The sequence below is a fragment of the Bactrocera neohumeralis genome, unplaced genomic scaffold, assembly GCF_024586455.1.
Source record: "Bactrocera neohumeralis isolate Rockhampton unplaced genomic scaffold, APGP_CSIRO_Bneo_wtdbg2-racon-allhic-juicebox.fasta_v2 cluster10, whole genome shotgun sequence".
Classification (NCBI taxonomy): domain Eukaryota; kingdom Metazoa; phylum Arthropoda; class Insecta; order Diptera; family Tephritidae; genus Bactrocera; species Bactrocera neohumeralis.
The window spans coordinates 8,754,795-8,896,366 of NW_026089623.1; the positions used below are offsets into that span (position 1 = coordinate 8,754,795).

Sequence of the window (141,572 nt, forward strand, 5' to 3'; positions counted from 1 at the left end):
GTTCCCAAACATACGAAACCATCTACAACTTCAAGGTTATGACTGTCAGCAGTGACGTGAGAGCCAAGTCACGAGTGCGACGACTGTTTGTTTGATGACAGGAGATATTTCGTTTTGCCCTCGTTCACTGCCAGACCCATTTTCTGTGCTTCCTTGTCCAGCCTGGAGAAAGCGGAACTAACGGCGCGTGTGGTGAGGCCGATGATATCAATATCATCGGCATACGTCAGCAGCTGTACACTGTTATAGAAGATTGTACCTTCTCTATTTAGTTCTACAGCTCGAACTATTTTCTCCAGAAGCAGGTTGAAGAAGTCGCACGATAGGGAGTCGCCTTGTCTGAAACCTCGTTTGGTATCGAACGGCTCGGAGAGGTCCTTCCCGATCCTGACGGATTTTTTGGTGTTACTCAACGTCAGTTTACACAGCCGTATTAGTTTTGCGGGGATACCAAATTCAGACATCGCGGCATAAAGGCAGCTCCTTTTCGTGCTGTGGAAAGCAGCTTTGAAATCGACGAAGAGGTGGTGTGTGTCGATTCTTCTTTCACGGGTCTTTTCCAAGATTTGGCGCATGGTGAATATCTGATCGGTTGCTGATTTTCCAGCTCTGAAGCCACACTGATAAAGTCCAATCAGTTTGTTGACGGTGGGCTTTAGTCATTCACACAATACGCTCGATAGAACCTTATATGCGATGTTGAGGAGGCTAATCCGACGGTAGTTGGCGCAGATTGTGGGGTCTCCTTTTTTATGGATTGGGCAGAGCACACTTAAATTTCAATCGTTGGGCATGCTTTCGTCCGACCATATTTTACAAAGAAGCTGATGCATGCTCCTTATCAGTTCTTCGCCGCCGTGTTTGAAATGCTCGGCCGGCAATCCGTGGGCCCCTGCCGCTTTGTTGTTCTTCAGGCGGTCGATTGCTATTTGAACTTCTTCATGGTCGGGCAATGGAACGTCTGCTCAATCGTCATCGATTGGGGAATCGGGTTCGCCTTCTCCTGGCGTTGTGCGTTCACTGCCACTCAGCAGGCTGGAGAAGTGTTCCCTGCATAATTTAAGTATGCTCTGGGCATCGGTCACTAGATCACCTTTGGGGGTTCTACAAGAGTATGCTCCGGTCTTGAAACCTTAATATCATTTACTTTTCTGTAATCTATCACAATCCGCCATTTCTTTGTTTGGGGGTTATCTGATTTTTTTGGTACTATCCATGAAGGGCTATTGCAAAAAGAATTGCTGTCTCTTATGATGCCTTGTCTTAACATTTCTTGAATTTGTTTAGTTAAGTATCTCTTCTTCATGTACCTGTGGCTATCTGAGCCTGAGTCGATTAAGGCATATAATCTTTTAATTTTTGATTGTTAATTCTGCTTACGGAAGGTAGTTTTGGTATGCTCAAAGGGAAAATTTACTTCTTGGTTTATGTGGTCTACTTCCATTAGAATTTCATTCCGATAGTTGGTAATCCTTGCATTATTATAATTGTTATGGTTTTGGTAATTCCGTCTAAATGAGCTTGTTGTGTTATTACTTTGAATTTGATTATTGAAACGATTACTTTTTAGTCAACTTTGTTCTGTCTTTTCTTGTTTAGGATTCGACTTTGTTCGTTCGTTGTTGTTCTTAATGTTGAAATTGTTGTAATACCTATTATTTGTTCAATTATGACCACCAGGTCTTTGATTATTTCTTTTGTGTCCTATTTGACCATATTGATTTCTATTTATAAATCCTGTTTCTTCCAGTACGTAATAGGCTTCCCTTAAAGAGTTAATGTTACTACGGTCCAAATTATACTTAGAGTTAAGCATATAAAAAAATTTTTTAATTGGTAATAATAATGACTTACGTCATACTCTTGGTCGTGATGGCCTGGTGGAGGAGTTTGTGATAACTCTCTCTTATCCCAAATTTTCTTATTAGTTCCGTCTTGACTTCTTCCCAGGACGAGTTCCTGGGTAGTGTCCTTATTATCTGGAGCGCCTCTCCTTGGATTTTTGTCTTTATGTGTTTTTCCCATGCATAGTTTCTGGCTGCTTCGTTCTCGCTGAACAAGGGCAGGATCAGCTCAACCTTTTTGAACTTAATTAATGCCTTCGTTGTCCATTAAGTTATTTTTGTTCTAGCATCGGGAAAAAAGTAACCATTTCTCCTCTTTTACTACACGTTGGTGTAATGAGCTTGCTCGCTCTATCTCATTGATTTGGCACATCTGTTTTACTGAAAATAGTTTGTTTAGTAATAGTTATGCTCACCCATGTGTTACCGAAAACTGGTCGATAGGTTATTTGTTTGGTTATTCATTGGTCACTGAAAACTAGTGCAACGGTCATCGTGACATTTGCTATGAGTTATTTGTTTGGTGATTCATTGGCCCCACTGCTTATCGTATCAGTCAACTTTTTGCTTATAAATAAAACAACTGAAATTTTTGTTTTATTTCTTTTTTATTTAATTATTTTTTGAAGTTTACATGTTTATAGATAACAGTTAAATTTTTCCTTTCTATTTTTACAAATTTCCAGTAATTATTTAGGGTTAATTTTTAAATATTACCATTTTCATATACGTATATATACTACAAATTGAATTTCGTTTTACAATCAATTTTTGGCAACATTTATGTATGGTATTTACTATATTAACATTATTTTTTTGGTAAAAAGCTTATATATGGTTTATATTGTTATACCTCGTATAATTTACAATACTAAATATATCAATTTACTAATTCTTAATATCCACACAATTTGTAAATATGTATGTAAACTAAATTAACCATAAAATTAGTATTGAGTAATTTAAATGTTAAAATATTAGTGATTGGGCCCGACTGGAAATTTTCCTACGAAATTTGCAAATATCTAAAATGAATAGAAAGAATTAAATTATTTTTTGTTTGTGTTTGTTAAGGTATCTACATTATATTTTATTATATAGTATAGGATTAGTAATTATAGTACTTATTTTCAAAATAAGTACCATAATTACTAATCCTATACTATTTAAGTTTGTACACTTCAGCTGGCACTCACCCAAGTAAGATAGGCTAATTTCTCCACCAACTTGTATAGGTGCTACCGCTTTCAACACAACTAAGTCGTTTGTATAAGGAAATGTCGAAGGAGCGTTTGGTACACAACTCTGGTTAATCTTGCTTTGAAGTAGAGAAAGTCCAGCAACCTCAGTGTTGAGAAATTCTTCCGCGCATTTAATGAATACTTATGTATATGTGTGAAATAATAATACGAAATTTAAATATAGACTAATTGTTGGTAACTTACATTTAACACTTTATTGTAAACTTTATCAATATATTCGTCAAGTTTTGTCTTATCACCTTCAGACATTGGTAAATCGCTCACTTTTTACACCCATTCCGCCAACGGACTCTTCGCAATGCCCTGACTATTTGTGAAATTCATACTTATTAATGTCTTAAAAGCCTCCGCGTTGGTGAACTAAAAGCAAACTTAAAAATATGTTAAACTGTTTCGGGAACATTACACTACAGCAGCTAATTGCTCGTCCGCAAATGCTGAGCAAAAAGTTGGTCCATTTGTTGGTCAAAGTGTTCACCCATCATTTTGTGATACATTTTTTGTTCTGGATGTGATTGGAAAAACTGTTCTTTTTTTATACATGGCCAACAATTAACATAATGTTGCAACCATGGTGTTGTTGTATTCTGGCAAAGGCACTACTAATGCATTGTTATTGGCCAAGCGATACACATTTTATATAACTGAATACATCGCAATTACTATCTGCAATTAGAAACAATTCAATAAATTTTTAGAAACAACATATAATCAAGTACTTTCATATACCCACAATGTTACGTTATTTGAAGACACACTAGCACCTTGTCGCCAAGGTTCCTAATGTCTGCTGCATCATCTATCAACCATTCGAATGCCTATTTTTTGGTTATCACTATTGTCGGAACTAAAAAAAAAGAAAACAATAATAAGACTTTGTAACACCAGGTACCTAAAGCCATAATAAAATTAATAATAATGGTACTGTTGATAATTTTTCACACATTTTGCATTTATACTAAATGTTAAAACATACATTTTCAAATAATATGTTAGGTTAGGGTTAGGTTAGATGGCTGATCATAGATCGCACGTGGATAAGATGTAGTCCTTTGTGAAGCCATTGAAAATAGAACTCCCGTGTTCGGACTTAGGCTGAGCCCACAGCGGGTTAGTCAAAAATTTTTCTTGTCTTATACGCAACTGCCCATAGCTTCATATGTTACAACCCACACCGAACAAGCAAAATGAAAACGCATGTTCGTGCTTTGATTTGTTTGAAGAGCTGTTGTCGAACTTCTTATGTATTTTCATACAGCCAACGCACACTAAATTCGACAAAACCGTCTGTGTTGTTGATACATACATGCTATGCTACGGCGCAACCCACACCGAATGGAACAGACAACACACGACAGAAAAACACGTTTTGTTGCTCTTAGCTAAACCGTTGGTTAGTCAAAATTACGCATTTTCTTTGTGCTTTTATTCTGCATACAAGTTGTTAAAATGAACATTGACGCGGAGAAATTAGTGTTTTTTATCGGGGCAAGGAGCCTAATATATAATTACAAAACCGACGACATCTTTATAAGAACTGATTCGCTTTCTCCTTCTTTCGTTTTATTTCAATGCACACCAAGCGAGACAAAAGGACAAAACGTCGCATTGTGCTTCGCTTGGTGTGGGTTAGAGCACAAGATGTTTTTGTGTTTTATTAGTCAAAGACGTTTTTGACTAATCCGGTGTGGCCTCAGCCTTAAAGATCGGCGAAACGCTTCGTAGCCAACACAAATTTGCAAAGGCGCTCCTTTGAAGTTAGTCGCCTTGTCGTGGCGAAGGGGCTTAAGTAAGAGTAAAGTGTGCATCCCAAAGGAAACGCACTCTAATCTTACGAACTAAGAGGGTCACTTCATAATTCCCACAATAGTGATATGGATGAATAAACCCTGCGTTTTACGCTCATCTCCTATTGTGGAAGTATGATAATACCCGATCCAACACCACCCTAAGCCAAGGGGTCGGGGTACCCGTGCCGAGGGCTGAATGGTCAGCGGGGGGTAATAAATAGCTGATCGCGAACGGTCCCCTCCGATGCCCGGGCGAGGTTGCAGGTATAAAAGGCTTCTCTCCGCATACCGGCTCTGCCGACGAGTGACCAACCCTTTTCGGTTTACTCGTGGGACCAAAATATGAACGAAAACAATAACTCAACAACAACAACAACATCAACTACAACAACCGAATTGACGACAACAGCGACGACTAAGGACATGAACTATAGGAATACTATTACGGAATCCGAAGAAGACGAACTACTTGCCTCCAGCCAGGAGACGAGTAATAGTACTACCGGACATACCAACCAAAGTATACCGGTAAACACAGCAGTGAAAACAGCAGATTTAAGGGAGGAAGCGTCCACCTCCAAGGCTGCTATGAGCACCAACCAAAGTGCACTGGTGGCTAAAGGAGACAGAAAAAAGAATCGCAAGAAATCCCAGAATCAGCTGAGGAAACTCCGGTACCAGAGGGCAGTCTTCATACTAGGGAAGATAGCCAAAGACCAGGCAGCCGGTACCCCAGTTGATGAGGCAGAAACAAAGCGCCTCAAATCTATCGTAGAGGAATATGAAAGCTACCTGAAAAGGTGGCAATCACAACCTCAAGAAGAGAGCAAACGAGAGAGCACTTCTCAGAAATGAAATCGCTCCATCACAGAAACGGAACTCAGCCCAAAAAACCGAGGCGGTGTGAAGGTGAACACAGCAGCACAACAACGGCAAGGCATTTCTGCGATGTGCCAGGGATAGCCTGCAGGTGGCAGGTCCTCTCCGAGCACCATACAGGAGAGATGGGTGGAGATCGAAGTCAGATTGTCGAGTATGGTGATAACCCTCAGGGGCTACAGGGTCATCAAGTGTGCGGACCAGGCCTCGCTAGATTTCCTGACAGGTAGTGTTGCTAAAATTAGCAACGCCTTTGTGGGCCTCCAATTGAGGCTTATACCCGCCAGGGACATTCCGAAGAGACCTCGTGCTCGCATTTGGCTACCCCCTCTAGAGGAGCCAGGCGAAAAACTCCTGAGGTACATTAAGCTGCAGAACAAATCTATACCTGGTATAGATGAGTGGCAGCTAATCAAGGAGGAAAATCCGAATTAAGCAAGCAAGCCAATACTAGTTTGTGATGAGTCCATTGAGGCTCTGAAGAAGACTGACTACAAAATCAGCTTCGGAATCCGCAAGGCCAGACTAAAAATCTTCCAAGGCGACAAAGCGGCTGACGAAGACGACACGGAAGAGGTCGACGACGCCAGCCAGTTGCTAAGGAATGTGGGCATCGAAGAATCCCGAGATGCCCAATAACATAAGATGCGTACAGATAAACCTGCAGCACTCGAAGAGTTTTATACACGGAACAGAGGTAAACCTAGGGCCTGCATTCTTATCAATAAAAGTATAAATGCATTTCTTTGTCCTAATTACAGCACAGCAGATCTAATCTAAGTATTTGCAACAAGGACGATAAGCCAACATTTATTTTCCCAAGCTCGGATAGGTTTCCGGGTGGGAGGAAGTGCTTTACCTCACGCTATCAACAGACACAGACAGTCTCGTTGTGGATAACTGGAGGGTATCCGATGAGCCGTCCATGTCGGATCACTCTTGGATACTCTTCAGCATTCGCGAGAAGTACAGTGCGCCTCTCACACACCGGAACCCTAGAAGAACGGCATGGGGAAAATTTACCAGTATAGCAACAAAATGCCTTGAAAAGGGAGGCAATAAGAGTATTAGAAATCGTCAGGAACTAGATTCAGAAGTAGAGAAGTTGGAAAAAATCTTAACCAGAACTTTTAATAAATCTACTCCGCTAACAGTTTTGAAAAAGAGAAAGTCTCTTCCTTGGTGGAACAGTGAACTCAAGAATTTGAGAACACAACTAAGGAAAGCTTTTAATGAAAGTTTTAGAACCAAAATCTGGCAGACATTTAAAGATATTATGAAAGAATACAAAAAAGCAGTCAGGAAAGCTAAAAACGACTCTTGGCGATCTTTCTGCACATCGATAGAAAGTTGCAGAGAAGCCGCTAGACTGAGTAAAATGCTATCCAAAGATCATATTAATACTGCCTACATTAGGGTGGAGGGAAGTGATTGGACCTCCTCGGCAAAGAAGTCTCTGGAGGTACTAATCACAGCGCACTTCTCCGGGAGTCAGCAAACACCTTCAACGAGGGTTCAACCAGAACCACCGTTGAACGCAGCTGATTACCAAAGCCAAATAGTAGACAAAAGCAAAATCAAATATGCCATAAATAGTTTTGAACCATTTTAAGCAGCAGGTCCTGACGGGATTATGCCCATAATGCTGCAAAAACTGGTAGAACCAATCCTCTCTCCGCTTCTATGGGTTGCAGCGCTGAACGAAATACTACTCCAACTAAACGGTGGAGGAGTGAAAGCAGTAGCGTATGCAGACGATATAGTGTTGTTGGTATCAGGTATGTTTCCTTCAACAGTCAGCGAGATTATGGAAAGAGCACTTCGTAGGTTAAAGCTATGGACTAAAAACAATGATCTAGGAGTTAACCCGAACAAAACAGAACTGATGCTATTCACAAGCAGAACCAAAATATCTCAGTTTCAACTTCCGGTACTAAACGGTACAATACTCACATTATCCCCCACAGCTAAATACTTGGGGGTGGAGATTGACACCAAACTGTCCTGGAAAATAAATATAGAAAAATGAATAAACAAAGCATACATGGCCTGCTATACTTGGAGAAGAATTGTCAACCAGAATTGGGGCGTCAAACCAAGTATAATCATCTGGATGTATACGGCTGTCATAAGACCTATACTTACATATGGACCTCTGGTATGGTAGCCAGCGCTAAACAAACAATACAACATTAAAAAATTAAATGGAATGCAAAGAGCAGCATGTGCGGGTGTTACGGGTGCAATCAGGTCATGCCCGACTGATGTGCTCAATGTGATCCTGCATCAACTACCAATGGATATTTTTATTCACAAAACAGCAGCTATTGCGACGATAAGAATAAAAGAATTGGGAGGTTGGAATCAGCAGAACTACGGACATTGTGTAATCCTAAACAAGCTCACCATTAATAAATCAGACTACATTCTCCCAAAGCTGGATTTCAATAGACACTTCCAGGTGAGGATACCATCTAGACGAGAATGGAGAAGAGGTTCAATAGGAGAGGAGGATAGAGGATACCACCTCAGTCTATACCGACGGGTCCAAAATGGACTGCGGAGTAGGCACGGGGGTATTCTCCGCTGATCTAGGCATATCTCTCTCTATACGTCTACCGAACTCGGCTAGCATCTGCCAAGCAGAAGTACTAGGCATAGAAAAAGCCTGCAAAGTTCTATTAGAAAACCACGGAAATATACATAAAGCAACTATATTTACGGACAGCCAGGCGGCCCTCCTGGCATTGTCTTCACCCATGACAAAGTCCAGTATAGTTCACAGCTGCAAGAGAGCACTAAGCTCAATAAAAGACAAGCTCCAGCTAAACTTGATCTGGGTTCCCGGACACAGGAACTTTTTCGGTAACGAAAAAGCAGACGAGTTGGCAAAGGCAGGAGCTTTCCTCAATGAATCCGAGGCGGAGCTAATACCAGGCCCGCTAGGATCGATAAAAGGAGAGATCAATAGACAATTTCAGCAAATTGCAAACAACAGGTGGAAAAACATTACAAAATGCGTCATAACTAAACAATTATGGCCAACATATGACAGGAAAAGAACCAACGACTTATTAAATAGGTCAAGAAAAAGTATTTACAGAATAACAGCTACCACAACAGGGCACTGGCCATTTGGGGAACATGCGTCCAAAATGGGTATGCCATACAACGACATCTGCCGTGGCTGTGGAGTAGCAGGGAACAAGGAAACAATCTTCCACTTTCTCTGCGAATGCCCAGCTCTAGCACAGATCCGACACAAAACACTCGAAATCTACCAAACACCAAACCTTGAATGGATTTCCACCAAAAGCATATCGGACATAAGTAGTTTCATCGAAACTTCAAAATGGTTTGAGAGAGAAGGTGAAACGTAATAGCAGATACAGGAGGTTCTACGAATAGTGTATCAAATTGGCACATCAAGTGCTAATTGAGCCCGATAGGGCTGCACTCCTTCCTACCTACCTACCTGCGCCTGCCAGTTCGGTGGGATGTGTGAAGGTATGCGCCCCCAAGTGTCTAAGTCTTGATCTCCCGAAAGCGGGGCAGTCAAGAAGGAAGTGCTGGCTAGTTTCTACCACATCTTCTTCCAAACAGCTTCTGCATGCGGCGTCCGGTAGAATTCACTGTCTTACAGCATGTATGCCAATAGGACAGTGGTTCGTCAAGAGCCCCATCACTAACGAGAGGCTGGCCTTACTGAGGGCAAAGAGATCACGAGATTTCTTACGATCTATATTGGACCAGAAGGCTTTTGCGACCGCATAGGTACCTAGCGTTGACCAAGAAGCCGCGAGGCCCAGATATCCAGTAGCAGAGCACTGGAGGATGCGGGAGCACCGACCAGTCCCCATTCTACCGATAACGATTCTAGGGTGCCTGTCCTTGCTAGCTCATCAGCTTTGCAGTTACCCGCGATTCCGCTGTGGCCCGGCACCCATACAAGTCTTAAAATAAAAGCTCTAGCCGCTGGAGACACTGATGCCAGACACTCTTCGACGAGCCCTGAACGCACCGTGAATGAGTTCAAGGCTAGTATCGCCGCTCTGCTGTCTGAGTGAATGGTCACTTCCCTGAAGGTAGACACTTTCCGGAGCAGCAAATCTACTGCCGCCTTGATGGCTGCGACCTCCGCCTGGAAGACACTGCAATAGTCGAGAAGTCTGAAGCTTGATTTAATGGAGAGTTCCCGGCAGTAGACCACTCCACCAAGCTTCCCCTCAAGCTTTGACCCATCCGTAAAAAAGCTTATTGCCCCTTTCCTCCAACGGCTTCCAAACCTTCCTCGTCGGTATATGGGCAGTGAAGGAGCCACCGGAGTTCGATATGGCGACTCTATGATCCAGATGATCCGGTATAAAGTCAAAGCTTGTGAGGATATCCGCGTGTTCAGATACACGCTCCATTAGGAACCCAGATTCCCTGATAGCCACTTTTGCGGTCAGGCACCTTCCGGCAATGTCCACCGGCGTTATGTTTAGAATTGCATTGAGTGCAATGGTTGGGGTGGACCTTAATGCACCGCACATACTGATGAGCACGGTCCGCTGAACGCTCTCAAGTTTCTTTGCAATTGTGGTATTCTGTAAAGCCCTCCACCACATAAAGACTCCATAGAACATTATGTGCTTGACTATGGTGTCATAGAGCCAGAGAACCACCTTCGGCGAGAGTCCCCACCTCTTGCCAATAGCTCCTCAACAGCAGTATAGGGCAATCGATGCCTTCCTAGCTCTTTCCTCGATATTCGGCTTCCATGAAAGCTTCTTATCCAGGATGAGCCCTAAATAGTTTACTGTATCCGCCGGTTGCAGGCGAACACCTCCCATTTGCGGCAACGGTGCCACAGGGATCTTGTATTTTCAACTAAATAAAACCATTTCTGTTTTATTTGGATTGATGGCGAGTCCACTTCCGTTCGTCCATTTTGTTACAACGATGAGATACCCCTGCCTCAACTCATACACGGTGCTAAGAAACTTTGCTTTCACTATAAGTGCTACATCGTCTGCGTAGGCAATCACCTGACAGCCAAGATCCTCTAGCTTTTTGAGAAGGTCGTTGACGACAAGGATCCATAGAAGAGAAGAAAGAACGCCCCCCTGGGGGTTCCCCTGCTCACAGTCATAAATTTAAGTTCGGTGACATGAAATTTAAGCCACAATGTTTAAATACAAATTGTTTACATTGCAAGTATTGTTGCTTTTTTTTATGAAGCAACGATACTTGCATTTTCGTTATACATATTTATGTGAGTGTCAATTTAAATCAAACCAACAAATAAATAAATGTTTTACACAGTAATGTTGTTGGGTTGATTTAAATATTTTCTCATGATTTCGTCTACGTTGGAGTTTTCATTATATATGTAACTCGTGCTTGCGCTGCTCCATTCTGTTTCGACCACTCTGTCGCACAGAAGACTGAAAATGAGGTGCTTGAGGTTCGATTCAACCCCAAGACCGTCTAGAGCAGTTATGACTGCCTCTGTCAGGACGTTGTTGAAAGCTCCCTCAATGTCAAGGAAATTCCCAACAACGAAGTCCTTAGCCTCAATTGCTTCCTCAAGTCACGACACGATAGTGTGCAGGGCAGTGTCCACTGACCTTCCTTTATAATACGCATGTTGCGCTCCTGATAGATGGTCTCTCGGAATGCGCCCTCTTAGATATCAGTCCAGCAGTCTCTCCAAAGTTTTTAGCAAAAAGGAGGAGAGGCTGATGGGCCTGAAATCCTTGGCCGTGACGTGGGAGCCCCTGCCAGCCTTCGGGATGAACGTAACCCTGACTCGAATCCAGGCCCCCGGGATGTAACCTAATCTAATGCAGCTCGCATAGATCGGTGCCAACCAGCCGCAATATACCTTTACAGCCTGCTGCAGCTGCACTGGTATGATGCCGTCCGGTCCCGGGGACTTGATCGATTTGAACGAATTTATCGCCCAAGTCAAGTGACGCTCATCCAGAAGGTCGGAAAAGGCCGCGTTGTCAGCATGCAACGCTCTGAGAGATACCTCCGCAGAGGACGTGTTACTAGGGAAGTGAGCATCAAAGAGCATCTGAAGTGTCTCTTCACTGCTCAGGGCCCACTTCCTATTTAAATCCTTGAGATACCCCAGGGACACAGGGTTTTTTGCGAAGATGCGCCTGAATCTAGAGGACTCGTGCCAGCCCCACACCTTTTCGCAGAAGCTCTTTCTCAAGATCCTCTTAGTCCAATCACATTTCTTATTGATATTACCAGCTGTATTCTCTAATATCAGACGCGTTTGTTGTTGCTTATCACTTTTTTGGTACAGCGCGCTGTATTTCACACTGAGACTCACCAAAATCTAACAGCATACATATGTCGAACAGTTAATTAACTAAATCTATAAGCGTTTTCTTATTGAATTAGCCTCTGAATCTGTTACTATTGGTGGAAGATTTGAGTTGATCGCAATTCCGCAATTGTGCAATGACTGCTAGTGCAATTTATAAGATTAAGAGGGAATACACATGTGTGGCTGCATAAAATTTCAATAATTCTTCCAATTATTCGGGGTTTCTTGTTCTGAAATATAAATAATAACATATTTGCCTGACGCTCTTCAAATCATTTAAGATGCTTCAAATTTTTCTTCGAATGGTGATTCAATGGCGGCAATTTTTAACGAATTCGTTATCAATATGTGCGTCTCATTCTTACACATTCAAAATTTTCGTATGATGAATGTTGCTACTCTTGCAATAGAGTTTTCCATTTCAAGATAAAAAGTTACATATGGATATCGATTAGCATAGGAGATGAAACTTTACAAATGGATTTGTGAATTGGTAACTCCCGTCTTGTAGGGAAATTAACTTTACAAAATAAAGAAATGTAGTTAGATAATATATATTTAATTCAAAAAGTTATGTTTTAGGTTATCCATTTGTGTGAAATATTTAATTTGTGCCTGTTATCTACACATATATACGCGTGTACACTGCTGGTCTTAGGTTAGACGCACCAACGTTTTTTTTTAATAAATTGTTATATTTATAATCATGCTTGTTCTTATTGTCCAAAATGCTTTTCTTGTCGAATATATAAAAAATTTAAAATCTTTAAGCTGAAACGAATTGCGCGGCTACGAATATAATTAAATACAATAGGGATATTCGCTTGCTCTTGCAAGATTGCAGATTTCAAAAATACTCTTCCGAAATATACTACAAGTGCACGAGAGCACCCATTGCAGAATTTAGTGATATATGAACGGCTGATTCGGTCAATTTATAGTGAATGACTATTATGCATAGCTATTGTGAATTGGCGCACCTTCTGCATACATTTTTAACAAAAAATACTGTAACAAATCTTTATAATTTAAATAGAAATTATAAAATCTATTTAAAACTTACCTTCCTCAACAATTTAACGACGTAATATGTCTTTATGTAAAATGACAGCTGAAAGAGGGTTGTAATTATATTTTTGCGTGACATTGCACGCAACTATACATGGGTTTTGGTCTGACATATTTTACAGCCATTGCAAATAGTTTTCTGTGTGTGTTTGTTGTTGTGCCGGTGCACTAAGAAGAAATATATAAAATTCTTGCACCGTGCAAGGGTTTTGCAAGAGCAAGAGAATACCCCAAATATGTTCAGTTGTGCATCCAAAATGTTTGTTCGTATTCAGGATGTCTAAATTCGTTTAAAATAGAAAGTACAATAGTGTTCCATAATGTATAAAAGTGAATATACTCTAATATTTGTATGTATGTACATATATATCGGGTGATTTTTAAGAGCTTGATAACTTTTTTAAAAAAACGCATAAAATTTGCAAAATCTCATCGGTTCTTTATTTGAAACGTTAGATTGGTTCATGACATTTACTTTTTGAAGATAATTTCATTTAAATGTTGACCGCGGCTGCGTCTTGGGTGGTCCATTCGGAAAGTCCAATTTTGGGCAACTTTTTCGAGCATTTCGGCCGGAATAGCCCGAATTTCTTCGGAAATGTTGTCTTCCAAAGCTGGAATAGTTGCTGGCTTATTTCTGTAGACTTTAGACTTGACGTAGCCCCACAAAAAATAGTCTAAAGGCGTTAAATCGCATGATCTTGGTGGTCTCTTTGAAAATTTTTGCTTCAGATACGCCACCTATAATAAACTCAAACTGTTTAGTAACATCTTATCAAATGTATTTTATCATACTCACAATTTCTGCCTCAGGCTTATTCAAAAAGCAAGGACTCTGTAGATGCTAAATCATTCATGTTTTTAATAGGAAATATCATTAATTCAATCTTCTTCGGTTGCAATATGTCAATAATCCGCTCCAGGAGTATAGTGTTCTGCGCCGATATTTCCTCCAGCTTCCGTATTCTTTGTTCCATGTTTTTCTGCCAGGAGGAAGTGTTTCGGGAAGTATTGGTGGACACATTGATATTTTCTCCACTTAAAATTGAAGAACTTCCGCATTTTTTATATAAATTATTTAATATTTTATTCACTAGGCGTTTTAAATGCCTTTTAGAGAATATTTAATTATCAATTTAAAATATTTAATACTCAATAGATATAAAACACTTACGTCTGCACGCTTTAAAAACACAGTTGAGTCACCGACTAAACCTCGTACTGAGCAGTAGTGTTAGCGTCTTTCTCTGAGTTTATAGCTATTCATATAGCTCTCTTTTGGTGTTCTTTTTTTTGCACTACGGTCTGCTTACTTAAGTAACGCGATTAATACTTATTTTAAGTGAGAAATATAATCCAATACTTATATCAGTGTATTATATCTTTTCCACTATGCCCCCGGTGGGCTTCCAGTTCGGGGACAACCGGTTTGCTGCGCTGGCCCAAGGTCCCCAACCAAAACGTAAAAAATCGTATCAAAAACTGCAAGATGCTTTTCCTGACTTACCGCCAATAAAAAGTGATGATCCAAAGTATATTGTGATTAAATCCGAAGAGAATTCTACACCCCTTTCGAAGGTTTCTTGTTTTCGTGTTTACAATGCCTTACTTACCGTGAGCAAAGATATAAACAAAATTAGTGAATTACGCGACGGCAGCCTATTACTGCTAGTGAAAAATAAGCAAGTAGCAGAAAAGTTTATAAAAACGAAATGTCTTTTCAACATTGGCGCTGTTAGCGCTAGCTATCATCAACATCTTAATTGTAACAAAGGCACCATTTATGCACCATTTTTAAACGATGTGCCTGAAAGCGAAATAATAGAAGGACTGAGTTCTTACGAAGTTTCCGCGGTTTATAAGTTCACTCGCAAAGTTGAAGGTGTTATAAAGCCTACTGGTGTTATGCTAATATCATTCAACAGTTATTCCCTTCCAAGCAAAATAAACATCGCATGGAGGATGACCTCTGTGCGACCATACGTGCCTAATCCAATGCGCTGCAGGTCATGCCAAAAATTGGGTCATACGCAAAAACATTGTAAGGGTTCCCCAACATGCGAAACTTGCAATTTCCCTTCTCCACACGATAATGACTGCATCCGAGTCATGTGTGCGAATTGTTCTGGCGAGCATCGTTCTTCGGACTATAAGTGTCCAAAGTATATGCAAACCAAAGAAATTTTAAAAATAAAGACACTAGAAAAGTGCAGTATGCACGAATCCCTTAAAAAGTATAGAGAAAATACTTCCCTCCCTTCCCTCACTGCTAGCTTTGCACATGTGCTTCAACCTACAAAAGAGGTATCCTCTGTATCCACCACACCAACAAAAATTTCAGCCATCAACAATCTCACAAAATCTAAAAATACTCATAGAATTGCCGACAATGACTTGCCTAGTACATCAAAACAAAACGCAGAGGTCACCTCTGCTCCCAACTCATCAATAAACTCTTTAACTAGAAAAAATCACTCATCAAACGCCAACAACAAACATATTTCCATCAACAAGCCTGCATCGATCAGTTCAGACTACAACAACGTCTCACATTCAGCTAAAAATATCAGCGACAACTGTACCCAACAAGCCTCTTTCTTAAATCCCAAACTTTTCAGTCCAACAACAGCCTCTCTCATTTCTAACTTAAACAACTCCTTAAACTCGCTTAATAAATATACTGACTTCAACAACACTACTACCAATACTACCGTGCAGTCTAATCCACCTAATCACGAAAATCTCTTTCCAACAACAAGCAATTCCAACGATAATCAATACTCTACTCAACATACTGAACAAATAGAAATTGACTCTGAATAAATACGCTTAGCCATTACTCTCTTTTGAACTAGTACTCAATTGGTGACACTCAGCTTCAACTGACTGCTCATACGAGTTGATATTCTAGCTCTCTTCTGTTTCCCTTTTTCTTTTTTTCCTACATAGATCTTATGATTCCATTATTGCAATGGAATTTAAACGGCTACACTAATAATTACAATGAGCTTCAATTATTAGTACAAGATCATTCCCCAGCTATTATACTCTTAAATGAAACTCACATCTCTTTCAACTTGTCGGCTTTTACTCCTAAGCAGTACATTGGCATGTTTCACAATCTTCCACATATTAGCACAGGTAAAAGAGGTATTGCGATTCTCATAAGAAGAGATATTCCACACAAAATTAATGCCATTCAATCCAACTTGCTGGCTATGTCGATCGAAATTATCTTAGTTAAAAAAATCACCATTATCTGCACCTATATTGCACCAGATGAACATTTCACCAGTACAGACATCCTGCAATTAATCAACCAAGCTTCTACTCCTTTAATTTTCGCTGGTGATTTTAATGCATGGAGTCCACTATGGGGCTCTCCAATAGCCAACAAGAGGGGCAAATGCATTGAAGACGCTTTACTTTCCTCTAACTTAATATGTTTGAATAACGGATCCGCGACACACTTTTCCACTCACTCCACTTTTTCCCATGTAGATCTTACAATGTGCACCGACACACTTGCCACACAGTGCGAATGGAGTATACTCGATCACCTGCACGGAAGCGATCACTTCCCCATTGTACTAAAATGCACCTAGGTTCAACAACTAAAAATCACAAAATAAATAAGGTATTCAAAACTGATTACGCTGATTGGGAGAAGTTTCAGACACATTGCGAGATAAATGGCAATAAAACCCCAATATCTGACAACCCTAACCAAGAAAGTGCGAGGTTAACAAAAATTATCAGTTCAGCAGCGAATGTTAGCATTCCTCATACAAAGCCAACAGCAAGTTCAAAGAGTGTTCCTTGGTGGAATAAAGAAATCGCTGAATTGCGGGCAAAAAAACAGACAGCTTGGTATGAATACAAACGCGCTCGATCAGTAGTCAACTTAATATCTTTCAGGAAAGCCAATGCTCTTTTCCGTCGTTCCGCGAAACAGGCCAAGCGTAAATGTTTTCAGGATTTAACAAGCAAAATAAATCCTTCGTCTAGTCCTAAGTTAATATGGAACGCTTTAAAAAAACTTTCTGGAGTGCCTAGAAATCTAACCATTCAATGCGTAAAGGGGCCAACAGGTTTGGTAACCAATCCATCCGATATTTCCGAGTTATTTGCAAACCACTATTCTGAAACAAGCTCAGATATTTCATTCAGCACACAGTTTCAAACCTCTAAAACCACCACCCTGCCCGACACTTCCTACTCTGTCTCCCCTCTTTCTTTTTCTGCTAAACAAATAGAAACCAGCATTTCACTGTCAGAATTCGAGGTCGTTGCATCTACCGTTAAGGGTAAGTCCCCGGGGCAAGATAAAATTTCTTATCCAATTATCAGACATATGCCAAAAAGCATCAAGCTCCGATTGGTAAAGCTTTATAACAAAATTTTCAATACTGGTGTCTACCCACAATTTTGGAAAAGATCGTGGCTAACCGCTTGATGTGGTATGCTCAGCGAAACAAGTTCATATCACCGAATCAAGTCGCCTACAAAAAAGGTCAAGGCACGTTAGATGCTTTAATCCAACTAAACTACTTCATTACTAACGCTTTGTCCAGCAAAAACCACGTGTCCGTACTATCTCTGGACTTTCACAGAGCTTTCGACAAAATTGGAGCCCATATTATTATTCGACAACTAAGAAAATGGAAAATAGGCCAGAATATGATACGTTTTATTACTAACTTTCTCACAAACAGAAAACTCAAAGTCAACGTAAATGGTTTTCTTTCTTCAACACTCCCGCTTTCTAATGGTACGCCGCAAGGCTCACCTCTTTCAGCCCTCCTTTTTATCATTGCTTTCGATGATATTAGTAGAATGATAAAAAATTACAAAGGAGTTGAGCACCACATCTATGCTGACGATGTCCTAATCTACACAAAAGTCTCTGACGTTAATGTAGCTCAATCCTTATTTACTAATATACTCGCCAGAATTGAGACCTGGTCACTGGAGTCTGGTGCTTCACTTTCCTTAGACAAAACACACATCCTTCATGTATATAGGAAGCAAAATTGCAACGGTATTTCACTAACCCACAACCAAACTAACATCGAATGTAAAACACAGCTGAAAATACTAGGATTAATTTTTGACTCTAATTATAATTTTAATGCTCACTGTAAATATGTCAGAAACTCGTTAATGTCACGATTAAATATTGTTATATATCTCTCGTCTAAGCATTCATTTATTCATCCGAACACACTAGTCAATGTTGTCAGAGCTTTGCTAACTTCAAAAATAGATTATGGGCTCCCCATCTATGGCAATTGCTCCAAAAGCAGTATCAACCTTTTAAATGCACCTTACCATTGTGCAATACGGCGAAGTCTCCGGGCCTTTCCAACCTCGCCAATAAAAACGATAATGGCTGAATCTGGTTTACCAACTATTCAAAATAAAATTATAGATTCTTCGCTTCAAATTCTTACGAAAACGGCTGAGAACACCAACCCATTAGTAAATACAACTATCACGCATGCCACGAAAAAAAGAAAAATTCCAAGAATACAATCGGCTATTTCGAGATGCTTAAGTTTCGCTGCAGAAAATAATATTTTACGTAACGCAACACGCAAATTCACCACTCGACATCCTCCCTGTCTGATCAATGATAAAATACTACAGAATAAGCTTATGTTTTTGTCCAAGCAAAACACACCAAACGAAGTCATTCAACAAACCTTTGCTGAACTGGAATCTAATTACACAAATAATGGCTGGAAGTTATTGTTTACGGATGGCTCCAAGTCCATCGATTCCACTTCGTTAGCAGTTGTCACTGCCACAGGAGAAATTATTTGCAATTGGCTTCTTCCCTCAACGACCTCTGTATTTACCGCTGAAGGATCTGCTATCCTTCATGCAGTTAATTACGCAAAAAAAGACTAAAGGAAAGTTCCTCATCTGTACAGACAGCAAATCTTGTATGTCTGCAATAACGTCTCCTTCCAATCGCAATCCCATAATAGAAGTTATCAGAGACGCGGTCATTGGTGCCCCCCAGAAAATCCAAGTAATGTGGATCCCTGGCCATGCTGGTATTACAGGCAACCACTTAGCAGACCTCGCTGCGAAAAATGTAGCCAGGACTCCTGCCTTAACATACTACGTCTCATCCAAGCAAGACATTCTTAACCTTATTAAGCACAAAAGGCATCAAAAACACGCAAGCGAATGGAAAACATTTAAACATCACTACGCGGTCATAAACCCAGCCAGAAATCGTATAATCTACTCGTCAACAGTTCCAACTAGCGCAATGAAGACATATACTCGATTAAGGATTGGACACGCTATCATAACACACGCCCACTTACTATCGGGTAAAAGCCCATCCATTTGCCCCCTTTGCGATGACACCGCTACTATCAAACACTTACTCACACTCTGTCCGATGCTTCACCCAACAGCCCACAACTCTGGCAACATTGATCTCATGAAACTACTAAGTGAACCTTCAGAAAAAAACGTGATGATTGTATATAGATTCTTAAAAACCAACGATTTGTTAAAATATATTTAAGCAACTTACATCTTTACTAACCCTTAGCAATTAGAATTTTTCACCTAGTTATAATTACAAGACGGCTGAAGGCCTCGTAGCCAGTGCTGCGTTTATGTATTTATATAATAAAACTATTTTTGTTATATGAATTATTATAAATAAATAAATAAATAAAAAAAACACAGTTGAAATGAACAATTGCTTGAAGACAAAAATTAACAGTTATTATTTCCCGTTAAATTGTAATTTTTGTATCGAAAGTACGATTTTTAAGCTACGAAAAATTAAAAAATCTCCTTTATTGCTTCTAAAGGAGTACAAAAAGAGATCAATACTAAAATGAAGTAAAAAAATCACAATAGAAGTATAAAATCTCCTGTTTTGCTCCTAAAGGATGACGAAAGGAGGTCAACACTAAAATAAAATATAAAAAAAACCCAATATAAGAACAAAATTAATAAATCTCCTTTACTGCTCCTAAAAGAGGTCAATAGGAGGACTCCTTCATTCCTCCTTTCAGGAGATCTCGCTTTTGAATCTGCTGGGCATGTCAGGCAGCAATAAACAATATGCTGCAATACATACAAACGTACACACATACACATATATTTAGTTATTTAAGATAGTTTTAAAATTTGTATATAAGCAAGAAAAATACAAAATAAAATCGGAATGAATAAATTCTCAGCTCATATAAGTCTTTATTTTTTCCCCACCAGCGGTAAGAAGTTAAAGATACTTTTTTGAGTTTATAACATTTGGTCCTATCGAGCCTAAATTTAAAAAAGCCCTGATATTATAAAAAATACAGGCAAGTAAAATAGTAAGCCCTGTTATTAATATAAATATAGGCAAAATTAAATTGTAAGACGGGTGTATATTCCTGCATATTGATTAAATAAAACTATTTGTAAGACGGGTGTATATTCCCGCATTAGAACCGATCGCATAAGCCGTTTTAGTAGAGACTAAACGCAGTGATCTAACTGCTATCCAAGAGATATTCAGCAGCTGTGAGTCGAGGCACAGCAAGGTCAACTAACGACCAAATCAAATACCTCCAACGATTTCTTTGGAGAAAAACAAGCAGTTCATCAATAAATAGGAAAAGTATTGCGAAAAAAATCTCGAAATGGGTATAAACAGAAAAAAAATTCTGGATGTCCAGGCAGATTTAGCTGAAAAAGGGTTGTACACATCCAACACTATTTCAGGAAAGGCATTAAAGAAAGCAAAAATTGAAGAAAGCATTAAAATTCTTGAAAAGTACCAAAAAGAATTCGATAACAACCACGAAAAGCTAATGGAAGATGGCATAGGAGAAGAAGATTACTTCAAGAAGAATACATACAATAACACTATGATTAAAATCTAAGAGGCAATCAATGCATTATAGAAGAGCATTTTAAAAGATAAGCGTCTAGTCGAATTTGATCAGCAAATTGAAACAGTTCAAATACGATGCACTAATCCAGATCAAAAGACTTCCATATTCATGAGGAAAATTGAAAACCTCAGAAGAAAAATGGAAGATCTAAGCATGGAATTAATGATCGACAATGATCAAATAAAAGGCTTAAACTTTTTATTCATTGATATCCAAAATTTAAAAAGCAAATTAGATTTTAATGTAGAAATTGAAGACATATTCGAAAAAATGATGAATATTACGAGGAGCTTCAGAATTTAAAAAGGAAATTAAAAAAAGAAGAGCTTAACATTTCTTATCGCCCTAACTTGGATTTAAAAAATTAAAAATTCCAATATTCTATGGCGATATTAAAGAATGGGCAAATTTTTATAACGTGTTCCAAGAAATGGTACACAATAACGAGCAGTTGCCGAGCGCAGAAAAAATGCTGCGTCTTCGTCTCTGCTTAAAAGGGGAAGCTGCGCGATTAATACAGCTCCTACAAATTTCAACAAGAAATTATGAAGCTGCATGGAGTCTGTTAAAACAAAGGTATGACAACCAAAGAATTCTGTTCACAACACAGTGGGATAGAATAATGCATCAACCAAATATAAATAGTGACAATGCTGAAAGCGTGAGACAACTATTAGATACAACAAATGAGTGTCTTAACGCTATAGAATCACTGGGAATAAGCATTGAACAAGCTGATCCATTTATTGCGCGTGTAATTGTCCAGAAGTTAGACAAAGAAGGACTGAAATTATATGAGCAAACAGTTAAAAAGACGAGAGAAATTCAACAATTATCGGACCTCAGAGATTTGCTGGATCAACACTTTCAAACATTGAAAACAGTGGCTGATAAAGGACATCTTAATAAAAGTTGTAAACAACATGTGTTCAAGGTCAATAATACCTTGAATAATACAAGGCAGCCAATCAAGCAGATGTGTTCCTATTGTAAAATTGTAGGTCACACTTTATTGCAATGCACAAGATTCAAAAGCATAACCATTGATGACAGGCGTAAATATGTAAGGGATAACAAAATCTGCTTCAGGTGCCTAAATCATAATTGGGTAGAAATTTGCAACAGCAACATCAAGTGTTGTTTCGAAATCATCATGATACCTTACATGTTGAGTCCGAAGAGAGCAAAAAAGTTATGTCCACAACAAATAGCTCAAAAGCAGTCATACTAGCTACAGCTCAAATAAGAGCAAAGACAGCAAGTGAAGAATATATGTATATTGTTACGCGCACTTATAGAACAAGGATCACAAATAACCACAATATCCGAAGAAGCAGCACAGATATTAAAACTGCCGAGGATGAAAACAAAAACAAAATTATATGGTTTAAGTGACGCTGTAGTGAACCAAAAGCTTCAATTCAGGTTGAAATTAAACAAAGATTTTTAAGTAACTAGATACAAAGAAAAGGTAAATGCCGTAGTTTTACCAGTTCTAACCAGTGCACAACCGAATATCTGTTTTAATTACAATTTTAAAATATGGGAAAATTATACTCTTGCTGATCTGTTATTCAACAAATCAGACAGAATTGATATGCAAAATAACGACAGCGGTAACTAATTTGGAACGATTTTGGGAAATCGAAGACATATCAACTGATGATGATATATCTACAAGAAGATGACACCACCTTAAAGCAGTACGAAGAAACTACCAAAAGAGATGCATATGGCAGATTTATTGTGGAAATTCCATTTAAAAAAGATAAAGAATTAGGAGAATCGCGTAAGAAAGCAGTAGCGCGTCTAATATCAATGGAAAACAAATTCAAGAGAAACAGTAAACTCAAAGAAGAATACAGCAAATTCATCAAAGAATATATAGACCTTGGCCATATGAGAAAAGTTGATAACAAACAAAGAGGTAAATATTATTTACCTCATCAAGCTGTTATTCGAGAAAATAATATAACAACAAAATTTCGAGTGGTATTTGATGCATCAGCAAAAACATCAAAAGGTAGAAGTCTTAATGATATCATGTGTACTGGACCCAAATTACAAAGAGACATATTCGATATCATACTTAAATGGAGGCTTTGGGAATTTGTCATCACCGCTGATGTTGAAAAAATGTTCAGGCAAATTAAAATAGCCCAAAAAGATCACGAATATCACAGGATTGTATGGCGTGAAAATGATATGCAAAAAATAGATGAATATGAGCTAACAACAGTAGCATACGGGACCGCATCAGCGCCATATCTAGCAGTGCGTACATTAATTGAAATCCAATTAATTGAAAAGTTATGTCCAATTGAAAAGTTACAAAAAATAATTAAAGAGGACTTCTACATGGATGATCTTATGACCGGTGCAAATTCAGTAGAAGAATGTGAATATATACAACGAAACATCAGCAAACATCTTCAGGAATTTGGATTTCATCTCAGGAAGTGGTTATCAAATCAAACCAGCATTACTAATAACATATCTAATACTGGAGACAATGAAGTCATACAAATAAAGGAAAATGAAGCTGTAAAAACACTTGGACTGCATTGGGATCCACAGGAAGATCAATTCCAATTTAAAATTAATTTGAAAATTCAAAAATTATTACAAAAATGAGTGTTCTTTCTCAGCTTGCACAAATATTTGACCCACTGGGTTGGTTTTCTCCCATAATTATAATTGCAAAGTTATACATTCAAAAACTTTGGACACTGCAATCTAGCTGGGATAATCAACAATCAGAAGATCTACAGAAGGAATGGATGCAATTCATAGAGAAATTATATTTAATAGAAAACGTACGGATGCCACGATGGCTAGGAACTTGTATGGACTCTCAAATTCAAATGCATGGGTTCTGCGATGCTTCAGAAAGAGCTTATGCCGCAGTTATATACATAAAACAGAGTAGCAATGTTAAACTTCTAACAGCAAAAACAAAAGTAAACCCACTCAAAACCGAAAAACAATTCCGAAATTAGAACTCTGCGAAGCACACTTGTTAGCTAAATTGATCAGTAAAGTCAGGGATGGGCACATTTTTAGCCCGCAAAGTTAGCAAAGTGCGCACGAAGGCTGGATGAGGGGAATATCAGTTTACGGAGGGAACGGCATAAAATGTTGCGAAAAAAATCAATTACATTCCTCCATAATTTAATATTCATCGCAGAATGGTTGCGGCAATACTGACATCAAGAATGATATACAAGATTATGACGACCGCCATTACGAAACGTCATAGTTCCGTGTTGAGAAGAACAAGAGTGAAAAACTGTCAAATGGCTTGCAAATTGTAAACAGAAACGTAAACACTTTTGTAAATTCGCAAAATATTAATGATTCTTTCGATTTTTATGAAAAGTTTTATTGAAGGGATTGAATATTGTTGAGTAAAAAGATTTGAATCATTTCGAAAGAAATATATCGGCCTATCGATAATAAAATTGTCTATTAAGTTGTGATTCAAATGGAGAAGACGTTTCTTGTGTTGTATATATATATATACATATATTATAAGTTCCGATGTATCAGATGTATGAAATTATGATAAAAGAATTGTGAAATTATTAATTTAGTATTAAATATATCATTTCTTTTGCAAAATAACACCCATTTTTTGGCAACTTTGAAATCGGCCGGAAAACTGAAAAAACTCGTTTTCGATCCTTTAATTGCATAATAATTATTACAACAAGCCACTGCACATTTCATTTTAAAAAATTAATATATTTATGCTTAGAAATTTAAATAAATACAACAGTACACTTACACTGGTTTTCTTCATTTGAACAATTTCCACACATGCTACTCTATTTATTGTGGATGTGCCTAAAACTAATTATATACATATTTTCTCGCAACAATATTCTAAACATTCCACTGAAATTTTTCCTGCAAAGACGAATGAATTAATATTATTTTGGGAATTTCAAAAAGTGTTTACTTTTCTGTTTACAATTTGTATGCATTTCTATGCTTGTTCTTCTCAACGCAAAACTGTTACGTCACGAAATTGTTGAACAATGTATTTGTTTTTGTAAGAATTTTCAAGAGCTAAACCGAAAAAAACTAACTGTAAACTAGTGTCGTAATCTTGTATTCTATCATTCTTGACTGACATTGTACACAAATTAAAGAGTAGAAGTTTACTTCATATCGGAATTGTACAGTTGTGTGAACAAAAAGAGGTAAACATAATTTGCAGGTTTTAGAGTTTCGCATTAATATTTGTTTATATTTACCTTTGCATGGTGGGAAATTCTAATCACTGGTAGGAAAAAATTGTATGAGTTATACTTGTATCTAAAAACAATTTTATTTAATAAGAAAACAGCACATTTTAAAATTACACAACACCTTATGGTTGTTCCTATTTTGTTCACACCACTGTACATACGATAGAACAGTAATGGTGGTGATGCCAGTTGTAAAAATTCATTTTAGCTACAATTGGGAAAACTTCCCGCAAGTTGTGGGCTTTTATACGTACATATACAAGGCAGTTTTATATATCTGCATATACATATAAAAAAAAGATACTTGTGACCATAATACATATTTTGTTTAAACATATTGCAGTTCCATTTAATGTAAATGCTTTTATAAATATATATATACATATGTATATATTAATATTTGTGATATTTTCAGTTTGGTTGTTTTATCAAAATATTCAAAGAATTGAGGTTTTTTCTATAATTGTTCTGTTAAATTATAAAAATCTAAGTTGCCTCTGGAAATGTATTAAAATAATAATACGCGCTATAGAGAGGGAACACATATTTTTAAAAATATAAGAAATCGTCAAATAAAAATATGTTTGCGCGGTATGGCATTATTGATTGAGAGTGGCTAAGCACACAAATTAATACAAACGCTAATGGCAGATACATCGTATTTCGCCACGAGCGGCAAGCACACGTCTAACTTTTCAATTATAAGTTTTCATAATATGAAACATCAAAACTGAAATCAAACTAGTAAAACTAGTTTATATATTTATAAATAATAGCATTTGACTCTGATTTTGAGTTAATTTAAGAAAATTTCGAACATATTGAAAACATTTTTTATAATTACTACAGTATATCGAGATTGGCAACCTTGCGTTGTGAGAGAAAAATCTACTGACGCGTTTCTACGTGGAAAACCCCAAATCGTTGAAATTCTATGGTAAGCGGGCGGTAGAAGCGGTGTTGGCTTACCATTCACATAGCGCTCTCACAAGATTCATTTGGGCATATGTGTTTGAAGAAACAGTGGTTCATAAACTGAAGTTATTATTAAAATTACTTTTTATTAAGAAGTTTAAAGAAATAACTTGGAAACTTTTTGATTCGAAAATTATATCTACATATACACCTGTGAATAATTTTTTTCAATAATGAAATTAAACAAGCATAAAATGAGAAGTAGGTTATCTGATTTAAATTTTGGTACAATAATGCGTGTAGCTATAGAAAATGAGATTAAGCCGAACATAGAATTTATTATTTGAAATAAACTAAGTTAAATGCTGTTATAAAGACATAGTAGAAAAAATATTACTAAAATAAAATATTTATTATACTTTTTGTTATTTGTCTTATATTTTATAAATTTATAGTAATTACAAAGAAATTTAAAATTGTTAGGCAATTTTACAGTTATTACCCACAGTGCAACTTCCCATATATGCGCGAGCTCTCATTTGTAAACGTGGTGTGGCAAAATACGTTGCTCTCATTTGTAAATATGGAGTGGTAAAATACGTTGCTCTCACTTCCCTCTTCATGTTTGCCCGCGATGATCCCCTCATCTAGCCCTCATAATGTGCACTCGTGCCCGAACGGGCAAAATGCCACTGAGGGCTAATATGCCCACCCCTGAGTAAAGTGATGAAAACAATTAGCGTATGTCAAGCAATCTATGCACGGAGTGATTCAACTATAACTCTAAGCTGGATTGAAAATTCAAAAAATAAAGACAAATTTATAAGAAATCGAATTGAAGACATCAAAATGCTGTGGAAACATGTAAGCTCTAAAGACAACCCAGCAGACCTTGCATCAAGAGCATCAAATCTAGACATTTGGAGGTATGGACCAAAATGGCTGAAATTATCTGAAAGTCAAAGGCCAGAAGTCAAAACAAACAACTCAGTAAGAATATTGTTAACATCAAAGGATCAGAACGAATTTATGGATAATTTAATTAGCAGATATTCTAGTTGATTGAAACAACAAAGGGTTATGGCATATATACTACGATTTGGGAAAAAACAAAGAAATTATCAAACCGTAAACGTGCAGAGGAACTCCAATCAGCTAGAAACGTAATCATTCGAGAGACTCAGAAACAGTTATTTAAAGATGAAATAAATAAGTTAATGAGTGAAAAACACATAAGCAATACGAGTCAGATCGTCAACCTCAATCCATTTTTAGATAAAAATGGCATTATGAGAGTTGGAGGACGACTAACAAACACAGAATTACCGTATTGCAAAAAACATCCTATAATTCTTTCCAAATCCTATTTGAGTTCGTTGATAATTAAAGATGCTCACCATTCCAATCTACATGGTGGAAGCAGATAAACAGAAGCAATAATAAGGAGACAATACTGGATCATGGGGTTGAAAAATGCAATCAAAAGTTGTATACGAAAATGTTGCAAATGCATCAGATACAACCAAGTCACAGCAAAACAAATGATGGGCAATTTACCGGAATTCAGAGTATCGCCATCAAGTCCTTTTACCTATGCCGGAGTTGACTATGCTGGACCGTTTCAGATGAGATGTTCTAAAGGCCATGGGCAAAAATCATTCAAAGGATCTGTAGCAGTTTTTGTATGTCTTTCAACAAAAGCAATACATCTAGAAGCTGTAAGCGATTTATCAACTGAAGCTTTTCTAGCAGCGTTAAGACGATTTTTTGCCAGAAGAGGAAAGAATCTTCACATGTACACCGATAATGGAATTTTGTTGGAGCCAGCAGAAGTATTGATAAGAAAATCAAACATGCAGCAAAAAATAACAATGAAGTATCATCGATTTTAACAAATGAACAAATATCTTGGCATTTTTCTGCCCCGGCAGGCCAACATTTTGGAGGAATGTGGGAAGCAGGAGTAAAGGGAATGAAGTACCACTTAAAAAGAGCAGTTGGAGACACTAAGCTAACTTTTGAAGAAATGTCAACAGCTTTAGCACAAATAGAAGCTTCGTTAAATTCGCGTCTATTATATGCTATAAACGATGATAATGGAATAGATGCGTTAACACCAGGACATTTTTTAATAGGAAAACCTATATTATCAATCCCTTCTTTGGGTGCGGATGTAAACATTTCCTCGTTAAACAAATGGAAATTAATACAAAAAATTCACCAAGATTTTTGGAATCGGTGGAAGGATGAGTAGTTACATACACTTCAATAAAGGAATAAGTGGAAAATTCCAGCGAATAATATAAAAGAAGTTACAAGATATTGTCATTGTAAAAGATGAAAATTCACAGCCTACCAAATGGCCTCTTGGAAAAGTTATAGAAACGCATCCAGGAAATGATGGACGTGTTCGAGTTGTGACGTTAAAGCTTTCCAACAACACATTGAAAAGACCAATCCACAAATTATGTCCACTTATAAAACAAGCAGACAATAATGAAGAAAGAAATGACGTAAGAACTTCTGCAATCACAACCTTACCTATGAAGAAGCAACCTATAAGCCTATTTGCGCTCTTGATCTTAGCGTTCCTTTATATGGCAACAAGTACTCTTGGTATGAACATACACATTCCTCAAGAAAGAAGTGTAACAGTGAGAAAATTTCCTGAAAATACTACAATTTACCTGGACTCACTAGGAAAAATGGATGTAATCACATCTACCTGGGATTTGCTTATAGTATATTATGATCTTAATGCATATTTCGAACAGTATAATATGTTGCCAAACTGCATTCAAAGAATAAAAGATCATTGCCAGCTATTATCCCAGTTTGAAGAGGCATGTAATGTCATATCATTATCACTAGGCAAACGTTACAAAGATTTAAGTCACAATCATAATTTGATTGTATAGGTTGGTACGCAGCTCTCAAGTAATTGCTAAGAAAAAAAAAATACATTATTTCTCAAGTAATTTTGACAGCTGGTTACGCATTGTGAATGATCTACATTAGAAGAGCAAAAGAGAATAAACAAAGAAAGCAAACTTTGTGCGTAATATGTATGTGTGTATGTGTATGGTAACATAAATATTTTTATTGAGATTTAAGAAATGTTGTTGATGATTGGTAGGTTTTATACAACATTTCAAAATGGAATATACTTCATAATAATGATTTCAACTAATTTAGGATGAATTTTACGATTACTTCGAATTTCCTTTAAGAAACAATTGTTGATTTGATGTTTCTTCGCAAAACCAGGTTTGCCATATTCACATTTTGCTGAAAAAAGTATCAAAAATTAGTACTAGATTTTTTGAGAGCTGCGTATTAGCACAAGTATGTAAATTTATCGCAGGAAAGTTTTTTGACCGTTTCTTAAGCGTTTTTTTATATGAAGTTTTTACGTTTCTTGAGAGCTGCGTACTAAGCTTATACAATAAATGGCAAAAAAGAGCTCCATTAGAATGGTCGGTTCAATTTACAACATGCTGTTTGGGTTAATGGATACAGATGATCAAGAAGTAATAGAAAGTAATTTTAAAACGTTACTTTCTAATCAACATCAGATCAAGAATAGGCTAAAATCTCAAATCTCTTTAATAAACTCTACAGTGAACATTATAAATAAAAATTTTAATGAAGTCAATTCGCAGTTCTTTAAAATCCAAACACAAATAAACAAATATCAATCCGAAATTATAAAAGACATAAATCGTGATAAAATGGCTATTCAATTTCAAATGTTAGTTATTCAAATTACCATATTATTGAGTGAATGTGAAAAAATAGAAAATGTAGAAATAGAATTGCTGATAGACTTAAACCAAGGAAGAATAAATCCAACACTTTTGACTCCAACACAATTACAAACAGAACTGATGTTAATAAAGTACAAACTGCCAGCAAAGTTGTTTATACCTGGACAACAAACTAACACACAACTATGAGATGTATACAATTTGATGAAAACACGAGGATTAATTGTAGACGATAAATTAGTCATAAAGGCAGAACTACCTTTAATTCAAAGTGAGTCATCGGAAATATACAAATTAATAGTAATTCCACATGAATATAATGGAAGAATATAAAAAGCAAAACTAAGAAACGAACTTTTAATTTACAACTTTGGACTTAACTCATATTTTTTGATGTTACAAGCAGATTTAAATAAATGTCCAAAAAGCCTCAACAACAATATGCAAAGGAAAATCTCCGTGGCAACCTGCTTTAGATCAAACATGCGAACTTTCAGCGTTGTTAAAAAGCGGACACACCAACTGTAAATATAAGGAAGTGACAGAACTCTTTGAAGAAAATACTTGGATCTTTAAAGTGTTCAAAAATTCTACGATCCATCTAGACTGACAAAAGGGCAAAACGCAGATATTGGATATTCCGGCACAAGGAATTCTTTCAATCAAAGCTGGCTGTACTGCAAGATATGAAAGTATTACCTTAATCGGCATGCAAATATTTAAAATGCAGAGCGACATCAAACCGACGTTGGGCCCGATCGAGACGACTATAAAGGAAATAGCTGAGGACCATAAAACTACTCTTCAAATAAGTAGAATAGACGACAACGAACAGCAGAGAAAGCTACGAGAAGGCATTGACAAGGTCAGCAACAATGACTTAAAATTAAGTGAGTTAAATTTAAGAAACCATAACGGACATGTATCTTGAGTGTTAGTAGTAATTGTAATATTATGCCTTTTAATACTATATTTCCGTTATAAATGTAAAGCGAATCATGCTAATAGAATCATTGTCAATATTCCCAACCGGTAGAATAATAATAACATAAAAAATACAGTCCACTAATTTTCAATACGAGTAATCATTTCTTTCCCTCGGCAATTTGTTCAAATATCATTGAACATGCATACTTATAAGCAAAGGCGAAATACAATTAAAAATAAATATCTATTTTCAAACATACATACATACATACATATGTATGTATGTATTGACATAAACGTAGCCATGCATTTACATGCAATGCGCATCCAATAAAAATAAAAATGCACATGTCATAAATTTACAGAAGAGATAAGATTAAACACACACACACACACATGTATTAAATTGTATACTGGAAAATAACCCCATGTCAAGCAGCAATAAACAATATGCTGCAATACATACAAACATACACACACATATATATTTAGTTATTTAAGATACTTTTAAAATTTGTATATAAGCAAGAAAAATACAAAATAAAATCGAAATGAATAAATTCTCAGCTCATATAAGTCTTTATTTTTCACCCACCAGTGTTAAGAAGTTAAAGATACTTATTTGAGTTTATAACAGTACATACATTTAGTTCCGTTCATTCGTAGGATGATAATGATAATTAAATATAAAAACAAATTGTATATGCGATTTACATATGTGCACTAGGTATTAGGTTTAAGTTGTATACATATATTAGTTTCTAATTTAATTTTTTTAAGCAAACATGAATTTTTAAAATTATAATTTTTGTACTTAACAAAATATCATATTTAGTTTGTATAATGATTCTTATTGTTGTATTATTTTTTTACTTTGATTTTAATAACATATTAAATTCCACTTGGACACTCAATAAGAGACATGGTCTACTTTAAGACTTTTACAACCGACTCTCTTATCAAATACCTCTTTCGCAGCACATACATACATAATTAGATATATACATATGTATGTAAGTGACATATCCTAATGTTTCATTGGAGTTTTTTTGCCAGGAAAAGCATCGATTGCAACATTGCCAACGTGCTTCAATTCAGCATTTTCGCCATTGAATGCGGTCCCGCACATTAAGCGGCACCATTTGTTAAATCGCGTTTGTCACGTCACTCTGATTTCATCATCCCACTCGAAAAGTCCTAATTGTTGGTATTACTCAAGGTGTTGTTTAATAAAATTGTCATTTGACACAAAGATATTCAAATAAAAAACTATTTTTAAAAAAGAACATATTCGTCTAAAATACCCTGAACAACGAGTCGGGCTGTACCTTTTTTTTTGTTTTTAAAATACACACAATCGTGTAAAGGCCAAAAATAAACTAAAATAAAAAAAAAAATAAATAACAAATTTTGATACATTTTACAATAAAATAGCTTTTCAAACAAAAACACAATATATGTAGTAAACAAAAAAAAAATCGTGAAAGAAAAATTTACTTACTATAGAACAAAAAGATCAAACTTAATAAAACAAAAACAATTTTTGGTTTATCATACCAAGCAAAAAGATTGAAACCTTAACATCGTACATTCGGTAACTCAAAACAACGTGGTAGTGAAAGCACGTGGAAGTGGAAAAGTGAAAGATATCGTTTAACATCGTGGAAAAGAATGTATATCGTAAAACACAATTTGATTAAAACTTAAACATCATAAAATAAACATTTGATAACCATAAACATCGTGGGAGTGGAAAAGTGAAAAAGAACGTTTAAATTGTGAGGAAAAAAGGTTTATCGTATGAAATAAAAAGATCAAAATTTTAACATCGTAAATTAAACATTCGGTAACTCTAAAACAACGTGCAGTTAAGGAACGTCGAAGCGAGGAAAAAGAAAAAATTATCGTAAAAAAAAATAAACCCAAATTGTTTAACATAGAGAGTGTATAGCCAACGTAAAAGAAAAACGTGAAAAGTGAAGAAAAAATATCGTAAAGAACAAATTATCGTAACAAATAAAGCTAAATTGTTTAACATAGAGAGTGTATAGCCAACGTAAGAGAAAAACGTGAACAGTGAAGCGCTGAACACATAAAGCGCGACAGACTGCAAACTACATCTGTCAAATATTAAAATACACACGTTCTTATGGGCAGTGTTATTTTGACAGCTGCACGACTACACGACTGCAGGCCGACAGTTGTCGTTCTCGCTAATTGCAATATCCTCTTATTTTTGCCAACGACAGTAGGACGACAGTAGAGTTGACAGTAGAATGGAAGATAGAAAGAGGAGGTAGAGTGGTGATGCCACTAATATGTAAAATGTAAAATTATTCACAGCTCGAACAAACTTGAAGTTATTTTACAAATAAAAGCAAAAAAAAGCTCTATTATAGCTCTATTATAGATACCATTTGTAATAACAATTGATAATTTAAAGCACAAATATTTACCTATTTACTTATTTTTTGCATAAAAAATTTCACTTTGAACAAAATATTAAAATTTCATTGAAGTGAAAGGAATTAGTATGGCCACAACGAAATTGTGTACATGCAAAATGGACAGCTGTGTTGTCTTGTGTACATGCCACTTGAAGTGGTAAACACAATGACTGCGACAGACTGCAGCAGCACGACAGTGAACTGAAAATGGCGTTGTGCATCTTACCACATAAACATTCGTAAGAAGGCAGCAACATAACAATGGCCGGCATGTACGCAAGACAACACAGCTGTCCATTTTGCATGTACACAATTTCGTTGTGGCCATACTAAAAAGGTTTTAAAGGGTTCAATGAAATTTTAATGTTTTATTCAAATGAAATTTTTTATGCAAAAAATAAGTAAATAGGTAAATATTTTTGCTTTAAATTATCAATTGTTATTACAAATGATATAATAGGGCTATAATATAGCTATTTTATGCTCTTATTTGTAAAATAACGTCAAGTTTGGTCGAGCTGTGAATAATTTTACATTTTACATATTAGTGGCATCACCACTCTACCTCCTCTTTCTATCTTCCATTCTACTGTCAACTCTACTGTCGTCCTACTGTCGTTGGCAAATATAGGAGGATATTGAAGTTAGCGAGAACGACAACTGTCGGCCTGCAGTCGTGTAGTCGTGCAGCTATCAAAATACCACTGCCCATAAAAACGTGTGTATTTTAATATTTGACAGATGTAGTTTGCAGTCTGTCGCTCTCTATGTGTTCAGCGCTTGAAGAAAAAATATCGTAAAGAACATATTATCGTAACAAATAAAACTAAATTGTTTAACATAGAGAGTGTATAGCCAAAGTAAAAGAGAAACGTGAAGAGTGAAGAGAAAATATCCTAAAGAACAAAACGAATAGTTTAACAACAAGAACGAAAACGTGTAACGTCGAAGCGAAGAAAACGAAAAAATTATCTTAACAAACAAAACGAACTAAGTTTCGATCGAACAGTGGAACAAAAATATCACAATACGTTAAAAATAAAAATAAAATAGAACAAAAAAAAATAGAACAAAACAAAAACGGAATAAAATAAAATAATTAATATACGATAAATTATTCAACAAACACTCTATTCCACAATCCTTAATAATAAAAACAAAAAAATTCTGAAGAAAAAACGAATGCAGAATGTCGTAAGTGCGACTACCTACTTGGTGAAACAAAATCAAAAGTCCAAAGGCAACATTACAAACGAAGGTGAATAAAACCAAAGCAGAGAGTTTATGGAAGAAGAAGTGGACGAACTAAGCCAAATTTTGAAACCAATTAAAATAAAGAGGCAAACAACAAAATAGAGCGCGAAACCAGAAAAATGGCGATTCAAAACATCAAACTTATTCAACCATTTGATGGTGATCGAAACTACTTAGCACTCTTTATTCAAGGGGTCGACGCGATCATGCCACAGTCTCCTGTTATATAGGAAGAGACGAAAGTATTCTATCTACACTGTGTCATAAAAATACTCAGAGGCGCTGCATTGGACTTGGTTAGGCGAGAGGAACCACCAGTTTGGATGACGCTGAGGCAGTTACTTATAGATGAATTCGGAGAACACACGGCAGTTTCAACACTAATCTTAGAAATAAGCAATAATGAATTTAAAAATAATGTTAAGCTACTATGCGAAGAGATTAATTTAGAAGTTTGTAAAGTAAAGGATGTCATCAAACTAAAAAATGAAACTCAACTAATATATTTTTGTATAATGAATTAGATCAGATAAGTTTGAAAACATTAAAAAGAGAATTGCCAAACTATTTAACTGCGTTAATAAACGCAAATCTTGCTACCGACCTTAAGTCAGCAATCAAAATATTAAAAGAAAACGATGTTTATGAAAGTAATAAACAATTCTCTAAACAAAAAACAATTCAAAGAACTAATGCAAATTCGAAACTACCTAATTATATGAATAACAATAATAACAGTAATATAGAATATTTTGCAACCAATACGAATCAATTTCCAGTTCGTTCCAATTACAACACTTGTTCAAAAAATTATCCATTGTCCAATCAAAATCTATATATATAAAAGAAAGTGACGTTAGTTACTACGCTTATAACTGGAGAACGCCTGGACCGATTTCGGTGATTACCACCAATTCGGACAGGTCTCCGCCCAAACAAGGAGAATACTTAAGAAAATTCTGGAAAATTTTCCGAAAAAAAAATTATGAAGAAAATAAATTTTCAAATACGATTTTAAAAAGGAAATAAAAACGAACATGATTTTAAATGCTGGCGCATAACTCAAAAACGTCTGGACCAATTTTGCCAAATCTTTTTTTAGAATGTTCGTTGAGGCTCAAGGATGGTTTTTATGGCGAAAAAAATTCGAATAATTGCCGGAAAACCCCTAAAAAGAGCCCTTTTCTTTTTCCCATACAAACAAATGAATGCTGTTAGTAACGCTAATGCTCGAGAACAGCCGAAACAATCTTGATGAAATTTTCAGAGGTTGTTCGCTGTGGATCAAAGAAAGTTTAGAAATAAAAAAACCGTATGCTTTTCGTGAGGAAAAGTCGGAAAGTTGGACAATTGCAAAAAATAACTTTTTTTCATAAAATTTTTTTTTTCAACTTTTTTCCTTTTGTTTTTCAATTGTCAAATTTGTCGTTTGCTTTCTTTATTCCGGTTATTCAAAAAAACAATTATTGAAATTTATTCCGTGAAAACGTTATGTGTGTTTCACACAAAGTGCTCAATTACAAATTGAAATTTGTGACGATGCCACGAAGAGGTCGCGTTCGTTTTGGCATCAACATAATTATGTATATTGACAACCAATGGCACATGACCGAGTATTCCCAGGATGCGATGACATACGAATGAAATTATGGATCGCAGGCAATCAGCAAGCGATCGTAACGATGTCAGAGGACAACTTTTCAAACAACAGTTGCGATGTTTTGTAAACTTTATCTTAAAGCAACGTATATGTATGTAGTGCTGTTAAATGCTGGATGTACTCTGTTGAGAGAGGTTTGCCGCACGCACATATTCTTCTTTGGATGGTGGATGGTGGTTACACCAAATCAAATTGATGAAATCATTTCTGCGGAAATTCCTGATCCAGAGACAGAAGCAGAATTATACGAAACCAATATGGTTCATGTACCTTACGGACATCACAATACCACTTCAGTTTGTATGTCTGACAATAAATGTACGAAACATGTGCTTTTCTTTCGGAAACACAAACTAGAAATGATGGATGATGCAATAAAGCGCTTTGTATGATATTTACTTTTGCGGTTCATGAACGTTTTCCGACTGTTGTGCGTCTCGCAGTTTAATTGGGAGAATGACCAAATAGTCTATTTCAACACAGAGAATACAGTACAGACAGAGAAAACACCCCCAGCAACACAATTAACATTTACGAGTTTTTTCTCAACTTTCGTCAGTGAACCGTTTGCGTGAACTTGCTCTATTCGGAAATATCTTGATATTATACATACAATTACAATTACAATTGCTGGAAAATGATAATCACTGGAATGAAGTTCGCACAGTTTTCGCGATGATCAGCCATCAAATTAGCGTCAATTATGGAATACGAGCAAAAATGACATTGCCGAAGACATTTTACATCGTATTCGCTAAGAATTGGAAATGGGTAAATTTCGGTTGATACTTCCGGTGGTTTGATATCAATTCCATCTTCCCTTTACAAATTCACCAAAGATGAACTTATCACGAATATTCGAACATTGGACAAATTATCGTAACTACAATTCCTTAAGTGTACGCGCAATGTTAACTGCCAAAAATACCGATGTTGTTGACTTAAACTGGAAGATTCAAAGTCAAATTCCGGGAGGCTTGCGCTCATACAAATTGATCGATCGTGGAATTTCTAAATTCTTTGAATAGGCTTGGTATGCCACCGCATCATTTGCGTCTCAAAGTTGGATCGGTCGTTATTATGTTCCACAATCTTCAGGCGCCGAAACTGTGTAATGGAACCTGACTGATTGTGACGCAGCTATCGAATACAAAGGGGCAGAATGCTTGATTCTACGAATTCCTCTGAGTTTCCAGTGAAAATTGCATTTGAGACAAAAGGATAGTCGCATAGTGTATGGTATACATTTGGAAATGTTATGTTTTTCACTCGGCCAGATATACGTGGCCTGCTCACGAGTTGGAAAACCATGTTTTCTATACACCGGAACGGAAACCAAAAAATGATGTTTATCAAGCTGCGATACATTGAAAAAAAGTGAAATGATAAATTCAACTTTTTCATTTCTAAACACATAATTTCATGCAGGACAACGACTGTGGGGTCAGCTAGTAATTTTTATAAAAATAAACCATTTTTCAATGAACATACATAGCAATCAACAATATACTTTACAAAATAATAATTTCCCACAAGTTAGGCATACACCTTTCAATTCTGCAAACATTTATACTAATAGAAACATAAATAATTTAAAACAAGATAAGATTCATGGGTCAAACCAATCTCGATTGAGACGCTTTGGCAATCCTAAACCAATGGAACAAGATGAGGTAAATTTTCACTTAACAGCCTCGGAAGGCCCCCCACAATTGAATTGAAATTAAATAAAAAATATTATAAATTTTTAGTCGACACAGGTGCATCAGTTAGTTTAATAAAGCCTGGAATATCCAACGAAAAGATTATTTATGTTCAGGCAATAACGTTAACAACAGCAATAGGAAAAGTTTGTCTAAATGAAACCCAAGAATTGTTTAGCGATGAACATATGAAAAAACTGAAATTTTTCGTTTATAATTTGCCAAATAACTACGACGGTTTACGTGCTTGTAATATGCTTAAGCTACTTAAAGCTGAAATTGATCTGGAAAATAGTAGGATACATATGAATGGTGTTCGGTATGACTTTTCAAGAATAAATCAAATTCTGTAAATTTTGATAATTGCCTTCAATAATTAAATATGAACGAAAATCATAACTCTAAAGACAGTAAATTTAGATTTGAACATTTAAATTCGGAAAAGTTGAATAAATTAAAAAAACTTTTAAAAAAATTTGAAAATATATTTTATAAAGAAGGGGACAAACTCACCTTTACTCATAAAATAAAACCTAGAATTAAAACGGTTCGTGAAGATCCAATATATGTAACGTCGTATAGATATCCAGTAATTGGTAAATCAGAAGTAAACAAACAAATGAAAGAAATGCTTTATAATCAAATCATTTCTCATAGTGATTCCCCATATTCAGCACCAATTTGGAGGATTTTTGTCGATTTTCGCAAGCTCAATAGTATTACTATCGATGATAGGTATCCCATTCCAAACATGGATGAAATTCTCGAAAAACTAGCTAGGTGTATGTATTTTTCAACAATAGACTTAGCGCAAGGCTTCCATCAAATAGAAATGGATCCGGCAGATAGAAAAAAAACAGCTTTCTCTAAGTTTAGTTAAGTTTCTCTAGTTTTTAAGAATGCCATTTGGGCTTAAAAATGCACAAGCCACCTTCCAGAGACTGATGAATACGGTTTTAGATAGTTTAATAGGGAGAGTTTGTATGGTTTACTTAGACGACATTGTAGTATTCAGTACGTCATTACAGGAACACATAGAATCTCTAGACAGAGTTTTTCGTAAATTAAACGAAGCAAATCTGAAAATTCAGATGCATAAAAGCGAGTTTTTCAAAAGAGAAACCGAATTTCTTGGTCATATCATAACGCCAGAAGGTATTAAGCCTAACCCTAATAAAATCAAAGCAATTTTAAATTATCCCGTTCCAAAAACGGAAAAAGAAATAAAACAATTTCTTGGTTTGGCGGGATTTTATCGTAAATTTATTCAAAACTTTTCTGAAATAACCAAAACTTTGACTAACTGTGTTAAAAAAGACAATAAAATAAATAGCTCAGATGAGAAATTCGTGGAAGCTATAAACACTATAAAAATCTTAATTACTAATGATCCAATCCTGGCATATCCAAATTATGAGAAAATATTTACATTGACGACTGATGCGTCAAGTGTGGCATTAGGGGCAGTGTTAAGTCAACAGGGACATCCAAATTGTTTTGCTAGTCGCACACTCAATGAACATGAGCTGCACTACTCAACTACTGAGAAAGAACTTTTAGCCATTGTTTGGGCTACCAAATATTTTAGACCATATTTATACGGCAGGAAATTTTTAATAAATAGTGATCATAGACCATTGCAATGGCTCCACAACTTAAGGGAACCAAACTCCAAGTTACAAAGATGGAAGATTCGGCTTAATAAGTATGACTTTGACGTAAAATACATATCAGGTAAAGAAAATCGTGTAGCAGACGCTCTTTCTCGTATTAAAATTACGGAATGCTTTTTTAATGAAGAATCTGAATCTAACGTAGACACTGTTCATTCTGTTGATGAAGATTCCGAAAGTTTTATTAAGATAACAGAGCGATCATTAAATGTATTCAAAAATCAAGTTAAATTAATAAGAGATGGTAAAGACTCAACTACAATTACGAAAGTTTTTTTTAATAACATAACCGTAATTACATACAAAGAATTAACTACAGATAATACAACAATTTTTATGCCCAATGATACTGATTTTATACAATTTCAAACGTTTATAAGACACTAATACTTAAATTGCAGTATTATTACCCCAATTAATTTTAAAGAAATCACCAAAATAATAAATGAACGTGAACTGTGTAATCATTGTAAGAACGGTCATATTTCTAACAAAATGCCGTTCAAAATTACACCCCCAATTTACAAAGTAAGAGAAAAATTTGTTATAAATTTTTGGAAATGGAATAATGAATATTATTTAACATGTACCGATTTATACTCTTAGTTTGCTATGATAGAAAAAGTTAAAGCATTGAACTGGCTGAAATCCAAAAAAGGATTGCTAAAAATTTTTAATTGTATGGGTCCACCAAAAACTTTATAAATCGACCAAGACCAAGGTTTAAATAATATAAACATTAAACAGTGGTGTAATTCATTAAATATAAAAGTAGAAGTAACCACCGGTAAAACTGGTATTGGTGCATTGAAAGACTACATAAAACTTTAAATGAAAAACTTAGAATAATCAACACTTCAGGTGACAAAGAGCTAAAATATTTTGAAATTGAACAAACACTTTTCACTTGTAACCATATAATTGTTCACTCTACTTCCAATGAAGTTCCATATACAATCTTTTTTAATAAAGAGTCACCAAAACAAGATCCTCAAATTATTAAAGAACAAAGAATAAATAATGTAAATAAAAACCGTCAAGAAAAAGATATTGACACACACTTTGTAAACGTAGAAGTTTCGAGGAAGAAATTAGACAAACTTAGTAATCCATACAAAAAGTTAGTCTTATTAAAACTGAAGAAGATGGCGAACATCATATTGTAAAATTTAAAAGTCAAAATGTAAGAAAATATAAAAACTAATTTAAAAGAAAAAAGAAAACCAACTAGAACTAAATCTAAGAATTGAAAATTGTATATTATCAATCTTATCATTCCTTTTTACTTATTCTTTACAATGTGGAACATTTTTGGGATTATTGTCTGGGGCGTGAGAAATTCCTAGTCAGAGTGATGGTACTAGGTCAGTATAGTAAAACCCTCAAAGGGTTTGGCGTTCGTATGTGTCAGTTTTTTATATGACCTTTTTTTATTATTTTTGGCCCATAATACGTTTTTCTAGTGTATAATAATGTCTTTATAGCTTATAATTCAATGTATTTTGTTTTTTCGTATTTTTACTCTTCTTTCTCTACATTTTTAGGGAACTTTCAAACAAGTTATGACTTTTTGGATTCTTCCACGTGAAAAAGCATCTCATCTTCCATCCGAATCAACTAAAAAGTGAAAATTGATTTTTTGACACCTAAGCCCCCTTTCCGTAGACCAGGTCACATATATAAAAATTACGTGTCACGTTGTTTGTCCACCATGGAATTTAGCACTCTGTGCCCAGTTCAAACCAACATAGAAGATAGGATAGTAAAAACAATTCATAAATAAAAAACACAGTGAAAGCTCTATTAAATGGACGCTCTATTAAGCGGGCATCTCCATTAATCATGCATTTTGACAGAAAGGCTGGTAACCAGATATTGAGAAAGTAGCCTTAAATTCGTTATTTTTTTCAACGAAATTTATTTGTATGAACAAAATTAAACCTCAACTACAATCTCTTGGATTCTTATACCGACAAAAACGTTTTCGCCTTTATTCGTAAATTAAATTTCCACTGTATTGAATTATTTGTTATATGAATTATAGTTTAAAATGTATAACACAGCAAGGCGTGGCTGGATCCACCAGTTCTTATATATAAAAATAAGTTGGGTTTTTGTCTATTCGCTATAGCTGACCAAACCGTTGCATGAAACGAAAAATGACCTGAACCACTTTCAAGGGAATCCAATGAGGATGGTTTGTAAAAAAAAATCAGAAAATGTTTATCTTTAATCTACTTACGAGCGTAAATTTCCAAAAAGTACCTTTTCCATACAAAATTTTGTTTATTTTGTTTTCCAATTTATTTATCTGTAAATTATTTGAAAGGTTCAATTTCGATCGTTTGCTTACCTTATTTCGGCTATTAAAAAGTTATTGAAAATTATTCAGTGAAAACTTTATGTGTGTTTAATACAAAGTAATCAATTATACATTGAAATTTGTCACGATGCCACGAAGAGGTCGCCCTAATATCGTTCGGCGTTTTTTTTGCCATCAACATACAATGTGCGTTCCAAAGAAAACGGGACTTAAAAAAAACAAAACAAATGGTTTTTCGGCAAAATCAATTTATTTTACTCAAAATAGTCTCCTTCTGCTTCAATACAGCTTTTTGCACGGTCCAAAAGCATGTCGAACGAGTGTTTTAGCTAGTTGGCCGGTATGGCCGCCAGTACGTCGGTGCAAGCCTTTTGAATGGCCGCTACGTCTGCATAACGCTTTCCTTTCTTGGACAAATGCATTTTTGCGAAAAGGAAGAAGTCGCGCGGTGCCATATCAATACAGGAAGTGGTTTATGGTTAAAATGTGATTTTTGGTCAAATAATCGGCCACAATTTTTCGTAAGGCCTAATTGTTTGTTCAAAATGCAATAAATCGATGTTTTGGAGATGTTCAATTTGTGTTTACCATCATAAGCTAATAACTAAATCATGGACAAATAAAACGCATGTAGCTTATTTCATATTTTCACTTAAATATGCATTATATTGGCAACGCGGGCAATAACAATCAGCTGATATTCAATTTATTGCGACAAAATGTTTGACATGCAGAGAAGGTAAATTTGAATTTTTAAATTTGTAAACAATCTTTTTACAAACTAAATAGTTATTTATTTTGTTTATATACAGCAAAAGAAAAGTTTGGACAAAGGCCGAGACACTCCTATTCCTGAAATGCTACAATGAGAGGAAGGATGAGTTCCTGCATGCGCGGAAGAAAAAGTCCGCTTATGAAAACGTCTTGGAGGACATGATATATCAAGGATTTGCAGTAAGAATATTTTAAAGTTATTTTTTAAATATTTATTACATTTGTTTCCACAGGATACAACGGTTAATTCGGCTGCCCTTGTAGCAAAAATGCGAACGCTTTTGAAGGCGTATAAAACAGCGAAAGACAATGAGAATCAGACTGGAACTTCTCCGTGCACAATACCGTATATGACGGAAATGGACGAAATTTTTGGCGAAAGTTATTTAGTGTCCAACAACCATACCATAAACATTGGGACAGATCCTCAAGAGGCATTGGTTGAATCTAGCGGTTAATTAAAATTTAATGTTCATTACGTATTGCTTATATTGCTATATTATTCGCTTTTACATATTTTTTAACAGTAAAGGGGTTTTAACAGATTCAACTGATTTTGAACAAATGCTCGACGATAGGCCAAGTACTTCTAGGCAGAGCCGATCTACACTAAGCCGTAAGCATGTGCAGACCAAATGAAGTGAATCCACAAGAGCCGAACGCAGCAAATCGTATTCAAAATCGTCGTTATCGTAAAAGCGCTAGAGAACGATATTTTGTTCAAAAAATCGAACTAAAAAAAAAAGTGTTGAAGAAAAGGCGAAGTTTTACGCGAACAAACAAAAACAAATGCAAGATTTGGCCGAAAAACGAGATAAGCAGATAGAAATTGAACAAAAAAAACTGAAAATAGAAGAAAAATTTAAAATTTTACAGCAGTCTGTTATGAATAAAAAATAGAAAAGCTAATTGATTTCATAACGAATATATATTGTTTTATTTAACTTGTCATAAAATTAAAATTTTTTACATACAAATCTTGAACAAATGAATAGTATATGTACGTGTTTATATATAGTAAATCAAATATGTCGTAAAATTATAAATAATTTTATTATTTGAGAATGAGTCGTGAATATTTATACATACATATGCACTGGAAAAATGTTGCTCTAAAAGTCCATTTTAAAATTAAAAAAATTAAAATTTATTAATTTCTTCGTGTTAAAATTGTAAGCAACTGATTCCGGCGATCTCCACTTGCTTCTCTCGCCCGCTCATTAGCAGGTTCTGGCTCCGGTTCGGCACTTTCAATTTGATGGTCAATAATAGTATCGTCGTTTGTAATAATACATATATTGTGCATAATGCATGCACTTGCAACTAAATTCGAAATTGCACATAAATTTCTGTGCTCCGTAAATTTAAGAAACCTTCGGAAACGTCCTTTCAGTGCTCCAAATGCATTTTCAACAACTATTCTTGCTGAAGAATTTGTTTTGTTAAAGCTGATTTGATTAGGCGTTAACGAACCATAATCTTTAAACACCGGTATGAGGTAATTTCTGCAAGGGTATGCCGAGTCCCCGAGAATAAAAGTAGAATTTGGGAATAAAATTTCCATATTACTTTCCGCTTTTCTATAAAATGCTGACCTTTTTAGCACTCTAGAGTCATGATATGATCCGGGTTCAACACAATAAATATCAATAATTTTTTATCAGCATCGACAATGGCCTGTAGAACAATACTATAATTACGTTTACGATCAAAATATATGTATATGTTTGTCTTTTATAGGTGCATTAATTGTTATGTGGGTGCAATCAATAGCACCAATAACAATTGGTATTTGTTTCCTTTGTAAAAACTTGCGAGTTGTTTCTTCCAACGCATTTCCAGTTGGCCACTTAACATACTCATGGCCTATTGAGATAACCCACGCGACAACCAACAATCGCCCATGCTGTGGACTACGTAACACCAAACAATACGGCTAGTTGTCTGTAGGTAATTGTATTATGTACTTAAGTACCATACATACATGTACATCATTGTTTTAGCAGGAATTTTGGCTTTTCCGGACTTCGTAGCAAAACGGGTTCATTCACTTTCTTCATATCTTTCCGCAAAAAATACTCATAAAGAACAAAGCATACCTATCATAACAAAAACAAAGCATACCTATTAAGTAATCTAAAGTGGTGCGACTCAAACGAAAGTGCGATTTAAAATCCTCATCTTCAAAATTATCAATGGTGTCCACAAAATTAGAGCATTTTGGATGCTCAATCTGCTCTTGTTCTGAATCCTCCGATGACGAACTTGATTCAGCAGCTAAACCAGCCAGGATGGTCAATATTTCCTTATCCTCTTCATCATTTGAATTTATGTAAACAGTACCAAGCAACTGGAAAACACACAAAGTTTAATTTTATCTTAATTTTAATTTAAAATCCCTAATTACCGCATCTGTTATAAAATTTTCCATTTCGTGCTCTTCTATATTTTTCATTTGTTTACATTTTTATCTCTCAAAATGAGGTTTCTCGCTATTGCCAACTGCTTTTTTTGGGAAAAATCATAGCTATTGTGAATGAAAAAAGCATTTTAACTTGCAATGCCTCTAGTTCAATATATGTACAAGCTATGATAGCTTATGAAAAGCCAACATAATTATGTTGGCTAAGTCTTCCATACAAAATAAGCTAATAGCTTAATTTGCTAGTCAAATAAAACACGCCTATAATCATTTGCGAAAAGGCTTCGGGTAGGTAGGTTCGAGCTGATGTAGCGCATGTTTTCAGCTCTTGAAAATTTTATTTTATCATTGATGATGTACAACATGTTTTGAGCTCTTGAATTGTATAAAGGTATATATGGATGGAAAAAATTTATATGGAAAATTAAAACTGGAGAAATATACTTTTTTCTACAAATGTCTTTCTTGTAAAAAAAGATTTTATATTTTCGGACCATGATAATCATAGCATAAATATTATTATAATATAACACAACCGTGTTAATACTCGCTCTACAAAATTTAATATTACTGAAATGAAAATGCCGTCGGTATACATACATATGTGTAAATGGGATATGCTTCCTCTTCGAAATTTTAATAGAAATGAAAACTGCGCTGTCAAACTGCTGAAGCGCTTATTGCTTTCAATATATGGCATACTAATAAGTATTCCATATATTGCTTTCCATAAGCAATATGGAGTCTCCACAGGCATTAGGCACGGCAATACAGTTAGTACGCCATAAATATTATCCTGTCGAGATGCTCCGTTAAACAAACAAATTAAGGAAAAGAATACATGGAAGCTAATACTTAAATATTATATATATGTAATAAAGGACGGAGGATGGAGTCATGTGTAGAAGTTCACGCAAGTGAGGAAAGTTCTCTGATCGCCATTCACTTGGGAGTGGACAGAAACGATTCTTTTACACATGGCTCACGCAGCTCACCGGTCTTTGACCAAGTATCCTCTGGGTAGCCTAAGAACATCCGTTTGAAGGCGAGCTAAAGTGAGAAGGCGCAACATCCCCTGCATAGGGTTGTGCGCTGGGTTTGGGACCCGCCAGGTAAAAAAACATCCCCAGTGAATAAGTATAACCAGCCTCGGATGAGACACCCCCCTTTTGATGACGACCATGGCAAACGAAATAAGGACTACGAATTGAGGGCATGCACCTGGAATGACCGGTCCCTTAATTGGGAAGGTGCCGCTGTCCAGCTGGTTGATGTCCTCGTAAAAACAAAGGCTGACATCACCGCCGTCCAAGAGATGCGACAGAGACGAGTAGGTTCTTGTGACATTTACTACAGTGGCCATATAAAGGAGCGCAAGTTTGGTGTAGGATTCGTGGTGGGAGAGAGACTCCGTCGCCGAGTACTATCATTCACTCCGGTGAATGAACGTCTAGCCACAATCCGCATCAAAGCGAGGTTCTTCAACATGGAAGAGAAGAGAGGACGATGTGACCAAAAATGCTTTTATGAGTGCTTAGAGCGCACTTATGAATGCTGCCCCCGCCACGATGTCAAAATCGTGCTTGGCGACTTTAACGCCAGGGTGGGTAAAGAAGGTATCTTTGGCACTACGGTCGGTACATTCAGCCTCCACGACGAAACATCCCCAAATGGGTTGAGGCTGATTGACTTCGCCCGAAAAGGGCCCGAAATATGGTTATCTGTAGTACTAGATTCCAGCATAAAAAGATTCATCAAGCTACCTGGCTGTCTCCGGATCGAAAAACTACCAACCAGCAAAGATGTTTTTTCACAACAGACCAAAGATGATTTTCTATGAGTGCTTGGAACAACTGGTACGACGAGGAAAGTGCCGTGTCGCAGCGGAGAGAAAACAGACTGCCTACCTCGCAACGTTACGATCGACCACAACACGTGCGGGATGGGAAAGATACCGAGAGTTGAAAAGGGAAGCGAAACGCATTTGTAGACAGAAAAAAAAGAGGCTGAAAAGCGTGAGTACGAAGAGCTTGATAAGCTGGCCGAAAAAATGCGGCGGCTTACAGAAGGTCTCAAGACCGGAGCATACTCTTGTAGAACCCCCAAAGGTGATCTAGTGACCGATGCCCAGAGCATACTTAAATTATGGAGGGAACACTTCTCCAGCCTGCTGAATGGCAGTGAGCGCACAATGCCAGGAGAACGCGAACCCGATTCCCCAATCGATGACGATGGAGCAGACGTTCCATTGCCCGACCATGAAGAAGTTCGAATAGCAATCGCCCGCCTCAAGAACAACAAAGCGGCAGGGGCCGACGGATTGCCGGCCGAGCTATTCAAACACGGCGGCGAAGAACTGATAAGGAGCATGCATCAGCATCTTTGTAAAATATGGTCGGACGAAAGCATGCCCAACGATTGGAATTTAAGTGTGCTATGCTCAATCCATAAAAAAGGAGACCCCACAATCTGCGCCAACTACCGTGGGATTAGCCTCCTCAACATCGCATATAAGGTTCTATCGAGCGTATTGTGTGAAAGATTAAAGCCCACCGTCAGCAAACTGATTGGACCTTATCAGTGTGGCTTCAGACCTGGAAAATCAACAACCGACCAGATATTCACCATGCGCCAAATCTTGGAAAAGACTCGTGAAAGAAAAATCGACACACACCACTTCTTCGTCGATTTCAAAGCTGCTTTCGACAGCACGAAAAGGAGCTGCCTTTATGCCGCGATGTCTGAATTTGGTATCCCCGCAAAACTAATATGGCTGTGTAAACTGACGTTGAGCAACACGATAAGCTCCGTCAGGATCGGGAGGGACCTCTCCGAGCCGTTCGATACCAAACGAGGTTTCAGACAAGTCGACTCCCTATCGTGCGAATTTTTCAACCTGCTTCTGGAGAAAATAGTTCGAGCTGCAGAACTAAATTGAGAAGGTACCATCTTCTATAAGAGTGTACAGCTGCTAGCGTATGCCGATGATATTGAGATCATCGGCCTCAACACCCACGCCGTTAGTTCTGCTTTCTCCAGGCTGGACAAGGACACACGAGGGCAAAACGAAATATCTCCTGTCATCAAACAAACAGTCGTCGCACTCGCGACTTGGCACTCACGTCGCTGTTGACAGTCATAACTTTGAAGTTGTAGATAATTTCGTCTATTTAGGAACCAGCATTAACATCACCAACAATGTCAGCCTGGAAATCCAACGCAGGATTGCTCTTGCCAACAGGTGCTACTTCAGAGTGAGTAGGCAATTGAAAAGTAAAATATAACCACTTTATATAAAGTATAAATGGAAATCGCTGACAGAAATAATAATCAAAATTAATCAATTTTATAACGAAAACTAAAATTTTGTTTGAATATGAGTGCATAATAACCAAAGAGTATAACCACTTTCACCACTTTATAACAAAAAGTTTATATATTTTTTTATTTTTATCGCAGAAAGGATTACTACGCGAAAGTACTTCAGTCACCCCTGGTATTCGCTCGGCCAGAGTTACTTTTTTAGAGCGCGGTCGAAGGCCGCCAACGCAGAAAGGAGTACTACGCGAAAGTACTTCAGTCACCCCGGGTATTCGCTCGACCAGGGTTTTTTTTTAAAGTGCGGCCGAAGGCCGCCAACGCATAAAGGAGTACTTCGCGAAAGTACTTCAGTCACATAAATTACGTATTACACATATGCATATGTAGAAAGTATTTTTTTATGGTTAATATAGAAAAAAGAATCACGCGATAAAACAACAAAGAAAAATTGTTAAAAATCCTACATGTTTACTGTTTAAGATGTGGCAAGGCTCGTTTTCCTCATAATTGTAAACAATCTAACCTTTTCAACGATGAGTGTGCTAAGTGATTTTTAAATTAATAAATTTAGGTAAAATATAGCAAAATAAAAGTGAAATGTAAGCTTATTTCAAAGCTTGGCACGATTCCGATTACTTTGGCGGAGGGGTAAAAAAAACCGAATTTCCGTATAAATGGGGTATGTACGGATAGGGGAGCTTCTCCAGAGGAGGAATATCCAAAAATAATGTAAAAATTACTAATATTTTTAAAAATATTCACGATTAAAAGTTCAAAAATTTGCACTAATAACACATGGTATTACTCTATGTTTCACTAAATTTTTTCACATTTTTTACTTTGTATATTTAAAAACACACTCTAAGCTTTGGGCACAATTCCGATTTCTTTGGCGCCGCGATTTGAAGGTACCGTTGGAAAGAGAAAGTCCTCCTGATTAAAAAATATATAGGGTTATAGGTACCGCAAACGCTTAGTTTACAACCTTAAAGTTCAAAAATTCGCAAAATTCGAACATTTCAAGAAGATATTTCTCCACGTTAACCCTGCTTTCATAACGTACGTCTGAGAGGCGCACGACCTCTTTTCATTTTGCTCTCCCTCCTACAACTGTTTTCACAACGCATGCATATTTGAATTTATCTCAGTCGTTACATAAAGCATTTCAGTGGTAGTTTTTGACTTTTCGTGGTAAGTTTTGTATATTCTGAGAAATTGTCAAGCCATACGTCTCCGAGACGTGTGTTTATGGTTTGTGCTATTTTTACAAATTTTGAGTGATTATTAGTTATTGTGTTTCTTATTCAAATTTAGTACATATAAGTATAAATAAAAGCAAAATGGAAAAAGATGGAATATTAGACGACGCGCTAATAGCTGCTTATCTAACAAATCAAGATGAATGTAGTTCAACAGAAAATGAAAGTGAAATAGGAGATGCTGTATTGGAAGATGATATTCAAAGCGACGCGGAAGATGAAGATCTTAATGTGCAGGAGAATTGCGAAAATATATTGCCAGACCCGGAACACGAAGAATCCAACAATAATAGTTCGTCTTTAGACAGCCGGATAGTAAGAGTACTTCAGCCAACATTAAGGAGCAAAAGTCAATATTGCTGGACTACCTCGAAGGGAATAAATGCCGGTAGAGCTCTATCGATGAATGTTGTTCGAACAATAAGAGGTCTCACAAGAGCATGTAAAGCATTATGTGATCCGATTTCGTCCTTCAATGCTTTTTTTACTGACGAAATAATATCAGAAATAGTGCAGTGGACGAATGCAGAGATATCTCTATCACGAACAACTAATTTGACTAGCAAGACGTTCGCAGATACTAATTGTCTTGAAATTCGTGCTCTTCTTGGCGTACTGACTTTGACCGCAGTTTTGAAGGACAATCACTTGTCAGCTAGTGAGTTATTCAATAATAAATTTTTTAATTAGTAGGCTGCGAACGGATGATAAGGCATTGAGACTTGCTCTGCGCCCCACCGATGCTTTTGTACCTGTCAGAAAGGTGTGGGATCTCTTAATAAAACAATGCAACGATAATTATACTCCAGGAAGCTACAATACAATCGACGAACAGCTGTTAGCTTTTCGTGGCCGTTGTCGTTTCAAAATGTATTTACCTAGTAAGCCGAATAAGTATGGCATAAAAATCGTTATGATTTGTGATAGCGCTACTAAATATATGTTCAATGCTATCCCATATTTGGCCAAAACAACAAGAACTTCAACGATGCCGTTAGATGAATACTACGTGAAAGAGTTAACCAGACCAATACATGGTACCTGTCGCAACATTACTTGCGATAATTGGTTTACCTCCGTACATCTAGCAAAGACCTTGCTAAAAGAGCCTTATAAGTTGACCATTGTTGGAACAATATGATCCAACAAGCGAGAAATACCGGAGCAAATGAAAAATTCGCGCTCAAGACCAGTTGGCACAACAATGTTTTGTTTTGATGGTCCTTTAACTTTAGCGTCATATAAATCTAAGCCATCAAAGATGGTATATTTGCTATCTTCCTGCAATGAACCAGGCACAATAAACCAAACTTCTGGAAAGCCGGACATTATATTACACTACAACCAGACAAAGGGAGGTGTCGACACATTCGACCAGATGTGTTCACTCATGTCGTGTTCCAGAAAAACGAATAGGTGGCCCATGGCTGTATTTTATGGCATGCTTAATATTTTGTTTATAAACTCGTATGTCATTTACTGCCATAATATGATTTCCACGGGCAAAAAGCCGTTGAATCGAAAGGAGTTTATGAAGGTACTCTCTATGTCATTATCAATGCCTTGGATGGAAAAAGACGGGAAATACTAACATTGTCCAAAAGTTTGCGATGCAGTATTGCAGCTACTATGCCTGCGGAAGCACCCAACCATGATAGCAATAGAAACGAAGAACCATCTTCTTCCAAAAAAAGAAAATATTGCGCGTTTTGTCCATCGAAAATTCGTCGTATGTCCAAAATGAAATGTTTTAAGTGTGAAAAATCCGTATGTAACGAGCACAAAATTTTAGTTTGTAACTCATGTACATAAATATTTAAAATGTGCAAAAATGCTACAAAACATGTTACCAGCTTTTTAAAGTCAATAAAAAACTAAAAGAAATAAAATTTATTTTAATATTTAAACAAACACTTAGTCCCATTCGGAGAAGACTGTCTTTTTAAGTAGGCGTTTTGAAACAAACGAAACTCGTCAAACAAGCAGAAAAAATAAATAGAGTAATTGAAAATATATTGAACTTTATTTAGTAAGTAAGAAACAACTAAATTATCTAAGTATAAAGTTTCGTGGTATCCAATGAAAGCCCAAAAGAAACGATACGTCTGCCAGACGTATCATTATGATTTAAAGGGTTAAAAATAACGTTATGAAGGCAGGGTTAAACCCACTTTATTCACATTTTTCTCTTCAAATTAATTAAATTACACTATAATCTTTTAAATAAATCCACATTTTACACTTTTAGCAGGTTTTTTATTTAAAAAATCTTTATTTTAAAAATTAAATTTTACGCTCGTTTGAACCTCATTTGTTTACCAAAAATTACGAAGAAATGGAGTGCTGCCATGTGATGACAAGGCATTCGCTGAAATCCCTCTTTTTCACAAAAATTCCTCTATTCATGCATATGGATATTTTCTTTTTTAAATTTATTAAGCAAATAAGTAATATTATATACATGTATTAGTAATATTATATAATAATATTATATATGTATACATATGTATAAGAATATTATATAATAATGTTACGTAATAAAGTGTAAGGTTACAGTACAGTACGAAAACTCAAATTTTGTTTCAATATGAGTGCATGATAACCGTAAAATATAACCACTTTATATCCAAAACTCATATCTTAAATATAATAATATATATATCGTCACCTAATATACAAACCAATGTATCATAAAAACTAAATTGAAATCGCTGACAGATATAATAACCAAAATGTTTAAATTTTATAACGAAAACTTAAATTTTGTTTGAATATTGGATATAAAGTGGTTATATTTTTTGGTTATCATGCATACATATTGAAACAAAATTTGAGTTTTGGATATAAAGTAGTTATATTAGTATTATTATATTTAAAATATGAGTTTGAGTGCATGATAACCAAAAAATATAACTACTTTATATCCAAAACTCAAATTTTGTTTCAATATGAGTGCATGTTAACCGTAAAATATAACCTTCTTCTTCTTCTTAATTGGCGCAGAAACCGCTTACCCGATTATAGCCGAGTTAACAACAGCGCGCCAGTCGTTTCTTCTTTTCGCTACGTGGCGCCAATTGGATATTCCAAGCGAAGCCAGGTCCTTCTCCACTTGGTCCTTCCAACGGAGTGGAGGTCTTCCTCTTCCTCTGCTTCCCCCGGTGGGTACTGCGTCGAACACTTGCAGAGCTGGAGCGTTTTCTTCCATCCGGACAACATGACCTAGCCAGCGTAGCCGCTGTCTTTTAATTCGCTGAACTATGTCAATGTCGTCGTATATCTCGTACAGCTCATCGTTCCATCGAATGCGATATTCGCCGTGGCTAATGCGCAAAGGACCATAAATCTTTCGCAGAATTTTTCTCTCGAAAACTCATAACGTCGACTCATCGGTTGGAGGATGGAGTCATGTGTAGAAGTTCACGCAAGTGAGGAAAGTTATCTGATCGCCATTCACTTGGGAGTGGCCAGAAACGATTCTTTTACACATGGCTCAAGCAGCTCACTACTTCCGATCTTTGACCAAGTATCCTCTGGGTAGCCTAAGAACATCCGTTCGAAGGCGAAACATTCCCTACATAGGGTTGTGCGCTGGGTTTGGGACCCGCCACGTAAAAAAACACCCCCAGTGAATAAGTATAACCAGCCTCGGATGAGACACCCCCCTTTTGATGACGACCATGGCAAACGAAATAAGGACTACGAATTGAGGGCATGCACATGGAATGTCCGGTCCCTTAATTGGGAAGGTGCCGCTGCCCAGCTGGTTGATGTCCTCGTAAGAACAAAGGCTGACATCACCGCCGTCCAAGAGATGCGATGGACGGGACAAAAACAGAGACGAGTAGGTTCTTGTGACATTTACTACAGTGGCCATATAAAGGAGCGCAAGTTTGGTGTAGGATTCGTGGTGGGAGAGAGACTCCGTCGCCGAGTACTATCATTCACTCCGGTGAATGAACGTCTAGCCACAATCCGCATCTAAGCGAGGTTTTTCAACATATCGCTGATTTGCGCCCACGCCCCGATGGAAGAGAAGGACGATGTGACCAAAAATGCCTTTTATGAGTGCTTAGAGCGCACTTATGAAGGCTGCCCCCGCCACGATGTCAAAATCGTGCTTGGCGACTTTAACGCCAGGGTGGGCAAAAAAGGTATCTGTGGCACTACGGTCGGTACATTCAGCCTCCACGACGAAACATCCCCAAATGGGTTGAGGCTGATCGACTTCGCCGGGGCCCGAAATATGGTTATCTGTAGTACTAGATTCCAGCATAAAAAGATTCATCAAGCTACCTGGCTGTCTCCGGATCGAAAAACTACCAACCAGATCGATCATGTTGTGATAGACGAAAGACACGTCTCCAGTGTTTTAGATGTGCGTGCGCTCCGAGGTCCTAACATCGACTCGGATCACTATCTTGTTGCAGCTAAGTTTCGCACCCGCCTCTGTGCAGCAAAAAACACACGCCACCAAACACAAGGAAGGTTCGACGTCGAGAAGCTGCAATCACAACAGACAGCCGAATGCGAACGATTTTCTACTCGGCTTGCACTCCTGCTCTCTGAGAGCACTCGTCAACAACTCGGTATAAGGGAACTGTGGGACGGCATTTCAAACTGCTTACGTACAGCTGCAACCGAAACCTTTGGTTTTCGGAAAGTGCAAACGAACAGCTGGTACGACGAGGAGTGCCGTGTCGCAGCGGAGAGAAAACAGACTGCCTACCTCGCAACGTTACGATCGACCACTACATGTGCGGGATGGGATAGATACCGAGAGTTGAAGAGGGAAGCGAGACGCATTTGTAGACAGAAGAAGAAAGAGGTCGAAATGCGTGAGTACGAAGAGCTTGATAAGCTGGCCGACAGGGGTAATGCTCGAAAATTCTACGAAAAAATGCGGCGGCTTACAGAAGGTTTCAAGATCGGAGCATACTCTTGTAGAACCCCCAAAGGTGATCTAGTGACCGATGCCCAGAGCATACTTAAATTATGGAGGGAACACTTCTCCAGCCTGCTGAATGGCAGTGAACGCACAATGCCAGGAGAAGGCGAACCCGATTCCCCAATCGATGACGATGGAGCAGACGTTCCATTGCCCGACCATGAAGAAGTTCGAATAGCAATCGCCCGCCTCAAGAACAACAAAGCGGCAGGGGCCGACGGATTGCCGGCCGAGCTATTCAAACACGGCGGCGAAGAACTGATAAGGAGCATGCATCAGCTTCTTTGTAAAATATGGTCGGACGAAAGCATGCCCAACGATTGGAATTTAAGTGTGCTATGCCAAATCCATAAAAAAGGAGACCCCACAATCTGCGCCAACTACCGTGGGATTAGCCTCCTCAACATCGCATATAAGGTTCTATCGAGCGTATTCTGTGAAAGATTAAAGCCCACCGTCAACAAACTGATTGGACCTTATCAGTGTGGCTTCAGACCTGGAAAATCAACAACCGACCAGATATTCACCATGCGCCAAATCTTGGAAAAGACCCGTGAAAGGAGAATCGACACACACCACCTCTTCGTCGATTTCAAAGCTGCTTTCGACAGCACGAAAAGGAGCTGCCTTTATGCCGTGATGTCTGAATTTAGTATCCCCGCAAAACTAATACGGCTGTGTAAACTGACGTTGAGTAACACCAAAAGCTCCGTCAGGATCGGGAGGACCTCTCCGAGCCGTTCGATACCAAACGAGGTTTCAGACAAGGCGATTCCCTATCGTGCGACTTTTTCAACCTGCTTTTGGAGAAAATAGTTCGAGCCGCAGAACTAAATAGAGAAGGTACCATCTTCTATAAGAGTGTACAGCTGCTGGCGTATGCCGATGATATTGATATCATCGGCCTCAACACCCGCGCCGTTAGTTCTGCTTTCTCCAGGCTGGACAAGGAAGCACAGAAAATGGGTCTGGCAGTGAACGAGGGCAAGACGAAATATCTCCTGTCATCAAATAAACAGTCGTCGCACTCGCGACTTGGCACTCACGTCACTGTTGACAGTCATAACTTTGAAGTCGTAGATAATTTCGTCTATCTTTGAACCAGCGTAAACACCACCAACAATGTCAGCCTAGAAATCCAACGCAGGATAACTCTTGCCAACAGGTGCTACTTCGGACTGAGTAGGCAATTGAGAAGCAAAGTCCTCTCTCGACAAACAAAAACCAAACTCTATAAGTCACTCATAATTCCCGTCCTGCTGTATGGTGCAGAGCCTTGGACGATGTCAACAACGGATAAGTCGACGTTGCGAGCTTTCGAGAGACAAGTTCTGCGAAAGATTTATGGTCCTTTGCGCGTTAGCCACGGCGAATACCGCATTCGATGGAACGATGAGCTGTACGAGATATACGACGACATCGACATAGTTCAGCGAATTAAAAGACAGCGGCTACGCTGGCTAGGTCATGTTGTCCGGATGGACGAAAACACTCCAGCTCTGAAAATATTCGACGCAGTACCCGCCGGGGGAAGCAGAGGAAGAGGAAGACCTCCACTCCGTTGGAAAGACCAAGTGGAGAAGGACCTGGCTTCGCTTGGAATATCCAATTGGCGCCATGTAGCGAAAAGAAGAAACGACTGGCACGCTGTTGTTAACTCGGCTATAATCGCGTAAGCGGTTTCTACGCCAATTAAGAAGTTAGTTCTGCTTTCTCCAGCCTGGACAAAGAAGCACAGAAAATGGGTCTGGTAGTGAACGAGGGCAAAACGAAATATCTCCTGTCATCAAACAAACAGTCGTTGCACTCGCGACTTGGCTCTCACGTCACTGTTGGCAGTCATAACTTTGAAGTCGTAGATAATTTCGTCTATCTTGGAACCAGCGTAAACACCACCAACAACGTCAGCCTAGAAATCCAACGCAGGATAACTCTTGCCAACAGGTGCTACTTCGGACTGAGTAGCTAATTGAGAAGCAAAGTCCTCTCTCGACGAACAAAAACCAAACTCTATAAGTCACTCATAATTCCCGTCCTGCTATATGGTGCAGAGGCATGGACGATGTCAACAACGGTTGAGTCGACGTTGCGAGTTTTCGAGAGAAAAGTTCTGCGAAAGATTTATGGTCCTTTGCGCTTTGACTCGATGGAACGATGAGCTGTACAAGTTATGTATATGACGACATTGACATAGTTCAGTGAATTAAGAAACCTCCAGCTCTGAGAATATTCGACGCAGTACCCGCCGGGGAAGCAGAGGAAGAGGAAGACCTCCACTCCGTTGGAAGGACCAAGTGGAGAAGGACCTGGCTTCGCTTGGAATATCCAATTGGCGCCACGTAGCGAAAAGAAGAAACGACTGGCGCGCTGTTGTTAACTCGGCTATAATCGCGTATCGCCAATTAAGAAGAAGAAGAAAAATAAAAATCACAAAAAACTTAATAATAAGCCTACAAAACGAATGCAAAAATTCTCATTTTAAAATCAATGATCAAGGCAAATATGCAAATACGGCCGTCGACATCTAAACATTTTGACAATTATAAGGTAATTCAGACTGACAGACAAATATATAAATTCTGACTCATAAATAAAAACGAAGGGACGTGATACATTTTGTGTGTAACACACAAGAACTTTATGAAGTTACCTTACAACAACGTACACATTTTCTTCGATTTGTTTTTTTTAAGTGAGGTAGACTAGGTAAATAATATTTTCGACAAAACAATGCAAATTTAAGATTTAGGAATTTTAATAATCGAAAAAATATTTGAATGTGTAATAAACGCATTCTGAATGTTTAAATTTTTAAACATAACACGGCAACACACACATTTGGCTACGTTAAACTACTAACGTATTAGTAAGCTACCTATACCAAGTGCCTAATTAGCAGAGCCGATATTTGCATATGCATTTTGCTTATTTCAACAATTTGGCTACGTTAAACTACTAACGTATTAGTAAGCAACCTATACCAAGTGCCTAATTAGCAGAGCCGATATTTGCAAATGCATTTTGCTTATTTCAACAATTTTGCATAATAACGCATATTCTTACATTTTGTTCGAAAACAAAAGAGAAATTTTTATTTTGTTTACACGTTTGTATAATTCAGTTGATACATAAATTTTTTGGCAGCCATGTAATTTTTGCAAATACATCTGGCAACGTGTTTAACCTTAAATATCGATGAGCTGATTATCAACAAATTTTACGTACCATGGTATTTAATTTACAATGCCGAAGAAAACGAAATCGTTGCTAATCTGCATATTTTATAATTGTTCTGTTACGGCTACAAAAGTATATATTGTGGAGCCACACCTTGCAACGGTAAAACATACATACATATATAGGCTACAGAGAAGCGATAACCCTCAGAAGCACAACAGCAGATGTACAAACCATTGCCGGTGGCTAATTCAATAATACCTGAGTCAAACGCACTTATCAATAACGAACACCGGAACTCGAAACACGTACCAAGAAGGGAATAAAGGATCCATAATTGACATTATGTTTGCAAATTATTCGCTCAGCAGGCACATTAAGTGGGCGGTGTCCAATATATACATAAACATTGAAACACTTCCCGAAAGCGAAGATGGAAGCAACAGGAGGTTGACTCAGACCTGTTTGTACTAGTCTGGAGTGCATCAAAGAGATTTTTCATGCTGAGAAAGCTTTGTCACTCAGCTAGACGGCGTCTACAGCGCAAGCAGGATTAAACGAACGAAAATCATCTTAGAGGAGAATTTAAAAGCCACAAGAAGCTCCGGAAATCGGCAAACATTGACCCTTGGAGAATTGCTTACAAAATCTATATGTCGAGATTGTCGAAGTCGTCGAAACATTATTGTCGAAACACCACCAGACTTCCTTTGCCAAGCGACGAAACGAAGCTGCAGAGTCACCTCCTTTAGTCACGGAAGAAGAGATATTGGCCACAGCAAAGAAAATCAAAAACACCAAAGCCTCTGGATTGGATGGCATTCCCAACAGAGCCCTGAAGGAAGTTATAAGCTTAAAACTTCAACTATTCGCTAAAATTGCCAACGCTTGTATAAAGGAAGGGATGTTCACCGACTCGTGGAAAGTACAGCGTTTGGTTCTGCTCCCAACATTACAGAAACCACCTGAAGAACCTTCATCGTATCGATCTCTGTGTACCTACACAACGGGTAAAGTGTACGAAAATATAGAAATAAACCGTTTGGAGTTAGCAATCCAATCGGATTATCAGAGAGACAATACGGCTTTATAAAAAAGAGATCCACTATTGACGCACTACGAGAAATCGTCGATACTGCGAAATGTCCAGTAAGTGCCAAAAGATGGAAAGGTAGCACAAAAAAGTGCTGCGCGCTGATTACACTGAATTCAAGAATGCGATCCACACGGCAAACATAATCAAAGCCATTGGTTGGAAAGGTAGCACAAAAAAGTACTGCGCGCTGATTACACTGAATGTCATGAATGCGTTCCACACGGCAAACATAATCAAAGCCATTGGTTGGCTGTGAGTCTGGAACTGGCAGAGCAAAAAACTGAAGTTTTACTCATAAGCACCGGGAAGGTAGAAGAACAAATAGAGCTCACCATAGGGGAGTGCGAGATTACCTCACAGCCGCAGCTGAAGTATCAGGGTGTTATAGTGGGTATACAAATTAGCAACTGGAGGTCCTAAATTTAATAAAAGGAATAACTCACCGTTTGGCCAAAGTGTGGTTAACAAAGGCGGCTACATCGGTAGCATTGGCAGCATCAACAGCTGCAACATAGAATAAAAGACTTTTTGTACGTTCATGTAAAACACTCGTCAATGCTCGGAAAATAAAGTTTACAACCAGTCGTTGCTCTGAGCCCGTTGTGTCATCTACAGATATCCAAATATAATTTTTCGCACGTAATTCTGCTACAACCTTGATTCATAGGAAATTTGAGAGTATATTTCGAAAAAAAAAGATTTGACACTTGGATTGTTTACCTTTTTTAACGGTATATTCGTTCCGAGGAACGTTTCACAAATATCTTTGTATGTGCCTTTTTGAGGCTGCCTTTCTGTCAGGAGAGTTTGTGCTGGTGATTTCTTTTTTTGTAGTAGAGAGAAGCACAGAAAGCCAGTGTGCGGAAATTTAATCCGCTAAACCTTACCTACTCTCAACTCAAGACGCTGCAACAGAACTACCGGCTAAGTATTGCTTCGCGGGTGGGATAAGACACCTAATCTGTTGAAAAAGTCTCAGTTTTGTCATTATGGATGCTAACGCTTTGCTGACATCTTTGCAGTCAGTCAGTCGAGAGTCGGAGTCAGTCAGAGTGGGGTAACTTCTAGTTTTTTTATTGTATTTGAAAATCAAGGGCTATAAAATAATACATGTTCAGAGTCTTCTGCACACATACTCTGTAGTCGTCGGACAATTCATGCTTGTCATTTTGAAATCTGAAAAGGTAGCTTCTAAAGCACCCATGTCCAATAAGTATCTGGGTCAGATAGAATTCTCTGTCTTTGTTGATACTGTTTTCGGCGCTGAAAGCTGATATAAACGCTCGAGTTCATCTCCCTAGGTGTCAATGGGCGACATACTAACTAATACCTCAGCAGCGTCCATTAATATAGTCCGGAAAGCACTTATTACTCGAATTACAGAAAGCCTATGCACTGCAATTGCAATTTTTTGTTTAGCATACTGGAGGTATTCAGTGTAACAAAGTCGTACTAATAGTTACGGATGTGTATATATTTGGTTAATGATTCCTAGTTGCTTCGTAAAATTATGCATTTCACTTGTCTTTCGCATGGATTACAAAGACTAGCAGACCTTGTGCGAACACAGTTTTCTTCTGTTAACAGTTTCAATTCAAATATGAAAAACGTACTTTTAATGGTAAAGTGTTTATGAAACCTTTTAGAACATTTAGTTTCATTTAATTTTTGAGGGCGCAATAAATTTCACCGCATTCTGCCTTATGTACCTCTACCGCCAAGATTACGTACGTGAATAAAAGCTGGTGCTTATTATTCTGATTACTTCAATGAGCTGAAAAAAGTGGTATATTCATTTATTAGCTTCAATGCGATTGTTTAAGTCACACTGTTTAATTACAGACTTCGCTTATATAAAGCGGAACTTTTCTAGCCTTACAAATGTTACTGTTAGACTCGAAACCCGAGGTTTAGAAATAAAAGAATTCGTCTTGTCGAGGAAGTACAAATCTACCTATCTACACTAGAAAATAAATCATACTTTAATAAGCCTAATGCTTAAGGAAATAAATGATGTTTTGCAACAAAGCATAGAAGCAACAGATTCATACGTAAAGAAAACTTTATCCAACGGTACTGACTCTATTTCCACACTGCCCCGTGTCATATGCAGATATCGAACGAAATTTTTCCGCTTATGCAAGCATTTTAACTGAAAAACTAAAATCTTTTATATTTGACAATTTAAATATCATTCAATACTTGATTGAATTCCTAATTACCTTCAGGAAGAACAAATATACGTTGTAAAATGTATATGTGATTTATTTAAAGCTCTAGTAAATCAAAGTAAGGAAGAGCTAAGTTCGGGTGCATCCGAACATTTTATACTCTTGCAACTTGCAATAATCAAAGCCAGGGAAATAATTTGAGGTGCAAAACCCATCACAAAGAGTAACGTCAGCCAGATGTTCGAAAATCCTAATATTCGTTATATAGGGGAGAGGCCAAGTTTTCGCTCAAATTTATCTATTTTTGGCACAAAGATACACTATTATGAATAAAACACGCTCTCTTATTTTCATTGGGATAACTCACACATAGGCCGATATATGCAGCACAAGGTAGGTAGGTAGGAGTGCAGCCCTATCGGGCTCAATTAGCACTTGATGTGCCATTTTGATACACTATTCGTAGAACCTCCTCTATCTGTTATTACATTTCACCTTCCCTCTCAAACCATTTTGAGGTTTCGATGAAACTCCTTAGGAGGACCGCCTGGCTATCCGTAAATATAGTTGCTTTATGTATATTACCGTGGTTTTCTAATAGAACTTCGCAGGCTTTTTCTATGCCTAGTACTTCTGCTTGGAAGATGCTAGCCGAGTTCGGTAGATGTATAGAGAGAGATATGCCTAGATCAGCGGAGAATACCCCCGTGCATACTCCGCAGTCCATTTTGGACCCGTCGGTATAGACTGAAGTGGTATCTTCCTCTACTATTGAGCCTCTTCTCCATTCTCGTCTAGATGGTATCCTCACCTGGAAGTGTCTATTGAAATCCAGCTTTGGGAGAATGTAGTCTGATTTATTAATGGTGAGCTTGTTTAGGATTACACTTTGTCCGTAGTTCTGCTGATTCCCACCTCCCAATTCTTTTATTCTTATCGCCGCAATAGCTGCTGTTTTGTGAATAAAAATGTCCATTGGTAGTTGATGCAGGATCACATTGAGCCCATCAGTCGGACATGACCTGATTGCACCCGTAACACCCGCATATGCTGCTCTTTGCATTCCATTTGATTTTCTAATGTTGTATTGTTTGTTTAGCGCTGGCCACCATATCAGAGCTCCATATGTAAGTATAGGTCTTATGACAGCCGTATACATCCAAATGATTATACTTGGTTTGAGGCCCCAATTCTTGTTGACGATTTTCTTACAAGTATAGTAGGCCATGTATGCTTTGTTTATTATTTTTTCTATATTTATTTTCCAGGACAGTTTGGTGTCAATCTCCACCCCCAAGTATTTAGCTGTGGGTGATAGAGTGAGTGTTGTACCGTTTTGTACCGGAATTTGAAACTGAGGTATTAGGATTTAGGATTACACTTTGTCCGTAGTTCTGCTGATTCCCTCCTCCCAATTCTTTTATTCTTATCGCCGCAATAGCTGCTGTTTTGTGAATAAAAATGTCCATTGGTAGTTGATGCAGGATCACATTGAGCCCATCAGTCGGACATGACCTGATTGCACCCGTAACACCCGCATATGCTGCTCTTTGCATTCCATTTGATTTTCTAATGTTGTATTGTTTGTTTAGCGCTGGCCACCATATCAGAGCTCCATATGTAAGTATAGGTCTTATGACAGCCGTATACATCCAAATGATTATACTTGGTTTGAGGCCCCAACTCTTGTTGACGATTTTCTTACAAGTATAGTAGGCCATGTATGCTTTGTTTATTATTTTTTCTATATTTATTTTCCAGGACAGTTTGGTGTCAATCTCCACCCCCAAGTATTTAGCTGTGGGTGATAGAGTGAGTGTTGTACCGTTTTGTACCGGAATTTGAAACTGAGGTATTTTGGTTCTGCTTGTGAATATCATCAGTTCTGTTTTGTTCGGGTTAACTCCTAGACCATTGTTTTTAGCCCATAGGCTTAACCTACGAAGTGCTCTTTCCATAATCTCGCTGACTGTTGAAGGAAACATACCTGATACCAACACTATATCGTCTGCATACGCTACTGCTTTCACTCCTCCACCGTTTAGTTGGAGTAGTATTTCGTTCAGCGCTGCAACCCATAGAAGCGGAGAGAGGACCCCCCTTGAGGCGTCCCTCTACTCACATAGCTTGTTTGTGTTGCAGCGCCGTTTGAAGCTATAATCTTCCTATTCTAAAGATTCGATAGTATCCATCTGCACACAGTGTCGTCTATGCCACCATGCGCCAGAGAATTAATTATCGCATTTACTTCCATGTTGTTGAAGGCGCCCTCTAAGTCTAGAAATGCAGCCATGGTGAATTGTTTGTGGTGTAGTGATTTTTCAATCACACTTATCACCTCGTGAAGGGCGGTTTCGGTTGATCGGCCCTTTATGTACGCATGTTGGGACTTCGATGACTTCTCCGCCATTATTGTTCTTACGTGTAGATCTATTAGCCTTTCTAGTACCTTCAGCATAAAGGAGGTAAGGCTTATAGGTCTAAAATCCTTGGCATTCTCGTGTGTTCTTCTGCCTGGTTTTGGAAGGAACACAACTGTACTTCTTTTCCAACTTCTTGGGATGTAAGATAGTTGAACGCTAGCTTTATATATATTTTCAAGCCTTAGAACCATTGGTTCTAACAGTTTTTGCAGCATTATGGGCATAATCCCGTCAGGACCTGCCGCTTTAAATGGTGCAAAACTATTTATGGCATATTTGATTTTTCTTTTGTCTACTATTTGGCTTCGATAGTTATGCAGCACAAAGTCACACTGAAGTTCGAAAATTAAGTATGTGGAGGCTAAGCGCAGTATTGGTCCGATTCAACTCATTTTCGACAAAACGTACCATTATAAGAGAATGATTATCCCTTAAATTAAGTTATATATATAACACATTGACCGACATTTTCGATCAAAAGTCAACTATTTGTTTTTTATTGGGTTTAGACAATTTTTGGTCATAAGGTGGGACATACTCAGGCGCGGATCCAGAGCAGAATTTTGGGGGGAGGGGAACTAAAAAATGTTGTACTTGCAACTCAAAGTTCTTTTCTTCGCAGAATGTGACTTATGATGAAAATAATGTGTCGTTTTGAATTTAAAAGTTTTTTCCACCACCCAACTACCCCCTCCCCTCGGGGATCCGCTCCTGGACATACTATGTACATTCTTCGCACAAGTTATGCTTCTTGATTTGTGTACTGGAAACTGAACGAATCAAGTGGAACTTAAAATTGTGTTATAAAGGAAGAAGGCGTGGTTCTAGTCCGATTTCGCCCATTTTTACAATGTCACATGAGAATGTAAGAAAGCCACCTACAAAAATTTGCTGAAATCAGTTTGTTGAGTCCAAATAAAGGGGATTTTACCAAAAAGTGGGCGGTGCCACGCCAATCATTCAATTTTCACACCAGCTCCCATAAAGTTCTCTCATACCATCTTTGTGGCAAAATTTCATGTCTCTGGCATATTTAGTTATTGATTTATTGTTTGTTATAAAATTTGTAATCATCAATATTGGTTCTTGTACCTTAAGTGGTTTAGGAGATATGGACAGGGATTTAGAGGGTGGGCCACGCCCACTTTTCAAAAAATTTGTGCTCAAAAGCTACGGGAATCCTCTATACCAAATTACAGCTTAACATCTTAATTTAGTCCTTAGTAACGGCACTTTATATGTTTTCGGTTAATGGCGATTTGTGGGCGTGGTAGTGGTCTGAATCCGCTCATCTACGAACTCTTATTTTTTTGTACTAAGAAATCCGCATACCAAGTTTCATCAAGATATCTAAATTTTTACTCAAGTTACAGCTTTCAAGGACGGACGGACAGATAGACAGTCATCCGGATTTTCTCGTCATCCTCATCATTTATGTATATATTACCCTACATTTATCTCGCTTAGTTTTAGGTGATACGTAATAGGTTGTCAAAAAAGTCTTGCGGTATTTTCGCTAGTTTGTGCTGAAAGCGCGTAGTTCTAGTTTTATTCGTCGCATCGGGTCATGCTATACCTTTTTGGAAAGCTCATTTCACGCGCTAACCCGTGTTTGATTGATTGTCGTTTCCTTTAAGTCGTTCATTAGTTATAGCGTCGCAAACATGGAGCAAAATAAAGAGAAAATGCGGCATATTTTACAGTACTACTACGATAAAGGTAAAAATGCATCTCAAGCCGCCAATAAAATTTGTGCAGTTTATGGACCCGATACAGTTTCCATTTCCACCGCACAAAGATGGTTTCAACGTTTTCGGAAGGCCTGTCGTCGAAAATTGCGATAAAATCGCTGAATCGGTCGAAAGAGACCGGCATAGTAGCAGCCGTAGCATCGGTCAAGAGCTGGGCATGAGTCATCAAAAATTCATTTCAATTTCAATAAAAATAACAAAAAAAATTCAATAAAAATACCGCAAGACTTTTTTGACCACCTATTACAACCGTTAGGTGAAAAAAAACTAGTATACTCTATAGCAACAGGTTGCAAGAATATTAAAAAGGCTAATTGACGCAGAGAAGTTTTAATTTTATTAAAAAAATGGCTAATTGCCACAAATCAGTATTAATTAAAATAATTCAGTCTGGAAGTCTGTTTTGTCTGCATCCACTTTCCCTTTTTAGCGCCAGCACTGTGCGAATCGCATACATTATCCTCCGTTACCGTTAAAGTTTCCTCGAAGGTATTTTGGAGCGACGATTGCAGAATATTTAGTGGTGAATTGATTGAATGACGTTCGCCATATACCGTTCGTTAAAAATGTCCATATAGTAGCGTTGCGGTCGGGTTGGTTATTCCGCTGTTTGACGCGTTTATAGGTGGTCAATAATTTCAGAAACTTTCGAACAATCTGTTCCTTTGTTTGAACTTTCTGCATCTCTCGAAGAACTTGGCTTCACAGAAATTACTTCTTTTTTCTCTTTTTTTCTCCTTCCATGTCCAGCCGGACTCTCACTAGCACCTTCAAAGTACTTGTTGCAACTTCCTCGTTGTCAAATCTATTGAATAAAAGAAAGGACACAATTTGTTTTAAATACAAATCACACAAATTTATAAAAAATCACTACTTATAACGACATACTAGCCGGTATCTTTTTGATTATAATTATAAACGTTATAATAGATAAAATCAAATTAACTGTAAATAACCGAATCGATCTAATTAAATTTTACGCCAACACGAACTGCAACCAATATTTCATTGATGCGAGTTTTGCGTAACAGCTGTGACAGATCAGCCTTTTTGAGTTTTCGATTTTACTGCAGATGCCAGATTTTCGTTTTTCGAACAGGTTACATTAAGTATACTCAAACCTTTACTGGCGTAGACACCGCTTACGCGATTATAGCCGAGTTAACATCAGCGCACCAGTCGTTCCTTCTTTCGCAAGGTGGTGGTGTTTACGTCCATATGTACGACATAACCTAGCCAGCGCAGCCGCTGCCTTCGTTCCATCGAATGCGATATTCGCCGTGGCCAACGCGAAATGATAATAAATCTTTCGCAGAAAATTTCTCTCGAAAACTCCTAAGGCCGACTCATCAGATGGTGTCATCGTCCATGCCCCACCATGTTTGCTGCGCAGTTTGCATTACCCTAAAATCCCAAATTTCAATTAGAATGCTTATTTAAAATAATGAAGCAATATCAAAAATATTATTTACGTTTTCAAGGTAAGGATCTTATTATATTTCGTGAATAGAAATCATTTGTTTTTCCAACCTTTTTGTTTTTAATAAAAAAAACCATTATATTATTTATTATAGTTTTTTTATTAGGGAAAAATTGTGTGAAATTATACTAAATTCAACCCGGTTTTACTTTTGTTTCATCTAAATTTGAGAAAGATTTTTAAATCAAGATCTTTAGTATTTACCAAATAGCTTAAATTATGCAATTATATATTTATAAAAGAGAAAGAGGGACGTAAATTACAAAGATGACTTATGTAATATTGTTCTATTATATTGCCATTCAATCTCTCCATGAGGTGTCATGAAATACTCCATAAAATTTCCACGGACATTTATCGTGTTTTCTTCTGACTTACCAAAAACACTGATGGAAGCAATCCATTTTCCACCAACTCCGTTCGCCTAATACCAGGATCAGTAACGCCATTTATATTATTGTTGAATGGTGCCAGGTTGATCGTCTATCTGTTCCGGCAGCTCCAGCATCCCCCTACGAATGTTTGATAGGCAGGAGTACCAAAGATTGCGTCACCATATGAGAGCTCCTTTGGACCGTAGAGGTTCCTTGTCGGTCACTAGGTTGGAGTAACGGGGTATTGCGCAAAGTGGGTGCATCTTGCACAGCCGTTGAGGTATTGGCCGCATTGGTGCGTTGGCAGCATGGAGCCACATAACGAGTGGACCACTCCCTATGAGTATGATAGCTAGAGCAGTTCTGACGATGGCTTCAACCACTGCGTGTTTTGCATCTAATTGAAATGTAGTTATGGTGAAGCCTTGTTGAGTAAACGCAGCAGAAATTTCCTCCGGGTCTGGGTTGAACTCAATACCAGTGCGAATCAGGTGAATACGGTGCAACCCTACTGCTAGGTGTTGCTCTAATGATGACAATGTTAACATGTTATATACCGATCCAAGCGAGGTTAGATCGTCGAAATGACAATCCTTGGCCGGATAAAATCCGGGTCAATTCCGGTATCGTTGAACAGGCTGTCATGGAAATCGATCGCAATGCGCTAGTTAACAAACAGTTAGTTTGTTTTGAGTAAAAGATATTATTTTTGGGCAGTGCATTTATTTTCGTGTTGCCTGTTTTATTGATATTTCTTTACTGCTTACTTTTTACAATCTTACAGCTATTTATACTTTTGTTACACTTATCTATCTCTTATCGCATTTTGTCTGCTGCACTTTGGATTCGGGAATTTTCATGTTTGTTTAGGTTAAATGCGATATTTATTTAGGCTATTTTCGGCGTCGCTAACTCCCCTACTTCTTAAAATAGAGCGCCCTAGCTACTTTGTTGCTAATTGCTGTTGTTCTAAACGGTTCATTTCGATCTCAAATAACTCAGCGACCAGATATAGGCATATTACTCTCAGAATGCTCATAATCTGTCAAGATGTGACCGGTTTCTAAGAATTGGAGTGGAGCGTTATTATCATGGATTGTTTCACATTGTGCTGATTTATCGTTTAATATTTTGATAGTACAATTATCAGAGGGTTCTAATTTACAAATAAAATTACTGAAAAAATTCTTACATTTTGAAGCTCTTTGATAATTATTGCATTTTGCTATCTTAGGATCTAAATTAATTTTACCATGCTTTTGTGATGAAGGATATACATTAAATAATCTACATTAAGTTTCGAGTATTGGGTATTTGTAAATTGTAATTATAGCCTGTTCTAGGTAACAAATACATATGTATATCAGAATATTCCAATATATTAATTAGTGGAAGATCCAACTCCTCGTGGTTTATTAATTCATGCACATCGTTCGAATTAAGTTTGCCAGAGTAAAAATTTTTCGTTTTTTGCAAAAATAAAAGTACTTGTTACTGTTAAAAATTAATTATAAATCTCTGCTATGATTAAGTTCTCATTTATTGCTTTCGGATCGAGAGTTTCAATTATTCTGTACATGCCTTTACTCTAATGTTATCTTTATGAATAATCCGTCCTTTATCGGTCGTCACTGTCATACCGTTGTCTTTTTTTTACAATATATTTCGCGTATTTCCTTACGTTTTTATAACGCCTGTGCGTTTTCGAAAATATCACGTCTCCTTGATTATAGGCCAGATGATGTCGATTGCGATTATGATGTCGCAAAACTCTTTCCTGGCCGTTCTTGGATGTCGGGATAACCCCTTTGATTAAAAAATACGTGATCGGGTTCCTCGCTGGTTACGAAATGAAAGCTTTTGTTGTACTGCCGAACAGCTTCAAAAATTTGATCTTCCGGCGCTGAATTATTCTGATCAGCCAAAACTTTCGCGAGTTCAATAATTGTACTGTGTGTACGCTCAAGTTGTCCATTTGTAGTAGAATGGAACGCTGGCGCTTTGGTGTGCGTTATTTTTAGTCGTTAATAAATTTATTGTGCACAGATGCTGGTAAATGTTAAGTCGTTATCAATGATTAAAAATTTTGCTATTGGGTATGTTTGTGAAAGTATCTCGTCGACGTATTTGTATGTATCTTTTCTTGAAGGTATTTGTCTAAAGTGGCAAAATTTTGAGTATTTGTCGGTTGAGCTAATGTATACGGGCCATTCCATCAATTGGCGACATGGTTTTGTACCCGTATTCCGATCAAACAAAACGTTACCATTTCTTTTACTTTTTAACGACCTGAAAATTGAGTGCAAAAAATTTTGAAGTTATATGATTTTATGTAAAAAACTCTCAGCTTTCTGATAAAAATATTTTCAAAATCAAAAAAAAAAAATTCAAAATACAAAAACAAGGGTTTTGTGCTTTTCCAGCAACTTTTTTTGAAAATTTTCCATTCGATTCCTCGTTCAATTTTACATAAGAATCAATGTACAGATTAAGACAGTCTTTGCCAAAGTCTGTACTGTGAGAGTTCACTTTTGACTCTGGTTTTCTTTATTAAAATTTCTTCCCTCAATACATTTCTTAATTCTAATTTCTTAACTATGTATATATGTATATGTGTGTATGCTTAGTGTGCATACACATTTGTAAATATGTATTATATTTTTATTGCATTTTTCAGATACCAACGCATTGATATTTTATAGTTTTTTAGATTAGTGCATCTAACGCACTTATACACATACGTACACACGCTTGATACTTTCTTATCTGTTGCTTGTGTGCATTAATATTTCGAGTATGTATATTTTGTATTTTAATATTAGTATTATGTATACTCTAATTTATGAGTTTTCTTTTATGTGCAATGATTTTCACATTTTTATGAGCAAGTCTCATATTACATTTTTGTTGCTTACCATTGCACTTGACATTTAGTGGACTGTATATACTTTTTATTTAATTTATTGTTTACATGTATATTTTTATGTATTAATGTAGTTGTGTCAAAAATATAATTTTGTATATATAATTATATCTTAAGGTTACAAAACTTTCATGTTCATATCTTTATGAACATTCTGCCAGGGGCCAAAGTTGTATCTTAACTTTACTTGTATATTATGTTTTATTATTAATATTTTTTAATTATGTCTAACTGGAAGTTCAAATGGAACAGTCACAGTTCTCGTTACACATTTGGATCTTATATATAAAATAGTAATGATTAATGCTATTATCAAAACTAATGTTAGCGAAACGTGACCACTTACGTGATGAAAATTTATACCTTTTAATTTTATATTTTCTGTTTTGAGGAGTTCTATTTGTTGTTTAAGATGTACGATATCTTTGGTATTGTTTATTAATGTTGAATCAAAAGGTTTTATTTGTAGTTCTGGAATATCTTCAATATCTTTAACCCAAGAAGAGGATAGCAATTCTTTTTTAATTTCAGATTGTATGTGATGAGATGCTGTTACAGTTACTCCTTCATGCCGGACTGTGCATCCTTCTCTTATTATCATAACGCCTTGACTAGGGATTTCTATATGCATTTGTTGATTATTATCACATTCTAGATATATCATTGCTTTGCTAAATAATTTGTAAAGCCACCGATTTTGAGAAGATAATTTTATCCAAACGTTTTCATTTGTAGAAGGTTTGAAATCACATGCTTCATTTTCTAATTGTTTTAAAGCTGCTACTTCACATGAATTATCCGTCGCTGATTTCCAAGCTAAATTTCCAGGACATTGGTAATGATTCTCTGAGTTAGTAGAACATTTATCTAGATCTACTTGGTTTATAAGTGAATATTGATTCAAATCAAACTTGTATATTAAATATTCTGCCTTTATTTCTGGAATAATCATATTCCCTTTGTAATTTATTGGAAGTGGATTTAATTTATATACGTTTGACGGTTCATACGATATTAAGGGAATTTCTAGGTTTATGACTACCCGTGAATCAACAATTAAACCTTTAGCAGTCATCGATTTATAAATTTCTTTTAATTTGTTACCCGATTGTCTTCCAGGTAGTATTAATTTGTGTGGTAGTTTGTTTCTAATAAATTCAATTTCTTTATTAAGTTGCGAAGGCTTTAATAGTTTTGGATTTATGCGACCATGATTTATGTCAATTAGAAGATTAATTATTGAAGTTTGGATTTCTTCACATTCGTCCATAACTATTCCTATTGAAATGGTTAATATTTGAAACATCAAGGTCATTCGTTCAGCATTTTGATCTTTTATTAGTTCGTTATAAAATTTATTTAGTTGTTGACTCATTTTCTCAAAATTACGGTTAACTTCATCTGTTGTCTTTTTTAATATATGTATGGTAGAATCAACTACCGATGTCTGCCTTTTAAACAATTTTGCTATATCTTTTTGGTTGTCGAAAATATTTCTAATATTTGATTCCATATTTTCTCGGTCATCAGCATCCATAATTCCGAATAATATATGGTAAATTGAACCAACGAATTCGAATGGTGCTCGCTTTTTTCTATTTTGTTTTTTCATAAACAATTCATTATTTGCTTTAAGACTATTATATTTGTCATTTAAAGTTGCAGTAATCATTATGCAGGCATCTTCGTAATAGGTCAATATTTTGCATTGATTTTCAAGTCTGTTAATAAATTCTTGTATTTTATGCATCCGATCATAATAAGTACCTAATTCGTAATAGACTATTAAATTCCATTTTGAATTTATTATGTCCATTTTACTAATCGGTTCCAAATATATTGCTGTATTATTTTTTAGTTTAGTCACTGAAGCTCCTGATTTAGATGTATTATTAATGTATAGTGACTTAGTTTGTGTTGCTAGCATGAGTATCGTTAAGAACCACATCATCAATTTGCTTGATTTACTCGGTCGTTCTGAGGTTGCAGTATTTTTTGTTATTCTCGAAGTCAGCAAACTTGTCACATGATTTGCTTCCTCTGCTCTACTGCTGTTTGTTACCTCCAGTGGGCATAATTTGTAAACGGGCCGTTTAAGTATGCCATTTTGTAATTTTAGAGTTACAACTCTTATATTTCCATCCTTTCCCGGATGAGTTTCAATAATTTTTCCTAATGGCCATTTGGCTGGATGAGTTTCTTCATCTTTAATAATAACTATTTGTCCTTGTACGAGATTAGCTTGTTTGGTTTTCCATGCGTTGTTGCAACATTACAACATATTCGCTTTCCCATCGTTTCCAAAAGTCTTTTTTAAGTTTTTGTATTAATTTCCATCTATCTAATGAACCTATTTGGTTATCATTAATTGCTTCAGGACAATCTATTATTGGACATCCTATTAAAAAATGGCCAGGCGTTAAAACGTCTATATCGCTTTCACTATCTATCGCACATAAAGGTCGTGAATTCAGTATTGCTTCAATCTGTGATAGCAAAGTAATCATTTCTTCAAATGTCAATTTAGTTTCGCCTATCACTCTTTTTAAATGATATTTCACCGACTTCACTCCTGCCTCCCAAATTCCTCCGAAGTGAGGAGCTGCCGGGGGCCCGAAATGCCATTGAATTTTATCTGCTTCTAATATGGGAGCTACGGCTGAATTATTTTTTATTGCCATTTTAAAATCTCGGTCTAATCTTCTACAAGCTCCGACAAAATTTGTTCCATTGTCCGAATATATATGTTGACTTTTACCTCTTCTAGCAAAAAATCTTTTCAAAGCAGCTAGGAACGCTTCGGTTGTTAAATCACTTACTGCTTCTAAATGAATAGCTTTTGTTGCCATACAAACAAATACAGCTATATATCCTCTAAATGTTTTTTGTCCTCGTCCTTTTGAACATTTCATATGAATCGGTCCTGCATAGTCTATACCAACGTGTATAAATGGAATTGAAATAGATACTCGGAATTCTGGAAGATTTCCCATTAATTGTTTTGCTACTTCTTTGCGGTAACGTACGCATCTACTACAAGTTCGAATTGTCTTTTTAATAGAATTCCTCAATCCAACAATCCAGTAATTCCTTCTAATCATTGATTCCATTAACTTGTTTCCTCCATGTAAAGTTATTTTATGAATATTTTCAATTATCAATGATGACAAATGTGACTTATTTAATATTATTGGGTGCTTTTGATTAAATTGAAGATTTGAATTACCCAATCTACCTCACGAAGGATTCCCTTATTATCCAAAATTGGATTTAAGCTTGCAATGCTACTTTTATGATTAATTTCTTTTTTTATTTCTAAACTCTGAATTTCCTCTCTAAATTGTAATTTTTGCTGATATCTTATTAACATTTCTTCAGCTTCCTTCATTTCAGATTTAACTAAGTATTCAGGGCATTTTTTCCCTCTTATTCTTTTTACAAATCGCAAAATATAAGCTACTACCCTTATTAATTTGCTTAAACTAGAATATTTAAGTGTTACCTTATCCAAGAAATGTAATTCCCCTGAGGTTGTCACATACGTTGCATCGATTTGAATAATCTTCTTTATTGGCCAATGATGTTCCTCTTCTCGCAACCATTTTGGTCCCTTCCACCATAGATCGTGTTCTATTAGTTTGTTCGCCAGTACCCCTCTGGTTGCTACATCAGCTGGATTGTCCTTTGTTCCAACGTGTTGCCATGTCGCATTGGAAACAAGTAATTTGATTTCTTCTATTCGTGTTCTAATAAATCTGTCTTTACTTTGGCAATTATTTATCCATGCTAACGTTATAGTTGAATCGCTCCAAGCAAATATTTTCATTTCTCTGTTGATGACTGTTTTTATCCTTTGCAGCAATTTAGCAAGTAGGTGAGCCGCGCATAGTTCCAGTTTTGGTAACGTTTTCTTATTTTTAATTGGATTCACTTTAGTTTTACCAGCAACAATTGTTATAACTGATCCAACTTTAGTATATACAACTGCTGCATAAGCTTTCTCTGAAGCATCTGCGAATCCATGTAGTTCAAATTTAAAGTTGTTTTTAGTTTCAAACCATCTAGGAATTTTTATTCGTTTTATCTCTGGTATATGCTGCATAAACTCTTGCCATTCTTTTGTTAAATTCTCGTCAAGTAACTCGTCCCAGTTGAGTTTCATCAACCAAAGTTTCTGTATAAATAACTTTGCTATAACGGTTGTTGGTGAAAGCCATCCCATTGGGTCGAAAATTCGCACTAAATCAGACAAAGCTTGTCTTTTTGTAACCAGCTTTTGCGTTGAAAGATTCGTATTAAATCCAAACATGTCTTTGGTAGGATCCCATTGAATACCCAATGTCTTTATTGTTTCGTCTTCTGCTATTTTTATTACTTCATTCGCGTTATTTACCGGAATTGTTGCTATGATTTCACTGTTGTTTGACATCCACTTCCTTAAGTGAAATCCATATTTTTGTAGTTGTTTCGATATTTCATACTGAATGGCCTTACATTCATCTATTGAATCTGCTCCTGTCATTAAATCGTCCATGTAGAAGTCGTTTTTAATGATGTTTGAAAGCAAATAGTTGTGGGGCTCGCATAGTTTGGCAATTTCTTGTAAAGTTCTCGTTGCCAAAAAAGGAGCTGATGCTGTCCCATATGTAACTGTTTGTAGTTTGTATTCTTCTATCGGCTCTCCTTTTGTTTCTCTCCACAATATACGTTGGTAATCTTGATCACTATCTGTTATTTTAATTTGTCGAAACATCTTTTCAATATCACTAGTTAATACATATTGCCAAAGTCTCCATTTGATTATAATGTCAAATATATCTCTTTGAAGTCTCGGTCCTATGAAGAGGATGTCATTTAAACTACTTCCATTTGTAGTTTTTGCAGACGCATCGAAAACTACTCGTAGTTTAGTCGTTCTACTGTCTTCTCGAATCACTGCTTGAAGTGGCAAATAGTATTTTCCGCATTTATTTTCACTTACTTTTTCCATGTGGCCCATTTCTGAATATTCTTTCATAAATTGCACATATTGTTGTTTTAACTCGTTATTTGTAGCGAACCTTTTCTCAAGATTAAGAAACCTCGCCATAGCTTGTTTGCGAGAATCGCCTAATTCTTTTTTTTTTTTTAAAGGTAGATTGACGACAAATCGATTATTTCCATTTCTTACTGTTGTTTTTTCAAAAATTCTTAGGCATTCATCATCATCTGCTGTATCTGCTGGAGTTGTAGTGTCTTCTATTTCCCAAAACTTCTCCAATGTTGTAGTAACCGCTGCTAAAATTGTATTGACAATATCCAGCCCAATTTCGTAGCTTGACCTAGTATTCGATCCTTTTTAAATATACCTTCTTCTAGTATGTCGGCATATATGTCACTTCCAATGACAATATCGATTCGATCTGATTTATTGAAATTGGGATCAGCTAAAGTGTAGTTTTTCAATTGTTCTATATCCCATTTAAACGTTTTGTCTGGTTGAGCACTCGCTAATTTCGGCAAAATTAGTGCTTCATTTTAATGTTGATTTTAAATTTGGACACTCCCACTGTGGTATTTCCTAAACCTTGTAGTTCAGTTACTTCTCTTCTTCTTGGTAAATGAAGTATTTGAGATGCTTCTTCGGAAATAGTAGTTTTTTTGGATCCTTGATCGATTAGAGCTCGCAATGTCACATACTCTCCATTTGCTGCCTTCACCCTTATCTGTACTGTTGCTAGGAGTATCGCCATTTACGAATGTTTCGTCATCATTGTGGAAGATGTTTTTGTGACATTTTCTTCACTTCCTCCTTTTCCTTTTTGGAATTCATTGAAGTGCAATAAATTATGATGATTTCTTTCATACTTATTGCACTTCTTTTTATTATTACATTTTCCTTCATATACGTGATCAAGGCAAATGTAGCATAACTTGTTGTTTGTTATGAATCTTCTTCGATTCATCGTAGTCAATGTCTGAAACTTTCTGCATTCACCAATTTGATGCCCAGGAACCTTGCAGTATACACAATTATTTTGTGCCGCTGTATAAAATGTAGGTGTTCGCTGTGGCTGCTTTTGATTGTTCCATTTAGTTGGTTTTCTGTCGCGTATTGCTTCTAGAGCTTGATATTGCTGTTCCAGAAAACTGAAGACGTCATCTAGGCTTTGTATATTCCTACTTTTTTTTACGTTTTGCTCGTATAAACGTAGACTTTCTTTGTCTAGTTTTCGAACCACTATCCGAGCTATGATGGCTTGTTCGTCATTTAAATTTAGATTTAGCCCTTTTAAAGCATTTGTGGCGTAGATTCTATTTGCCACATGCTGCTCACTGCTGAAACACCTTCGGCAGTACTTTGAATTCTTAAATTCTGAATAGAATTCTCCATTGTTTGCATTACATGCTCGAAGTAGTTCTTCGCAATGTATTCCTCAGCTTCTTGACTCTTCTTAGCCATTATTTTATTATGATTTGCAGTAAACTCTTTCATAACAGTCTGAATATGATCCATATATTCCAGACATGAAACCTTTCCTATTTTTCCGCTCAGGATTTTCTGCTCCTCCAACGCAGCTAGATCTCCCAACTCCTTCTGTCGTGTTAGCAAATTCTTCATATTTGCTTCTTTATAGATGGTTTTGTATATATATATACATATATATATTTTTGCACTGTTCTTGTTATAGCCACAAGGACGCTTTTAACAATTTTTTTTTTTTAACTTTTACTAAAAGTAATTTTTATAAATGCGGGTAGTCTATGCTATTCCGGCTTACATTTATTTTTACTTGGCTAAGTAATGCTCTTTTTCTTTTAAGAGGCTTCTAGTACTTGCACTTGCTCGATTCTTTTTCAAAAAGAGGCTCGAAGGACCAAATGTACAAATTAAGACAGTCTTTGCTTAAGTCTGTACTGTGAGAGTTCACTTTTGACTCTGGTTTTCTTTATTAAAATTTCTTCCCTCAATACATTTCTTAATTCTAATTTCTTAACTATGTATATATGTATATGTGTGTATGCTTAGTGTGCATACACATGTGTAAATATGTATTATATTTTTATTGCATTTTTCAGATACCAACGCATTGATATTTTATAGTTTTTTAGATTAGTGCATCTAACGCACTTATACACATACGTACACACACTTGATACTTTCTTATCTGTTGCTTGTGTGCATTAATATTTCGAGTATGTATATTTTGTATTTTAATATTAGTATTATGTATACTCTAATTTATGAGTTTTCTTTTATGTGCAATGATTTTCACATTTTTATGAGCAAGTCTCATATTACAATTTTGTTGCTTACCATTGCACTTGACATTTAGTGGACTGTATATACTTTTTATTTAATTTATTGTTTACATGTATATTTTTATGTATTAATGTAGTTGTGTCAAAAATATAATTTTGTATATATCTATAATTCTATCTTAAGGTTACAAAACTTTCATGTTCATATCTTTATGAACAATCAATGTTCAAAAATATGGGACTCTGATCCCATGAACACCAAAAAAAAAAATTTTCGTTACAGACACACATGCTTTTTCCTCCCTGACAAGTATAAGTAACTTTAGGAGTTAATAGCATGCGCCATATAGCGACAACTTTGCATTTTTTTATTTTAAATTGGTGGAAATGTACAAAAAACTGTTTTTTTGGATTTTGAAAATATTTTTATCAGTAAGCTGAGAGTTTTTTACATAAAATCGTATAACTTCAAAATTTTTTGCACTCAATTTTCAGGTCGTTAAAAAATAAAATAGCAATTTTTTTGTTTGATCGGAATACGGGTATAAAACCATGTCGCCAATTGGCCCATATGTTATCGCTCATATAGAATAAATCTCGCCTACTTTGTTTGGTATTGGTGCTGAACCTGTTGGTTGTTTATTTGGTTTGCGTTCATATTTGTTTGTGAGGCGGCTTTCACAGTGTACTTCTTTTTACAGGCGTCACATATGTTTGGTCAGTAGTATCTGAGCGAGATTTCCTGTGCGTTATTTTTGTAGTTTCTGTGAGCACGTCTGTGTGTGCTTTGTACGATTTGTTTTTGTTGTTCGGTTTCGGTGATGTCGTCCACCAATTTTTGCACAAGTACAATCGATACAGTTGAAAATGTGTCGATACTGTAATTTTCGACGTAAAATAACATTTGCTCGTCTATTTGCAGAGCATTAATTAACTTTGGCCTAATTACATTTTTTAATGTCCAATAGCTCAGTTTTAATGTTAAAGAAAAGTGTACGCCTACGGTTAGAAAAAATATTTTGCGAAGATACTTGGCTGGGGTTTACATTTGATTGTTTTATGATGACTTTATTTTTAAAACAATTTAATGGCTCCTTTACACGTTTGATATTTTGCATAGGAGAGTTTTGTACTGAATGTTAGGAATTATCAGAATTAGATGTGTTATTAATTTGTTGGCGGAAAAGTGCATCAGCAACATTGTTCTGGTGTCCAGGTTTCTAACTGATTTTAGCGCCGTGTTCTTCGATGCAATTTTTCCATATTTTTAATTTTGTATCTATTGGGTTTTTTCTGATATGCCGAAAATTAAAGATTGATGATCGGTGAATAAAGTTAAATCTGCTACGCCCTATAAGTAATTTCGAAGTTTCTGTAAGGCCCACACAATTGCGAGTAACTCTTTCTCATTTGTAAAGTAATTCTGTTCGGTTTGGCTGAGTATTCGTGAAATAAATGATATAGGTTTTTTATTCTGTGATAATACAGCTCCTATTGCAAAATTGCTAGCGTCTGTGGTTAATTCAAAGGGCTTGCTTAAATTTGGTTGGAAGAGTTCAACCTGAGCTTGAAGTTCTTCTTTTTTTCGAATGGTGCTATTGGAGGTTCATCTGTGATTTTAATTTTTGCGCTTTAATTCTTTGAAATGCCACCGTTGTCTCCTCTGAGAAACGTGGTAAGTGGTTGAACAATGGCTGCAAAATTTCTTATGAATTTTCGATAATAACTTGAATTTTCATTAAAAATCTTCATATAAATACATATGTGCTCGATATGCTCTTCGGGAGAAGAAGAGTAAATGAGAACATCATCTATAGAGACGTACGCTAAAATGCCTATATATGGCCTCAAGATATCATCGATACATCTTTGAAAAATTGACGGAGCAGTTTTCAGTCCGAAAGGCATGCGAAGAAATTCATACTTGGCTCTATTTACACCAAATGCTGTTTTCTCTCTATCAGATTCTTTAATAAGAATCTGATGAAATCCAGATTCCAAATCTAAAGTTGTAAATATTTTTGCATTACCAAGATTTTGTATTGTCATAGCTACATCAGGTATGGGGTATATGTCTGTAATAGTTTGAACGATTAGCTTTTGAAAGTCTACAACCATTCTGCGTTTAGGTTTCCCTTGTTCAACGGTACCTTTTTAGCAACTGTCCAAATGGGTGAATTGTATGGACTTTTACTCTGTTCGATAATTTTATTTTCTAAAAGTATATTTATTTCTTTGTTAATAAAATCATTATCAGATATAGGGTACGGATATTGGTTTGTCAGATAGGATCTTCGGATTTTGTTCTAATTGTGGCTTGTACAGTGGTAGTAAATGATAATATTGAGTTACTACCTTCATTTTATTGCATTATTTTTTCAATTTCAGATCTATATTTTTCATTGCTTACTGTATAAAAAAAGGCTGCTTGTTTCTTAATCGTCAGTTACGTATTCAGGTGCAAGCGATTACACCTTGTATTTTCTGCTGTATGTTGAAATTACGAGATGAAGGATTACGTTCTCTTTTTTGAGGGTATCCGCGAAATGGATTATTTGGATGTAGTCCTTGTATTTAACGGTTATAGCTGTTTTGTTGTGGTGTAGAATGGTTCCTATTGTAATTTGCGGATCTCGTGTATTGCTGTAATGAATCCACGTTCTCTGGTTGGTGCTGTTGCCTGGGGGCAGTTTGATTGTATTGCACCTGCACGTTAGGTCTGTACCTTTGTGGTTCCTTGTGATATCTTCTGGTTGGGTGCTGGCACTGCGATGTATTACATTGTCTGTGCTGATTGTATTGCGGAAAGTCGAATTGTGAGTTTACATTATCGTGGTATATCGTACTTGCATAGCGTAAGCGGTTCTAAGTCCTTCGGATTGTGGCTATAGAGGGTGCCGCTGGTATATTTGCTGTTCAGACCAAGAATGAATGTTCTTACAGCTTCCTGGTTCGCATATTCTTTCATAGCTGATGGATTTCCTGAGTTATCCATTTCCACTTTCTGACTTCACAGTGGAACTTTGCCAGAGTCCCTCCTGGTTTTATTAATTTCATTCCTTCATAATCGAGGCGGTTTATTATGGAATAAAAATTGAATTTAGTGTTGTGGTTTATTAAAATATCGGCCGCCTCTCCTTGGATTGAGGAATGTACAATCGAGAGTGCCGTATAGTACGTGGGTGTAGTAGCGTAATTATTGATGTTCTCCATGTGTGTTCAGGCACGTTTTCTCCATGACCTATAATGGTTCATATCGCCTGTAAAGACTGGTAAGATTTTGAATATTTCTAGGTCTGTTTGTGATTCGTCTATGATGTTTGGTGTACAGTTCTGGTGTTGGTTGGTAACTGTGACATTAAGTTTTGCGTAGGTTTCGAACGAATTCAATCTCTGTTGTGTTTCAATGAGCATTGTGGTCAGAGCAGCGATTTGTGCTCTCATGTTTACGATTTCTTGCATTGTCATTTCGTAATTTATATATAATGATAAACGTGATAAAATAAATCTTTCTTGTCGCCTTTTCCGTGAATACAGCGTGTTGTGATGTCCGATGGTATAACGCAGCTTGAATATTTTATCTATATATCAAAACTTATCAGTAATTGTTTGTCAGATTTCTCAGGAAAAAATTTTTTCTTTGTTGTATTTTAAGCACCTTTTTTAAAGATCTAGTGCTGGAAGTCTTTCTTCCCGTGGAATTTTTCCTATCCTTTTCTTCAATGGATAGGGATGGCTTAAGGACCGGTTTCAGCCTCCAGTTAACAAACAGTTAGTTTGTTTTGAGTAAAAGATATTTTTGGACACTGCACTTATTTTCGTGTTGCCTGTGTTGTTAATATTTCTTTACTGCATACTTTTTATAATTTTACAGCAATTTATGATTATGAGAAAGATTGCTTACTTGTTAAACTAATGTAGTTTCATGTTTATTTAGGTTAAGTGCGATATTTATTTGGACTATTTTCGGTGTCGCTAACTCGATCGTACCCGACGGCTGTCGCAGAGGTCATAATGGAACTCACATCTCTCTATCTAATAATCAATCAAACAGCTACACACATTATTCTTCAAAAGATAGCAGAAGAGTATGTCAGAAGGAAAGTAATGTCGCCCTAGAAGATGAAGACCTTATGTGATAAAACACGCCTTTCTTTTTCCGAGGCATTACCTAAAGGGTAAATTTGCACAAGGCAGGAAGGAAGTAACTCGACGCATGGAACAGCACTATGTGATTCAGTGATGGCTCGAAAACGTCGGAAGCGATTGGTGTAGGCGTCACAGAATCGCGTACCAAATTTTGCATACCTATGCGGTGAGTTTTACATAAATTTTATGTAGTTATACTCCATAAGCAATAAGTAAAAGTCAAATATCTCTTATTTTGTAAGCGAAAATTAAATAGCAAAAGTTTATTTTTTGAAGAAAAAATTAAAATTTCGCCAATTACCTTGATCAGTAACGCCCCTCATGTTGTTGCTGCTGTAGCAGCTGAAAACTTTCCTGAAGTAATTTCGACGAATGGTGCCGAGTTGACAGTCCTTGCCCGGATAAAAACCAGGTTCTTACCGTTTTGCTAAGACTGTCGTGGGAACGGATGCCATTTGTGTTTTTCTTTACGCCAGGCAATAGTATATACATATACAGACTTGAGTATTAGAAAGTAATTATGTACTATACAAATCATGAGTACAATAACTTTCGCATGTTCGAGGAGTAATGACCATTGGTGTTCTGAGAATCCAAATAGTGTTGAGCCCTGGTATCCAATAGTTCCATCCGTGAACGTATCACTCGTCACGTAAAAGTCTGTATTTCGTATTATGACATACGTGATCGTAACGCTTCTATCGTAATCGTTCGTTCGTTCGAAATGTGATTCGAATGCAAAATGCCAATCGTAATAGACAAAATTATGAAAATGAGAGTAAATTTGTTTTAAATTTTACTTGTTTTTGAAGCTATTGCATACCTTCTATCGCGGGCCTTGAGCGCGGAGACCGAATTCAAAAATTCCGTAACAAAAAAAACCTCACGCTCCACGACACATGCAAATGAACATATATTATTTCTTTGGCACATTTGTCTGTATGTTTACGAAAGCAAATGCGAGCCATATACATATGTATATACATTCATAATAACAAGTGTCGCACGCTTCTTTCGCATCTCCGTTGTCACGGTCAATCAATTTTTTGTTGGTGACATATTCACATGTGGACGCATATGTATGTATTAGGCCGGGTCGATTTGTGGGGAGGCAAAAAAATCGCCCATTGCTCTATGAAAATCATATTCTAGGGATCAAAATAAGAAACTTTGCCGAAGGAACCATACCTCTGGGTAGGGGCAAATTTTGAAATAGAATTGAAATTACCTCTTCATTTTTATTACCTCTGAAAATGAGGAGAACTAAAGCAATAACCACTATGGTATTTCAAAAAAAATAATAAGTGAAGTGACCATTCCAAATCAAAAACTTTACAATGAATCCACCATCCTCTACACCGCGAGATGAAGCAACTACATCAACAACTATCGAAAACCCAATGAGTCATATACCCAAGCATGATGTTACTGTTTTTGGTGTGTCTACTGATTTGACTGATCTTAATTTACCAACCCATCTGGATATCTTGAGATATTATTTTTACTTAAGCGAACGTGCTAAAACAGAACAAAAAAAGTTTTCCCATAAATCATTCACTATTCAAGTACAAGATAAGTTGATTGGAATTTGGGAAAAACTTGGTATGGAAATAATGCTGAAAAAAAGTGTATGTAATAAATTGAATAAATTGCTTGACAAGTATCAAGAGCAAATCAAGAGAAGAAACAACACCCAACAATTTACAGAGTATGTAAAATCTCTGGAAACAATTTTTTACATTGGAACATGTAAATGCGATTTGAAGGCAGCTCCATGTGCATGCGGCTGGGTTCCCGAACGCCTCAAAGAGTTCATGCACGATCAACATAATCAGAGAAGACTAACAATGAATGCATTTATGATGGAAACTGAAGAGCAAGGAGCAACGTCTATGTCATCAATGCCAACATACCAAGATCCCGATGATTCAACATACGCACCGCCACCGGTTCAAGAAGATATGGATAGAAGCACAAGTTCACAATACACAGAGAGATACGATTGTTTTAACTTTGCCTTGGTATGTGACAGATTTGGTGTGCTTGACAGAGTAGCATCAGCATTGGGAACCGCTCTTTTGCAAGATTTAAAAATTAAAGATAAGCATGGGAAACCTCTCATCATGGATAAATCGAAAGTTCGCAGAGAAAAAGAGAAATGCAGACAATATGTGCTTCGCAAACGGTAACCAATTTGTTAGCGTTTTTATTCGATGGCAGAAAAAATGATACTTCAACGATAGATAAAATTGATGAAAAGTATCATACTAGGATGGTAAGACAACCTCATCTTGTTATTTTGAGAGAACCCAATTCTGAATTGATTGGTTACGTAAGACTGGAACATGAAACCGCTGAATACAAAACAACCAAATGAAATGGTTTTTTCAACGATAAAATATATCACTGGATACATTAATTGGAATATGCACTGACGGTGAGCCAACAAACACTGGCCCACACAGTGGAATTATACGACGATTCGAATTGCTGTTAAAAAGACCATTACATTGGTTTGTTTGCCTTCTACACTTCAACGAACTTCCGTTTCGGCATTTGTTTGAAGCTTTTGATAAATCAACCAGCACTGGACCAAGATCGGCAACCGGAAAACTGAGCCGTCAAATCGAAACTTGTGAAACTCTTCCGGTAAGTTATTGCTATCACTCATTTATAATAATTGTCAACCATTTTTAATTATTTTATTATTATATATTTTTAGGTGGTGGACGGCTTCCAGAAAATTGAGTTGCAAAATATGCCGCCTGCTCTAGAAAAAAAGAATTTTCCACCGATTCGAAGTACTTATACGACATGGCCCATGCAATTTCTAGCGGCGTGGTTTCGGTGGATCTGGCTAACATCAAACCAGGGAAAATTGTACATTCTCGGTGGCTCACCAAGGCCGCTAGATTATTGCGATTATATGTGACAACGGAAAATCCAGATGCAAATTTAAGGATTCTGGTTGAATTTATAATTAAATGTTATGTGCCAATGTACTTCAATATCAAGTATTACAGCTCTGTCGTGTACGGCAGTGCATTATTTTTCAAGTTCATTGGTTGGTCACGATTTCTAGAACCTCGTTTACGCAAAATTGTCAATTAAGTAATTAAAGATAGTTCATATTATGCGCATTTGGAAAATATCTTGTTATCAATGTTGTTTGATGATAGGAAAGAAAAGCGCGACTGTGCCATCAAGAAAATTGTACGCTATCGAACCGATGTTGACAAGTCAATGGAACTTAGAATTTATAAAAAACCAGATATAAACTTTAATTGCACAAGTTATACGGAAATGATGAATTTGAATGATATAAATATCGTATTTGAACCACCATTCACGCGAAACATTCCGTACGATACATTGAAAGAATATTTAAATCAAGATGATCCACCGTTTAATGATCCAAAAATTCCATCACACATACAAGGAACGGAACGACATGTTCAATTCCTAGCTAGCGTTTCCAAACGGGTTATACCGGAAAATGTAGAGGCTGTTATGGCAACGAAATTAGAGAGCCGTGCGAAATTGCCCAGACTTGAAAGTAAAAAAGACTTCAAACAATAATTTTTTTTAGTTTCTTTTCTATAACTCATTTAAATTAATTTTTTCATTTACATATGTTCTGACTAAATAAAATTCTTAAGAGAAAAGATAGATATTATTATAAATAAATAAATAAAAATGAAGAAAAAACATAGCCATTTAGCTGATTTTTTCATGTAAAGGCCAAAAATGGTGATTTTTTGAAATGATTGTATGGGGAACCCCCCAGGGGAGTTCCAAGGCGTGTGCCACTGGCATGGTTGGATCGGCCGTCCAAAGTTAGTGGGGGTCGGTCAAACATTTGGACTCGATTGGAGCACTCTAAATGGGTCAAAGTGGGATTTTTCAAAATTTGCCCCTACCCAAAAGTTCGACCCAATTTGGGGCACATCAAAATTCGTTTTAGAGGTATGGTTCCTTCGGCAAAGTATGTTATTTTGATCCCTAGAATATGATTTTCATAGAGCAATGGGGGATTTTTAAATCGACCCGCCCTAGTATGTATGCATGCTTGTGCATTATTTGTTCGGAAGTGTATACAAATATATGTATGTGCATATAAGTATATATGAATGTATGAACAAGCAGATTAATGCGCGCACATGTAATATGTATAAGTGATAAAATCATGATTTGATTTTCTGAACGCGCACAAGCGTATACATATGAGCAAATAATAAGATTAATATGATAGCCGATATAAGTATGTATGTATTTATTATTGTTGTGATAAATTCAATTTCTATTACTACTACTAGTATAGTATATTATGTAAAATCAAATAAAATTATTAAATATATCAAGTCGTCTGAATCAATTTGTATGGCTATACATTTCACAATATCTTTAATTAATTAGATTTTTTCGTCATGCATTTACTAAAATATTTATATTATATTATGTATATTTGTATACATATCAAATATGATTATTTTTTACAAAATATTAACCAATATGGAAATGCAACTATGTACTACGAAAGAAAGAACACGAATGCAAAAACGTCACAGCGAACTGCTACAATAAGAACACAAAGCGAGTTGCATACATTGTCGCCCCCAAAAATTGAAGCATAAAAATATCACAATGCTGTTGTTGGGAGTATCATAAGGAGCATGCATACATATATTTATGACTCTTCATATTCTTGGGTATGTGAGACAGAGAACACAATAAAAAATGTCTCTATGTTATCTGTGTGAGAGGTATGTTTTGTACACATTTTTCGCTGTCAAAAGTGAAACAAAATATAAACAAGCAAAACGAAATACATACATACGTATATTTCTGTCTCTTCATATTCTCTGCTTTGGCATATATGCCAAGTCATCATATGCCGTAAATACATACATATATTTATTTCTCTTCATATTCTCGGTTACGGGGCATCTCGACAGGATTAAATATATGTCTTGCTAACTGTAAAATCTATTGCTATTGCCATTGCCAAATCTATATGTGGGCATTTGTTATCATAAGATTATCATTTGCGCAAAGGCGTAAGGTAGGTAGGTTCGAGCTGATGTAGCGCATGCGTTGAGCTCTTGAAAAATTTATTTTATCACATTGCGAAATGCCGTCGGGTAGGTAGCTGATGTAACGCATGTTTTGAGCTCTTAAACTGTTTAAATCTTTTATGAGGAAAAGCATTACGATCCTTTTTTTTACAAACGTATTTATGGGAAAAATAAGAATTCATATTTTTGGACTATTTAAAATGAGCAATGATACTTTGATTTTTGCTAGTATAAGTTTATTAAATTTAAGATTTCACTTATTCCCAACCCAATTTGCATAATTTTGGCATTTCAATAATGACTTTCAACTGCCAAAGTCTAAATAGTCATAAATACGATTTACAAGCTTCAGTTACGAGACAAACAAATGTGTTACTTCTTACCGAAACTTGCATTACGTATGATAATCCGATTGAAATACCTAATTTTAATTGTATTGTTCAGTTCAAACGAGATACTGTTTCAAAAGGTGGGGTAGCTATTTGCTTAATGAAAATAATATTACTAATATTATAACTCCGAATATTGAAATCAATATTGCACGCGTTAGCGATGTTGATGTTGACTTACAAATGGCCTACAAATAGTTATGGTAGCAATTTACATTTCTCCGAATCCAAAATTGGACGAGGTAGAGCATTTTATTCATCGCACTTTACTGGAGTACACTGAAGAAGGGTCGGAAATACTTGGTACAAATGGTAATAAATTTCCACTTATCTTGGCTGGCGATTTCAACATTAACTTCGCTGATAAAAAATCAGAGCGGTTGACAACTTTTCTATCAAAAACATTGAATTTGAAAATGAATAATGATCCACAAGAGTCCACAAAAAAAATATGGGACCACCATTGACGAGGTATTTTATAGGTATTTAGAGGATATTAAGTCGCAAACTTATGTTTCTTATTTTAGTTATCATAAACCTATAGTTTCAATGATAAATATTCCTGAATAACCAACAGCTACTGTAAGATAATAAAACCCACATGTATTGTAAAGTAATAAAAATATTTTAAACAATATTAACTTATTATTTATTTAATAATAGAAAAATTTGTTTTCTTATCGGTCACCACGCTCTAAAAGTGTAACTTGAATTAATATCAAAGAAAAAGAAATAATGCATGAATAAAATAAATAAATAATTATAATTACATAAGTTGATACAAAATGCTATGCAATAGCTTTACCGCGGCGTTCCCCGAGTGAAATTTGAGTAATAATGAACAAAAACAATAAACCAATGAATGGAATATCGCATTAAAAATATAAAAAAAAAATGAATTTATATGAACAAAATTTTTGTATTTCAGTTTACATTAAAAAAAATATTTACTCAGCTAAAGGCATATACATTTTCAAATAAAATTTATTAAAGAATACTTTATTTGTTCTCTTATGGCTACCCCGGTGTCTATTTCTTTAGTGTGATCAGAATCGCAATTTTGAGGGTCATAACGTATTTTAAATTTTATGCAGATGTTACGAAATGCCGCACAAACGTTACCCAATCTTCCACTTTTGTGGGATGATATCTTCTTCTCTTACCATATCCTAAAATTCTCCAACGTCTTTTTAAGATTCCAATGCTTTGTTCAACGATACATCTGCAAAGAAAATTTTGTTAATGAGGGTTCATAATTTGTTTATTTTATACCTACGCTATTGCTATATTTCATCCCCATCAATTTTAGTAAAGCTCAAATAAAAAAACAAAGTCGGATCCATTTTGATATTTAATTAGCTTTTGTTAGTTTATTGAAAATTTTGCAACAGTTTTGACAGTTCCACATCTATTGTGACCTAAAGATACGATCCCAAGCAATGTGGAATTTAAAAACTATTGTGAATTGCAAATACATTACGATCCGTTGGCTTTCTTATCTCATAATGCCTATACCCGCATACGATTGACGTATTACGTAATTTTCTTTCGAATGTTTGCCGATCCGTGCACGGATGTAACGATTCGACCCCTGCACAAGTCCATAGTTCAGAACGACTCTTACTCGTAGGGTTCAAACTTTTGCAATGTAGGTAGTTGGCTATATGAATTTAAGGAAGGGCTGAGGTTTATTAAACTTGAATTTTCCTAGCAACATGTGTATCTTATTCCATTTTTAAAGAAATAATTCATAAAATAATTTATTTACATCACATTAATGTTTATTACTATATTTACATTATTTTTACTTTTCGATTTACATAATTAGTTTTGATTTAGCCGATTGTCCACTCATAGAATTTACACATCCAAATTCACTCATATGCAACTCAGGAACACAACTTTTATTTTCTGTTATAAGCCATCGTTTTTTATTCAATAAGAATAGCAACATCAATAATGGTAGATGGATAAGGGAAAAACGAAATAACATCCTCGAAGTATTACTATCCGATTTTTTATAAAATTTGTACGCTGAAAGTAATTATATAATTAATTATTAAATAATATATGTATATATGCACAAATATTATGCACATTTTATACTAATAAGGTGACGAAATTTTATTATGTATAGATATTAGTGTTTAGAATATTGTTTGATTAATTTCGATAATCAGCAAACTGATAGAGGTTTTCCATTTATATGCACTGTATAATATTTTTTATAATCCAAAAATTTCATGATTTAAATTGTCAAAATTATGAACCATACATGTATACAAAATAATTCATAAGTCACCGATACCTATAAATACACCCCGTAGAGAGTATCGAGAATTATTCATTTAAATCTCCCGCTTACATGGAAGACAGGTAACTTTTTTTCCTGGGTTGGTAAGACTGTCCTTAATAAGGTCGACTGACTTAAACAGCTGCTGTAAACACACTGATCGCGCTTATTTTTGGCATCATAGTTAAGGACAGTTGTGGGAAATGAAAAATTCCCGATACTTTCTTGACATTGTGTATACAGCTATCAGCCGGTATATTCGAAAACTGGAAGAGGATGTTTCCAGTTCACGAATCAACCTTCTCTATTACACTACTGAAAAATGTACCCTTATTTGCCTTTGTCTATATGGTACGCAATCTGGTAAATCCTGAAGCCGCACTATACACCAAGATCGTGAAACCGATCGTTACATATGGAACGGTGGAATGGATCTCGAAAACATTGCAGATTTTGGTAGGATTCAAATCGTTTGGTATTTAGGGGTATATTCTGGTTTACCGTCGGAATTCTGATTCCATCAACGGAAATGTTAAATTATAGTCTATACTCCTTCGTTTGGTTCGTGAATAGGATAGCCGTGGATTTAGCATAGGAAAGTTTTAGGCTAATAGCACTGAGGAAGCGAGAAAGTTCTGGGAAATAGGCATTCACTTTTGCCACAATTCCATTGCCCGGCGCATTATCGTACAATCATCTGCGTATGAGGTTATGGAGATTTCTTCTGATGGTTGAAGGAGTTTCGAAATGTAGTGATTAAACAGTAGCTGGGAGACTGCGAAACACGATGTTTAATTCTCCTTAACTTTGATTGTTCACCTCGAAATAATATCGATGATTGTCAATCGCTCGTATAGTTCACGATTCACCTCTTAAATCCTGAAGGAAGCGTGATTTGTTCGATGTATGGTTGACTGTGTCAAAGGCCTTCGACAAGTCCAACGCTACAAGGACAGTTCTCTTACAGAGCGGTTTCTGGTCGAGGCCACGAGCTATATGAGCGTTTATGACGCTTTGCGGAATTCGTACTAGTGTTTAGCTCAGGTGGTGTATGAAGGTCGGGAGTACCAACGCCTAAAGTATTTTCTATACTGAGGAAAGGATAGTTATCGAGCAATAAGACTAGCGCAGGCTTCCCAGGTTTCAGTAGTTGTACCACACTTGATTTTTCACACATCGGGTATGTGAAGGGTGGTCAGTGACAAATTGAGGACTTTGGTAAGGTAGCTTAATCCCGCCGAGCCAAGGTGTTCTAACATCAGCATAACAACGTCTTGTCTCTTCGGATTGGAAAGGGATTTGACAGTATTTCAAAACTTGCTTACTCAGGCAGAGATTGCATGCCTTCAGGTTCTCTACCCAATACATCCGCATTTGTTTTTTTACCAGTTGTCTAATCTCCGAGTTGAAATCCCTGTGCCGCCAGACCCAGCATAAAATCCGGGACAATTTCGGTATCGTAGAACCGGCTGTTTGAAAATCGGTAGCAATACGCTCGTGCCCGACGGTTGTCGCAGAGGTCATAATAGAACTCACACCTCTCTATCTAATAATCAATCAAACAGCTAGACAACTAGTTTAAGACAAGTTTTTTGCTAGCGGAGAAATAATTTTAAAAAAGGAAAATGATAGTTTTTATTGAATTCAAACCATAACATATTTGTTACCAGTAAAATAATCTTTAATGCGATTTCCGCAGGTCTAGATAATTACCACCTAGCAGCAATATGGACTAATGATTGAGCTGTTACAGCAAAAATCAGAAATGGCGCAGAGTTTTACCAAGTGCCCTAAAGAAGAAGCGACAGGTTTTTGGTATAATAGAGTAGTTTTTATTGTTGTAACAGGATAATTTAAAGCTTGTTTGACTTATTTTTTATTAGGTATGGCTGGACTGGAAGGCATACATAAAGAGAAAATTGGTTGAGAATAAAAAGGAGTCAGCTACTTGTGGCTGCAGAAATAAGCAGCACCACTTCACTAGCGGCATTAGAGACGAGTACAAGTGGAATTAAAAACACAGTGAGCATGAGCTTACCTATGGCAGCCGACGTTGGCAATGAGACAGAGGCCGACGTATCAATGCCGACAGTCCAGCACTGCCTAGACGTACTTCTAGGCCACCCGAAACATGTACAGCCGAATTACTTAAAAAAAACTACAGAAAAAGGTTCTCAATAAGTAGGATTAGGTAGAGCATTTGAAAAGCAAAACGACTATATCAGAGACAAAGCTAGAAGATAATCGCTAACAGATTTGAAATGTAAGTTAAGAAATCAAGTTATTTTATTATTTCGAATATATTTATCTTTATTTCTATAGCGAAAAACATAAGTATAAAACACGAAATGTCTTTATTATTGATTTATTCATTCGATAAATGTTATCTCGTAAAATCTTCTTTTAATTCGGAACTTATTAAAAACTTTAAAAGGATTGCTTCCAAATGTATTCATTTGCAAGTTTTGACACATTAATAAACAGCTAATTCGAATATTGATTCTGCGTATGTTCGAAAAGATGAAACAGATTCTGTGACACCATTGTAAATCAGAATTGGTTTGCAATTCTGTCTTGGATTTCACAACACCCCGGAATGATATTTTTTCATCAACTTATAATCATGCAACTTCACAAATCAGAGGAGCTATATGTGCAACATTTACATACACAATATATGTAGCTTCTCTGATTTGTGAAGCTGCATCATTATAAGTTGATGAAAAAATTTCATTATTTTCTGTAAAAATATAGTGAATATCAACGCTATGTAACGCTGCCGCAACATTAACGATTTGAGATGCCTTCCATGGCTCGTAGTGAAGCTCACGAGCACCCAGAAGACTTCTTAATCGATTTTTAAAAACACCTATTGTTTTTTCGACAATATTTCTCGCTTTTGCATGTATTTTATTATATTTCTCTTCTATCCTCTCTGTGAGAGGGGTACGGAATGATGTGATTAATTAACCATGGTTCTAAGGCATATTTAGCATCTCCTGTACAAATATATTGATGTTTGACAATTTGTAAAGCGTTTTGGGAATTTATGTAAAATATATGTATGTATTATAATACCCAAAAGCCAAGTGTTTCGTTCACCATCAAGGTAATTTTTCTCATAAAAATAACGAGCATTGCTGACATTCCTTATGCAGGAGTCGTGATTGCTGACAGAATACTGAGCATTCGCATAAAGTATTTTTTTTTTTAATTTTATTGTCACATATTTGCAAAATATTGATTAAGGTGTTTGAAATGAGAATTTGTCACCAAACTTACAATCATGGCATTGATACTAAAGTATTCTTTGGGGTTATAATAGAGAAACTAATCTTTAGTTGGAGCAACGATTTTAATATGTGTCCCGTCTACACATAAAATCGCGCCTGGAAATCCGTATCTCTGAAAGAAAACCCTTTTAGAAAAATAATTTTAATAAAATTTAATTATGAATTTTTGTGGATTCTTGAACTGTACTTGAACTCTTATCACTCAGTGATTTTCGGTGAATTTTGAGATCTCGCCGACTTCACTCACATTCTTCCTCAAGCAACATATATAAAAACCGAAATACATCACTATAATTATCAAAAATGTATGTCTTAAGTTAAGTTATCTGCAACGATTATTATTGAAGACGAGCTGAAAGCAGAAGAAACCATATCTTGCGGTTAATGTAAATTTATTAAATGGCCCCTACCAGTTTCTCTAGCTTCAGAAATGTGATAACGGTTTTCATAATGGAAGGCTTCCAATCCATGCAAACCTGATAAATATTAGCTTAAGACAACCTCTTTATAATAGCAAAATTCTTGCTTTTTTATCTTTTTTGTTGTTTTTATACTCTTGCAGCGAGATAGATACAAGGTTATGTATAGATATGTATAAGTAATCAGGATGACGAGTTGAAATCCGCCTGACTGTCGGTTTGTCTATCCGTCAGTCCGTGCAAGCTGGAGTTTAAGCAAAAATTAATTAAGATATCTTAATGAATGTTATACGAGTTCCTTTGTACAAAAAAAAAATACGAGTTGATAGATGGGCGTAACCGGACCACTGTCACGTTATACCTATAATGTGTCATGACTAAGCACTAAATTAATATATAGAACTATAATTTCGCACTGGCGATCACAGTACCAAGGAGCACCTGTGGGCAAAAAATGCCCCTAAAGCTACAACCAAATTTTCCAAGCTCAAATATTATAAGAGCTCCTACCGCTCACTCCCCATATAACGGTGCGGTTTAAAACACAACTATAAGCGCGATAAATCTATAACTAAATAGATAGATAGAGATATAGTATGATAGGGCTTTATAGGAGCCAGGGTAAAACTTGAATAATGGGGGTGGCACCGCCCAATTTTTTGGTGAAATCACATATCTCGGAACCCATCCGACCGATTTCAACAAAATTTAGTACGTGACATTCTTTTCATATTCCCATGTCAGAATGCGAAAATGGGCACAACCACGCCTACTTCCCATATAATAATTTCAATCAAGAAATGAAACGAAAAGGTTCAGAATGTCATCAAAAAGGCAAAATCTTCCAATCCAATGGCTCTGAAGGGAGTAACATGCTGATGCTAAAGCACTTAGGCTCGCCGGAAGTAAGCTACCTCACCAAGGTCTTGCCGCTGACCGCTCTTTAAATACCCGATGTGTGGAAAATCGGAAGAGTGGTCCCACTACTAAAACTTGGGAAATCCGCCAACCTTGAGGCCTCGCTACTTCCGATCTTCACGCATAACCTGAGTCTTGCAAACCACCAGCATGGTTTCCGAAAAGTGCACAGTACCACTACAGCGCTTAGCGTTATAAACGCCCAGATAGTTCATGGCGTCAACCAAAAACCACCCACAAGCGAGAGAAGCATCCTCGTACCGTTGGACTTGCCTTGGACACAGTCAATCACACAACTCGAAACTCCCTCAACTGCCCTCACCTCGTACGCTGATGATTGCAAGATAATTACGTGGGACAATTAAATCAATGGCAAACGAAAACTAAATCCACAGGAGTAAGGACTTGACCTTAAAATTGAAGTCGATGGCGTTAAAATTCCGAATGTCAGTAACCATAAGATTTTAGGTGTAACATTCCACAGCCTGTGCTTCTCACACGACACATTGTTGACAACATATAAGTCGATCGACCGCGGGTCCTTAACTACGCCTACGAGAAAGCTACAGACATATAATGACACTTGACTCCAGACTATAACAGGATGCTTCTTGATGTCTTCCCTAGAACACCTGCACAGTGAGGCAATACGCCGAACAGACTTCGGAAGCAACTAACTTCAGCCACGCACTGACCGTCATTCACATTAACAACTTCAGCGACTCCCTCTCAGTGACAGGCCTACATGGAATCATACTACCACCCATTGCAGACGAAGAGATCGAGTTGCCGCGGAAATCGAGAGTAACCCTTGCGTAGCTTCGTTCTGGATACTGTACCCTACAAGACGGTGCTACTCAATTCACAAACACATTTGTAAAGTTTTACCTCGTATACTAATACATATCCATGCGTAACTTTTTGTCTTGAAATGGAAAACTCTATTTTAAGAGTAGCAACATTTATCATACGAAATTGTTTTTTGTGTAAGAATGAGACGCCTATATTGACAATGAATCCGTTAAAAATTACCGCCATTGACTGCCCATAGCTTCATATGTGACAACATACACCGAACAAGACGAAACGAAAACGCATGTTCGAGCTTTGACTTATTTGAAGAGCTGTTGCCGAACTCCTTATGCATTTTCATACAGCCAACGCACACCAAATGGGACACAGCCGTCTTTGTTGTCGATCAATACATGCTGAGCCACGGCTCAACCCACCCCGAATGAAACAGATAAAACAAGTCAGAAAAACACCTTTCTTTGCTTATAGCTGCACCGTTGTTTTTTATAGGCAAAATGTTATAACTAATATTTTTGCAGGAGTTATGCTTTTGCGGTAGTTTATATTTTGCTTAAAAACTAGATGTTTTATTAAATACAGTAAATATTCGAATGTTGACACCTGCATCCTTGTGAAATTTCGATATTTTCTCGAATGCATTCTCAGTTCGCGCTTCTGGTTGTACGGATGCACTCACCATTCTCTTTTATTTATTTCATTTCGTTCACAAAACTCAATTATTGTAAATTGGTCTGAAGAGCGTCCGGTAAATTGCAAATATTTTATTATAAACGGTAGTAAAAAGGGTGATATATCTTTGTTTTAATAAATAAAATGTATTTCTTAATTGACAGAGCTGATTAATATATGTAATAGAGTGGCCCAAATACCTATAAGGAAAAAGAAACGACAATGGGTTAAAGTAAAGTGAAAGAGAATGAGAAAAAAACTCGAACAGAGTTGCGCAACACAAGTTGCTCGTGTGAAGGTAATGGGCGACAGCAAAAGAGAATCGCCCGAGAATTAGCAACAAAAGTTGCTTCATGTAATCGCGGACTTACTCTGTCTGATTCTGTCAGTTCTGTCACTTTGTATCACTAGCGATCAGCTTATACCTGATTTCTTTATGAACGTTCGTATCAGCAGAAAATACCCGAAGTGATGCAAACTCATGCTTCAATGATTGAAATGATCGACAGCGTTCGGTTTGTATATCATCCCCTGAACACTGATTTACTCAAGTGCACTGTTCTATTTCAAATACATATGTTTGTATACACATGTATGTATGTATATACATATGTTATATGTATAATGGAAATTCCAGCGAGTACATACATGCAACAAATTTATGTACGTTCTCGATGGAATTTCCAATGTTTACGCTTCGAAAATTTGTAACATGCGCAAATTTTCAAAGCTGATACATTTTTTGTCAGACATAATTCAAATCAGTCCAGTCAATTTGTTGTTGTTTGCTGTACTCATAGATTTACCCATAAATTTACTCGTAGATTTACTTATAGTTTACCCAAAGTTTCACATCAATTCAAACAATCGTCGCAACGCTATGAACTGACATGATACGATTGCAACCGAAGCCAGCCATACATTTACACGATCGTGATTGCCGAAGAACAGATTGTTCGTGTTGCATCAGGTCAGTTGACGCTGGCGGCTACGAATTGTCTATGCTGAACTGAATTGATTTGATTGTGTTTTTGGCACGACTGTTTTTTCTGATTTTATCGTACTCGTTGCAGCTCTCTGATGGGTATGATTGGCACAAATAGTCAGGGCATTGCGACGAGTCCGTCGGCGGAAAGCGTGAAAAAAGATTTAGCAATGCCTGAAGGTGATAAAACAAAACTTGAAGAATATATTAATGCCATTTACAATAAAGTGGGAGAATGTAAGTTAACAACAATTACTTAATAGTTAAATATTCTATTATTATTCCAGACGTATACATGTGTATTCATTAAAGTCGCGGGTGAATTTCTCAACACCGAGGGTGCTGGACTTTGTCTACTTCAAAGCAAGATTAATTACAGGTGTGTATCAAACGCTATTTGAAATTTCCTTATACAAACGACATAAATGTGTTGAAAGCGGTAGCACCTATACAAATATAAAATTTTTTTGTATGTGTTTCGTAAAAAGATTTTTTTTTATATTTAGAACTACCATAAAATAATTTGGTTACTAAGCCATATCAAAACGTTTAAATGCTGTTTGAACGCAGTAGAAATAACTCAGTTTTGCGTGTTTGTGACTGGTGATGAAGAATGGATCCATTACGGCAACCATAAACGCAAGACTCATAGATGAAACTTGACCAATCAGTCAAAGCCGAATTTCTATGATTTATTAAAATTACTCAATACTAATAGTTTTAAATCAATTTAAAAAAATACTTTTAAATTAGCTTACAAATGCACAAATTGTGTGAATATTAAGAATTAGTAAATTAATGTGTTTAGTATTGTAAATAATGCAAAGTATAACAATATTAATTATATATAAGCCTTGTAAAACCTTTTAACCAAAAAATAATGTTTATATAGTAAATACCACAAATAAATGTTGCCAAACAATTGATTACACTGTGGAACATTTTTGGGATTATTGTCTGGGGGGTGAGAAATTCCAAGTCAGGGTGATGGTACTAGGTCAGTATAGTAAAACCCTCAAAGGGTTTGGCGTTCGTATTTGTCAGTTTTTTTATGACCTTTTAATTTTTTTCCCTATTTTGATGGTTTTTCGCTTAGTTGTAACTTTTTGGCAAAAACGTAGTTTTTTTTTTATGTTAAACTACGTTTTTGCCAAAATGTTACAACTAAGCGAAAAAACAGTAAATTTAGTGTTTGTGACGTTTTTTGTTAGTCGGTTAACGCCCTTTTAGTGATTTTCAACATAACCTTTGTATGGGAGGTGGGCTTGATTATTATCCGATTTCTTTCATTTTTGAACTGTATATGGAAATGGCTGAAGGAAACGACTCTATAGAGTGTGGTTGTCATAGCTATAGTAGTAGGGGACGTGGCCACATACACTTTTCCAACAAAAATTACGTCCAAATATGCCCCTCCCTAATGCGGTCATTTGTGCCTAATTTCATTTTAATATCTTTATTTATGGCTTAGTTATGACACTTTTAAGGTTTTCGGTTTTCGCCATTTTGTGGGCGTGGCAGTGGGCCGATTTTGCCCATCTTCGAACTTAGCCTTCTTATGGAGCCAAGAAATACGTGTACCAAATTTCATCATGATATCTCAATTTTTACTCAAGTTACAGCTTGCACGGACGGACGGACGGACAGACAGACAGACATCCGGATTTCAACTCTACTCGTCACCCTGATCACTTTGGTATATATAACCCTATATCTGACTCTTAGTTTTAGGACTTACAAACAACCGTTATGTGAACAAAACTATAATACTCTCCTTAGCAACTTTGTTGCGAGAGTATAAAAATATATGCATTTATAAGCAACATACATACATATATGAGACACGTATGCATTAAATATGTAATACGCATGCACTCAAGAAATATGATAAACATATTTACTTAGGTTTGGGCAATTGATTACAAATTCACATGTGCACTTGAAAACAACCCAAACCATACAGCATAAATTATATGATAACACATACACCCATGTATTGCATTGTATAGTTGAAAACAACCCCATGTGGTGTGTAGTACAAACACATATATTTAATTAGATAACTAAAAACTCAAAAATAGTATATAAGGTTTACAAATTTAAAAATAAAATTAGAATGAAATATTTCTCACTTGAATAAGGTCTTTATTTCCCGAGCCCCCCCCACCAGTGGTAAGGATCTAAAAAATCTTATTTAAGTTTTAACGTTTGATCATACAAATCAACCAGTTTGATATTAAAAGTCAAACATTTGGTCCTTCGAGCCGGATAAGTAGCTCGAGCCAAAATTGTAAGACCTGTATGAATAAAATACAGGCAATATATGTAAAAGTCCTATTATATATGTATGTATACAGGCAATATAAAAGCCCTGTTATTTACACAGGCGAATTAGTAAAGAAATTGTAAGACGGGTCCATATTCCCGCATATTTACATATATGATCACATAAGCCGTTTTAGTACGAAACTAAACGCTGTGTAAATACTGTTATTAAAAAAAATATTCAGCGGCTGTGAATCGAGGCACAGCAAGGTCAACCAGGCGACCAAAACAATTACCTCAAACGATTTTTTTTAAGAATAAAAACAGTTTATTAAAAAAAAATTGTTAAAATGTCGAACACTGCGGACATGTTACAAAGGAAAGGCGTTCTACGCGTAGAAGGTATCACTTTTGAGAAGCTGCGCGTAGAAGATATTAGATTTGAGAAAATAAATCTAGATTATATATGGAGGAGAGCTGAAGATAATAGGAAGCAAATCCAGGAGCTCGAAAAGGAAATAATTTCCAAAGAGATGGCCATAAAGGCTGGAAGAAATAGCCCAACTCATAAAATGATAGACCTCATAGAGCAGGCAATTGAAAAAAGATCGGAAAGAATTCGATCTACAATTGCAGAGGCAAAAATAAATATAAATGCTGGAGACGAAACTGAAATCGAATTTTACGAAGACCGTCTCAAGAATTTATGGAGCAACATGGAAAGAAATATCCACGAATTGACACTCTATTACAAATTCATATTTTAATGGTGAGATAGAAGATCTATCTTGGGAGGTCACTTACATTTTGAAAAGATTAAAGAAAGAAAAAAGCAATTTAAAAAATAGAAAAGATGAGCTGCGCGTAGAAGATATACGTTTCGAAGAGCATTACGTTGATGACATATTAGAAGATATACGTTGAAAGAAGGTAAGCTTCGCGTAGAAGACGTTACCTTTGGCAAGCTGAGCGTGGAAGATATAATCTTCGAGAAACCTGGCGTAGATGACATATCGAAGGAACGCAAGCTGCGCGTAGAAGACATAACCTTCGAGAAAGATGAGATAAAAGATCTTACAGAAAGAGATATTGAAGTTGATGACACAACGGAAGAGCACGACCCAATGGTAGCTAATCATAAGTCAATAACTAAATGCGATCAAACAGCATGCATGCACCCTGGCTGAAACGAAGAAAACTAAAGAGGAGGTTAAAACAAGCACCTCCTTAATGAACGAAAATAAAATCAATGTAACAGTTAAATTTTTGGATAATGATTTTAAATAAGAGATTTTATCACCTACGGGAAGAGAAGACTTTAAGAGGCGTTTTATTCCCCGGGAGAGTCTTCACTTCGGAGGAAGTAGGAAGGCTGGTTGTCTTGTTACAGATGCATCAATGGATCTTGACCCGCCTGACGAAGCGCCAAATGAAGACATGACAATTAAAGTCGCTGACGATAGAGGTATGACAGCGAAAGATGCAGTACTGAATCCAAAAGCCAAGAAGAAGAAACGGATGAGATGTCTACCAACCAAACACTTACAACAATCACCGAAAGACGAAAGCAGTGAAGAGGAGAATACTAAAGTGCAAAAAACCGAAACGTCACATCAAAGGTATAGCGTCGTCCGATGTGAAAGAGGAAAAGTCGACAGGATATCTTTGTAACGAATTTGCAGAAATAGTTATAAGCAAACTATCATTAATTCAACACAGGAAGGCGCATAGTCATCGTAGATGACGAACATGACACGATCACAAACTGTAGTTAATTTTTTCGCCCGGGAGAATGTTGAAAATTGAACATGTTCGTTGCTACCAAAGGACGGACAACAACATCACACTTTATAGCGCAAACAGCCAAAAACGTAGATCCGTGGGCCGTGTCAGCTAATACGACCTATCTTATGGGCGCGCAATGTAAGTGAACAGCGAAAAACGCTACACCCTCTCTCTTTGCCGTAAGATGCCGTAGGAATCCACGGCATTTGGATTTTTGCCGTAGAAACGTGTCAGCTGATTGCTCTCTCACAACGCAGGGTCGCCAATCTCGATATACTGTAGTAATTATAAAAGTTGTCTTCAATATGTTTGAAATTTTCTTAAAATAACTCAAAATCAGAGTCGAATGCTATTATTTATAAATATATATACTATTTTTTAATAGTTTGTTTTCAGTTTTGATATTTTATATTATAAAAAAATCTAATTGAAAACATAGATGTGTACAAAACTATATGTACATTCATAAATGCGTATTGAGCGATGGCAACATTGTTCAAATGAAAACAAACAAAGATGGCTGATGTCTGCGTTTTTACCACGGGTTCAACTTTTAATACATTTTGCTCGCTAATATGTATAATGAGGGAAATTTCCCCCCCTTGGAACCGCAAAACCTGAAAATTTCACTTGTTTGCTAGAAAAATATTCTCTACAATAAAAAAATGAAAATATAACAGTGACACTCTTCTCACCAAATACACTACGGAAATCACAACAAGATACTATCATAAATTGCATTATATGACCTGTCTAAACTTATTTAACCCTTTTCTGGGCGACTCACAGCGGAAGTACTAAATTCTGAATTAAGAAAGAGTCGAAGTCTTGAGTACAGTATGAGACATATATGCCCGCGGAGATATCGAATTAATGGGGCGTTCGATAGTCTCAAGCGGCATCGTGTCTATATGTTTTTCGTAGTTCGTGGTGTCACCTAGTGTCAGTTGACACCTAGCGTCAGTTGACACCACGAACCACAAAAAACATATAGACATAGGTTCGATATATCTGAGGGCATATATGTCTCATCGATATCGATGAATCTCCAGATCTGTCGGGAAAAGCTCAGGTAATACTTTCATCCTGCCAATTAATTACGTAGAAGTAGAATTTCCGAAAAAATATAATAATTGATGCCTATTGTCTGAACTATCGGATAGTGGTTGTTCCCAAGAAAATAAACAGAAATTTACAGAAGAATAATATTTCTCGTTACAGATTAGCGTTGTACTCAGATATGTCGAGTTTTCTTCTGGCGAAGCATGCATACGAGAAGACTTTGTATCTTTTTTGGATGCATTCGGTCAACTTTCGAAGAATACTCTCGCAGAGGGCACAGAATTAGAAGAAAGCGAGGATGAACATGGATTAATGGCTTACAGGGCTGCTGGAAAAAATGACCGAACCGATGAAGAATTGTTGAAGTGGATCTGCCATCGGGGGGATTGTTCTTGGAGACATGAAGAAAATGAATCTCCGAATGGATAAATGCGCTTTGATAGGGACTGATGGATGTGCGGTTATGCTGTCAAATATCGGAGCAGTCAACGAAATTCGGAAAGAAGCAAAAAATGCTGTCATGACTCCGTGTTTTTCGCACAAACTCAACATCAGTATTTCAAAGTCAGTGAAAGTACGATTAATCGAAAACGTTGCCAGTGCATTCGAGAAGTCGACAAATTCTTCAAGAACTCATTTCCTAAACGTGTGACTATATTAGCAAAGATACTTGGTGAAAAAATGGTCCAGTTGTGTGAAACACGGTGGGTAGAGAGGCACGATGCTGTCCTTCAATTTGTTGCGAAGTTACCGTTGATCATCGAAGCTCTGACAAAAATCAATGAGTGGAAGAACAGAGAATCAGCAGGCAAAGCAACAATTCTCATATCGGCTTTGTGCAAGTTCGAATTTATCGTCGGGCTTTTCTGTCTCAGCGACATTCTATCGCTCACCCATTCGCTCAGCGTAGTTCTTCAAAAGCAAGCAATTGATTTGACGAAGGCATCAAAAATGATTGGGACGTTGCTTGCCACGTTGGAAAAGAAGAGAGAAAAAGATGATGAAATGACGTGGTCGACAAACGAAACGCGAAAATTACGACGTGAAAACTTGCGAAGATTACTACAGGGTCTCTGTCTACATACCTCTGCTGGACACCATCAAAGAAGATTTGGAAGCTCGTTTTTCACTAGAAGTTTTGGATGGTTACCAATTGAGTGTGTTGCTCCCAGAAAAAGCAAGTCTTTTAAAAGAAAACGAAATCGGTGATCTAATCGGATGCTTGATAGAAAGATTCGGGAATCTTCTGCATGATTAAAAAAGCGTACAAAAATTGAAATTCAAAGGTGAATTAAGCTACTGCCAGCAGCAACAAAAAATTTAAGGCAGCGAAATTCCAACTTCTGCACTGGAAACATTAAGAAAATGTGATGTCGACATATTCTCAACAATCCACACCTATCTCCGAGTATTCTGTACTCGTAACATACGCGAGCTCTGAACGTTCTTAATCTTATCTTCGCCGCATCAAAACATGGCTTAGAACGACTATGCTTCAAGTAAGACTAGTTGGATTACGCATCATTATATCGAAATAACCGCCGAAGAAGTCATCGAAAGATTCGCAAAACTTGGCAGTCATCGTTTTGCGTTATGAAACACGCAATGTAAAAGGATTTTTCTGTTTGAATTTTTAATAAAATGAGCCACTATGTAATGCATGCATATGGTTGACTTTTCGATTATAACCACTTTGTTTACCTAAAAATTGGAATTGATAATTTTTGTTTCATAATTTGTACTGTATTGCTCTCGAAATAATAAGTTTGAAACCCAAATCGAAGAATAAATTCAATTTACCCCCGTTATAGCGTTATATTGGAAGAAGGCGTGGTTGTGAACCGATTTCACCCATATTTCGTACATGTCATCAGGGTGTTAAGAAAATATTATATACCGAATTTCATTGAAATCGGTGGAGTAGTTCCTGAGATATGGTTTTTGGTCCATAAGTGGGCGACGCCACACCCATTTTCAACTTTTAAAAAAAGCCTGGGGGCAGCTTCCTTCTGCCATTTCTTCCGTAAAATTCAGAGTTTCTGACGTTTTTTGTTAGTCGGTTAATGCACTTTTAGTGATTTTCAACATAACCTTTGTATGGGAGGTGGGCGTGGTTATTATCCGATTTCTTCCATTTTTGAACTGTATATGGAAATGGCTGAAGGAAACGACTCTATAGAGTTTGGTTGTCATAGCTATAGTAGTTTCCGAGATATGTACAAAAAACTTAGTAGGGGGCGGGGCCACGCCCACCTTTCCAAAAAAGTTACGTCCAAATATGCCCCTCCCTAATGCGGTCATTTGTGCCAAATTTCACTCAATATCTTTATTTATGGCTTAGTTATGACACTTTATAGGTTTTCAGTTTTCGCCATTTTGTGGGCGTGGCAGTGGGTCGATTTGGCCCATCTTCGAACTTAACCTTCTTATGGAGCCAAGGAATACGTGTACCAAGTTTCATCATGATATCTCAATTTTTACTCAAGTTACAGCTCGCACGGACGGACGGACAGACATCCGGATTTCGACTCTACTCGTCGCCCTGATCACTTTGGTATATATAACCCTATATCTGACTCTTTTAGTTTTAGGACTTACAAACAACCGTTATGTGAACAAAACTATAATACTCTCGTTAGCAACATTGTTGCGAGGGTATAAAAATACAGTGAAAGCTTTATTAAATGGACGCTCTATTAAGTGGACATCTCTATTATCCTTGCACATTGTTAATGTTTATTAAGTACAATCTGTTAAGCGGACAACTCTATTAACTGTAAAGAAAGGCTGGTAACCAGACATTGAGAAAGCAGCCTTAAATTCGTTATATTTTCCAATGAAATTTATTTGTATGAACATATTCAAAATTAACCTCAAGTATAATATCTTGGATTCTTATACCGACAAAAACGTTTTCGCCTTTATTCGTAAATAAATTTTTCACTGTATTATATAGTTTATTATATGAATAATAGTATAAAATGTATACCACAGCAACGCCTGTCCGGATCTCCTAGTGTATAATAAATGGTAATTTTTAGAAGCTACAGCTAAATAATTTCTGAAAATTTGTAAAAATAGAAAAAATAAAACTTATGTAAAATCATGTAACCGACGTGTAGTAAAAGAGGAGGTTGCTTTTTTCCCAAGGCTATAACAAAAATAACTTAACGGATAATGAAGGCATTAATTACTGACCTATCGATGACCAGTTCCTTAACTATTACCCGTATTTTAGGGTAGCAGGTTAAACTCCTACTTATCCAGAATCGACAATTACATCAAATATATGTCCAACGTGCAACGAGTTTCCGCATGGCACTAACCACCTCTTCGCATGCCCTGCTAATCCTACACATCTGACAAACCTCCCCTTATGGCCCGACCCCGTCGAAATAACACGTTTTCTACTCCTACCGTTGGATGACCTCAATGACAACTTATCTAATCCTTACCATCCTAACGGGGACTAGGTACCCCTTACAACAACAACAATTCCATTATTGTCTATTGTTGACTTTTGGCGGAAAATATCGGTCAATGAATGGGATAAACAATTGAAATTCAGAGAGAATCCTTTTCTGGCAATAGCATCTCTGTGTATCAAAAGTGGGTTGAACCGGGTCAATACTTCCTACATATACCTAACATAATAATTTTCGCACTTCCGGGTGACTTTATGCTGCATATATCGGCCAATATTTGAGTTTTTCTTCTTCTTTACTGGCGTAGACAACGCTTACACGATTATAGCATAGTTAACAAAGGCGCGCGTCGTTTCTTCTTTTCGCAATGAGACCCCAATTGGAGATTCCAAGCGAAGCCAGGTCCTTCCCCACCTGGTCTTTCCAACGGAGTGGAGGTTTTCCTCTTCCTCTGCTTCCCCCGGCGGGTATTGCGTTGAATACTTTCAGAGCTGGAGTGTTTTCGTCCATACGTACGACATGACCTAGCCAGCGCAGTCGCTGTCTTTTAATTCGCTGGACTATATCAATGTCGTCGTTCCATCGAATGCGGTATTCGCCGTGGCCAATCCGCGAAGGACCATATATCTTCCGCAGAACCTTTTTCCTGGAATTTCGTAACGTGGACTCAGCAGGACGGTGATAATTAGTGACTTATGGAGTTTAATTTTAGTTCGTTGAGAGAGAACTTTACTTCTCAATTGCATCAGTCCGTAGTAGCACCTGTTGGCAAGAGTTATCCTGCGTTGGATTTCGAGGCTGACATTGTTGTTGGTGTTAATACTGGTTTCAAAATAGACGAAATTATCTACGACTTCGATGTTATGATTACCAGCAGTGATGTGGGAGCCTAATCGTGAGTGCGACGACTGTTTCTTTGATGACAGGAGATACTTATTTCGTCTTACCTTCGTTCACGGCCAAACCCATCTGCTACGTTTCATTATCCAGTTTAGAGAAAGCAGAACTAACGGCGAGGGTGTTGAGGCCAATGATATCAATATCAACGGCATACGCCAGCAGCTGTACACTTTTATAGAAGATTGTACCTGCTCGAAGAAGTTCTTCGGACTCTTTTTGTGGATGAGCTTGGTGAGAGTTGGATCTATCAGAGATTATTGGTCTAAAAATTTGTTGTACAACTTTTCAATTCCGGGAAAAACAATGTCGCGAAATCGTTTTCAATTGTTGCTCAAGGTCATGCACTTCTCAGACAATAATTCCATTTTACCAGGCGATCAACTTGGTAAAATCAACCTCTATTCAGATGCATCAAATGCGATATCAAGGAGTTTACTAACCAGGAGAAAATTTAGTAATCGGTGAGACACTTGTTCCATGGAGGGGCAGACTAAATTTCCGACAATATATTCCCAACAAGCCTCATCCTTATGGTATAAAGCTTTTTAAACTTTGTTCCACTGAAGGATTTACCTAGTCAATAAAAATATATTCTGGCCAGTCATCAACTGGATTGAGAGAAATCGATTTGTCAAAACTATATGCGAAGATCTAAGCGCTAAATTGAAAGGAGAAGGTCGAACATTATATGTAGACAACTTTTACACCAGCTATGAACTGGCTCGCTCAATGCTAAATCTAGAGGCTAGAGAAGAAATGAATGGTATAGTTGTGTTGAAGTGGAAATACCAGCGCGATGTCAGAATGCTTTCTACGAAACATGCTCCAGTGATGGTATCCACTTCGAACGAACAAATTGATCCTGATGAGCCATCAACTAGACATCGATCGACATCTACAGGACGATCCAAGGAAAAACTGTTGGCTGAGATTGAATATAATAAAGAAAAATCGGGCATTGATCTATCCGACCAAATGGCGTCATATGCTAATACCCTTCGCAAAGGTTTTAAATGGTATAGAAAATTGGGAATTGAACTTTTACTTGGCCTTTCAATAGTAAATGCCTACATTGTTTATAAGGAAGCTATCCATAAGAACATAAAGATCCGTTCATTCCGCGAACATGTTGCTAATGGTCTACTAGATCTTTTATCTCCACAACCTATATCGCAACCCGGAAAACATGTAATCACAAAAAGGGTAGATGATAATAATAAAACGTTTCGACGTGCTTGCGTTTTATGCCATGCAACATCAAAACAACAATCAAATCGAAACACAGCTAGAAATCATATCAAAAGGACAGCTATGTATTGCCCACAATGTCCCAACATACCCAACTTATGTATTGATTGTTTTCCAAAATATATGCACCTTAAAAACTAATATATACATACATACATATATCCGAATACTAATTTGAATAAAAAAATCAAACACAAAATGAGCCTCAGAGATTTTGTAATAAAACAAACAGAAATTATCATAGCGCTATGAAAATTTAACTAAATTTTTCTACAAATATCGGCCTACGCGGAAAACATAAAAACTTTCAAGTAATGCCTCAAGAACGCGTACGACAAGGTAGAGTACGAAACATCCTCTGTTTTCACTTTCGTGCGACGTGGCACCCCACGAAGTATTACGTGTCGAACAAAAACATGCGACATGGCACTTAATGTGTTAATGAAACACAGGGAACATTTTTTCGTATGTTGCAAGATAATAGTTAATAGATAAAATCGAGTCGATACTACCCTAACTCCCATATACTACATAGGCACGATTCCGGTTACTTTGGCGGTCGGGTAAAAAACACGAATTTCGGTTTAAATGGGGTATGGAGGATGGAGTTATGTGGAGAAGTTCACGCAAGTGAGGAAAGTTCTCTGATCGCCATTCACTTGGGAGTAGCCAGAAACGATTCTTTTACACATGGTTCAAGCAGCTTACTACTTCCGGTCTTTGACCAAGTATCCTCTGGGTAGCCTAAGAACATCCGTTCGAAGGCGAGCTAATGTGAGAAGGCGATACATCCCCTACATAGGGTTGTGCGCTGGGTTTGGGACCCGCCACGTAAAAATCCGTACCAATGACAAAGAAAACATAGGCTCGGATGAGAGACCCCCCTTTTGATGACGACCATGGCAAACGAAATAAGGACTACGATTTGAAGGCATGCACCTGGAATGTCCGGACCCTTAATTGGGAAGGTGCCGCTGCCCAGCTGGTTGATGTCCTCGCGAAAATAAAGGCTGACATCACCGCCGTCCAAGAAATGCGATGGACGGGACAAGGACAGAGACGAGTAGATCCTTGTGACATTTACTACAGTGGCCATATAAAGGAGCGCAAGTTTGGTGTTAGATTCGTGGTGGGAGAGAGACTCCGTCGCCGAGTACTATCATTCACTCCGGTGAATGAACGTCTAGCCACAATCTGCATCAAAGCGAGGTTCTTCAATATATCGCTGATTTGCGCCCACACCCCGACGGAAGAGAAGGACGATGTGACAAAGATGCTGCCCCCGCCACGATGTCAAAATCGTGCTTGGCGACTTTAACGCCAAGGTGGGCAAAGAAGGTATATTTGGCACTACGGTCGGTAAATTCAGCCTCCACGACGAAACATCCCCAAATGGGTTGAGGCTGATCGACTTTGCCGGGGCCCGAAATATGGTTATCTGTAGTACTAGATTCCAGCACAAAAAAAATTCATCAAGATACCTGGCTGTCTCCGGATCGAAAAACTACCAAAAAACCAGATCGATCATGTTGTGATAGGCGGAAGACACGTCTCCAGTGTTTTAGATGTGCGTGCACTCCGAGGTCCTAACATCGACTCGGACCACTATCTTGTTGCAGCCAAGATTCGCACCCGTCTCTGTGCAGCAAAAAACACACGCCAACAAACACAAGGAAGGTTCGACGTCGAGAAGCTGCAATCACAACAGACAGCCGAACGATTTTCTACTCGGCTTGCACTCCTGCTCTCTGAGAGCACTCGTCAACAACCCGGTATAAGGGAACTGTGGGACGGCATTTCAAATTCCTTACGTACAGCCGCAACCGAAACCATTGGTTTTCGGAAAGTGCAAAAGAACAGCTGGTACGACGAGGAGTGCCGTGTCGCAGCGGAGAGAAAACAGACTGCCTACCTCGCAACGTTACGATCGACCACAACACGTGCGGGATGGGATAGATACCGAGAGTTTAAAAGGGAAGCGAGACGCATTTGTAGACAGAAAAAAAAAAAAAAAGAGGCTGAAATGCGTGAGTACGAAGAGCTTGATAAGCTGGCCGACAGGGGTAATGCTCGAAAATTCTACGAAAACATGCGGCGGCTTACAGAAGGTTTCAAGACCGGAGCATACTCTTGTAGAACCCCCAAAGGTAATCTAGTGGCCGATTCCCCAATCGATGACGATGGAGCAGACGTTCCATTGCCCGACCAGGAAGAAGTTCGAATAGCAATCACCTGCCCTGCGGCAGGGACCGACGGATTGCCGGCCGAGCTATTCAAACACGGCGGAGAAGAACTGATAAGCAGCATGCATGAGCTTCTTTGTAAAATATGGTCGAACGAAAGCATGCCCAACGATTGGAATTTAAGTGTGCTATGCTCAATCCATAAAAAAGAGACCCCACAATCTGCGCCAACTACCGTGGGATTAGCCTCCTCAACATCGCATATAAGGTTCTATCGAGCGTATTGTGTGAAAGATTAAAGCCCACCGTCAACAAACTGATTGGACCTTATCAGTGTGGCTTCAGACCTGGAAAATCAACAAATCAACAACCGACCAGATATTCACCATGCGCCAAATCTTGGAAAAGACCCGTGAAAGGAGAATCGACACACACCACCTCTTCGTCGATTTCAAAGCTGCTTTGGACAGCACGAAAAGGAGCTGCCTCTATGCCGCGATGTCTGAATTTGGTATCCCCGCAAAACTAATACGGCTGTGTAAACTGACGTTGAACAACACGAAAAGCTCCGTCAGGATCGGGAAGGACCTCTCCGAGCCGTTCGAAACGAGGTTTCAGACAAGGCGACACCCTATCGTGCGACTTCTTCAACCTGCTTCTGGAGAAAATAGTTCAAGCTGCAGAACTAAACAGAGAAGGTACCATCTTCCATAAGAGTGTACAGCTGCTGGCGTATGCCGATGATATTGATATCATCGGCCTCAACACCCGCGCCGTTAGTTCTGCTTTCTCCAGGCTGGACAAGGAAGCACAGAAAATGGGTCTGGTAGTGAACGAGGGCAAAACGAAATATCTCCCGTCATCAAACAAACAGTCGTCGCACTCGCGACTTGGCTCTCACGTCACTGTTGACAGTCATAACTTTGAAGTTGTAGATAATTTCGTCTATTTAGGAACCAGCATTAACACCACTAATAATGTCAGCCTGGAAATCCAACGCAGGATTGCTCTTGCCAACAGGTGCTACTTCGGACTGAGTAGGCAATTGAAAAGTAAAGTCCTCTCTCGACGAACAAAAGCTAAACTCTATAAGTCGTTCATAATTCCCGTCCTGCTATATGGTGCAGAGGCTTGGGCGATGACAGCAACCGATGAGTCGACGTTACGAGTTTTCAAAAGAAAAATTCTGCGAAAGATTTATGGTCCTTTGCGCATTGGCCACGGCGAATATCGCATTCGATGGAACGATGAGCTGTACGAGATATACGACGACATTGACATAGCTAATTAAAAGACAGCCGCTACGCTGGCTAGGTCATGTTGTTCGGATGGATGAAAACACTCCAGCTCTGAAAGTATTCGACGCAGTACCCGCCGGGGGAAGCAGAGGAAGAGGAAGACCTCCATTCCGTTGTAAGGACCAAGTGGAGAAGGACCTGGCTTCGCTTGCAATATCCAATTGGCGCCACGTAGCGAAAAGAAGAAACGACTGGCGCGCTGTTGTTAACACGGCTATAATCGCGTAAGCGGTGTCTACGCCAATTAAGAAGAAGAAGAATGTATTGATAGGGGAGCTTCTCCAGAGGAGGAATATGCAAAAATTAATGTTGCTAACTCTTATATTTTTTAAAATACTCCCGATTAAAAATTCAAAGATTTGTATGAATTACACTTAGTATTTCACAATGTTTCACTAAATTTTTTCACATTTTTCACTTTGTATACTTACAACATTGGTCGAGCCAATACCCCAGCTTACTGATTTACTTTCGCGTTATACTCCTTTAACAATCTAAGTATTTGATGACGGAATATTATAATTTAATATTACTTAGTGGTTTATTAAATTTAAATAAGAAAATATCATATGCATGGAAAGATTTTTATACTCATTTTAATTTGAAATATAATTTATAGACGCTTGTTTTTATTAGAACTAAGATTGCTAAATAAAGAAAGAGAAATTATGTATAGCGAAATAGAGAAATTTCAGCGAATTGCTCATATTTGCTTATTATCATATGGCAGCGCTCCATTTCCTCATAATTGTTAGCACATAAATGATGTTCACTACGAGCGTAAAAAATTATTTTTAAAATATAAATTTCTTACCTCTGCGAATGGTAGGCACCTTGTCGCGGTTCAGGGGCTTAAACTGCAACACAGTACGGCATCTTCCAACCGTCATGGGTGATGCTGTAGAGCATCTCTCCTGGCGGTTGGCAGAAGCTGCATGTGTGTGGCGACCAAGAGCTACCACCTCCTAATCCAGGGTGTTATGCGACTCCCGTGCCCATTGGATGATTTGCAGCCAGGAGGTAAATTCGGCTGTATTCGAACGGAGCCTTCCCAACACCGGGCCGCCTTGGGAAGTAACGTCAAGGGGCTTTGGCGCGAAGGACCTTTGAGATTCCCCTTCTAAATAGTAGACCGGTAGGCCACTGTGTGCCACACTGTGGGCTGAACGGTTGTAAGAACCAGGTGAGCAACAACAACAACAAGAACGACAACAAAAGCATCAACAACAACAGCGAATAGCTGCAGCGGCACAAGTACCGCTAGCAAGAGCTGCCCAGGGGCTAGACGAAAGTTCAGTTTCCTGGACACTTTGTCGCCGGAAGAACGTGCGCTCTTTGAGGAGCACGCTCGCGACGACGACGATGTGCCCTCTGACAGCTATACTCAGCGCAGTGTGGCCACCGCGACCACTGCAAGTCGCGCGAACCCAGTCCCCACAACCCCCTCGAGCAGGATCGACTGCGAAGAGGAAGGTGGTTTCACGAAAGTGGAATCGAGGGGCGAACGAAAGAGAAGACAACGAGGGAACATTCCACGAACCCCGGAAGCAGGACGCCCAGGAGGTCCCGATGACCCACCCAGAGCGGGCATGAGCGGTGCCACTCTCAAGTGGTACCTAAGATTTCTGCAAGACGGCATGACACCGGAGACAGCTGAGAAGCGGGCTCTGAGTAGGAGCTGGGGTAGTAACCCTTCTTCCAATAATGCACGACGCGCAGATGCCAACGCATCGGCTGCAACAAGACGCAGGAATCGGAGGCGCCGCCGGGCAAACGCAGCCTCGTCAGAGGGACGGAGCAACGTAAGGCCGACAGATCAGGAGGCACCCAGTTGGTCAGAAAAGAGGAAAAGCGGTCAAATAACTCCTCAGGAGCCACCAAGGTCGAAGCGTATCAGGGCAGACAAACCACATGAAGCTAGTGGGAAACGCTCAAACCCCAACCCGCCGCCGGCGGAGGCCGCGAAAAGCATCCGGATGGCGGTGGTGCCCCGCAACTACCCGGCGGAGGCCCTGGAGTCTGAAGAACAGACGGCTCTGCAAGACGGCCTGGTAAATGCCCTATTCGTGGGCGATGAATACACCGGCTCCTTTAACGGTATTTACTTCAAGGGAGGTATGCTGCTGGTCGACTGTCAGTATGAGAAGTCGGCCACCAGGCTAACGGAAGTCGCGCCAAGGCTAGAGGGCTGGAAGGGTCCTCTCCTCTGTGCAAAGAGAGGCGAAAAAATACCACATGTGCACAGCATGACGGTATTCCTTCCGCGTAGTGCGGATAAGAACTACGACTTCGCGCTTGGGTTGGTAAAGAACCAAAACCTCGATTTAAGTACCTCAGCGTGGAAGGTCGAAACGAGCAAAGTTGAGGGGACAGGGTGGAACCTCAACATCACTGTAGATGACGAATCCTACAAAGATATAAAGCAGAAGGGATTCCGCCTGAACTTCCGCTTCAGCAAAGTGGTGATGAGCCCATGGAGGCCCAAGGCAACGCCAACGGCGAGCAAGGATGCTACGACGGGGATGACCGTAGTACCGACTCTACCCGCAGCCAGTTCAGCAGTGCAGGATGCGACTGCCGCTGTGGTTGCGGAAGAGCGACACGAGTCCCCTAACAACACCATCTCGGCTGAGCAGGCTGTAACCACTGCTGCCGATGAGAGTAGGAGTAATGAGCTCCTCAACGAGCAGGAAGGCACGCTGCCATCCACCCAAGAGCTTCTGGAAGGGATGGAAATGCAGGTTGATGAAAAAGGCGGGGACGAGGACCTGTCTCTCATCGAGCCGATACTGTGAACCTGCATCACGCATCGGCAGCCTCGGCTGTGAACGTGAAGAGGACACATCACACGGAATGGGGCAGCACGGACTGCAACGAGAGGGGTGAGCCACTTCTTGAATTTGTAATTAGCAATAATATGAGCATAGAAAATGTGGGCTGCGAACCCACATTCGTAACTAGTGTTCGTAGAGAGGTCCTGGACATTACCTTAAGTAATGACGAGATGATCTGATTGCTCTCGCAGTGGCGGGTATCAAAAGAGCCCTCAATGTCGGATAATAGGATCATTCGTTTTGCTCTAAGGGTGGAAGTCGAGGACCGACCTCCGACACGTATCCCTAGAAATACGAACTGGGATATTTTCAAAGAGACTTTGAGCAAAATTTTAAGCGGAGTGGGGCAGGCAGATGGTAGGTCCACTACAGCTGGACTGGAGAGCAGACTGAGTGCCATAAACCAGTCCGTAATGGACGCCTATCACTGTGCCTGTCCGCTAAGAGTGCTACCAATAAACAAATCTGTTCCTGGTGGTCTAGCAAACTCTCGGCTCTCAGACATAGGGTGCGAAGGCTTTTCAATAAAGCCAAGCGCACAGGCGACTGGGAGGAATACAAGCAGCACCTAACAACCTACAACAAGGAGATTAGGCTTGCAAAGACAAATAGTTTTAGAAAATTTTGTGACAACGTCTCCTCGACCCCCGAGGCAGCTCGGCTGCACAAGGCGTTATCGAGAGGTGAGACAGACATTGTACTATCCATAAAAAGACAGGACGGGACCTATACGACCAGCGCGGAAGAGAGGGCAGAAACACTCCTACAAGCACACTTTCCGGAAACGGTTCAGGCTCAGCTAACTCCAGCATCAGTAACACCTAAGCCGGATCGCTTGGACTGGCTGACTGCAAAGAATCTGTTCACTGTAGATTCAGTCAAGTGGGCACTGGCCTCCTTTTCGAGCTACAAGTCACCGGGAGTGGATGGCGTCTTCCCAGCCCTTTTGCAGCAAGGTATGGATATTCTCCTGCCACACTTGCTAGGGCTGATGAGAGACAGCTTGGCGTTGTCGTATATCCCAGAGCCATGGAGAATTGCAAAAATAGTCTTCATCCCCAAGGTAGTTAGGAGAGACTATTCGTTAGCCAAATCATTCCGGCCTATAAGTCTCACACCCCTCATGCTAAAGGGGATGGAGAAAGTAATAGATAACCACATCAGATCGGAAGCGCTGAAGACAGCAGGCGTACAGAGCGGGTAGATCCACTAACACTGCTCTGTACCAACTCACGTCAGAGTTGCAGGATTCGCTGAATAACGGCGAGGTAGCGATTTGCGCCTTCCTGGACATTGAGGGTGCTTTTGATAACGCGTCTCACACTAGCGTGATCAAGGCACTGGAGGGTAGAAATATAACAGCTCCTGTATGCAGATGGATAGGAGCCCTACTGAGCACTAGGATAGCGGAAACAACGGTGGGGGGAAACAAGATTCGTCATGGCACCACAAGGGGCTGCCCACAGGGTGGAATACTTTCCCCTCTGCTATGGAGCCTGGTAGCAGATGAGCTCCTTGAGCTGCTCACCAGCAATGGAATCCACTGTCAAGGGTACGCGGACGACATTGTCATAATGGCGCGAAGTAGATTTGAGAACACTCTCTGCGACATTGTTCAAAGGGGCTTAAACCTAGCGAAGGGATGGTGCAACACGGTAGGGCTAAACATCAACCCAGCAAAAACTGCCGTGATCCCTTTCACTAAGCGGAGATCACTTCCGGGCTTGAGTTCCCTAACAATTGGCGGCATGGAGGTGGAGTTGTCGAAGGAGGTCAAATTCCTTGGCCTCACCTTAGACTCATCCCTACGGTGGAGTAGGCATTTGGACTTAACGATGTCCAAAGCAACTAAAGCACTTATGGTATGCAGACGCCTGGCCGGTAGATCCTGGGGATGCAAGCCCGGTATCATGAGATGACTGTATACCATGATTGTAAGGCCTATCGTCACAGATGGAGCGGTTGCCTGGGCTGCCAAGGCAGCGCAGTCTTCGGTGGTCCGTAGACTATCAAAGCTGCAAAGGCTTGCCTGTGTCTGTGCTTCTGGGGCAATGCACACGTGCCCCAGGGGGGCACTGGAGGTCATTATGGATCTCACACCGCTTCATCAGGTGATAAAAAAGGTAGAAAAACATACCATGCTGCTAATGTCAGCAGAGGGCTACGGAAGAGGGAAGCTAATGTCCTTTTGAAAGATGGAGGCACTAGTGGAAAGCATACCGCTGGCCCTCCTCCCAAAGGACGGCATGACGAAAATGATTAATTTCAAAAGGAACTACAGAGATACTCTGGACAGCAAGACGGAGTGGAGCGATTCCACGCTGGAAATGCTGCTGGAAGGCAATACCATCCAGTGGTACACTGACGGCTCAAAAACACCGGAAGGTATTGGGGAAGGTATTGCGGGACCGCGTACTAAGCTGTCCATACCAATGGGATGCTTCCCAAGTATCTTTCAGGCTGAAGTTTTTGCCATATGTCAGTGCGTAGAAATCAACCTCCGCCGCAACTATCGCAACCAGCGCATAGCCATTCTCAGCGATAGTCAAGCGGCACTAAAAGCGACCTCAGCATATGAGACCAAATCGCTTTTAGTAGAGGAATGTATACCTGGGAACCTGGTGCACCTAATTTGGGTTCCTGGGCATAAAGGAATAGAAGGAAATGAGAGGGCCGACGAACTGACCCGCTCTGCGGCAGCTTCCAAGATGATGGGACCAGAACCATGCATAGCGGTAGGGTCACATACCCTTAAGGAGCTGCTCAGCACGGAGGAGAGAACGGAGAAAACGGCATTGGAAGCAGGCAGAAAGTATGCGCCATGTCAAGCTGCTTCTAGGGGGGTACAGCCTCTCATTGGTTTAATATGTGACAAACACGTTCTTTTGACATCTTCATAATCTCAGCTATTTCCCCTAACTTTAATCCGGCGGTCGTCTAGTACAAATTGATGAACTTTAGCGATGTTATCGTTAGTGGTTACAGTTTTTGGACGCCCAGGACGTTCATCATCTTCCAAGCTCCTGCAACCACGTTTAAATTCAGCTGCCCAAAATTTTACGGTGGTAAAGGATGGTGCAGAGTCACCATACACAGAGTCCAACTCATCTTTGATTTGTGAAGGCGTATTGTCTTTCAAAAATAAAAATTTAATTACAGCTCGATATTCAATTTTTTTCCATTTTGGGGAAATCACCGAAATAGACTCACAAAAACGACTGTCAACAGATAATTGCGCAAGATAAATTTCTGAAATTTTGGCGAGTAGCTATTATAATATGCACAATTTGAAGTAGAAACTTTTGTCTCAGATGTGCCGCTAGCTTCACGTTGAGGTCGGTTATTTATCAGACAGCCCTCGTACATTAGCAGGGATCACATTACCTCAATAGCGCTCGGCAAACTCCTGGAACTATTCAGGCTGCTGGAACTTTGGGAAGTTATGTGATATAGGAGAGGGCACAATAAACCCTAGGTCGCGGTGCGTTACCTCGTTAATAATCTAATCTAATCTACTTATAAAACCTGCAAAAAGTGTAAATTGTGAATTTGTTTAAATGTGAATAAAAGTTTAATTAAATGAACTTGAAGTGACAAATGTGCATAAAGTGTGTTAAATGCGTTGAAATAGCTTGTTGAAATGTGCGAATTTTAGGAATTTTTGGACTTTAATGTCGAATATCTCGTAAACGTAGCGATTGCGGTACCAACCCTGTATATTTTTTAATCAGGAAGACTTCCTCTTTCCAACTAAGCTACCTTCAGATCGTGGCGCCGAAGAAATCGGAATTGTGCCACTACATATGATTTTCTTTTTTAACGAACCTTATGTCGAATATGTCGGTCAGTGTACGAGTTATATGTAAACATAAAATTACTTGGATTCCGATTCTCTGGTTGACATTTTACTCTTTAAGGTATTTCCTAGTGGTTGATTTCGCAAATTTCAAAAATATAAAAAGTTCGGCATCGCCTGAACTTAGCCCTTCCTTACTTGTTTAGACATGTGGTGTTACTTTATTCATATTCAATTTGATTTGTCATTTTATAATGAAGAGACTTTACTCCGGAACAACGTTTGCAAATAGTGCAAACTATTTATCAAAATAATTATAAGTAATTCGTGCAACCATGGATAGGTTTCGCACCATGTTTTCTCTAGTGAATAAGAGTATCGAAGAAGACTTGAAAAACTTTATCCGCCATCGCCGCAACAAATGAAGTTGTGTCCAACCTCTTTATCGAGCATTCTGCGGAAACATCTTAATTAGCGAGCTTACAACATTCAACTCATTTCCACTTCGAATTTATTAAAAAAAAAGAGGCGGACATAAAATAGTGAAAGTGAAAAAAGGACACAATTCCGATTTCTTTGGCGCCGCGTCCTGATTAAAAAATATATAGCGTTATAGGTACCGCAAACACTTAGTTTACGAGATATTCGACCTTAAAGTTAAAAAATTCCCAAAATTCGAACATTTCAAAAAGCTATTTCACCACATTAAACACACTTTACTCACATTTTTCACTTCAAATTAATTAAATTAAACTATAAACTTTTAAATAAATCCACATTTTACACTTTTAGCAGGGTTTTTACCTAAGAAAGTTTTATTTTATTACATTTTACACTAGTAGTGAACATCATTTGTGTGCTAAAAATTACGACGAAATGGAGCGGTAGCATGTGATGATAAGTCAATTCGCTAAATTTCCTCTTTTTCGCAAAACTTCCGCTATCCATGCATTTTCTTTTTTAAATTTATTAAACAAATTTAGAGCGCGGCCGAAGACATCCTACGCAGAAAGGAGTACTACGCGAAAGTACTTCAGTCACCCCGATATGATATAAATTTTATATTATCATAGATTTTTACTTATGTGTGTTTATTATATATAAATCACATATTATACAAATACATACATATGTAGATGGAAAGAGTGCTCACAACTCAATTATAACTTGAAAAATGTTGGAAAGTATTTTTTATTACAGTTAATATAGAAACAAACAAAGAAAAATCGTTAAAAATCTTACATATTTGCTGTTTAAGATGTGGCAACGCATCTAACCTTTTCAACGATGAGTGTGCTAAGTGATTTTTAAATTAATCAATTTTGGTAAAATATAACAAAATAAAAGTAAAATGTGAACTTATTTCAATGTTTAGAGTGTATATTTATATGTACAGAATGAAAAACGTGAAAAAATTTAGTGAAACGTAAGAAATACCATGTGTTATTAGTGCAAATTTTTGAACTTTTAATCGTGAATATTTTAAAATATAATGGGTTGTCAAAAAAGTCTTGCGGTCTTCGACCACCTCTACACCAGAACGAAAATGTTGAAACCATCGTTGTGCGGTGGAAATGGAATATCGGGTCCATAAACTGCACAAATTTTATTGGCCGCTTGAGATGCATTTTTACCTTTATCGTAGTAGTACTGTAAAATATGCCGTATTTTCTCTTTATTTTGCTCCATGTTTGCGACGCTATAACTCACGAACGACTTAAAAGAAACGACAATCTATCAAACACTGTTAGCGCGTGAAATGAGCTTTCCAAAAAGGTATAGCATGACCCGATGCGACGAATAAAACTAGAACTACGCGCTTTCATCGCCAACTAGCGAAAATACCGCAAGACTTTTTTGTTATAAGTTATTTTTATATCATTTTTGGATATTCATCCTCTGGAGAAGCTTCCCTATCCGCACATACCCCATTTATACGGAAATTCAGGTTTTTTTAACCTTCCCCCAAAGTAATCGGAACCGTGCCGAAAAAATGTACAACGAATGTGGGATTGAAAGTAAACTTGATTGAAATTCACTTGGAATTGAAGTACAGATCCTGCCCGTTAATTGTATTTTAATTAGATGTTACTTTGTACCAATTATACGTTAGTGTATCACATAAAAACTTATTAACTTACCCAAATAACAGAAGTAAGCGTTTAAAGGAAATGATTCCAAGGCAAACCAATATGAAGTTAAATTAAAAACAGGCGCAGATGCAGATAACAATGCAATTAACGCAGTATATCTTAAAGCTGTTTGTCGACATAGTGCAGGATTAGTCACAGACATCATTCGATATCCAGCACGCGAATAATCGGGTCGGAGATTCCATGACAATGCATTAAAGTGAGGGAATTGCCAGGCAAAGAGTACTCCTGCTAGTACAAATGCTGATACATCGAGGTTTCCAGTACAACCAGACCATCCCATTAGTGGAGGAATAGCACCCACAAGCGATCCAATCCATGTATTCAAAATACTTATTCTTTTTAAAGGAGTGTATACAGATGTATATAAAAAAAGGTTCGAAGCTCCTAGAATAGCCGTTAACCCATTTACTCCAAAATATAGCAAACTCAACCCCGCCGTTGCTGATATAACCGCAAATTCAATTGAATGGAGAGATGTTACCTGTCCAGTTACTAAAACGCGATTTTTAGTTCTAGACATTTGTGAATCAAACGGTACTTCATGATATTGATTAATGGCATTCGCGGCAGCAGAAACCAAGCCCGTACCCAAAGAGCATGATAGAAAAGTGTAGAGCTCAAAAGGAGCCGGGGCCATTGCATATCCACTCATCGCCGTTATAACCACAAGAGCTAAAATATTATTTAAGATGTTTATTATTGCAGCTATTATTAAATATATGTATACTTACACGTCAAACGAAATTTCGACAATTTTTTAATATAACTCCTCATGTGTTTTAACTCGGTATTTGGGCTCGGCTGCCATAAGTTACCCTTAATATTATTTCCAATTACATTTTGTGTTAAACCTTTGATTTCATTGTTAGATTTTTGAGCAATGAATGGTGCTGTTGTAACAGGTACTATTACCACGTTTGGACACTTTCTTACAGAAGTAATACGATTTGATACGTGACACATGGGGATATATCTAGTAAACTTAATTATGGGTTAGTTTAACTGTCTCTCTTAGTAATACATATCATACCTTTAGAGCTTTTATATAACTCCCCGGATAGAATCTCCAAAGAAGAATCATATTTATGATAATTTATACACATTTAAAGTACCATATCGATTCTTTTCATTCAGTAACAAATCTTGATGTAATAATTCAGAGATGGAGATCGGAGATTCCTCTATCCGGTAATCGAGTTTGCTGTTTATAATAGCAATGAAAACTACAGATGAAATCGTTGGCAATAGTTATCTTAACAATTTATACAGTACCTTGTACACCACACACTATATTTAGATTATTATTATTATTATATTTATTTAGACCGTTCACCGTCGAACTGTCATCGTAACCGGTTTCTTTTCGCTCTGTGCTTATTGAGTTTGTTAAAACGGTATAACGGTTTGTTCTGCGTTTATATTACGCTCGTGCTTTGTTTGTGAATTAATTTTTTATCGTTTTATATCTTTTCAATCACTTAATTTCTTAATTTGTTAAACTAAAATTCGCGTTTACTATGGCCCCTGGGGCCACCAAATTAGGGGATAATAGGTTTTCCCTATTATCTCCAATAATGAAAAAGAAAAGAAAAAAACCAAATCCGATCCCGTTAGACCAATTTCCAGAATTACCAGTCTCAAACACGGATGATCCAAAATTTTTGGTCATGTCATCGCTGGACGACAACAAGCCACTTAATTCGTTATCATGCTTCGCTACGTATAAAGGTATTCAAGCAATCAGTAAGGAAGTAAGTAAAGTTACTGAGCTACGTGATGGTAGCCTACTGCTCTTTGTAAATAACAACAAAACAGCTAGCAAATTTCTTTCTGCAAAAATTTTACCTGGCGGAGGTCATATCAATGTCAAGCTTCATAATACTTTGAATACGGTTAAAGGCACCATATACGCCCCATTCCTGAATAACTTATCAGAAGAAGATATTGTTGATGGTCTTAAGGAGCAGGGTGTTTCTGCTGTACATAAGTTTTCACGAATTGCTGACGGCTCCCGTAATCCTACGGGTGTAGTTTTATTAACTTTTGATAAATACAAACTTCCTGAAAGAATTGATGTTGCCTGGAGGAACCTCACTGTCCGTCCGTATTACCCTAATCCTATGCGTTGTAAGCAATGTCAATTAATTGGCCACACAGCAAAATACTGCCGTAATTCACCTTCTTGTGTCTCATGCAACCTCCCTTCCGATCATACCCCACCTACTGAATGTAAGAGAATAATGTGTGCAAATTGCTCGGGCGACCACCCGGCATCATCTAATACTTGCCCTAAATATCAACAATCCAAAGAAATATTAAAAATTAAAACTATTTATAAATGTAGTATGCGTGAAGCTGTTACCAAGTATAAAATTCAATTTTCTCATACAACTTCTAATGCAAACTCTTTTGCCTCTATAGCTAAAATTTCTAACAATACTAATCAAATCAATAATGAAACAACACCTAATAACAAATCCAACAATCCTACCAAAACTAATCTAACAACAACTACAGACATCAATTCATCTAAACAATCCCTTCCAACCCATCCTACCTCCTCTTCTGTCACTTCTCCTTCCCCTCTCTTTTCCCCTTTATCCATCTCTGACTCTCCTCTCAATATCCTTTCCTCCTGTCCTATCACACCCTCCCCCACCCTCTCCTGCTCGCAAGATCCTCTTGCATTACCCAATTTTCCTTCTTACAATGAAGACATTTAGTTTAAATAAAATATTCGTAGCTTAACTTTTTTCTTTTATAAGTTTACATATGATATGATGACACTTCTTCAATGGAACATTAACGGTTATGTTAATAATTATATTAACTTAGAGTTACTTATGGGATCGTACAATCCATCTATTATCCTGTTGAATGAAACTCACCTATCTTATAATGCCTCAGCTTTTACCCCTAGGGCTTATGTGGGATATTTTATTAATCTCCCACATAACACCACCAACAAGCAGGGAGTTGCCATCCTAGTTAAAAGAAATCTACCTCACGTATTACTTCCCATACCCCTTTCAATTTTTTCTTCTGTAGCTATTGAGATCCTCGCCCCCTATAAAATTTCAATCATCTGTGCTTATTCCCCTCCTGATCAATCATTTTCTACTACTGAATTTTTAAATCTTATTCCTTCCGGTTCAAATCCTTTTATCTTGTGTGGTGACTTCAATGCTTGGAGTCCCCTTTGGGGCTCTGCTTCGGCTAACTCCAAGGGACGTAGCATTGAGGATGCCTTACTAAGATCCAACTGCATTGTTTTAAATGATGGTTCCCCCACCCATTTTTCCACTCACTCTACCTTCACTAATATTGATCTTTCCATATGTTCTGCCTCCCTCTCCTCAAAAATATCCTGGTGTTGTATTGATGATCTCCATGGCAGTGATCATTTTTCCATCCTTTCCAAAATATCTACTTCTCGCCCTCATTCATTTTTTAAGCCCAGGATTCGGTTTAAAACTGATTCGGCTGATTGGGATAGGTTTGAAGAAGCCTGTTTTTCGCATTCACGTTATTTCCCCTTTTCTTCCAATATAAATCAAGAGGCTTCTAGAATCCAAAAAATTATACGTTCTGCTTCTAACTATTCTTTTCCCCTTTCTTCTTCTAAACCAGTCAAGCTTGCTCCTCTTTGGTGGAATAATGAGCTTTCTGCACTAAGAAATCTGAAACAGATCGCATGGCATCAATTTAAACGTTTACGTTCTAGTGCAAACTTAATAGCTTACAAAAAATCCAATGCACTTTTTCGCCATAAAGCTAAGGCTGCTAAGGTTCATTGTTTCCAAGAATTTACGAATAATATCACTTCTTCTTCGGATTCTAGAAAAATCTGGACTGATATGAAAAGACTGGCTGGTTTATCACCTTCTTCTCCTATCACTTATTTAAATACTCCTCGGGGCACTCTACTATATCCCAAAGATATAGCCTTAGAGTTTGCCACCCACTTTTCCAATATTTCTTTGGACTCCAATTTCTCTTCTGATTTTTCCTCTAGTAAACTTTCTTCTCTTTGCTCTCCTTACCTTCCTCCTTCCACCTTATCTCAATCAGCTGAATATTTAGATGCCGATATATCTGAACTTGATCTCGTCAGTCAAGGGCAAAACTCCTGGCATTGATAAAATCTCTTACCTTATCATCAAGCACCTTCCTCCATTCCTTATATCCCGTCTAGTCAAACTTTACAATAGTATTTTTCTCAGTGGCAACTACCCTGTCCTCTGGAAGACTAGCGCGATTATTCCTATTTTAAAACCTGGTAAACCTCCTGGTGTGGTCAGCAGTTATCGTCCCATTTCCCTTCTTCCTTGCCTTGGTAAATTGATTGAAAAGATTATTGCTACTAGACTCGCCTGGTATGCTCAATCTAATAATCTCATTTCGCACAACCAAGTTGCGTTCAAGAGGGGGCAGGGTACGTTGGATGCTCTCCTGCACCTTGATTACTTTATCTCTGATACTCTGTCCCACAAAAATCATGTTTCTATTCTTTCTTTAGATTTCCTAAAAGCATTTGACAGGATTGGGATTCATGTAGTGTTAAGACAGCTTAGTAGGTGGAGAGTGGGTTCTCGTATTTTTAACTTTGTCAAATCTTTCCTATCCAACCGTAAATTAAGTGTTATCATATCCAATGTTTCATCCTCTGTTCTACCATTAGATAATGGTACCCCACAAGGGTCACCTCTCTCGGTGATCCTATTTACTATTGCATTTGATGAAATCAGTACCATTCTATCAGATTTTGTTACTATCCGGCATCAGATTTATGCTGATGATTTAATTTTATTCTCAAAAACTTCAAATTTGACTTCAGTAACAATTACTTTCTCTGAAATTTTATTGCGTCTTTCTCGTTGGTCCTCTACTTCAGGCACATCAATATCTTTTCCTAAATCGAAACTTTTTCATATTTGTAAAAAACATCAATGTACTATCCCAACGCTCACATTTGATAATACAAACATTTTGTGTACAGATAGTATTAAGTTCCTTGGTATTGTATTAAGGTTGGTATGCAGCTCGCAAGTAATTGCTCAAGAAAAAAAATACATTATTTCTCAAGTAATTTGACAGCTGGTTACGCATTGTGAATGATCTACATTAGAAGAGCAAGAGAGAATAAACAAAGAAAACAAACTTTGTGCGTAATATGTATGTGTGTATGTGTATGGTAACATAAATATTTTCATTGAGATTTAAGAACTTCATAATAATGATTTCAACTAATTTAGGATGAATTTGACGATTACTTCGATGTTCCTTCAAGAAACAATTGTTGATTTGATGTTTCTTCTCAAAACCAGGTTTGCCATATTCACATTTTACTGAAAAAAAGTATTAAAAATTAGTACTAGATTTCTTGAGAGCTGCGTACTTGCACAAGTAAATTTATCGCAGGAAAGCTTCTTGACCGTTTCTTAAGCGTTTTTTTATATGAAGTTTTTACGTTTCTTGAGAGCTGCGTACTAAGCTTTAGACTCTAAGTATACATTTAAGAAACATTGTCAGTATATAAGAAAAAGACTTTTTGTTAATTTAAATATTATTAAATACCTCTCATGTAAGCGCTCACTCATCGGCTCGGCTTTACTGGTCAACGTCACTAAAGCCCTCATCTCATCTGTAATTAATTATGGCTTGGAAATTTATGGACATCATTCTAAGAATCATCTAAAGATGCTTGCTGCGCCCTATCATTCTTCAGTTCGTTGTTCTCTTCGAGTGTTTCCAACATCGCCAATTAAAAACATACTGACGGAAGCTGGCCTACCTTCTCTAAAAGATGCAGTGGAAGATAGCTTAAATAAGCTTTATTCAAAACTCATACTCAGCATACTCATAATCATCACTTTGCAGAAAGAGGTCTCCTAAAATACCGTCTTCTATTTTTAAAAGTGCTTTGTTTGCTAAAACCAATGAGTTGCCGCTTAAAATATTGCTGCCTTGCAGTAAATATATTCCACCGTGGAAAGTAAATGAATCTTCTTTCATTAGTGATCTTACTTTTCTTCGCAAATCCATCACTCCAAGCACTGTGTATAAATCTCGATTTTTGGAATTATCTGCGCACTTCAAATCTTTTGGTTGGCAGTTTATATATACTGATGGCTCCAAATCGTCGCATACATCTTTTGCTGTAGTTGATGATAACCAACAAAGAATATCGTATGGTTTATTATTTCCATTTTGTTCAATTTTTACCGCTGAAGCTACGGGTATTCTCAAAGCTGTCCAGTATGCCCAACAAAACCTTGGTAAATTCATCATCTGTACAGATAGTCTATCGTGTTTTCAAGCTTTAAAAAACCGCAGTAACTACAATGACGTCATTATTGGCATTAGATCGCTGTTGTTTTCGTTAGCACATAGACTAAAAATAATGTGGATACCCGGTCACTCTGGAATCATTGGAAATACTTTTGCGGACTCGGTGGCTAAGGAGGTGTGCATCACTCCAACAACTACATCTGCCTTGTTTGTTAAGAGTGATATAAAACGGCTTATTATTCAACAAAGATCCACTAAATTGGCGCTTGATTGGATGAATTACAGACACCACTACTCTAGAATAAATTCAAATCGTATCAAACCATCCTTTCCGTCATCGCTTTCATCTAATTATATCATTCCATATATCAGACTTCGCATTGGCCACTCCATTATCACACACGCTCACATACTAAATGGCACTCAGATCAACCAATGCCCATTTTGTGATTCAGATTTAAATCTATTGCATCTTCTGCAACATTGTCCAGCACTTCAAACTCATAGACTGTCAAACTTCAATAATACTGATCCAATAATTTTATTGATGGATCCCTCAAGCAACAACATTTCGAAAATCTACAACTTTTTGAAAGACAGCGACCTTCTTCGACGCATATAACATAACCAGTCGGCCGATAGCCCATGATGCTAGTGCTGCGTATTTTCTTAAGTTTGTATAATAATTGTATTATTATGTAAGCTTTTATAAAATAAAAAAAAAAAAAAAAAATTAAAAAAAATAAAAAAAATAAAAATTTATTTAGAATAGCATCGCCCTATTTCGGGCTTTAAATGGGTATATACCAGGTATATATGGATTGCGGAGGTCTTCCCGATTAAGAAAATATATATACATAGTTGCCACTAATTTATGGTTTTTCAGATATTTGCATTTAAAGTTCAAATATTCAACTATTTATAATGCGTGTTTCTCCGACTTATATTTTTAACTTTTGGTAAAGGTTCAGGAGAGCGGCTTTTCCGAAAACGTGCACCAATTTTCACGGGAAATGTCTTAAAACACTCGTTTTTAGTTCTACTTTACGAATATGTTAGGCGCGTGCTTTTAAAAACAATATTTTCTTTGTTTTAATAGAAAAACATCGTATTTCCCGAAATCAAAAATTCACTTTTGCACTTTACACGCCTTTAGATGTTAAAAATTTATGTTCTATCAATTATATACACGTAATTATTGATGTTCTTTAATTAATTAATTAGAGAAATGGTTTTTATTGTTATTTTTATAAAAATATGTAAAACTTCACAATTACTTCACTTCAACGAAAATGGCAAGGTTATGTTCGAAATTATGGCATCGCTGTTGGAAATTCGAATCTATTGATTTATGCACTGATCGTTTTCGAATTATCGATACTCTCGATATTTGAGTCTGAAAGAGAATTGGTTAGAAGGAGAAATACGTAATAGGAAAATTTATAATTCATTATTATTGCAGAAAGAAGAAGAAGTTGGACACAGAAGAATTATGAACGCCGGGGTGTTGGACCGACCAGGGTTATTTTTTTTCGAGCGCTCGAATATGCAATAATAATGAATTATAAATTTTCCTATTATGTATTTCTCATTTTTACCAATTCTTTATCAGACTCGAATATTGAGAATATCGATAATTCGAAAACGATCAGTGGATGAATCAATAGTGACCATTCGAATTTACAACAGTAATGCCATAATTTCGTACATAACCTTGCCATTTTCGTTGAAGTGAGGTGATTGTGAAGTTTTTCATACTTTTATAAAATTAACATAAAAACCAATTTCTGTTATTGATAAACTAAACAACAGCAATAATTACGTGTACATAATTTATAGAAAGTATAATTTTAACATCTAAAGGCGTGTAAAGTGCAAAAGTGAATTTTTGATTTCGGGAAATACGATGTTTTTCTATTAAAACAAAGAAAATATTGTTTTTAAAAGCACGCGCCATAACATATTCGTAAAGTAGAACTAAAAACGATTGTTTTAAGACATTTCCCGTGAAAATTGGTGCACGTTTTCGGAGGTAAAGGTTCAGGAGAGCGGCTTTTCCGAAAACGTACACCAATTTTCACGGGAAAGGTCTTAAAATACTCGTTTTTAACTCTACTTTACGAATATGTATGGCGCGTGCCTTTAAAAATTATATTTTCTTTGTTTTTATCAAAAAACATCGTGTTTCCCGAATTGAAAAATTCAATGTTACACTTTACACGTCTTTAGATGTTAAAATTATACTTTCTATAAATTATGTACACGTAATTATTGCTGTTGTTTAGTTTATCAATAACAGAAATTGGTTTTTATGTTAATTTTATAAAAGTATGAAAAACTTCACAATCACCTCACTTCAACGAAAATGGCAAGGTTATGTACGAAATTATGGCATTACTGTTGTAAATTCGAATGGTCACTATTGATTCATCCACTGATCGTTTTCGAATTATCGATATTCTCAATATTCGAGTCTGATAAAGAATTGGTAAAAATGAGAAATACATAATAGGAAAATTTATAATTCATTATTATTGCATATTCGAGCGCTCGAAAAAAAATATCTCTGGTCGGTCCAAAACCCCGGTGTTCATAATTCTTCTTCTTTCTGCAATAATAATGAATTATTAATTTTCCTATCGTATTTCTCATTTTAACCAATTCCCGATCAGACTCGAATATTGAGAGTATCGATATTTTAATTTTTTTTTTATTTTTCCAATTATTATTATTTTTCTGTTATGTATTTCTCATTTTTACCAATTCTCTTTCAGACTCGAATATTGAAAATATCGATATTTCATTTCTTTTTATTTTTCCAATTAATATTGTTTTTCTATTATATATCTCATTTTTATCAATTCATGTTTAGTCTCGAATATCAAGAGTATCGATATTTCGAACCCGATCACTGTTTGTATCACTAGTGCTCAATTGAATTTCGAACAGTGATGCTATTTATAGCGTAAATATCGTGCAAAACCGTAATATTTTTTATTGTTTTATTGCAAAAAACAGAGAAATACATAACTCGCCATACATATTCGTAAATTGGAATTAAAAACACATTTTAAGACATTTTCCGTGAAAATTGGTGCAGGTTTTCGGAAAACCCGCTCTCCTGAACCTTTACCCGTTTAACATTTCACTCATTCGTTTCTAACTATTTATTTTATATTAAATAGTGTAAAACCAACTTTAATTTTATATTAAACTTTAGTTGAAATCCATTTATTTATACAATAAGAATATGACTGCAAACAAGTAAAAAATTAGTGTTACCATATTTTGTAATAGAATAAGAATAAGATAACAGAATAATTACAGAGAACGTAAATTATAGAAAAGGTGCATTAACGGGCAAGTGTGTGAACTGTCAAAAGCTAACAAAATTCGATGAGCGTGTTTCACCACAGCTAGTTAAGTAGGAGAAATTTTAACAGTGTCGCGTGAACAGCGATGAGCATTCAATGAAAGTTATGCTCAGAAATATACATTGCTATTACAGACGTATGTTGGCCTTTTGCTTATATTTTTATAAGTACGTTTACATGCAATCATATTAATTGATATGAGTATAATTTTGCGTATTTTTCTGAATAAACAATATTTGTAGTTAATGTGCGAATAAGAGTTATTTTTTAAATATTCCTTATGTTTAATAATTTCATATAAGAATAAGTTTGTGTATATGCTATGTATACGTTAGGGTGCTTCAAAAAAAAGGTTAACTTTTTTTTCAACTCTTACCCTCTCAAATGTTAGTGATTGACAAACAAAAAATCCTCTCTCAAGCCAGTCGCTGCAGCTTAACTGGGCATCTCCGCAGGATAAAATCTATGTCTTACTAACTGTCAAATCTATTGCCATTGCCAAATCTGTATGTGGGCATTTGTTATCATAAGATAATCATTTGCGCAAAGGCGTAGGGTAGGTAGGTTCGAGCTGATGTAGCGCATGCGTTGAGCTATTGAAAAATTTATTTTATCACTTTGCGAAATGCCGTCGGGTAGGTAGCTGATGTAGCGCATGTTTTGAGCTCTTGAACTGTTTAAATCTTTTATGAGGAAAATAAAAAAAGGATTACGATCCTTTTACAAATGTATTTCTGGGAAAAATAAGAAAAGGAAAAAGATTCTTTTTTTTGCAAATGTATTTCTGTGAAAAATAAGAATTCATATTTTTGGACTACTATATAATATATATATTTTATCAAAATGGCACATCAACTGCTAATTGAGCCCGATAGGGCTGCACTCCTACCTACCTATACAATAATTGTAGCATATATACGAATTAAAATAATAAATTTAAAATGAGCAATGATATTTTGATTTTGGTAGTATAAGTTTATTAAATTTAAGATTTCGCTTATTCATAACCCAATTTGTATAATTTTTCTGTAAACTAACATGAATAAACTAAATATTAATTTTTTTAATAAATGTTATTTTGAAAATGTAATTTATATTTATAATATAACACAACAGTCTTAACACTCGCCTTTCTAATTTTCATATTACCGAAATGAAAATGCCGTCGGCATATGTGCAAATAATAATGTTGCCTCTTCGAAATTTTCATTAAAATGAAAACAGCGCTGTCAAACTGTTGAAGCTGTCACGCTTATAGCTTACGATATATGGCATTCTAATTAGTTCGCCATATATTGTAAGCTATAAGCCATGTGGTGTCTCCACAGGCAATAAGCACGGCAATAAAGTTAGTAAGACATAAATTTTATCCTGTCGAGATGCCCCGTAACACTAAGGAGTCGCTATTTTTGTTTTAGGTTCCCATACATTTTACATAAGAATTTTCGTTTTTTCATTCAAACTAAAATTTCACCTACTAATTTTCGTTCCACCGTACACATACACACATACATATTACGCACAAAGTTTGTTTTCTTTGTTAATTCTCTCTTGCTCTTCTAATGTAGATCATTCACAATGCGTAACCAGCTGTCAAAATTACTTGAGAAATAATGTATTTTTTTTCATGAGCAATTGCTTGAGAGCTGCTAACCAATCTTTAAAGTTTAAAGGCCTGGAAAGAAATATGTTCATGTACATACTATGTATATCTTATGTAACGGTCAAGAAACCTGCCTGCGATAAATTTACTTGTGCTAGTATGCAGCTCTAAAGAAATCTAGTACTAATTTTTAATAAATTTTTTTAATACAATTCGAATATGGCAAACCTGGTTTTGCGAAGAAGCATGAAATCAACAATTTTTTCTTGAAGGAAATTCAAAGTAATCGTTAAATTCATCCCAAAATAGTTCAAACCACTATTATGAAGTATAGTTACTTTTGAATTGTTGTGTAAAACTTACCAATCATGAACAACATTCATTAAATTGCAATGAAAATATTTATGTTATTACACAAATGAATACATACATATTACTCATAAAGTTTTGTTTCTTTATTTATTCTCTATTCTATTCTAGTCGATCTTTCACAATGCGTAAGCAGCTGTCAAAATTACTTGAAGAAATAATGTAATTTTTTTCTTGAGCAATTACTTGAGAGCTGCATACGAGCCTTAAGGGGGTTTATTTCGTCGAAAAAAGACCTTTTTTCATGAATTTTTTTAGGCTTATTTTACTTATTATTATATGAAAGTACAATATTTGAAGGATATTTAAAAAAAGTTTTGTCGAAAAATAGCGAGGAATAACGGATTTGTCGTCGATCTCTACAGGTACCACGAAAAAAAGTTTTTGTGCGGTGACCAGCCTACAGCATCACTGGATCATCTCAAACCAAAAAATCAAAATGCTTTCTATAGTTTATTAGTTTATCTTTCAATTGACGTCGAGTTTTTTTTTTTAATTTTTCAATGTTTCAATTTTTGGTACCATTTTCAAGCCAAAATGACGATTTTAGACGAAAAAATCGACCTATTTGTTATTGTAAAATTGTTAGTAATTAAAATTTTTGGAAAAGCTCAACGCCATTCGAGAGCTATATATACATATGTAGAATATTTGTACAAAATTTCAAAACGATCGATGCAGTAGTTTTTTCTGTGGGCTGGTCACCGACTTTAAAAATGACATATTTGGGAAAATCGATTCAAAGTTTTTACCGCTCAGCGCAGGTAGCTGGAAGGCGTGCAAACCTAAGTTAGAGGTACCGTTATTCAACCTACTGTAACTTCGTTAGTTTTTCTCCGAATGACCTAAAACTTTAACACAATATTCTTGAGATGTGGATGGTTCAGAAAAAAAAACTAAAAAAAAAAATGAAAAAAAGTTGTCAAACCTTAACCCCCCCTTAACAACAACAAACAATGACTATTATTTATTTCCAAGGATTTTAATATATGTATGTATGTATATAAATTAAATGCAGAGTCGTTTGTGCATTGTAAATATGCGAATCTGTAAGCGTACATTCCTTAACATCGGAAATAGCATAATTTTTCTCATTTAACACTGAAAATGCTCAATTCTGATATTTTCGTGTCCCCTGATGTTAAATGTGGTGAAACACGCTAATCATTTTTCTGTGGTGTGATGAAACATGCTCATCCAAAACAGTAAATATCCCATAAGTGAAATATCCCTAATCGTGAACCTTCCTTATGATATACGTTCTCTGATGATTATGACGTCAATACAAAATTTCTTATAGTGTAATGAGTAATGTTACATCTAGCAGAATTTTTATTATCTTGATAAATCCCGGTGTTGTATCGGCGAGGGTTATTTTTGTGAAGCGCGACCGAAGGCCGCCAATGCAGAAAGGAGTTCAACGCGAAAGAACTTTCACGCCAATGTGGTGGTCCGATCAGGGTCTGTTTTTCGAACCGCTGTTGCAGACCGCCAATGCAGAAAGAAGTTCAACGCGAAAGAACTGATTAAGCCCAGGTGTTGCTCCGACCACCAGAAAGTAATTCTATGCGAAAAACTATAGTTTTTTTTTCTCTTCATTGGGGTATTATTTGTTTTCTTTATTTCTTCTGGTGCTTCTGTGAAATATGTACGTAAAGTAACACTGTTTATTAGTTAGAATGCAGAACTTTTGTTATTGTGTGACAAAAATAATTGACAAAAGTTAAATGTTAAATAAAATTTATTTTTTCTCTATTTAATATGAAATAAATGATTAGAAACAAAAAAAAGTGAAGTGTTAGGGAATATAAAAGCTAAAAAATTAAGCGTTAAATTCATTATAATCGGAGAAACACGCGTTTTAAATAGTTGATATTTTGAAAGTTAAATGCCAATATCTCAAAAACCAGAAGTCAGCGGCAACTATATATGTATACACTTGATCTGGAGGACCTCCTTTATGCGTCCATATCAATTTTAGCCCCGAAATCGGGGAATGCTAATCTAAAATTTACCCGCGAATTGTAACAGTATGGAGCTATTGATTTGCGATATAAGACCAAGGTCTAAACGCTTCTTTTGGCAATATTGACAGCAAAAAAAGAATTACGACTATATAAATAGCTAGTCAGGATGTTATGTTAGGGGTATGGAGTCTTAATTCGTAATATTGTAATAACCTGAACCATATCTCTCGAATGTGGTGAAACCCGATAATAAATTACAAATTTTTTAGTGTGACAAGCGTATTCAATAATGAATCTTCTTTTTTTGCTTTTATTCGGATTAATATGGAATGGGGCTACTTACAAGCCAGTGGTTTTAATACATGGTATTCTATCAGGACCTGAAAAAATGATTGTATTATTTGAAGAAATTGAAAAGGTAAATCGGATCGAGCTTTGTAATGTCTATCTAAGTTTCTATTGTTTTTAATCTGTAAAATTGGTACATGTATCCGATGATAAAGAACTTTTTACAAATATTATTGTTGCTTGTTGAAATGTATTGTTAATGTAGGAGGGAAGGGTAAATTTTAGAAGAACATCCTCAATTTCGTGGTTAAGGTCCTCCAGATCAAGAAAATGTAGGTACATACAAGGCGCCTTCCAAAGTAAATGGTACTTAAAAAAAACCAAAAAAAATGTTTTTTTCGGCAAAAGCAATTTATTTTATTCAAAAAGTCGGCTGGGATTTAGAATAGCATCCCCGGATTTCGGGAATAAAATGGGTATCACTGGAAAGGTGATGTTCTCCAGATCACGAAAATATATATATATAGTTGCCGCTGACTTATAGTTTTAAAGATATTTGCATTTAAAGTTGAAAAATTGAAAACTTTTGCATTGGTAATTTGTATATTGTGAACACCTTTTTCACTTATATTATGCACTTTTCGGCTGGGATTTAGATTAGCATCCCCGGATTTCGGGGATAAAATGGGTGTCACTGGAAAGGTGGCGCGGCGCGAAAAAAAAAATAACCATGGCAACCCTTTTCTTATTGTGCAAATGCAGAGAATTGTAACTAAAATAAAATAATTTAAATAAAGCTTTATTTACAATAAATATTAAAAAAAATAATATACAGAAACGTTATAGTGAAGTGTTAGTAAGTGAAAAGTGCATAATATAACTGAAAAAGTTACTCACAATACACAAATTATCAATGTAAAAGTTGTCAATTTTTCAACTTTAAATGCAAATATCTTTAAAACTATAAGACAGCGGCAACTAAATGTATATATTTTCGTGATCTGGAGAACGCCACCTTTCCAGTGACACCCATTTTATCCCCGAAATCCGGGGATGCTAATCTAAATGTTACCCCACTTTTCACTTACTAACACTTCACTATAACGTTTCTGTATATTAATTTTTTTAATATTTGTTGTAAATAAAGCTTTATTTTAATTATTTTATTTTAGTTACAATTCTCTGCATTTGCACAATAAGAAAAGGGTTGCCATGGTTATTTTTTTTGGAGCGCGGCCGAAGGCCGCCAACGCAAAAAGGAGTTCTATGCGAAAAAAATTCTGAAACACCCGGGTGTTGGACCGACCAGGGTTATTTTTTTTGAAGCGCGGCCGAAGGCCGCCAACGCGAAAAGGTGTTCTATGCGAAAAAAATCTGATACACCCGGGTGTTGGACCGACCAGCGTTATTTTTTGAAGCATTAATAGATAATTTGTACCATTAATAGATGCAATTAAATATGTATATACATTGCACTGAAACATTTTGGTTTTCTTTATTTTGAATTATTGTCCATACAAAAATGTTGGCTGGGTTGCATTGGTTTCAGTTTGTATGGAAAAATGAGCAAAAACACCGATTTTTGGTCATTTTCAAAGGGCTCCCTAGAGGTCTATAGTGGCTCTAGGGGGTCGAGGGGGGGTTTATTAAAAAGTTCGAACCTTCCTCTTTCCGATAAGGGGGCGTGAGGGGGCCCTCCCCTGTTTTTCTCCATAAACGATACTAAACCGGTGCGATACCAAACATTTCCCGTGATTTGTCTTATAAAGAAAATTTCAGCTCGTAAATTTACGTTTTTCAAGAAAATTATGTATCTTAGTTTGTCTGAGGGCGAAAATTTTTCGAAACACATAAAGCAGTTCTCTGATGTCATTGAGAAAATGGCTGAAATAGGTATAGTAGTACCAGAGGAAATGTTAGTCATTATTCTGCTATCAAATTTACCGCAGTCATATGAAAATTTCGTGGTTGCTATAGAAACACGTAATAATTTACCATCATTAAATGTGTCGAAAATTAAATTACTTGAAGAAGGTGAACGTCGTCAGGAGAAGGATGCAGATGTTCAAAATATCGAGAATCAACAGGCTTTTTCGGCAATGACGAACTTCAGGAAAAATGTAAGTGCGCACAAAAATCTGAACAGAAATACTCGTAAAGGATATGCTTCAAATTCGGTAACGAAGCAATTTAACGTTAAATGCTATAATTGTGGGAATAGAGTCATCTGGCTGCGCAATGTAGAGCATCTATGCAGCAAACTCATAATGCTATTGGAAGTGTACTCGCAGCATCTGGTGTACAAGAATTTAACCGTTTGAAATGGTGCGTGGACAGTGGAGCGACATCACATATGTGTTGTGAGGGCAGTTTGTTTCATACGTTTCAGAATCATACTGAAAAGGTGAGTTTAGCGGGTGAACATTTTATCGAAGCGCAAGGTATTGAGACTGTGATCCTACGATCAGGAAACGAAGATGTTATCATGAGGAATGTTTTATACGTCCCAGATCTACAATCAAATTTTATATCTGTTGGAAAGGCTTCGAGCATAGGGTGTACAATTTCGTTTAATAAGAAATTTTGCGTTATCAAAAATGATGCAGGCAAAAATTTACTGAAGGCGCACAAACGCAATAATTTGTTCATTTTTGGAAAAGCACCGAATTCATGTTTTTATCTAACGCTAATGAAGTAATGAAATGGCATAACAGGTATTTGAATTTTAAAAGATCTTCTTGAGTTAATCCATACGGACGTTTGCGGTCCAATTAATAAAACATCAATTAGTGGTTCAAAATATTTTGTAACTTTTATCTATGACAAATCGAGGTATGTACATGTTCGTATATTTCCTTAAAACTAAGGGAGAAGTTTTACTAAAATTTAAACACTTTAAAGCTATGGTGGAATGCCAAACTGGGAAAAGAATGAAAGCTATTCGCAGCGACAATGGGCGTGAATTTTTAAATAAAGATTTCGATAATTACTTAAATATGTACGGTATTAAGCGTGAACTTACTGTACCATATACATCTCAACAAAATGGTGTAGCTGAGCGCGCAAATCGCACTTTAGTTGAAATGGCGCGATGTATGTTAGTTCATACAGGAATGGATGAAAGTTTTTGGGGAGAGGCAATTCCTACTGCTGTATTTCTACGCAATAGATCGCCAACAAAGATTCTAGTAAATAAAACTCCTTACGAAACTTGGTTAGGAAGAAAACCAATGGTTAATTTTCTAAAAACTTTTGGATCATTAGCTTTAAATAAGAAAGAAATTCATAAGTTTCGACCTAAAGGTAAAGAATATATTATGGTTGGATATGCAGAAAAGGCCAATGCATATCGTTTATATGACCCAATAACACGCAAATTCATCATAAGTAGAGATGTTATATTCATTGAAAACTCTCAGAAAATTAATGAAGTCAGTGATAAGGTAGACGTGAGCGAATTATTACTCAAAACAAGTAATGACGAAGCAGTAACTGACACAGAGTGCATAGAGAATCTAGCTGGAGGAGGAGAGCAACTAAATACCAGCAATATTCCGATAGCAAAAGATGATAAAGTTGAAGTAGATCCTATTAATATGATAAATAAGGAGAAATCTAATACAAGAGGAAGAGGAAGACTAAAAATAATCCGAACTGGCAGGGTTGGTTGTCCTAGAAAGCAACATAATATATTGAATTCAATGAATAACAGCATAAAGATACCTGAAACTGTTGGAGAAGCATTACTCAGCGAATATTCTGCAGAATGGAAGAAAGCCATGCAAGTTGAATATGATGCGTTGATAGACAATAACACATGGACGCTGGAAGAATTACCTTCATGTCAAAAAGTTGCCGGATGTGAATGGGTTTTTTCTGTGAAGCGAGATGTTGATGGTAATATTGAACGTTTTAAGGCAAGGCTAGTAGCAAAGGGTTGCAGTCAGTAATACATTATAAATTACAATGAAACTTTTTCACCAGTGGTACGCTACGAAACTCTTAGGATGACAATTGCATTAGCAGTAGAGTACCAAATGCATTTACATCAAATGGACGTTGCAACAGCTTATTTAAATGGGGAACTTCATGACCAGAGTATTTTGTAGGTAAAATTTTCCCAAATCGTGTTCTTAAACTTCACAAGTCGTTATATGGACTCAAACAATCAGGAAGAGAATGGAATTCAAAACTCGATTTCATTTCGAAGAAAATTGGTTTTTTGTCATGTCCAAGTGAACCTTGCGTTTACACGAAACATTCAAGTGGGTGCTTGACAAGTGATTATACATAAATTGCATTATTTAAAAACATTGGGGTAGCGACGCTACGGACAGAAAGTCTTATACGGGATATGCTTTCTTTTTGGCAGGTAGCGTATTCTCTTGGCAATCTAAGAAACAAAACACAGTTGCACTCAGCAGTACAGAAGCGGAATACATGGCGATGTCCGCAGCAAAAGAAGCCAGATATATAAGAAAACTTATACAACAAATCGGGATTGATCCAACAAATAATCCTATAAAAATTAACGGCGATAATTTGGGGGCACAACATTTAATTAAGAATCCTGTATATCATTCCCGCAGCAAGCATATTGATATAAAATATCATCCTGTACGCGAAGTTTTAAAAAGTAGACAAATTTCAATTCATTACGTTCCAAAAAATGAGATGGTTGCCGATATACTAACGAAAAACTTAGAAAAATTTAATCATCATAAATTTGTTAAACTTTTGGGATTAGAATAATACATATACATATTTGGGTTGTTACTGTTGCAATTAATATTGTATTGAGGAGGAGTGTTGAAAGTACTTGCAACACAAACTACTTGTTGCAATTATTATATTCTAATCATTGTATTCTTCTTGTGATTTGTCTTATAAAGAAAATTTCTTCTTTGTCTGAATAAATGATTCTTACGAATAAAACGTTTTCTACATCTAAATTATAAACTTTTAGTTTACCAACTTTATTTATTTTAAAACAAAATAACAACATTTTTTAACATAGCTAAAGATATACTTTATTACGTCCATAGAACGTCAAAACATTCAATCGCGTACTTTCTTTTAAAAAAATTCAAGAAAATCGCCTAATTTTTCATGCGTCACACTGGTATAGCCCCTTAATGCAAGATTGGATAATTGCAAGATACAGTTTGATCCAAAATTAACATATTATTTAAGTTTGCCGCCATTTATTTAGTACAGCATTGTCAACCCTAAAAAGAAACAATTTGACTGCTGGCTTTTGCTTAGTAAAAATGGAGCCTCAGATGATAGAACAGTAAAAATTGAGATATCGTAATGAAACTTCGTACATGTATACTTCGACTAAAAAGTGAGTTCGTAAATGGGGGTTATAGGACTATTGCCATTTTCACACTAGCTCGTGTGGTATCGACGGGTCTGACAGGTCCTTACCGATTCTGATGTAGCTATTGGTATTGCTCGACGTAAGTTTACACAGTCGTATTAGTTTTGTGAAGCCCAAATTCAGACATAGCGGCATAGAAGCAGTTTCTTTCCGAACTATCGAGGCTTTAAAAATAAATTCCGGGCGATATAAGCGTTCCCTTTTTTGTGAATTGGGCAGAGTATCTTTATGTTCAAATCGTTGGCCATGCTTCATCCGACCATATTCTATAAAGAAGCTGATGCATCATCCTTATAAGTTCTTCGCCGCCGTGTTTGAATAGCTCGGCCGGCAATCCATCGGCCCTCGCCGCTTTGTTGTTTTTCAGACGGGTAATTGCTATTCGAATTTCTTCATGGTCGGGCAATGGAACGTCTGCTCCATCGTCATCGATTGGGGAATCGGGCTCGCCTTCTCCTGGCGTTATGCTTTCACTACCCTTCAGCAGGCTGGAGAAGTCTTCTCTCCATAATTTAGTATGCTCCAGCCATCGGTTACTAAATCACCTCTGGGGGTTCTACAAGAGTATGCTCCGGTCGTTAAACCTTCTGTTAGTCGCCGCATCTTTTCGTAGAATTTTCGAGCTTTACCCCTGTCGGCCAGCTTGTCAAGCTCTTCATACTCACACATTTCGTCCTTTTTCTTTTTCTGTCTGCAAATGCATCTCGCTTACCTCTTTAACTCTCTTTATGTATCCCATACCGCAGTCTGTTTTCTCTCCACTGCGACACGGCACTCCTCATCGTACCAGCTGTTCTTTTGCTATTTCCGAAAACCAATGGTTTCGTATGCGTACGTAAGGAGCTTGACATGCAGTCCCACAGTTCTCCTATACAGAGTTGCTGATGAGTTCTTTCAGAGAGAAGGAGCGCAAGTAGAGCAGAAAATCGTTCGGCGGTCTGTTGTAATTGCAGCTTCTCGACATCGAAACTTCCTTGTGTTTGTTGACGTGCGTTTTTTGCTGCACAGTGGCGGGTGCGCATCTCCGCTGCAACAAGATAATGGTCCGCGTTAATCCTAGGACCTCGGGGCGTACGCACGTCTAAAACACTGGAGACGTGTCTTCTTTCTATCACAACATGATAGGTATGGTGGGTGGCTTTTCGATCCGGAGACAGCCTGGTAGATTGATGAAATTTCCTATGCTGGAATCTAGTATTATAGATAATAAATTTTCGGGCCCCGGAGAAGTCGATCAACCTCAACCGTTTTAGGAGTGTTTCATCATGTAGGCTGAGTGTACCGATCTTTGTGCCAAAGGCACCTTCTTTGCCCACCCTGACGTTAAAGTCGCCAAGCACGATTTTGATATTGTGGCTAGAGGACCATCCACCGGGCTGAACGCCAGGACTCGGTGACGTCTCTCTCCCACCACGAAACCCACCTCAAAATTTACGCTCCTTTTTATGGCCACTGTGGACAATACGACAAGGACCTTCTCGCCTTAGTCCTTGTTCCGTCCATCGCATGGGCGGCGGTGATGTCAGCCAAAATAACCCAACTCGCTACGGCCAAATCCTTTAAGAACCCCTGCCGACCCGACGGTTCGAAAATGGATGAAATCATATTATAACCCATATAGCAGTTTTGTTAAAAACTAATAAAAGGGCGACAAATCCATTGATAAATGCTTCAGATATATAAAACTCTACATATACCCAAGATGGTACGGTAATGTTTCATAGAAGCCGGAGTCAACTTACGATGATGGGCATGGTACCGTTCATTTTAGGTGAAAATCTATATTCGGGACCTATTTGAACGATTTTGGCCAAATTATTTGTAAAGCGCGGCCGAGGGGTGCTAACGCAAAAAGGAGTTTGAAGAGGGTGTATACATTTTTTAATGCTTGGGACTTCCTCTATCTGTCCTTACCAACAGAAAGTATAAATGTCCCATTTATTCCAATGTGAGAGCGTATCAAAATTATAATTTTTGAAGACATTTTGTATTGTTGCCAGATCAGAAAAAAACTATTTTGTGGGTAAATAAATAGAAGTCTTTTTTTTTCGTTAGAAAAACCTCGCGGCACTTACCCTTGGTGTTGGCAACTAATTTGCTGGCAAAAACGAATCGAAAGCGGGATACTGGTCGGTTGGTACTCGTATGTACGTATAAGCGCACGGATCGAATAAGAAAAGAGGCTCGGCGCCGTCCGTAAGTTGCTTTTGTTCATGGTGTCCAGTGTTCTCGTGTGTGGTGTGAAGATGTGGTGTGTATGTTGATGATGTGGTGGGCATCATGCCGATGTGTTGAGAAAGCGGTGTGTAGTGTGAGATGAACAAAAATGATGCGCATGATGCCAATGTGTTGAGCATGGTATGTGTAGTGTGGGGTGAAGATGTGTTGAATATGGTGTGTATGTGTGGGGTGTAGTGAGATTATATTAAGAGGGGGGCGCAGAATCTCATTTAACCATCCAGGTCCCCCTAAACGAATGTTTAGCCTAAAAGGCGCTGCAGCTGTTGCAGCGTTGCCACAACGCTGCTCAGCCCCGTAGACCGACGAGGTGGTGGTCCAGCCTGCTGACGCCGCAACGAGATTCCGCTTCGCTGGGGCGCGCCACGAGATGCGGATTGGAAGCGGGGTATGCGGCCGTGCGGGATGGGTGGCCGATTCACTTCGCGTGCCGCGATGCGATGTAGCAGCGTGTGATGCGGCCTGTGGCATATTTGGCACAGCCCTCGTGACTCACACGCTGCAGTCCCATGGGTATGTGACAGGCAGTTATGGCAATGCCCGTTGGCCTGGGCAACTTGCTGCCGTTGCACGGGTCGCATACCCCTAAATATGCCACAATGGTGCAGGCGATGTGGGCGCCGACAGATGGGGCACCGTAGGGTCCCCGTGGTCCGCGACGGGGGTGGTGGTGGTCGAGTGCCGCCACGAGGTGCGGATTGAAGGACCGCTGCAGACGCGGTTGCCGGTACAAG

At 37.1% G+C, this 141,572-nt stretch overlaps 2 protein-coding genes and 1 pseudogene across 7 annotated transcripts; 1 reads left to right on the top strand and 2 right to left on the bottom strand.

The window, feature by feature from the left end:
- Positions 1-42,598: 42,598 nt before the first annotated feature.
- LOC126765103 (uncharacterized) lies at positions 42,599-43,710 on the top strand. The gene is made up of 4 exons (XM_050482719.1): positions 42,599-42,748; positions 42,822-42,963; positions 43,017-43,236; positions 43,311-43,710. Exons 1-4 carry the CDS (start codon positions 42,729-42,731, stop codon positions 43,322-43,324), a joined length of 396 nt encoding a protein of 131 aa, XP_050338676.1. The 5' UTR covers positions 42,599-42,728; the 3' UTR covers positions 43,325-43,710.
- A 114-nt stretch (positions 43,711-43,824) lies between these two features.
- Positions 43,825-45,214, bottom strand: LOC126765172 (uncharacterized; annotated as a pseudogene).
- A 20,451-nt stretch (positions 45,215-65,665) lies between these two features.
- On the bottom strand, positions 65,666-120,514 carry LOC126765050 (protoheme IX farnesyltransferase, mitochondrial). Of its 6 annotated transcripts, XR_007668249.1 has the most exons (5): positions 120,356-120,514; positions 120,057-120,306; positions 119,311-119,997; positions 66,473-66,755; positions 65,666-66,156 (listed from the first exon to the last, which is right to left on the bottom strand). XR_007668249.1 is itself a non-coding variant. In XM_050482637.1 (4 exons), the coding sequence occupies exons 1-4, from the start codon at positions 120,404-120,406 to the stop codon at positions 66,122-66,124; spliced, it is 1,023 nt and encodes a 340-aa protein (XP_050338594.1). In that variant the 5' UTR covers positions 120,407-120,514; the 3' UTR covers positions 65,666-66,121. The 6 variants fall into 6 exon arrangements, 4 of the variants coding, with proteins under 4 accessions (XP_050338594.1, XP_050338595.1, XP_050338592.1 ...); XM_050482637.1 differs by lacking the exon at positions 66,473-66,755; XM_050482638.1 differs by lacking the exons at positions 65,666-66,156; positions 66,473-66,755 and adding an exon at positions 87,988-88,205.
- Between the last annotated feature and the right edge of the window lie 21,058 nt (positions 120,515-141,572).

What these genes read in the sequence shown, in the direction of transcription:
- LOC126765103 (XM_050482719.1), top strand. Translation starts at nt 42,729, where the DNA reads ATGTTTGACATGCAGAGAAG. An exon ending in ATGTTTGACATGCAGAGAAG is followed by an intron (nt 42,749 to 42,821) that starts GTAAATTTGAAT and finishes GTTTATATACAG; the next exon opens with CAAAAGAAAAGTTTGGACAA. An exon ending in TGATATATCAAGGATTTGCA is followed by an intron (nt 42,964 to 43,016) that starts GTAAGAATATTT and finishes TTGTTTCCACAG; the next exon opens with GATACAACGGTTAATTCGGC.
- LOC126765050 (XM_050482635.1), bottom strand. Translation starts at nt 120,406, where the DNA reads ATGATTCTTCTTTGGAGATTCTATCCGGGGAGTTATATAAAAGCTCTA. An exon ending in GTTATATAAAAGCTCTAAAG is followed by an intron (nt 120,307 to 120,355) that starts GTATGATATGTA and finishes CCCATAATTAAG; the next exon opens with TTTACTAGATATATCCCCAT. An exon ending in CGCTTACTTCTGTTATTTGG is followed by an intron (nt 89,018 to 119,310) that starts GTAAGTTAATAA and finishes AATTACTTTCAG; the next exon opens with CGTACAAATTTTATAAAAAA.